General features: G+C 44.9%; 5 protein-coding genes and 1 pseudogene across 13 annotated transcripts; 4 read left to right on the top strand and 2 right to left on the bottom strand.

Moving 5' to 3' along the window:
• The first annotated feature begins 8,497 nt into the window (after positions 1–8,497).
• On the top strand, positions 8,498–11,055 carry LOC129815907 (pseudouridylate synthase RPUSD4, mitochondrial-like). The gene is made up of 6 exons (XM_055870112.1): positions 8,498–9,069; positions 9,227–9,431; positions 9,719–9,812; positions 10,025–10,175; positions 10,499–10,596; positions 10,709–11,055. Exons 1-6 carry the CDS (start codon positions 8,610–8,612, stop codon positions 10,901–10,903), a joined length of 1,203 nt encoding a protein of 400 aa, XP_055726087.1. The 5' UTR covers positions 8,498–8,609; the 3' UTR covers positions 10,904–11,055.
• Positions 11,056–11,424: 369 nt separating this feature from the next.
• Positions 11,425–25,538, bottom strand: LOC129815893 (transcriptional regulator QRICH1-like). 2 transcript variants are annotated; one of them, XM_055870073.1, is made up of 12 exons: positions 25,457–25,538; positions 23,651–23,929; positions 23,335–23,415; positions 23,005–23,109; positions 21,858–22,886; positions 21,328–21,487; positions 20,946–21,100; positions 18,910–19,024; positions 18,528–18,636; positions 13,061–13,221; positions 12,730–12,820; positions 11,425–12,458 (listed from the first exon to the last, which is right to left on the bottom strand). In XM_055870073.1, exons 2-12 carry the CDS (start codon positions 23,900–23,902, stop codon positions 12,269–12,271), a joined length of 2,448 nt encoding a protein of 815 aa, XP_055726048.1. In that variant the 5' UTR covers positions 23,903–23,929; positions 25,457–25,538; the 3' UTR covers positions 11,425–12,268. The 2 variants fall into 2 exon arrangements, with proteins under 2 accessions (XP_055726048.1, XP_055726047.1); XM_055870072.1 differs by having other exon boundaries at positions 25,205–25,511.
• A 19,691-nt stretch (positions 25,539–45,229) lies between these two features.
• Positions 45,230–48,103, top strand: LOC129816006 (uncharacterized; annotated as a pseudogene).
• A 2,182-nt stretch (positions 48,104–50,285) lies between these two features.
• LOC129815894 (uncharacterized) lies at positions 50,286–54,073 on the top strand. Its single transcript, XM_055870074.1, has 7 exons — positions 50,286–50,654; positions 51,327–51,443; positions 51,557–51,678; positions 51,841–51,988; positions 52,163–52,281; positions 52,374–53,921; positions 54,018–54,073. Exons 1-6 carry the CDS (start codon positions 50,339–50,341, stop codon positions 53,913–53,915), a joined length of 2,364 nt encoding a protein of 787 aa, XP_055726049.1. The 5' UTR covers positions 50,286–50,338; the 3' UTR covers positions 53,916–53,921; positions 54,018–54,073.
• An 8,276-nt stretch (positions 54,074–62,349) lies between these two features.
• Positions 62,350–82,693, top strand: LOC129815899 (transmembrane and coiled-coil domains protein 1-like). 8 transcript variants are annotated; one of them, XM_055870087.1, is made up of 9 exons: positions 62,355–62,455; positions 65,151–65,255; positions 69,903–69,961; positions 72,840–72,916; positions 74,114–74,879; positions 78,712–79,137; positions 80,383–80,831; positions 81,097–81,232; positions 81,581–82,693. In XM_055870087.1, exons 5-9 carry the CDS (start codon positions 74,298–74,300, stop codon positions 81,893–81,895), a joined length of 1,908 nt encoding a protein of 635 aa, XP_055726062.1. In that variant the 5' UTR covers positions 62,355–62,455; positions 65,151–65,255; positions 69,903–69,961; positions 72,840–72,916; positions 74,114–74,297; the 3' UTR covers positions 81,896–82,693. The 8 variants fall into 8 exon arrangements, with proteins under 8 accessions (XP_055726063.1, XP_055726069.1, XP_055726062.1 ...); XM_055870091.1 differs by lacking the exon at positions 69,903–69,961; XM_055870095.1 differs by lacking the exon at positions 74,114–74,879.
• A 2,052-nt stretch (positions 82,694–84,745) lies between these two features.
• On the bottom strand, positions 84,746–87,544 carry LOC129815916 (protein B4-like). Its single transcript, XM_055870128.1, has 5 exons — positions 87,264–87,544; positions 86,909–87,174; positions 86,036–86,150; positions 85,337–85,383; positions 84,746–85,162 (listed from the first exon to the last, which is right to left on the bottom strand). Exons 1-5 carry the CDS (start codon positions 87,355–87,357, stop codon positions 84,818–84,820), a joined length of 867 nt encoding a protein of 288 aa, XP_055726103.1. The 5' UTR covers positions 87,358–87,544; the 3' UTR covers positions 84,746–84,817.
• Positions 87,545–112,493: the final 24,949 nt, after the last annotated feature.

Raw genomic sequence — 112,493 nt, 5'->3', positions numbered from 1 at the left:
CGACCTCAAACTTCTTTAATGAGTCCGACGCAAAGGATATACTGCTTCTCATAGACCAGGCCTAAATCCCTGTCATTCACGTGAAGAAAAGACGAAAATACAGGGGGTGGTGATCGGGTGCCTTGTGAGAATTCATCGGCGAGTGGGTAACCCGCCTCTACCATTGTAACGGTTGTTGTCGGAATGAGAAGGATCGGACCAAGGTGCAGCATCGTACGTGTTCATAATATTTATTTTAACTCAGAACACTAAGACAAAATAACAAAAATAGACCAACACGAAACAGTTCTGTGTGGTGCAGACACAAAGACAAAAAACAACTACCCACAAAACCCATGTGGGCAAGAGCTACCTAAGTATGGTTCTCAATCAGAAACAAAGATAGACAGCTGCCTCTGATTGAGAACCACATCCGGCCAACCAACAAAGAAATACAAAACATAGAACACAGAACATAGAATGCCCACCCCAACTCACGCCCTGACCAAACCAAAATAGAGACATAAAAAGGATCTCTAAGGTCAGGGCGTGACAACCATCCGTTCTATTGGCCAATGTGCAATCACTGGAGAATAAACTGGATGATCTCCGTTCGAGACTATCCTACCAATAGGACATTAAAAACTGTAATATCTTATGTTTCACAGAGTCGTGCCTGAATGACGACATGGATAATATACAGTTGGCTGGGTTTTCTGTGCATCGGCAGGACAGAACAGCTACGTCTGGTAAGACGAGGTGCGGGTGTGTGTGTCTATTTGTCAATAACAGCTGGTGCACAATATCAAATATTAAGGAAGTCTCGAGGTATTGCTCGCCTGATGTAGAGTACCTCATGATAAGCTGTAGACCACACTATCCACCAAGAAAGCTTTCATCTATATTTTTCATAGCAGTCTATTTACCACCACAAACTGATGCTGGCACTAAGAGTGCACTCAATGAGCTGTATAAGGTCATAAGCAAACAAGAAAATCCTCATCCAGTAGTGGTGCTCCTAGTGGCCGGGCACTTTAATGCAGGCAAACATAAATCAGTTTTAACAAATTTTTACCAGCATGTCACATGTGCAACCAGAGGAAAAAAACTCTAGACCACTTTTACCCTACACACAGAGACGCATAAAATGCGCCCTCCATTTGGCAAATCTGACCATAATTCTATCCTCCTGATCCCTGCTTACAAGCAAAAACTAAAGCAGGAAGTACCAGTGACTCGCTCAATACAGAAGTGGTCAGATGATGCGGATGCTATACTACAGGACTGTTTTGCTAGCACAGATTGGATTATGTTCCGAGATTCATCCAAAGGCATTGAGAAGTTCAGATAGTAATAATATCAGCTAATTGGGTCGAATGGCAAATTGATTTGGGTGACCCTAGAATTGTCTTGAAATTGAAATTGTGTAATTGTGTTGAGTTGTTCTGATATTAGATTTCCGTGGATCAGGGAGGGCTTGGTAAGACAGCCTAGTTTGCCAAGTTCTAATGTTGGGACTTGGAGGTGCTGGGCTCACCAATCATGACAAACTTTGAGTCTGGGGTGAAGCAGCAGGCCTCGAGTGAAATGTTGTTGTAGCCCTACATAACACACAGGAGAGACACATGTCAAGATGCAGCCAGTCAGAAAATAACTATGTATTTACTAGAGATAATACATGATGTGAGCTATTTGCATACTAGTAGATCTGTGTGTGAATGTGTACATTAGGTCCATCAGTGAAGTGTGATAACAGTTCTCTCACTGAGAAAGTGTGCAGCACAGCTCCATTGAATGCATCTTGGATGTGAATAGCGCCCCCATTGGTAGAGCATACCACCATAGTCCCTGTGCCCAAGAAAGCAAAGGTATCCTGCCTAAATGACTACCGTTGGTAGCCATGAAGTGCTTTGAAAGGCTGGTCATGGCTCACATCAACACCATCATCCCGAAAACCCTAGACCCAATCCAATTTGCATACCGCACCAACAGATCCACAGATGACGCAATACAATCGCACTCCACACTGCCCTTTCCCACCTGGACAAAAGGAACACCTATGTGAGAATGCTATTCATTGACTACAGCTCAGCGCATCAACACCATAGTGCCCTCAAAGCTCATCACTAAGCTAAGGACCCTGGGACTAAACACCTCCCTCTGCAACTGGATCCTGGACTTCCTGATGCGCCCCCAGGTGGTAAGGGTAGGCAACAACACATCTGCCACACTGATCCTCAACACAGGGGCCCCTCAGTGGTGCGTGCTCAGTCCCCTCCTGTACTCCCTGTTCACTCATGACTGCACGGCCAGGCACGACTCCATCACCATCATTATGTTTGTTGATGACACAACAGTGGTAGGCCTGTTAACTGACAACATTGAGACAGCCTATAGGGAGGAGGGCAGAGACCTGGCAGTGTGGTGCCAGGACAAACACCTCTCCCTCAACGTGAGCAAGACAAAGGAGCTGATCGTGGACTACAGGAAAAGGAGGGTCGAACAGGCCCCCCATTCACATTGACGGGGCAGTAGTGGAGCGGGTCGAGAGTTTCAAGTTACTTGGTGTCCACATCACCAACAAACTATCATGGTCCAAACACACTAAGACAGTCGTGAAGAGGGCACGACAACATGTTTCCCAGATCCTCAAAAAGTTATACAGCTGCACCATCGATAGCATCCTGACCGGTTGCATCACCACCTGGTATGGCATCTGCTCGGCATTTGACCGTAAGGCGCTACAGAGGGTAGTGCGTACGGCCCAGTACATCACTGTGGCCAAGCTTCCTGTCATCCAGGACCTATATACTAGGCGGTGTCAGAGGAAGACCCAAAAATTGTCAAAGACTCCAGTCACCGAAGTCATAGACGGTTCTCTCTGGTACCACACGGCAAGCGGTACCAGAGCGCCAAGTCTAGGTCCAAAGGGCTCCTTAACAGGTTAATTAATTTACCACCACCACCACCACCAATTAAACATTACATTTTTTTTTTACAGAAAACCATGGAACCACCACTTCAATATATGCCTACACTCTTACAAAAAAAGGTGCTATCTAGAACCTAAAAGGATTATTCCGCTATCCCCATATGATAACCCTTTGAAGAACACTTTTTTTGGTTCCAGGTAGAACCCTTTTGGGTTCCATTCCACAGAGGGTTCTACATGGAACCAAAGACCTCTACCTGGAACCAAAAAGGGTTCTCCTTTGGTGACAGCCAAAGACCCCTGTTGCTACCCCTTATTCGAAGAGTGTACTCAAAAAGTTCAACCTGTTCAGTTTACACCATTTAATTCTGTACTCAAACTTCTGCCTGGTATTCAAGATAACCCACAACATAGCACCACCACCTTTGAAGGTTTTCGCAAACCTTTGCTCACACACACTGTAACAACTTTCCTCTTCTTCTGACGAGGAGTAAGAGATATCGGACCAATTTGCAGCATGGTAAGTGTCCATTTTAATATGTAAAACTGAACACTAAAAAAATACAAAATAACAAAGTGAAAGAACAAACAAAAATCGAAACAGTCCCGTATGGTACAGACACAGGAAACAACCACCCACAAAACACAATAGACAACAGGATACCTAAATATGGCTCCCAATCAGAGACAACGACTAACACCTGCCTCTGATTGAGAACCATACTAGGCCAAACACATAGAAATACAACAACAGAACAAAACATAGAAAAAACAACATAGAATGCCCACCTCAACTCACGCCCTGACCAAACTAAAATAAAGACATAAAAAAGGAACTAAGGTCAGAATGTGACACACACACACACACACACACACACACACACACACACAAACACACACACACACACACAGTACTGTAGCATCTTGATTACATTTTTCACATTTTAGGCATCCAGCTGGGGCCTTGGATGGATGCTGCACTGAGATGGGAACAAGGGTATGTAAATACATTCCTTTTCAGTGTGGTGGCAAATTAGTTGAACAGGAGAAGAGGATGTGGTTACTTGTGGAGGGAGAGCAGTGAGGGTGGTGGGTTGAACAGCTGCATTGAAGCTGATTGGTTGATCTGGCTCATCACATCTTCTTGACTAAAAGAAATAGATTTAGAAATGAGTTCGACATTGCCATAGTTCAACAGCTGAAAAGCTGTCATTAACATACTCCCAGAGATAGCAAGACATTCAGTATTCACTGAATGAAGTAGCCAACCCATCTCCACTTACAATTTCATTCATCAATGAAATAAATTATATTATAAACTGGGTGGTTCGAGCCCTGAATGCTGACTGGCTGACAGCCGTGGTATATCAGACCGTATACCACAGGCATAAAAAAACATGTATTTTTAATGCCCTAATGATGTTGGTAACCAGTTTATAATAGCAATAAGGCACCTCGGGGGTTTGTGGTATATGGCCAATATACCATGGCTAAGGGCTGTGTCAAGGCACTCTGCGATGCGTCGTACATAAGAACAGCCCTTAGCCGTGGTATATTGGCCATATACCACACCCCCTCGTGCCTTGTTGTTTAACTATAGCACATTCAATTATGTTATTATTGTTGACTATTGGCTACTCCTGTATCTACCTTGTACAATACCATAATCATTGAATGAAGTAGCATACCCATTCACATTTACAATTTAATTGATCAATTAAATAAATAATACTAGCACATAGTTACATTATTGTATAATAGGCTACCCCTGTAGCCACACTATAATAGGATACCTTTATGATTTAATTGGTTGTCAGGCATTATTTTAGGTCTTCAATCAAAGTTGTATGTTGTACCTTGTTTCCCTCCCTCAGGGAATAGTAGTTAATATTGTACACTAGCCTACTACACTATCAACACAGTACATAATATTGCCTACTTGCCTTCGACAATACGTTATCAACTCAGCCAAAAGTTAATGTTTTCAAATAATCCACATGTTGCTTAACATAATAGGCCTAAATATTTCATCCCAAGAATTCCGAATAGCACGCACCCTCTGGGAAATCTTATGAACTCGTCTATACGACTGAAAGTCACAGACACAACTCGTATTGATTGTCTGGTGAACTGGGAACTGGAAACAACACAGTCTGTGATTGGCTAACGTTTATTCAAGATAACATACCATCTCATGAGGTGTTGAGGATGGGTTTTAAAAGTGATACAAATGTGACATGTTGCAATTGTGGTGGGAATGCCCAACAAGGGTGTTTGAGAATGAGGTGGCCAAAGTCAGAGCTGTCCAGAGAATTTCATATGCAGCGACTGTTAACAGGGTTGAGGGTTCGAATGGTGCTTCTGAAGAGTCCATGGTGGTGGATAGGCCTTCACTGAAGGCTGCAGGGGTTGCCATTCAACAGCAGGACACATATACGTGGGGGCGGCAGGTCGCCTAGTGGTTAGAGCATTGGACTAGTAACCGTAAGGTTACAAGATTGAATCCCCGAGCTGACAAGGTGAAAATCTGTCGTTCTGCCCCTGAACAAGGCTGTTAACCCACTGTTCCTAGGCAGTTAACCCGCTGTCATTGAAAATAAAAATTTGTTCTTAACTGACTTGCCTAGTTAAATAAAGGTTAAGAAGGTAGCCTTTAGCCTCCCGGGTGGCGAAGTGGTCTAGGGCACTGCATCGCAGTGCTAACTGCGCCACCAGAGTCTCTGGGTTCGCCCCCAGGCTCTGTCGCAGCCGGCCGCGACCGGGAGGTCCGTGGGGCGACGCACAATTGGGCCAGCGTTGTCCGGGTTAGGGAGGGTTTGGACGGTAGGGATTTCCTTGTCTCATCGCGCTCCAGCGACTCCTGTGGCGGGCTGGGCGCAGTGCGCGCTAACCAAGGGGGGCCAGGTGCACGGTGTTTCCTCCGACACATTGGTGCGGCTGGCTTCCGGGTTGGAGGCGCGCTGTGTTAAAGAAGCAGTGCGGCTTGGTTGGGTTGTGCTTCGGAGGACGCATAGCTTTCGACCTTCGTCTCTCCCGAGCCCGTACGGGAGTTGTAGCGATGAGACAAGATAGTAATTACTAGCGATTGGATACCACGAAAATTGGGGAGAAAAGGGGTTAAAAAATAATAATAATAAAAAAAAAAGAAGGTAGCCTTTATAGCTATGGTGATTAATGGCACTGCCAAGGTGGAGAGGAAGTCCAGGAAAATAGATATCATTGTGGATGCGGCGGAATGGTTCCTGGGACTGAAAGACTTCTCAGCGGAGAAGTTGCATGGAGTATTGTCACAAGCTGTACCATCTTCTCAGGTCATAGAACCTGAGAAGGGAGATAGGGAGATTTGAAGGAAGAAGTGGGAGTTTGGGGGTTTTGTCAATGTGTTTTTTTATTGTTTTATTTTGGGTGGATTAAGTTAGTTTCCCCTATCACGTATGGGTTTTACTTTTACCTTGTTTTTTTTCCAACCCCATCCAGTTGGTAGCAGTAATACATATTTTTGGGTGTAGTTTGCCATAAAACCCACGAAGAAGAAGAAAATGAAGCATCGAGTGAAACCACATTACCTATTGGATATTATCTTTTCTAGACTGTGATAACAGGAAATACACAAGCCATAGGCTACACACTATAGCTCAATGTGGTCTACATCGGAATATCGGCTTGCACGTGAAAAACTGTAAATTATAACATTTATGGTTGAGATTTAATTAATATAAATATAAACTATGCACCTTTAATGAATATAAATATATTCCATCTAGACACCGTTGCCCTAGAGCACACAAAAAAGGATACATACCTTGGCCTAAACATCAGTGCCACAGGTAACTTCCACAAAGCTGTGAACGATCTGAGAGACAAGGCAAGAAGGGCATTCTATGCCATCAAAAGGAACATAAAATTCAACATACCAATTAGGATCTGGCTAAAAATACTTAAATAGTTATAGAACCCATTGCCCTTTATGGTTGTGAGGTCTGGGGTCCACTCACCAACCATGAATTCACAAAATGGGACAAACACCAAATTGAGACTCTGCATGCAGAATTCTGCAAAAATATCCTCCATGTACAACGTAAAACACCAAATAATGCATGCAGAGCAGAATTAGGCTGATACCTGCTAATTATCAAATCCAGAAAAGAGACGTTAAATTCTACAACCACCTAAAAGGAAGCAATTCCCAAACCTTCCATAACAAAGCCATCACCTACAGAGAGATGAACCTGGAGAAGTGTCCCCTAAGCAAGCTGGTCCTGGGGCTCTGTTCACAAACACACCCCACAGAGCCCCAGGACAGCAACACAACTAGACCCAACCAAATCATGAGAAAACAAAAAGATACTTGACACATTGGAAAGAATTAACCAAAAAACAGAGCAAACTAGAATGCTATTTGGCCCTAAACAGAGAGTACACAGTGGCAGAATACCTGACCACTGTGACTAACCCAAACTTAAGGAAAGCTTTGACTATGTACAGACTCAGTGAGCATAGCCTTACTATTGAGAAAGGTCGCCGTAGGCAGACCTGGCTCTCAAGAGAAGACAGGCTATGTGCACACTGCCCACACAATTAGGTGGAGACTGAGCTGCACTTCCTAACCTCCTGCCCAATGTATGACCATATTAGAGACACATAATTCCATCAGATTACACAGATCCACAAAGAATTCGAAAACAAACCCAATTTAGATATATCACATATCTACTGAGTGAAATAACACAGTGTGCCATCACAGCAGCAAGATTTGTGACCTGTTGCCACAAGAAAAGGTCAACCAGTGAAGAACAAACACCATTGTAAATATAACCCATATTTGTGCTTATTTATTTTCCCTTTTGTACTTTAACCATTTGTACATCGTTACAACACTGTATATATACATAATATGACATTTGTAATGTCTTTATTCTTTTGGAACTTCTGTGAGTGTAATGTTTACTGTTCATTTTTATTGTTTATTTCACTTTTGTATATTATCTACCTTACATGCTTTGGCAATGTTAACATATGTTTCCTATGCCAATAAAGCCCCTTGAATTGAATATAAACTATGACTTTCATTACAGTAACACGCAGACGTTAGTACGGCGTTGGTAACACGTTCAATGGTAGGTGACAGCCACACGGTGGTACTGTTGCCTAAACTGAATTCAACCCTGAATCACTCCCCATCCCATAGTATGTACACCGTGTCGCTAACTAGCTAGTTCGCCAGCAAACTGTCATCCTAACCTCCAGTCTGCTGTTCCAGTGGGAGGCAGGGACAACCGGTAGACAGTGTCCTTTGCACCCACCTGTCGGGCAAGGTTTTTTCCGTATACGGGAGGCGTGGGCAATACTGTGTGTTTGCTTTCTATTGGAGAAAGCTAGAAAATTGGAGTAATAACATGTTTAAATACTTAAGACATTGTCTCGAATCTAGGTTATACCTTTAGATTTCGAGAAAATTAACAACTAAAGAATAATTGTTCACTTCTTGTTGACTTCTCAAACCACGGACTGGTCTGCTTCACAAGCATTCCCGGAAGTCTTGAGATGTTGCGTCTCTGGTTTAGAAACTGTGGTAGCGAATCTGAAAAAAGGGAAGTAAATTTACATCATTTCCGGTGACGATAACCCTGATTGTGCACTCGTGTTTTCAGCTTCAGAACGACATGAGATTTAACGATCTTCAAAGTAGCTAGTTATCATGAACAGCTATAGGACGGTTACATTGGCTTGTAATAATGATGTTATAAGGACATGTAAAGTGGTAATTCGCTCAGGGAAAACGGGCAGTATTTGTCACATATCGAAGGGAGTAGCATCCTTGCTTACCCGAGCACATGCTTCTGCCCCGAGACGAGAGGAACCACCACCAGTGTCTGACTCTGACAAGAGACCGAATCTGAGAGCCATCGACCTTGCACGCAAAATTCGCCAGGAGAAACAGAAAGGAAATGCAACTAGTGGTGGGTCAGACGCGGCTGTCCTTAATCCGTCGGTGCCAGTGTCCCAACTGCAAAAGAGGGTCATCGAGCTGCGACAGTTCACTCAGCAGCTACAGAATGTTCACCCCAACGTTCTTGCAAAGCACCTTCACAGAGGTCTGATCCTCCCACATCCAGAGCTCGCTGTCGTTAATAAACCCTATGGAGTTTCTGTTCAAGGTAAGGTGTATGAAGTGCTATATTGAGTCAAACACACAATCAAAGATAACGTGATGAATTAGAGTCTGTTCATTTTAATGTCCCTTTAAGAACACACATCTGTGCTAGAGCAGTGGTCAAATCCACAGTGATTTAAATCCCATATTCTTCCTCTTAGATGGATCAAGCAACAAAAACAACATCTCAGAAGTGCTTCCAATCCTTGCCAAGATGATGGATGGAATAAGGGCTGGGTCTCAGCTGCACGTCTGCCTTGGATTAGACAAGGAGGCGACAGGGACCCTCCTGCTGGCAAGGACTGAGGAAGCACTGGACTATGTACAAAATCTTCACAAAAACCATCAAGTGGAGAGGAAATATTGGTGTGGATTTAGTTTCAAATAAGGATCCAGGCAGCACATCATTCACATTTCAAAACCATCAATTGAGGGCAGCAAATTAACATATAATATGCCATAAAGCTATTGCAATGACCCTGCCATTAATAAGACATTACTGCTCCCACAATGGAACTTCCCCTTGGAGCAGCGGTAATGTCTTAATCTGGACGCAAGGGTTATTGAGCTTGATTCACGCCTCGCAACATCATGCTACGTCCTTGTTTCGTTACACTTTCAATCATCTTCCATTCTCCCTATTCCCCATGCAGGGTTGTTGCTGTGGGTGTGCCTGTTCCCTCTGAGGGAGTGATTGACATTCCCGTCATAGAGAGAGAGGTCACAGGGGCACAGCCTCACTTCAAGGTAACGTCATATTTTGTAATAATATCTCTGAAACTTCTTAACCAGTGCTGCTAATAGTTCTGTTAAAATCTAGTCATTATGACCAGTATTGTCATCCAGTCAGGCTTTCCTCTCATTTGTATTTGTGGCTTTTAGTATACTGCGCTGTCCTTGAGGTTTTGAGCTTGGCAGTCTTATATACACTGAACCTAACTACCCATAACCCTTCTCAGATGGGCCTGAGTCCTGTGTATAGGGTGAGTGACGGGGGCGAGGGAGTGACCAAAGTGCGGGCCAATCGGCAGGCCCAGGGTGCCGTGACTCAGTACCGTGTCCTGGACAGCAGCAACGGCTGCAGCCTGGTAGAGCTCCAGCCTATCACAGGTAGAGACACTACTGAAGCTGACTCTGGGGTCGTTCTAAGTTGTTCGTTTTTGCAGTCACCCTGCACATCCCAAAAGATTGCTATATAACATGACTGCAAAATGTTATGCTGTTTTCAAATTAAACACAATACCTTGCTCTTGTTAAAGCTTTTAGAAGTGATTTCAGTCATGTTGTTAAGGGGTCTACCACATGCTAATAACACAGATTAACCTAGGTCCTAGAGGATACTATGCACAATGTTATAGTAGCACCAATAACTTTTAAATTTCATAGAAAGGTGTTCCCTCTCTCTTACCCTGTCTACCCTCTTGTGCTTCTAGGGGTGAAGCACCAGTTGAGGGTCCATATGGCATATGCTCTAAGATCTCCTATCCTCGGAGACCACAAATACTCCCACTGGACCAAACTGGCACCTCAGGTAAGGCAAACTAACATCACAATGTAGAAGCTTTACAACAAGGTAGCCTAGCATTTAGACCTCTTTGGTGCCAGTGATTGATGGGCATTTTTTTTTTTTTTTTTTACTTTAGAAACTGCCAGATGGTGTGTTGCGGAGGCTGGGACTGGAACAGAGCAAGGTGCGTTATCTGCCTCTCCACCTGCATGCCCGTCAGCTGACACTGCCAGAGTTCAAAGGTCAGAGTGACATTACGGTGTCTTGCCCCCTGCCAAAGTATTTCACCAGCACTTTGCGACGACTGCAGATCCCGATTCCAGATGAATGATGCTTCAGCAGTTCCTGTGCTGTGCAGACATGATACAGAAGACTTGCTTCAGAAATATGGAGCAGCATCACTTCAAGTGACCCTTGGCCTAATGCTTTAAGTTTGTACCTGGACTGGGAATTAACTATGGCAAATAAAATACATGAAACCAGTATTTTCCTAATTTCATATGCTAGGACCCCATCACAACAGGTCATCAGGTCTATTTTAAGAACAGGATTATTTCTTCATAACGCAGAGAGCGTTTACTGTTTGAACAGTAAATTAATTTGTAACTTTCATACAGACCTGTAAAATGGTGAACTGATGAATAGTGGTATTCATTGAAATATCAGTGCAAACTCTACCCACCTGTGACAAATTGCACAGTGCCAGTTCTGGCAAGTGACATCACTTCACGGTGTACATTGACAAAACCAGATCCTACATTTGTCCCTTGTATGTTATTTTGTGGACTTTTTTCTACCAGAGGATCTCGTATGAGAGAAAATAAGGGGTACAGATCTCACTACTACTTCAAATCACTAATTAGTAGCCTGGTTTATTACCATTACATCCCAGTCATGTGTGAATACTGCAACATATAACCTACTGTATTGTGAACTGTTCAACATCGGAGCCAAGGCTTGACATACTTAATGCATCTCAAATCACTCACGGTACAAAAGGCATATTTGAAAACACAGGCTTTCTTTAGCCTCCAACACCACCGTAATATCAATACATACAGGAGATCATAAATGCCTATATATATTTTTTTTTTTAAAGTGAGCAGAGGTCCTATTAAATGTCTAGGTTATCCTGCCATGTCTGGGACCTGAGAGCTTGGAGGAAAGAGGTCCGTGTGGTAAAAGAGGTACATGTCCATATATGTGTATAATATATTTAAGACTGGATTAGTCCCAATATTTCACCATCCATTTCTGCCTACTTTAGTTTTATTGGGGGGCTGCAGTGGCCTACAAGAGTAGACGAGGAGCTCTGATTTGCTGCATTGGTCAAAATCCATCGGTCTCGCCAGTCCAGGAAAAATAATTATGGTGAAGTGAGGGGTTTAGGTGAAGTGGTGGGTGACATGTGTGGGGAAAAATATATTTAAAAAAAAAAAAATCGGTCATTGAGGGTGACATAATTGCCAATGGATGAATAAACACATGGTTCTGTACTTAAAAAAGTCCCATAAATCCACTCTGTAAACACTGTCAGTCCCCCACTCCTGTGGTTGAAAGGTATGATGGGTAGAGACTGAGGCCACTGGAGGTCCTTAGAGTTAGACACTGAGTGAACGAGGTACCACAAAGAGGAACGCTAGAGAAGGGCTGATTTCGGAGTGAAGAGTGCTTCGGTTGCTCCTCCCCTCCCGGCTCAGTGCATGTTGACCGACGACATGGCGATGGTCTCCTGGATCTCTCGCACCATGATGATGCGTGTGAGCATGTGCTCCACCTGCTCACTTGTGATTGGCTGAGTGGAGTACCATATGGGACTGTTTGGCGCCACGACAGGCTCTGGCGTCAGGTAGTACGCGTCGTTACGCCCCTTAGCACTCTGGGGACTGAGAGAGACAGGTGATTAGTTGTTGCAGGGCTCTATGCTGACATTTTTTTCAAGTAGTAGATGTGCACCTAAGTTGAAAAATGTAGGAGCACAAAAATAAACAGTTGACTTGATAATTAGAAATGCATATAAAAGGGCTTCCAGTAGAAGATAAATGTGCTGTTGTGTATTTTTTTATTTAACCTTTTAACACCAAGGAAAACATCACCCTGTGCAATTACGTCCTCTTAGCTACTAGAAATGTACTGAGAATGAGGGGCATTACTCACCATTTGAAGAGGTAAAAGTCATACAGTTTAATGGGGCATCGCAGCGGGTTTTCAGGATCCTCAGCCTGCTCTTCATACATGTCATCAGTCACTGCAAATCAAGTAACAAAGAGGTCAGAACCAGCCAGTAGTGATGGGGCATATGGAATTCATGTTACCAAACTCGGCGAATCAGAGGCCCAATGAATTATCCCCAAAGGGAAAGTTTAAAATGTATGAAACACAGAGCTGACTAATACAAATCACTCAGTGACTGGGTATATGGAAATCAGGTCTGACTACAATATAAGAAGATTAATTTTCCTTGACATTAAGTCAGAGAAGATCTCACCTTTCTGCCCAGCATGGTGTGTCCCCAAAGGGCCATGGCCTTTCAGATAGCGGATACTGGTGCTCTTGTCCTTGGGGTTGGACGGGTTCTTCTTGGTGTGTCTCAGCACCTTGGAGAAGGCCACCTTCAAGTGCTGCTCTACCGTCGTCAGATGGAAATACCTAACGCAGATAGGTTTGTTTAATACCAAAACACACACACTGGGCTTGAGCAATATATCGTATATACCAAGGTTTTTTCAAATACCGAATAGTATCACTTTCAAACCCTCCCCCGCCAAAAAAGGTTGGGGACCCCCCCTGAAGCTATGTCAGCGACACAGCCTTATGTGGATGTGTGCTACGCCACTGCTATTAACTACAAATAAATGGCCTCCCGGGTGGCGCAGTGGTCTAGGGCACTGCATCGCAGTGCTAACTGCGCCATCAGAGTCTCTGGGTTCGCGCCCAGGCTCTGTCGCAGCCGGCCGCGACCGGGAGGTCCGTGGGGCGACGCACAATTGGCATAGCGTCGTCCGGGGTAGGGAGGGTTTGGCCGGTAGGGATATCCTTGTCTCATCGCGCTCCAGCGACTCCTGTGGCGGGCCGGGCGCAGTGCGCGCCAGCCAAGGGGGCCAGGTACACGGTGTTTCCTCCGACACATTGGTGCGGCTGGCTTCCGGGTTGGAGGCGCGCTGTGTTAAGAAGCAGTACGGCTGGTTGGGTTGTGCTTCGGAGGACGCATTTCTTTCGACCTTCGTCTCTCCCGAGCCCGTACGGGAGTTGTAGCGATGAGACAAGGTAGTAATTACTAGCGATTGGATACCACGAAAATTGGGGAGAAAATGGGATAAAAAAATATATATAATAAAAAAACTACAAATAAATAAATTCTCTCCAGCTCAGACAGCTATGCATTTTGTTAACTTGCTAGCTGTGGCTAGATGGCAAGATCAAGCTTCTTGGTTACAGCAGAGAATCAATCCATCACGGATCAAGATCCCTGCTGTCTGATGTTTGTGTTGTGTGTGCAGCAAACTGTTAGTAGCCTTTTGAGATCATTGTATAATTAAATGTATATAAGCTAGGTTGTCTGTCCTTACAATTAGTTTATGTTCACTTGCACTTGTTAGCATTTAGCTAGAGTCCACTATGGGATTTCGCTAGTAATTATTAGCATTTTTTGGGCCCCCAACATTTGGAAAGAAATAGCACCCCTTGTGTACACCGATGGTAATACCATATACCCCGTATGGTACAGGAACGGTATGAACATCTGGATACCTCCCAACCCCCCCCCCCCCCCCCCCCCCACCCCTTATCACACACAACCACCTCAACTAACCTGCAGAAATAAAAACAGCCACTAACCTATATCATTTAAATTACCTTGTGGCTAAGAAAGTACAATTGAATGACAGCACTAGAGAGAAAAAGTATGTGAGCATATGTTGGTGTAGTGAGCAACCAGGAATATTGGTTTCAGAATCATGTGTCCAGATGATTGTGTGCGTGTGCTTCATTCTATAGCTAGAGGACTCCTGATATCTCCAGGATACATCTCCAGGAGTGATAAGTATCATTCATCTTAATTGGTTGTTGTTTACTATTGTCTTTTTGCTAGCTAGGGCCACCTACCTTAAGTGCTGCCTGTCTTCCCAGTAGCCTACTTGGTGTGTGAACTGCTGACTGATCATAATTTGCAGATGATTGTTGACACATCAACCAGGATTAAGGGGCAGGGCAATTTGTGACTGCTGTCCTTTTTGTAATCAGTGGCTGTATTGGAGGGGGGAGTGCTTTCTCCTCTCCTAGGCAATCAGAAATCAGTACCGGGAGTTGTGCTCTTCACCTTTGCAAGGCAATTAGCAATTAGTACTTCAGTCTCCCTTGTTTTCTCAGCAGTGGTCTCGTCACAAAACTAAGATCGTTGCCAAAACGGCATCCCTAGCCGTGTCCTCAGAGCATGCGCAGACCAGCTGGCTGGAATTCAATCTCTCCCTATCCCAGTCTGCTGTCCCCACTCGCTTCAAGATGGCAACCATTGTTCCCGTATCCAAGAAGGCTTAGGTAACTTAACTAAATGACTATCGCCCCGTAGCAATGACTTCTGTCATCATGAAGTGCTTTGAGAGACTAGTCAAGGATCATATCACCTCCACCTTACCTGACACCCTAGACCTACTCCAATTTGCGTACTGCCCCAATAAGTCCACAGACGATGCAATCGCCATCACAATGCACACTGCCCTAGCCCATCTGGACAAGAATACTGTTCATTGACTACAGCTCAGCATTCAACACCATAGTCCCCTCCAAGCTCACCAGTAAGCTTGAGGCCCTGGGTCTCAACTCCACCCTGTGCAATTGGGTCCTGGACTTCCTGACGGGCCGCCCCCAGGTGGTGAAGGTAGGAAACAACATCTCCAATTGTATGATCCTCAACACTGGGGCCCCACAAGGGTGCGTGCTCAGCCCCCTTCTGTACTCCCTGTTCACCCATGACCGCCTGGCCATGCATGCCTCCAACTCAATCATCAAGTTTGCAGACGACACAACAGTAGTAGGCTTGATCACCAACAACGACGAGACTACAGGGAGGAGGTGAGGGCACTCTGAGTGTGGTGTCAGGAAAACAACAGACTCCAGGATGCTGGCCTTCTAGGCAGAGTTGCAAAGAAAAAGACATATCTCAGACTGGCCAATAAAAATACAAGTTTAAGACGGCCAAAAGAACAGAGGAACTGCCTAGAAGGCCAGCATCCCGGAGTCTGGCCGAGTCTGTTGAGACTGGTGTTTTGCATGTACTATTTAATGAAGCTGCCAGTTGAGGACTGGTTAGGCATCTGCAATCCAATGTTATTTGTTGCCTAGACTTTACTGCAAATGACACTCAAGTCCAGAGAAAAAACAATACACTAATATTGCAGTTAGCCATGACAGCCTTTATAATAGAATGCTTGTGACCACACACATCTAAATATTGCACTTGGGAAAAAAACATCTTAAAGTAGAAACAGAATTAAACAAACAGGCATTCTATTTTTTCTCTATTATAGTGGCCACTATAGTAGACATCGATCAAGTGCACAAGGCTACATGTGTGCAAAAATAACGTTCACCGAGTAAAACATTTAATTATCCCCCCTCACTCACACACACAAATTGTACTGTCAAGTTCCACACAAAAGCAATATCTTTGGGCTACAGTGCAGGTTATTACATTGTACACTTCCTGCCTGTGGACATCTGTTCTACAATGTGCCAGCAGCAGAGCATGAGACCCTTTGCTGGCATAATTGATCTCTTTCAGGCAGAGTACACCTGGCATACCCCTTTAATCCACTGTATTGGAAAAGTGAGAAAGAGGGGAAGTGTGTGGTGTTCCTTTCACCTCTATACTGTCATCCAGCTTAAGCCTGGCCGAGCTACACTTTACATTTTTTTAAACCTTTATTTAACTAGGCAAGTCAGTTAAGAACAAATTCTTATTTACAATGACGCTTACACCGGTCAAACCCGGACGACATTGGGCCAATTGTGCACCGTCCTATGGGACTCCAAATCACGTCCGGATGTGATACAGCCTGGATTCAAACCAGGGACTGTAGTGACGCCTCTTGCACTGAGATGTCGTGCCTTAGACCGCTGCGTCTATGTGTTACCTATTTAAATGTACTAGAATGCTAAAAGGCCGCTAAAATTTTAAATATCGGTATCGGTTTTTTTCCAAGGGAAATATTGGTATCGGCCAAAAATGTCATATCGGTGCAACACCAGCTGTAACGTTAGTTAGCTAGCTAACGTTAGCTGTCTGACTTTATTAGCCAGCAAATTGTCACACCATAAACTCAATTACTTGATCAGTAGGCTAATGTTGCTCAACATTTCTCTGGCTAGCTAATGGAGAATTCGATCCAGCTAGCAAGATAACGTTACTTAACAATGCTAACAATACTAGTACTTGTTCCATCACTCTTTCTCCCTTAACTCAAACTTTCCAAATGCCAGTTGTTTATCGGTTACAGCTCATGAAGTACGCTTCATCACCTTCTCACCCGTCTGTGGTCATGCTTTTCATTTTGGTTTCAAAATGGCAAATTTCGCCTTAAGGTGACTAGTTTGCATCCCTGCGACATCCCTTCTTTCTTTCCAAAACACTTGAGCGTGTTGCCTCTGACCAACTCTCTCGCTACCTCTCTCAGAATGATCTTATTGACCCTAACCAGTCAGGCTTCAAGACGGGTCTATCAACCGAGATTGCTCTTCTGTGTCACAATGGCTTTCTGCCCTGCCAAAGCTGACTCTCTCTCCTCTGTCAGCATTCTCCTAGATCTTTTCCGCTGCCTTTGACACAGTGAACCATCAGATGCTCCTCTCCACCCTCTCAGGGCTGGGTGTCTCAGGCTCTGCACACTCTTGGATTGCATCCTACCTGGCACGCCGCTCCTACCAGGTGACGTGGAGAGGATCTGTGTCTGCACCACATACTCTCACTACTGGTGTCCCCCAGGACTCGGTTCTACACCCTCTCCTCTCTATACACCAAGTCACTCGGCTCTGTCATATCCTCAAATGGTCTCTCCTATCATTGCTATGCGGATGACACTACTTTTCTCCTTCCCCCCCTTCTGACACCCAGGTGGCGACGCATTTCTGCGTGCCTGACAGATATCTCAGCTTGGATGTCGGCCCACCACCTCAAGGTCAACCTCGGCAAGACAGAGATGCTCTTTCCCACAGGGAAGGCCAAGACCTCTCCATCACAGTTGACAATGCCACGGTGTCCCCCTTCCAGAGTGCAAAGAACCTTGGCGTGACCCTAAACACTGCCATTCTCTGCAAACAAAGCATTGACCCAATCCTGCATATTCTACAACATCTATAGAGTAAAACCCTACCTCACACAGGAAGTGGCGCAGGTCCTAATCAAGGCACTTGTCATCTCCCGTCTGGACTACTGCAACTTGTTGATGGCTGGCCTCCCCGCTTGTGCCATCAAACCCCTGCAACTTCTCCAGAATGCTGCAGCCCGCCTGGTGTTCAACCTTCCCAAGTTCTCCCATGTTACCCCGCTCCTCCACACACTCCACTGGCTTCCAGTCGAAGCTCACATCCACTACAAGACCCTGGGGCTTACCTATAAAGCAGCAAGAGGAACTGCCCCTCCCTACCTCAAGGCTATGCTAAAACCCTACATCCCCAACCACCTATGGTCTCTTGGTCCTCCAAGCTCGTCTCTGTCCTGACACTCCAATGGTGGAACCAACCCTCGCACCCCCTCCTGACTTTTCTTGAACTAACACTTGCACTTTACTTTCTTTCTACTAGTTCTGACTTTGCTGATAGCTTCTGAGGACAAATATACTTATTATGACTGTGATATGTAGTTGTCCGACCTAGCGATCTTAAGAAGAATGCACTAACTGTAAATCGCTCTGGATAAGAGCTTCTGGTTGATGACTAAAATGTAAGTGTGTGAGACTCACTTAGTGTTGAAGAACATGAGTGTGGTAAGCAGCGTGGCTGGCGAATGGGCTCCTAGTTGTTTACACTCCCACAGCATCTCCTCTGTCACGTGACTGGGAATGACGTACCCTGGGAGGAGAGAGCAGCCAATCACGATACACTCTCCTCTAATGAGACCACTGCATTCTGCACAGAAATGTACTCATGTATGGAAGTCACGAACATACACAACAGAATTGTGAGTGTCTCTTGCACTTAACAAAAAGCTATCAGACTATGCACAGAACAATCAATGTTCCAAAGTGCTTTGACAGTTCCACCCTAAGACCTTCAGCAGGCTTTTACCTGTACTCTCTCTTGCACTTACACAGAAACACAAAAGACAATCGGTGTGGCTCTTACCTAGTGGATGGATGCTGGGCCTCCACTCATCCAGGGCTTTGTGTAACCACTGGGAGAAGCGTGTGTAGTACTGGTCAGAGAAGATATCATCCACCCGTCCGTTTTCAAAGAGGTACTGCCAGCAGAAATACAACCTCTATCAACTGTAATACATTTCAGTCAGTATCTTGTACCATGTGTGTTTGTGGTACATGTCAGTGACAGGGCAGGAGCCCCACTGTTATTTTGGCATTAATACGTGTCACATATCAGTTTGCAAACAATGTAAAAAATTATAATAATCATTGAGTTAATAAAGCAGCATACAAACATTGTCTCTTTTTTTGCTGAAGGAAGCTCCAAAATGCAGGCGTTTCAGCCTAGCTCAGTGCTTTCTCTGGTGGTGGGTCAGCCAGTGGAAAATATGGATTGTTGAGCCATGATTGGCTAAGTGTTCTGTCACTCATGGGGACACTACGTCACTGCAAAATCTACGGGAGAGCTCAAAAATTCAAACCCCTTGGGTGCTGCCATAGAGTTACATTAGAAGTGCCCATCCAAGAAGGCTCAAGGTCATTGGCTACAGATAAAATGACGTCAAATCACGTTATATGTACCATAGCTTTAATTGGACTGATCATGTCAACATCATACTTTCAAAATCTTAGCTAGAAAACATTATCATTAATCAAGTCGACAATCTACTGGCAAATCCTGTTCAAGCCTTGTCATATGAAGAGAAATTATAAACAAAACATATTGGTGCTCATCAGCCATAAACATTACACGTCACAAATTCAACAATGAGTGGTTTGGAAGGAATCAATGGCCTTCTGTAAGCATTGCAAAGCAATCGCTAGCCTGTTATTCAGTGGAGTGGGTGTGTGGTCCAAGTCTGGGTTTAAGGGTCTGTTTTCCAAGCTTAAAAAGGATAAACATTAAACATTGGCCATGCTGTCAATCCAGCATGACTTCTAGCGCGTTCGAAACAACTGGAAACTCGGAAATCTCAGACTTCAGGGAGTTCAAGACAACTGGGGACTCATCGAAACAAGCTCTGACTATGAAAATAAATTTTGAACGTTTGTCAAACTTGGGAACTCAAGCCTCTTTCTAGAACAGACCTGAAGATCACGGACGGCATGATACGACCTTGTTTTTCCCCCGCTCAGAGTTCCCAGTTGTCTTGAAAGCACCACAAATCCAGAGATTGCCAGACTTTGATGACAAAATTTGCCACCAAGAACCACTGCACCACCTTCCTGTTCCAGTGAGCACAGCACAACAAGGTGAGTCCAAAAATGTATTGTATGCTGTGCATAAATTATGTAATATGCCAGGGAGATATGTATACTGTAGCTAAGAAAGAAATACACAAAGTGTATGTTGTGCAGTAAGCTGTTAGTAGCCTATGTGCCTAATAATTTGGTCCCTTTCCCCCTCATTGCTTAGCCTACTATTCTGACTTGGTGGTGCACATTTAGCCTATAATCTGTTTTAGAGAAATGTATATATATATTCTACGGTTCTGACTTGGTGTACAGAGAGAATACTGTAAGAACGGCCCATGTTCTGAATTCTGTCGCAATATTTTAAAAGTGCTGAACAAATAGTTATATTGACTACGTCCATCCTAGCTCGCTCATGAATGTCTTAATCGAAATTACGGATTGCTTCTTATCAGCTCGTCATCCCCTTATGCCATAGTTTGTACATTTCAATTGTCAGTAGAAACCACATTTGTTTAAGCAAGTCAGCCATATCAGCTATGTTTTTTTAAGAGGCAGTAAATGAGGCTGAATGAACTGTTTTGTTGCCAGACATGGCTTCGCTGATAGCCAGGTGTAGCAGTGGTAAGGTGTTGGGACTGCTGTTAGGACTCTGCTGTTGGGACAGCTTTATGTAGGCCCTAACAGTTTGTGCGCACCGTTTGTCACTGTTATAGTGCAATTAATGTGTTGTGTAATGGCTTTGTTGGCATTCATCAAAAAAAAGAAAAAAAAGAAGATGTTTTCCCCACCAAGATTTACACGCCACTGGTCATGTGGTATGCATACCTTCTGTATACACAGGAAGATGTAGTAGAGGGCATCAGGCTCAAAACGTTCTCCCTCCAGCCCCTGGGCCTCCTGGGTCATGAGAGCCAGGGCCACGTTGAGCTCAGCCACCGCACTCGACACCAGGTCCTCCTGGAAGCGCAGGGCCTGCCGACCTGTACAAAGAGAGAGAAAATAAATATGGTAATTTGGAAGACACTTTTATCCAAACTCTGACTAATAGAACATTCAGTGACATATTCAGAATTAAGAACCTACAAACCTACAAGAGAAAGACAGAGAGATGCAGGAGAAAAAGAGAGACAGGAAGGGAGGAGAGTGGAAGAGAAGTTCACATACTTGGCGAAGGCAATTTAATGAGTGGGAGTGTGTTGAAACTCACGTCCAATGGGCGCCAGCTTGTTCTGCTCATCCTTGTCTAGCTCTGCGTTCTTGCGCTGGACCCAGAGGCGCCACACATCCAGGCCCTCCTCAGGCTTCAGAGAGATGGGCATCAGTAGCTCCTGGGGGGCCTCCACCTGGGACTCTGACTCCCCGTGACCCTGCAGGGGGAGGACACATTAGAAGTGAAACGTTAGAAGAGAAACATGCACACTACATGCTTTGCTCATTTGTGGTGCAGGGAATTACATTTCCTAAAATGCCTTCAAGGGGAGAAAGACAGCACAGGGGACATAAAACTGGAGACAGAGAATAGGTGTTCATTAATTGAAACAATCATATCCTGCTTAACTGGTGGAGAGTACTGACTTAACCTACAACATAATCTAACAGTCCAACATGTTGTTAATTATGGATTAATCCAACATATGTCATAAAGCAAAAATCTACATTAACGTTGTGGAAAACCTTGAAATCGGAGGCAAGGACAAAGTAAGGGTCTAACCCAAGGAGTGAAGGTCCTGTTCTGACCTGTAGGTGGAGCTGGTGCTCCTGCTGCTGCTGGGGGTCCCAGATGTGAAGCTGCTGCGTGCTATTGTAAGCCCCGCCCACCGTCTGCACCACCACAGGGCAGTGAATGTTCCCGTTCATGAACTGCGTTGGGAACAGCGTCTGCACCACTTCCTCATTCGTCGTCCCGGACACCGACTCGGTGCCACCCGACTGGACGGACAAGGCACCCGACGACGAGGAGTGGGCCACTCCATTGTCCTTGTTGTCGTGGTGACTGGAGGACACCTGCATCGTGCTGTAGGCCTCCTGGGGAATGGCAATATGATGCACGCCCCCTTGCTGCCCCCCAGAGTATACAGGGATGGTCCAGGTCTCCCCGGCAGGGCCTGTGATGGTACCCGTGGTGCTGTACAGGTGGGTGCTGTCCACAGTGAGCAGGTCTGGCCGGATGGACAAGTACTGCTGCTGCTGCCCCTGCCCTTGGGGGAGGGCCAGAACCACCTGCTGGCCCTGCTGGCTTTGAGGGAGGGCATAGGACACCTGGATGGGGACATCCATCTTGCGCTTCTTGGCAGGTTGGAGGACGCCAGCTCTCCTCTCTGCCTCTCGGGGAGAGCCCTGCTGCTGCTGAGGAGACATGGCCTCCACCGTCTGGATCTGGATCTGCTGGCCTCCCTGTAGTTGAATTTGTTGACCGCCGGGTAGCTGAATGTGCTGGATTTGTTGCCCACCTTGTAGTTGGATTTGTTGACCGCCCGGCAGCTGGATTTGTTGACCCCCTTGAAGTTGGATGTGTTGACCCCCTTGAAGTTGGATGTGTTGACCCCCTTGAAGTTGGATGTGTTGACCCCCTTGAAGTTGGATGTGTTGACCCCCTTGAAGTTGGATGTGTTGACCCCCTTGAAGTTGGATGTGTTGACCACCCTGTAAGTCCCCTTGAAGCTGGATGTGTTGACCTCCTTGGAGCTGAATTTGCTGACCCCCTTGTAGTTGAATATGCTGGATTTGTTGACCGCCTGACACTGCTGCCACCAACTGGGCCTGGATCTGAACGAGACAGAACAAACACCTGAGCATGGTGTATACACTTACTGGGTGAGGAGAGTACATGGATGGGGTGGGTGTGTATTTAATAATGCAGCGTGGTGTGTGTGTGTGTGTGCACCTGTTGGTGCTGCTCCTCTGTGAGCTCTCCTTGCTGGACCAGCTGCGCTGCTGTGGGGATGCCCTGGAGGTCCACCGTCTGGTCCTGCTGCCCCTGGATCTGCACCTGATCACAGAGAATGAGAATGCACAGTGCACCACCATCCATCACATGCCACATGTCTGAGGGTGGTGGGGTTCTGTGTTTCCCTGATCACTGCATTTTCATTTGAACATTTTGGTTACAGGCCCTGGATGTCAATAAAGAGGCCTATCGGTCCAGTCTGGAGAATAATTGAGTGGAAACACTGCTTATGGTGTAATAGGTAGGGTGAGTGAGGGAAGGTCTCACCTGTACTTGTATCAGCTGTTCAGACCCCTGGTGCACACCAGCAGCCATCTGGGGTGAGATCTGTGCAGAGGTCACCTGCACCTGTTAATCCACAGGAGAATGAATCAATTGCAGAGCAAAGGTAGCAATGATAGTGACAATAAGATAGGTGCTGCCAGTGTTGAAGGATTAGTTGGGCTTTACTCTCAATTTGGTCAATTGATCTGTTCTTTAATGTATATAGACTAGATAAGGGCAAAGGGAACTCGTCAGCCTGAGGTGTATTCAAAAGAACTGAACTACTGAAGGAACCACGTAAGGAGGTCTCTCCTCTTACCGGACAGGCTAGCTCCAGCAGTGAGCCAGCTACCTCTGTGCTGTCTGTGTAGACACAGTTGCCCCCCTGCTGGTAAACCATGGTGGTGGTAGTGGCGGCGTCGCCCTGCTGTCTGAAGTCCTGCAGCGTCTCAGGGCCCTTGTTGGCCAGGGACTCCAGGAACTCCTTCATACGGTGCTGGGGCACGCTGCGGGCCTTCTGACGCACGTATTCGTCAAATGAGACCACACCGCTCTCTACGGGCTCGTTCATGACAATTTACTCTGCCCTCCACGGCACCTGGTGGGGAAAGAAAGGACATAGTTAACACACCTGTCCAGCATCACAGGTCAAGAACTGGGCAGCAATATCACATCCTTTAACTCTGGTGTTAATAGACTGCAGCCACAGTCACCAATACAACCTCACACACTTCAGTGCCATGTTCAGTAGCCTCGAACATTGCAGACAAATGTCTGAACAGGTTCCAAAACGTTCTGTCAGGCTGAACGAGCCCCAGTGTCTATTAGACATTTAAAGGCCCAGGTACACAACTGTTTGCATAGAGATAAATAGGGTCTGGTAAATAGAGGCGTTTTATTCTATGAGATCATCTTAAATCAGCTAACGCCACTTTGTGGATTCTGATGCATTTATGTAAAAAAAAAAAAAAAAAAGTGAGCTCATAAATGCCATGTTAACTGACTGATTATCTCATAGAACAAAACGTATAAGATCCCCTAAGCCTGCGTTAACCTCGGACCTTATTTTGGGGGTTTGTTCCAAAACCCTATTAATTCCCAATTCATTTTCCCCATAGGGATTGCTAAACGAACCAGAGGTGACTAATTTCCGGGTTTTAGGACTACAAGCCGGCGAGCTCTATTAGAGGGGGAAGTGAAGCCAATTGGGGCAAAGTGCACTAGCAAAACCCTTTCTATGATGAACTTTTAACCAATTATTCCTCCATCTACACAACTGGCACTATGTTCTGTATACTGCATTAGGCCGTTGAGGTATACATTATCTGTCTTTGAAAAAATATGATAGTATTTTTATTATTATGATGCTAAGATTTGCTTGCTAGCTACATTTACTACAGGGGCAGAGCCACCAGCCTCTGTGCATCCTTAGCCATCTATCACATGATTGCTTTTTCTTATGTTAATTATATTCATACTGCTTAGTTTAACTACTAAAATCCCACAATCTGAATGAAGTTAACATTTGAAAAAGAATAGTGTACTTGAGTGATGAATATACGTGCAACTTCTGCAAAGCATTCTACAACAATACCTAGCTAACTAGTTGCTAACGTTTTCTGGCTAGCTAACTAGCAGTACATCTTCCCATGCTACCTTAAATAAAAACCAAAACCCCTCGGTTCGGCCAAGGCACGGCGTTCAAAAGTAATTCGATAAACCCCAAGTAATTTGCTTTCCACATGCCATTTCATTGTATAGCATGCAATGAATTGCAAGAATTAAAATTTAACAGCTAGCTAGCCAACTAAACAATTAGCTAACTAGCTTGCTAGCCAGCTACGTGACGTGTGCTTATTTCTGAAATATTTACCCTCGTTTCGAATAGAACAATGTGGGAAAATCCACACAAAGAATTTGGCTCGCGTACAAGTTTATCCAATACAATTCCGAGCGTTTGTGGAAAATATGTGTCTAACTGTAAAATGTTACTATTAATTAAGAGAACATTATTTAATCGATACATAGAAAATTACGAAAGTAAGCCCGGTGGAACAACGTGAATCCCGGACTGCTGACAAGCAACGGCCACATCAGACATGGCGAGGAGTCGGAGGTCCTTTACCGCAAATTCCACTTGTAAAGGCGAGGCAACAACCATATACAGTCATTCGCAACAACACATTTCATTTTTACGGGAACGAGCATGGCGTGCACCCGAGAGACCAGGGGACCCTAGATTGGTGGCAGGCCAGCGAACTATTTTCTTATTGCAAGAAATACATATGACTGTAAAGGTCCGTATTTCAATTAAATAAATATGTCAACAGACACTGATAAGATTAAACTGTTTGTGTCTATACAGTCAATTGTGATAATTGTGATAATGCATTGTAAATATAGTTGGACATGCCTTGTAATTATTCCAACTATTAATTCTCTGCATTTTCTGTAGATTTGGACGGCGATACCCCCGCAGCACCTGATTTTGAGTCCAGCTCGCCCCCGCGTCCACATATATCGTGCGCATGTACGTGAACAGGACTCTAATGTGCATTGCACGGGCGCTAGTGTTGTGGTACAGATGCTGGGATATAGTAAGAACTCCCACCCATATCCTCTGTATTCTGATCTAACGGTCTTATCTGTTACAATTTAAATTGTGATGTGTCTTGAAGATCCTCTTAGGCTCAGCTTTTGTATATTCTACTAATAACTAGCACTTTTCTTTCAATACTTTACAATTTCTTACACAGTTGTGGAAGGCGCCATTTTACATTCAGTTCGAATGGGCACGTATTCTCGCGAGTACTTGCTTGGAAAGGGTCACGATTAAGGCATGCAGTAGCAGAAAGGATGCTTGTCTTTGAGTTTCAATACAATTATTAAATTATAGGACTATTATATTTTATTATATTCAAAGAATCCGGAAGTTGTGGAATGTCAATGAAATATTTGATATGAATCACATCTATCTTTGTTTTTTCACTGTACATTCTGAAACTTACCAAATACCTTTCAAGGATCGATTACAACCCTGGTTCCTAAAGCACTGTTTGAAATGGCAAAACAAAAAAAAGTTATCATTACAAAACAAACACAGGCTACAATAACATTTTTTAAGTTGGCCTATTGTTAGGCAAAAAAACATCCATATCCTAATGTTTTAATGTAAAAGGGAGTGTTAAACTGACTTAAGTTTAAGAAAATCTCATTTTGACCCTTGCACCCTGTTTTCTAAGTAAAGGTTAATTTTGTTCAGAAGTTAATATTCAAGGTCTGTCTGAATGTATAAACTTTTGTGTGTGTATGTGCCTTTAAACTGGAATACAACTGCCCCAGTCTGCCTTAAAGAGCCAGACATGTGCTGGTGAGGCTCTCCCCACAACAGGCTGCCTCTCTGCTCTCTTAAGGTGGACCAGAATAGATGTGTTGCATGTGTATAGGACCTTGCAGTAACAATGCACGGGAAAGAGTTAATTCCCACGGTCTCTCCTCTAGCCTCTTTGTGATCTCCTGGAAGGCTGTCCAGTGGATATGAAGATCACTCTCTTCCCCAGAACACTTCTTATACACCGCATCTCATCTAATAATACGGTACACACACACACACACAACACCCCTCATACAAAGGTCAATTCATATGATGTGTGTATGATGAGAGGTGGGACTGATCCCAAGCTGTACAATACATGACAACCTGTTATGACTTGTTGACAGCATACACAACACATGGCACTATGTTACAATTGTGGAATGAATGAGAGGCCCTCACATAGACTATTACTGCTCCAAGTGCTTTGTTCTTGCATCCAAATACACTACGTTTCGACTTCACAGAAGTCTTTGTCCGGTGTATATTACGATTGACCTAAACCTATTTACATATTATAGTATTCCTCATCACTTACTGTATCATGTTAGTTACATAAGTGTGTTTTGTGTATGTCACTGTATAAAAATGTATCTTAAGTTCTTTGTAGGCTAGTCTGTGTTTGTCGGTTGACAGTACCACCTGTCCTCCTTAGCTCAGTGTCTGCCTGAGGTAAGTCCCAGCATACTGGCAATAATCCATGAACTTGGCGTCAAAACAATAGGTATGTTAGTACACACCTACACAATACACACGTACACAATACACACATCTACTAGAATACACACATCTACCTATTCCTATTCTAACTAATTTCCTCTATGCATTTGTAAATCTTTGTGTCTGTGAGGTGTGTATGTGTGTGGTTTTTTCTCTACTGTCCTCGTGAACTGCTGGTATCTTTGCGCCACTCTAATGATCTTAAAGTAATCCTTGACTGATGAGATTACAGAACACAGTGTGATAAGGTATGTAGAGGAGAGAATGAGCATCACTATAACAGATCCACTCAGTGCAAACAGGACAACTACAAAATGGCTACACTTGACCCATGAGACCAACGGGAGAAAAGGGAAAGCCAGTGTGTTACCCAACACGACGACAAATGTGAAGCAGAAGTCTAAAGGATCAGAGGTATATATTGAAAGAGCAGCCTTTTTTATTGCTTTTGATGGAAATTAAATTGGTTTATTGAAGCGTCTGTTACTTTGCCTCAAAGTTACTGAAAGAGGAATTATGTCTAAATGTTCTCAGAGAACAGAACAGGCATACCATGCATTGAGGTAGAGATGCTGCAAGTGCAGAGAGGAAAAGAGTGTGTGAAGTATCTTAATAAAACTGTGAAAGTTTTGCTAATTTTTGTCAATTTAAAGGGTAATGTTTTTAACTTTTAATTTGATAACAGATAGACCATAGTAAATTATGTGAAGATACATAAGACAGGAGGATATTAGCTTGGAAATATTATAATGTGCTGTAGTGTGTATACACACACTCTGCATATGCCTGATACCAATCACAATGAAACGAGGTATCATATTGTATGATGGTGTCTGATTCTACCAATTCTACCAAGGAAACACTAATCTTGTGCACCAGACACTTCCTATGCAAGCTGAGTGCAATAGCTTGGGGACAAAGTTAAGGAAACAGACAGGCATGTGACAAAAATGGCACACCTCCAAACTCTCAGAGATCAGACTGCTTGCAGCTGTAGGCTGTTGTATTTTTGCCTAGTTCACCCACAGGTGTAAGCATGGTTGCATGTCACATGTCTCTCACTCACAGACACAGACACACTTGAAAATGCAGATTAATGATCAGGAGGGAAGCTATTTGACACATAACCCCCAGCTCACATCTTTACAAGCTGATACTTAATCAACAGCAGCTGTTCACCCTGACAAAGTAGTGTTATTGAACTCTGGAAACCACATTACCTACAGTGCCTTCAGAAAGTATTCACACTCTTACTTTTTCCACATTTGGTTCTGTTACACCCTGCATTTATTGTCACTGGCCTACACACTTCAATGTCAAAGTAGAATTAAGTTTTTCAAAATGTTTACAAATTACTGTTTTCAGCCAATAAGTATTCAAACCCTTTATGGCAAGCCTAAATAAGTTCAGGAGTAAAGATATGCTTAACAAGTCAAAGTAAGTTGCATGTACTCACTCTGTGTGAAATAAGTGTTTAATGTGATTTTTGAATGACTACCTTATCTCTGTACCCCAAACATATAATTAATTGTAAGGTTCCTCAGTTGAGCAGTGAATTTCAGACAGATTCAACCAAAGATCAGGGAGGTTTTCCAATGCCTCGCAAAGAAAGGCACCTATTGGTGTCACGATTTGGCCAGGATTGTTCCGGTTTTGGCCACTAGATGCCCCAATTGTGCTTTTTTGACCCTTTTGATTTCCCTTGTTTCCAGTTATTATTTGCACCTGTGCCTCGTTTCCCTTGAACGTATTTAAACCCTTAGTTTTCCTCAGTTCTTTGCTCTGTGTTTGAATGTTAGCTCCCAGCCCTAGCGATGCTGTGAACAGTTGTTGCTCCAGTTGGACTCTCTTGTGGTACTCTGTTTTTGTTCTAGTTTATTTATTTTTGATTATCTTTTGAGGCTTTTTTTCTGCTGTATCTACCACCTTGTGGATTTACCTTTTGACTTGGAGGATTACCTTTTTCTCTTGGAATTACTTTTGACGTTGTGGATTTATATTTTTGCCTGAAGAACTTTTTTACTTTATTAAAACACCGTCTCAAGTACTGCTGTGTCTGCCTCATCTTCTGGGTTCTGCCGACTATTAGTGGCTCAGTTTGCTAAGTGACTGTTTCTCACACCGGAGACCCGAGTTCGTAACCGGGTCCTGACAATCGGTAGATTGGTTAAAAAAAGGCAGACATTGAATATACCTTTGCATGGTGAAGTTACTAATTTCACTTTGGATGGTGTATCAATACACCCAGACACTACAAAGATACAGGCGTCATTACTAACCCAGTTGCCGGAGAGGAAGGATACCGCTCAGGGATTTCACCATGAGGCCAATAGTACTTTAAAACAGTTAGTTTAATGGTTGTGATAGGAGACACCTGAGGGTGGATCAACAACATTGTAGTTACTCCATAATACTGACCTAATTGACAGTGAAAAGGAGGAAGCCTGTGCAGAATAATATGATTACAAAACATGCATTCTGTTTGCAAGGCACTAAAGTAATGGTATTCAAAAGTGTGTCAAAGCAATTCCCTTTTTGTCCTGAATACAAAGTGTTATGTTTGTGGCAAATCGAATACAACAAAGAGTACCACTCTCCATATTTTCAAGCATAACGGTGGATACGTTATGGGTATGCTTGCAATTGTTAAGGACTGGAGTTTTTACAGGATAAAAAGAAACAGAATAGAGCTAAGCACAGTCAAAATCTTAGAGAATCTGGTTCAGTCTGCTTTCCACCAGACACTGGGAGAGGAATTCACCTTTCAGCAGGACAATAACCTAAAACACAAGGCCAAATCTACACGAGTTGCTTACCAAGAATACAGTGAATGTTCCGGAGTGGCTGAGTTACAGTTTTGACTTAAATCTGCTTGAAAATATATGGCAAGACCTGAAAATGGTTGTCTAGCAATGGTCAACATGTCAGGTTTCAGGTATGACCCAGATGCAGACAGTGCCAAAGAAACAAATGTTTATTTCTAGTACAGGGCAGGCAAACTACAGAGCAAAGGCAGGCAGAGGTCAGTAATTCAGAGAGGGTGCAAAAGGTCCAGAACGGCAGGCAGGGTCAGGGCAGGCAGGGGTCTAGAACAGCAGGCAGACTGGTAAAAAAGAGAAGGACTAGAAAACAGTCGCAAGACCAGCCAGCCGCAGGGGAACAAACGCTGCTAGGTTTCACAAGACAAACAGAGAACACAGGTATAAATACACTGGGCATAATGGGGAAGATCGGCAACACCTGGAGGGGGGTGGAGACAATCACAAAGACAGGTGAAACAGATCAGTGTGTGACACAACAACCAATTTGATAGAGCTTGAAGAATTTTTAAAGAATAATGGGAAAATGTTGCACAATCTAGGCGTGGAATGCTCGTCGAGATTTATCCAGAAAGACTCACAGCTGTAATTGCTGCCAACGGTGTGATAAAATAATGTATATGTGAAAGATAATGATAAAATAATTCCACTCTGAAACCTTATAACTGTATGAAATTGATTAGAATCATAAAATTATAATCTGATGATGTGTGTAGTTTTAGTCGGAATTAGGTTAAACAATGTATCTGTATAGTGGAAAAACACAGACTGTCTGAGCAAGGCATAGCTTAGGATTTGAACTTGTGTCTAGTAAAATACAGAAGAACAATTAAAACTGTGTTTGGACCTACCTGGCTAGGCCTCTGAGGAACCTATGATAGCATAGGGAGTACTTCTCAAGGCTTCCCTAATCTCGGGGGAATGGAACTGTCGGCTGGGTAGTAATACAGTGGTGAGAACCATGGAGAAGGATAAAACTCACCTACTGTTTGTGTGGAAGTATGTGCGTAGGATACCTACTGTTTGTGTGGAAGTATGTGCGCAGCTATAAAATGGATGTCTTTGTATAATGGACTTTAGAACGTTCTTTGAATAAACTGTACTATCTTTTAGTCTTTGACTAATTATTATTAAACTCATGGTCTTATAGATCTCGGGGATTGGTCAGAGCTACTGATTGTCAGTTATTATCATTGGGATTGAAAATTCTCGTGAAACGGTGCTTCTACAAAGTATTGATTCATGGGTGTGAATACTTATGCAAATGAGATATTTCTGTATTTATTTTTCAATAAATTAGTAAAAATGTCTAAGAAATTGTCTTCACTTTATCATTATGGGGTACTGTGTGTAGATGGGTAATTTAAAAAAATCAACAAGGACTGATCTTTAAAATATATAAACAACTTTTGGAAAGCTTATATTCTGAGCTAGCCATTAAAAAAGTATAGTCCACAGATGTAAGTATATATGAACAACCTTTTAACTGGAACAGAATATGGAAAAATATGACCTTGGTATCCCGTAATCTGAACCATGAGCTTATATATTTAAATTTGTTCACAGACTGCATTTTACACCAAGGAAACATTTTACGATGAAATTGGCCCCAACTGCCAACTGTTCACTGTGTCCCCTAAATCCGGTACGGATCTGGTGCATCCGTGTCACAGGAAGTTTCTGCGTTTCGCCTTCCAAGGGGTGGCGTACGAGTATGTGAGAATGCTATTCGGGTTCGCCCTGGCACCTCACACCTTTTCCAAATGTGTAGAGGCGGCAATTGAACCGTTGAGTCGTCAGTGGATAATGGTCTTGGCCTACCTAGATGACCTACTGGTTCTCACCCCATCAACAGAGCTGACGATAACACACGACACAGACGGTGATTCATCTCACGATTCTGGGGTTTGCTGTGAATTTGGAAAAGAGCACACCTTGGCCTAGTCATCGGATTGTCTACCTGGGATTGCAGCTAGATACTGTGACTATGAAGGCTCGAATTTCGGATCCTCGGGAGGCTGCCCTGTTGCTGACCCTACGAAGGTTTCTTCCGAATAACATAATGACGGGCGCATTGACACTCTTGGGTCTCATGTCGTCTGCCCACTCCGTGGTTCCGATGGGACTTCTGCACATGCACAAAACACAGCGATGGTTCGCCCAACTACGACTAAACCCAGTGCGGCATTGTTGTCAGTTGTTGGTGATTCTCCTCTCGCTCAGAGCAGACCTGAACTATTGGAGAGACCCGTGCATTCTGACGCAAGGGGCCCAATAGGCAGAGTGTCCTCCTACACTCCAGTATTTACAGACGCTTGTCTGACTGGATGGGGAAGGACATGTCAGACTTGGGCGATCGGAGTTGTGTGGCCTCCCTCGGGACGTCACATCAACCTACTAGAGTTGGAGACAGTTCTACTCGTTCTGACACACTTCGCGCCTACCCTGCGGCGTCACGACGTTCTGGTCTGGTCGGACAACCGAACCACAGTAGCCTACATAAATTGCCAAGGAGGAGTCAGGTCTCCTGCACTCCACCGGCTGGCAGAGGAATTGTGGCTGTGGGCTCCCAAGCACCTTAGTTCATTGAAAGCAGCACATATTCCAGGCTATCAGAACGTCGGACCAGACCTCATGTCTTGAGGGGGTCCCCGAGATGCCGAATGGCATCTGCACCCCGACATTGTTCTTCAAATATGAGAACGGTTCGGGAGAGCCGAGGTGGACCTACTCACATCAGGCGTGGACTCGCATTGCCCCCTCTGGTTCTCTCTTCGAGCCCAGGATGAACCGCCACTAGGGACGGATGCTTTTGCGCACCAGCCATGGCCGAAGGTTCTCCTGTACGCATTTCCAGCGCTGTCCTGCATTCTCCCACTGCTAGCCCATGTGAGAATATGCGGGCTGTCAATCATCCTTGGTTTGCAGAGATGTTTCAGATGCTCGTTTCACCACCATAGCCCATTCTACATCGATGGGACGCAGTGTCTCAGGCGGGAGGCATGATATGGCAATTGCCCATAATCGGCCAAACACTGATGGTCTGGCTCCTGAGAGGGACAGGTTAGAGTGTTGTGGGTTATCTGATTCAGTAATCAGAACCATACAGGGCTCACGTGCCAGTTCCACATTCAGAACGTATGCCAGCAAATGTAACGCATTTTCACAATGGTGCGCCACAGAAAATATGGACCCCGTGTGCTGTCAGATCGAGAGTGTGCTCTCTTTCCAACAGTTCATGTTTGACAAGCAGCGTTCACCCGCCACCATTAAGGTGTTTGCAGATGCGATTTCAGCTTGTCGTGAGGGGTTTGGCAGAGACAGTGAAACTGTTCCTATTGGGAATGCGGCGGCTTAGGCCGATGCCTAGAGTCACGCCTCCTCAGTGGGATTTGGCCATGGTACTCAAGGCGCTCTGTGAGACGCCTTTCGAACCATTGAATCAAATCTCCCTCAAGATGTTATCTCTGAAGACGGCACTGTTGCTCGCTTTGAGTACAGCTAAGCGGGTCAGTGATTTGTGCTCTCTTTCTACGAGAACCGACTGCCAGGCCATTAATGGTGATCTGAGCAGGGCGGTGTTACGTCCTATCCCGGCATTTATGCCGAAGGTTATTAAGCGCTCATATAGGTCACAGACCGTTGAGCTGTGGGCTTTCTCCCCCCTCCCCATGTGGAGCGGAAAGAGGAGAGGCTCATCGCTTGTGCCCAGTGCGCCCCTTGGAGCGCTACGTGGAGTGTCCAGCGGCGATTAGGTCATCGCCTCAGCTGTTTGTGTGCCACGGTGCGAGTACACTTGGTAGACCACTTTTTAAACAGCGGCTGTCTCACCGGCTTTGTGAAGACATTGAGATGGCTTATGAGGCGGCAGGGCAGCCATTGCCTCAGGGTGTAAGAGCCCACTCCACTCATGGAATAGCGGGATCTACTGCCCTTTTCAGAGGAACAGGAGTAGAGGATATCTGTGCAGTGGTGTCATGGTCGTCACCGTCTCCTTTTATCAATTTCTACCTTTCGGATATGTTTTCTAACTCTCTGGCTCAGTCTGTACTCAGCGTGGCTGATGGAAGGACTTGAACCAGGAGGAAAAGATAAAGGGCCATTGGGCATGGTTCCGATTAGGCCCGCTCTTTTCTATTGAGAGAGAGACATATGTCACATGTCTCCTGACTGTTATTCAGTACAGTAGAGAACATGTGTTTTTTGACCCGCCCACCAGTGTATCACTGTGTTGGGGCGGAAGAATGAGGAAAATAGTTCTGTAACTTGTATTACACTACTATTAGACGGGTCATTGAATATTGATGGGATATTGAGGTATTTATTTATTATTTATTTTACCGTTATTTTACCAGGTAAGTTGACTGAGAACACGTTCTCATTTGCAGCAACGACCTGGGGAATAGTTACAGGGGAGAGGAGGGGGATGAATGAGCCAATTGTAAACTGGGGGTTATTAGGTGACCATGATGGTAAGAGGGCCAGATTGGGAATTTAGCCAGGACACCGGGGTTAACACCCCTACTCTTACGATAAGTGCCGTGGGATCTTTAATGACCTCAGAGAGTCAGGACACCCGTTTAACGTCCCATCCGAAAGACGGCACCCTACACAGGGCAGTGTCCCCAATCACTGCCCTGGGGCATTGGGATATTTTTAGACCAGAGGAAAGAGTGCCTCCTACTGGCCCTCCAACACCACTTCCAGCAGCATCTGGTCTCCCATCCAGGGACTGACCAGGACCAACCCTGCTTAGCTTCAGAAGCAAGCCAGTAGTGGTATGCAGGGTGGTATGCTGCTGGCTATCATCTGTATCATCTGCTAGGCCCATGTTCTGTCTATCTGTCCACAAATCATTGGCTTGGCCTCTAGATTGAGTGTGGCGGATTTACTGAGAAATCAGCATGACCATGGTTCAGTCTGTACTCAGCATAGCTGATTGGAGGACTTGAACTAAGTGAAAAAAATGCAGGACCTATGGACTAGTTTCCTTCAGGTCCGCTTTTTACTGTTATTCACTGACCGTAGAGATCTTTTTATGTCTCTATTTTGGTTTGGTCAGGGTGTGATTTGGGTGGGCATTCTATGTTCATTTTCTATGTTTTGCATTTCTTTGTTGTTTGGCTGGGTATGGTTCTCAATCAGAGGCAGCTGTCTATCGTTGTCTCTGATTGAGAACCATACTTAGGTAGCTTTTTCCCACATGGTTTTAGTGGGTAGTTGTTTTCTGTTTTGTGTCTTCACCAGACAGAACTGTTTCGTGTTGTTACATTTTGTTATTTTGTCTCAGTGTTTAATTTTTTAAATAAATAATCATGAACACTTCCCACGCTGCGCTTTGGTCCACACCTTCTTCATACGACGACCGTTACAGAACTACCCACCAAAAGAGTACCAAGCAGTGTGGTTACCTGGAGAGTTGGACATGGGAGGAAATCCTGGAAGGCAAGGGACCCTGGGGACAGACGAGAGAACATCGCCGTTCTGAGGAGGTGGCACAGCGGAGCAGGCACGAGAGGCAGCCCCCCATTTTTTTGGGGGGGGGCACACGAGGAGTTTGTCTCAGTCAGATTGTAGACCTGAGCCAACTCCCCGTGCTTACCGGGTGGAGCGTCGTACTGGTCAGGCACTGTGTTATGCGGTGGAGCGCACGGTGTCTCCAGTGCATGTTCACAGCCGGTACGCTACATCGCAGCCCCTCGCATCGGCCGGGCTAGAGTGGGCATCGAGCCAGGAGGGATGGTGCCGGCTCAGCTCATCTGGTCTCCAGTGCGTCTCCTCGGCTCGGGTTATCCTGCGCCAGCCCTACGCACAGTGTCCCCGGTTCGCCAGCCCAGGGCGGCCTGTTCCAGCTCCCCACACTTGCCGGGCTACAGGGGGTATCCAGCCAGGACGAGTTGTGCTAGCTCTGCGCTCAAGACCGCCAGTGCGCCTCCACGGCCCAGTGTATCCGGTGCCTCGGCCAAGGAAGAGGCCTCCTGCATGTCTCCCCAGCCTGGTGAGTCCTGTGCCTGTGCTAAGAACTAATCCTTCTGCATGTCTCCCCAACCGGGTGAGTCCTATGCCTGCTCCCAGAGCAAGGCCTCCTGTGTGTCTCTCCACTCCAGTGATGATCCATGGCAAGAAGCCTACAGTGGTGATCCATGGCACGAAGCCTCCAGTGAAGATCCATGGCAAAAAGCCTCCAGTGATGATCCATGGCAAGAAGCCTCCAGTGATGATCCATGGCAAGAAGCCTCCAGTGATGATCCATGGCAAGAAGCCTCCAGTGGTGATCCATGGCACAAAGCCTCCAGTGATGATCCATGGCAAGAAGTCTCCAGGGGTGAGACATGGCACGAAGCCTCCAACGGGGTCTCCAGTCCGGAGCCTCCAGAGACGGCCTCCAGCCCGGAGCCTCCAGAGAAGGCCTCCAGCCCTGAGCCTCCAGAGGCGCCCTTCAGTCCGGAGCTTCAAGAGGCGCCCTTCAGTCCAGAGCTTCCAGAGGCGCCCTTCAGTCCGGAGCTTCCAGAGGCGCCCTTCAGTCCGGAGCTTCCAGAGGCGCCCTTCAGTCTGGAGCTTCCAGAGGCGCCCTTCAGTCTGGAGTTTCCAGAGGCGCCCTTCAGTCCGGAGTTTCCAGAGGCGCCCTTCAGTCCGGAGATTCCAGAGGCGCCCTTCAGTCCGGAGCTTCCAACAAGGGTCCCCAGTCCGGGGCCCGCTACAAGGGTGCCCAGTCCGGCCCCCACAACGAGGGTTCCCAGTCCGGGGCCCGCTACGAGGGTCCCTAGTCCGGGGTCGGCGGCGAGGGGTCGGCGGTCTACGTCCCTCACCAGAGCCGCCACCGCGGAGAAATGCCCACCCAGACCCTCCCCTATGGGTTCAGGTTCTGCGGCCGGAGTCCGCACCTTTGCGGACTCCGGCCGCAAAGGTGCGGACTCCGGCAGAACTGTTTTGTGTTGTTACATTTTGTTATTTTGTCTCAGTGTTCAGTTTTTTAAATAAATAATCATGAACATGTAACGATTCTCGTCCTGGGAAGATGAGGAGGAAGGATCGGACCAATACGCTGCGTGGTAAGTGTCCATAATATGTATTTTCATAAATCAACTGAACACTGAACAAAATAACAAAGAGCACGAACGAACAAACAAAACAGTTCTGTATGGTGAAAACACACAACACAGAAAACAACTACCCACAAACACAGGTGGAAACAGGCTACCTAAGTATGGTTCTCAATCAGAGACAACGATAGACAGCTGCCTCTGATTGAGAACCACACACGGCCAAACACAAAGAAATAGACAACATAGAACACCAGACATAGAATGCCCACCCCAACTCACGCCCTGACCAAACCAAAATAGAGACATAAAATAGGAACTAAGGTCATGGCGTGACAGAACACTTCCCACGCTGCGCTTTGGTACACACCTTCTTCATACGACGACCGTTACAGTGACATGACTCCTGACTGAGGGATCAGTACAGTAAAGGTCATGTATTCTAACCTGCCCATATGACTATATTTGGGCGGAAGGATGAGGGAAATAGTTTCTGTAACTAGTATTACAGTGCTATGAGACCAATCATTGAATATTTATTTTTTTAAATAAAAAAAACAAAAAATGTTATCCCCTTTTCTCCCCAATTTTCGTGGTATCCAATCGCTAGTAATTACTATCTTGTCTCATCGCTACAACTCCCGTACGGGCTCGGGAGAGACGAAGGTCGAAAGCCATGCGTCCTCCGAGGCACAACCCAACCAAGCCGCACTGCTTCTTTAACACAGCGCGCCTCCAACCCGGAAGCCAGCCGCACCAATGTGTCGGAGGAAACACCGTGCACCTGGCCCCCTTGGTTAGCGCGCACTGCGCCCAGCCCGCCACAGGAGTCGCTGGAGCGCGATGAGACAAGGAAATCCCTACCGGCCAAACCCTCCCTAACCCGGACGACGCTAGCCCAATTGTGCGTCGCCCCACGGACCTCCCGGTCGCGGCCGGCTGCGACAGAGCCTGGGGGCGAACCCAGAGACTCTGGTGGCGCAGTTAGCACTGCGATGCAGTGCCCTAGACCACTGCTCCACCCGGGAGGCCCAATCATTGAATATTGACAGGATATTGAAGCATCATCTATCTGCTGGTTCAGATTAGTATGGCTCATATTCTCTTTATCTGCCCACTAGCCATTGACTATGTCTCTGAACTAAGTGGTGCGGATTGTACTGTGGACACAGTATATTGTGACACAGTCTGTCAAATTACTGTGGGACTTGGTAGCAGCCATGGCTGGGCCGACCTTTTCACTTGGTGGGAAGTAATAGGTTCGGCAGGGAGTACATTTTGGAGAGTTGCGCTCCGCCTTAAACCACTAGGAGCAGAGCTCCCCTATGGGGTGGAGCTCCACGATATAGAACGATAATTACCGGAGTTGTAGCTCCAGTTCTATGAAGCCCCATAGGACTTAAGGCCCTGCCAACCCCCAGTCTGGCTGAAGATATTTTTTTGGGAGACTAATTGAGGGGAAGCGTCCCCTTATATAGGGACACCTGTGCTCCCATTGGCTACAGGTGTGTGCATAATTTTCTCTCAGGTTAGTTGCTGCTTAGGCAGCATGGTGAACCCCTAGGAACAGAGCTCCCCTATGGGGCTCCACTCCACTCCACTCATGAAACTGGAGTTCCAACTCCGGTAACTATCGTTACGTAATCGGATGGAAGCCGGCTAGTGATGGCTATTTAACAGTCTGATGGCCTTGAGAGAAGCTGTTTTTCAGTCTATCGCTCCCAGCTTTGATGCACCTGTACTGACCTTGCCTACTCGATGATAGTGGGGGTAAATAGGCTATGGCTTGGGTGGTTAATGTCCTTGATGATGTTTTTTGGCCTTCCTGTGACATCGGGTGCTGTAGGTGTCCTGGAGGGCAGGTAGTTTGCCCCCGGTGATGCGTTGGGCAGACCACACCACCCTCTGGAGAGCCCTGCGGTTGTGGGCGGTACAGTTTCCGTACCAGGTGGTGATACAGCCCAACAGGATGCTCTCTATTATGCACCTCTAAAAGTTTGTGAGGGTTTTGTGAGGGTTTAAGGGGCCAAGACACATTTCTTCAACCTCCTCTGCTGTTTCCTGAAGTCCACTATCAGCTTATTTGTTTGTTGACGTTGAGTGAGAGGTTATTCTTCCTGGCACCACTCTCCCAGGGTCCTCCCCTCCTTCCTGTAGGCTGTCTCGTTATTGTTGGTAATCAGACTGTTGTGTCGTCTGCAAACTTGAAGATTGAGTTGGAGGCGTGCGTGGCCATGTAATCATGGGTGAACAGGAAGTACAGGAAGGGGCTGAGCACGCACCCTTGTGGGGCCTCTGTGTTGAAGATCAGCAAAGTGGAGGTAATGTTTCCTACCTTCACCACCTGGGGGGCGGCCCGTCAGGAAGTCCAGGACCCAGTTGCACAGGGGTGGTTCAGACCAGGGCGCCGTGCTTAATGATGAGCTTGGAGGGTACTATGGTGTTGAATGCTGAGCTATAGCCAATGGACAGCATTCTTACATAGGTATTCCTCTTGTCCAGATGGGATAGGGCGGTGTGCAGTGCGATGGCGATTGCATCAACTGTAGATCTATTGGGGCGGTAAGCAAATTGAAGTGGGTCTAGGGTGTTAGGTAAGGTAGAGGTGATATGATCCTTAACTAGCCTCTCAAAGCACTTCATGATGACAGAAGTGAGTGCTACGTGGCGATAGTCATTTAGTTCAGTTACCTTTGCTTGTCTTGAGTACAGGAACAATGGTGAATATCTTGAAGCAAGTGGGGACAGCAGACTGGGATAGGGAGAGATTGAATTTGTCTGTAAACACTCCAGGCAACTGGTCTGCGCATGCTCTGAGGACGCGGCTAGGGATGCCGTCTGGGCCGGCAGCCCTGCGAGGGTTAACACGCTTAAATGTTTTACTCATGTCGGCCACGGAGAAGGAGAGCCCACAGTCCTTGGTAGCGGGCCACGTCTGTGGCACTGTGTTATCCTCAAAGCGGGCGAAGAAGGTGTTTAGCTTGTCCGGAAGCTAGACGTTGGTGTCCACAATGTGTCTAGTTTTCCATTTGTAGTCTGTGATTGCCTTACGGGGGTAATAACTACACTGTTTGTATTCGGACATATTCCCAGTCACATTGCCATGGTTAAATGTGATGGTTCGCACTTTCACTTTCACACAAATGCTGACATCTATCCATGGTTTCTGGTTTGGATAGGTTTTAATAGTCACAGTGGGTACAACATCTCCTATACACTTCCTGATGGACTCTGTCACCGTATCCGTGTATTCATCGATGTTATTCTCAGAGGCTACCTGGAACATATCCCAGTCTGCGTGATCAAAACAATCTTGAAGCATGGATTCTGATTGGTCAGACCAGCGTTGAATAGACCTTAGCACGGGTACTTCCTGTTTGAGTTTCTGCCTATAGGAAGGGAGGAACAAAATGGAGTCGCAATCAGATTTGCTTAAGGGAGGGCGGGGGAGGGCCTTGTAGGAATTTCGAAAAGTTGAGTAGCAGTGGTCCAATGTTTTCCCAGAGTCCAGAGTGAGTACTACAGTCAATGTGTATGTAACGACCACCACGCAGAAGCGGCTCCTGACTGGCTGAGTAGTTGGGCGGGGGTGGATTTTTCCAAATTCAACAGATACGCATCGTATTAACCATCCTGATAATACTCTGAATAAAATAGGAATTGAGTTATAGGCCTCCTCAGGCTGGTTATAGGTAGACTATCATATTCAACCTATACCATAACCAATGTAGCTCATCTATCCTATTTAAAAGGACTGAAAACAGAAACAGATAATTTGGTTCCATTTCAACATCATTTTTTAAAAGTGAATCCAAAGTGCTGTAACATACAGTACCAGTCAAAAGTTTGGACATCTACTCGTTCAAGGGTTTTTCTTTATTTTTGCTATTTTGTGTTAAACAAATCCAAATGTATTTTATGTTTGAGATTCTTCAAAGTAGCCACCCTTTGCCTTGACGACAGCAAATTTGGACTCATCAGACCAAAGGACAGATTTCCACCGGTCTCGTGTTTCTTGACCCAAGCAAGTCTCTTCTTCTTATTGGTGTCCTTTAGTAGTGGTTTCTTTGCAGCAATTCGACCACGAAGGCCTGATTCTCCTCTGAATAGAGGAGTGTCTGATATGTGTCTGTTTATTGAATTCTGTGAAGCATTTATTTGGGCTGCAATCTGAGGTACAGTTAACTCTAATGAACTTATCCTCTGCAGCAGAGGTAACTCTGGGTTTTCCTTTCCTGTGGCGGTCCTCATGAGAGCCAGTTTCATCATAGCGATTGATGGTTTTTGTGACTGCACTTGAAACTTTCAAAGTAATTGAACTTTTCCGCATTGACTGACCTTCATGTCTTAAAGTAATGAAGGACTGTCGTTCCTTTTTGCTTATTTGAGCTGTTCTTGCCATAATATGAATTTGTTTTTTTACCAAATAGGGCTATAGTCTGTATACCACCCCTACCTTGTCACAGCACAACTGATTGGCTCAAACGCATTAAGAAGTAAAGAAATTCCACAAATGAACTTTTAACAAGGCACACATGTTAATTGAAATGCATTCCAGGTGACTCGCTCATGAAGCTGGTTGAGAGAATGCCAAAAGTGTGCAAAGCTGTCATCAAGGCAAAGTGTGGCTACTTTGAAGAATCTCAAATTAAACATATATTTTGATTTATTTAACCATTTTTGGTTACTACATGATTCCATATGTGTTATTTCATAGTTCTGATGTCTTCACTATTATTCTACAATGTAGAAAATAGTAAGAAATAACGCAAAACCCTGGAATGAGTAGGTGTGTCCAAGCTTTTGACTGGTACTGTATATAAATTAAATCAAATTGCCTAGTTCTCACCAAAACCTTTCAAATATTCACGTCAAAAGGGTATTGCACAGAAAAATGTTGACCATCGGGTGCATGGCAAATTCAGAACCGCTGGACATCAACATAATAAACTAAAGCACCAATCATTGGGAATGAGATCCGAATGACTGCTAAGGCTTGATCCATAAATTCAATAATGAAATAGGTAGTCTAGCCTACAAAACCAAAAGTACTGTATGTTCAAATCAAAAGGCCCGGTAAACATGATGAAATCAATAACACAGCAACATGCCCAGTCAAAGGTGCCAACACATTTAAAAATAAAAAGATGGTTTAGTATTTAATATAAAAGCTCTGTCGAATGCCAAGAGAACAAGAACCACTTTTCAATGAGAAAACAGAAATCCAATTTGGGTAAAATGAAAAGATATACTTCTGTTTTCAAAGATGTAGCCTACAATCCAATACTTGTAATCATTTTAAAGAGAACAAAAACGACTTATCCTACATTTGAATCTTAATGCACCTTCCCAATGGCGAAGGTGCATAAAGATGGAGGCCCCCATCTACTTACCCACAAATGCCTTGTTTGCTAAATTCGTCATATTGTACAGTGCTCGCAGTTACTCTTTTTTTGTATCAACATTAGCATCATTATACATGATCATAATATTAGCTCCAAGATTTTTATGTTATTTTACCTTTATTTAACTAGCAAGTCAGTTAAGAACAAATTCTTATTTTCAATGACGGCCTAGGAACAGTGGGTTAACTGCCTTGTTCAGGGGCAGAACGACAGATTTTTACCTTGTCAGCTCGGGGATTCGATCTTGCAACCTTTCGGTTACTAGTCCAACGCTCTAACCATGGCAGCAAATGGAAAAAAAGAACAAGTTCGATTGTGCTGATTTCCTGGCACATTGAACCATGTCTCACTCCGTAGTTTAATCTGTGGATAGTGCTAAAACAAATGACGTCATATCTGAATTCCTTCATATTTTTGCACCTTTGCCATTAGGTATTGAGGGCCCGTTTTCCCAAAAGCTAAATTCATGCTTTTTTGCCCTCTGGAGTCACTTTACACACAGAATATCTCGACTAACATAGAATCGCATGGTTTAGCCGTCTCTCTGTGACTGTGATAACTTCAGAACAAAGCTGACTACAAATATAAAGTTGCCAATGTCTTTGCAATTTATACAAAAAAGCGATGTATAAAAAGATGCTCAAATGAAAACCGAGATGACCACATTAAAATATAAACAGTCGGCTATAGCCTTATTTCAATCATATGAAATACATTTCCTGTTCAATCAATTGTTCTATTTTGCTACTTATAGGCAACTGTTTGTGATTTGTCTCAACATATTTCATGTTGTGAAGCCTAATATGTGCGCAATGATGTGCCACATCAGTGATTTAGAGAATTTTTTATTGGGTAAGCATTAGAATAAACTGCCTAAATATTTACAGCCGTAGCTGTTAATATCTCTCAGTATTGTGAAATAATTATAATGTTAAGGAAAGATCTTCGGCCATTGTAGGAAAGATGCATCATTAAAGATGCAATATGCAGAAATCGCTCCCCCATTTCCTGGTTGCTGAAATTCGAATAGTTTGCCTAATTTCAGTTTATGTCAGAAAACAAGCAGTCAATGTGTAGAGAATCATTGTACCATCTAAACCGCTGTGAAATATATTTTCCATAACCAAAAATATTTATTTTCAGCTGTTTGAAGCTGGTGTACAAAACTGAATGTAAAAGACTCAAAAACGGAAAGCATAGAAATAGCTTACATAGAACAGATCTCTCACTTCTTAGACTTGCTTTCAATGAGAATGACAGATCTATAACAGAAATTTCTGTGTGAATTTGGTCGGGTCACCCAAAAACGTACATATTGTAGCTTTAAAACACTTATAAGCCTACATTTCACTGCTATCAGGAAACCAAGTCCTGTTTTGTTGTTTGGCTACTTGAAGAGATCTAGGGCCTATCACTCGCACCTCACCTCTTCCAATGCATTGTGGAAAAGTTGTCACACCCTGATCTGTTTCACCTGTCCTTGTGATTGTCTCCACCCCCCTCCAGGTGTCGCCCATCTTCCCTATTATCCCCTGTGTATTTATACCTGTGTTCTCTGTTTGTCCGTTGCCAGTTCGTCTTGTTTGTCTAGTCAACCAGCTTTTTTGTTCTCAGCGCCTGCTTTTCCCAGTTGCTCTTTTACTTACTCTCCAGGTTTTGACACTTGCCTGTCCTGACACTGAGCCACCCTGCCCGAGCACTCTGCCTGACCCTGCCTGCCGACCTTTGCCCCATCTTTGGATTGTTGACCTCTGCCTGCCTGCCGACCTGTATGTTTGCCCCACCTCTGGATTGTTGACCTTCGGCCTACCCTAAGCCTGCCTGCCGTCCGGTACCGTTGCCCCACCTCTGCTTTACTGACCCATGACTGCCTTCACCTGTCTTTCCTGCCCCTGTTGGAATATTAAACCATTGTCAATTCGACGCGTCTGGGTCTTCCCTTGATTCCTGTAAAGTGTGCATCGAATTCTACTAATTGAAGAGCCGAAATGAGTATAACATCCTGGCAGTTTAAACCATACTCGATTTTTGAAAATTCACATATCACAAAACATTTCCGCATACTGAGAATGTGTCATGCGCGATTACGTTGTTTCCTGCTATTCGTTGATTTCGGTAGCGCATCCCCATATCTGGGGCGGCAGGAAGCCTAGTAGTTAGTGTTGGGCCAGTAATTGAAAGGTTGCTAGATCGAATCCCTGAGCTGACAAGGTAAAAATCTGTCGTTCTGCCCCTGAACAAGGCAGTTAACCCTCTGTTCCTAGGCCGTTATTGTAAATAAGTACTTTTTCATAACTGACTTGCCTAGTAAAATAAAATCTAATTGTTCAGCTGTTTTCCATAATGTTGAATACTATTAAAACTACATATGTTTGCATGCTCAAACAGCGTACTATTTAGGATGCACATATGGGTATTTGGACACATCCACTTTGTCCAAAATGGAGTGCTCTGCCTTCCTGCTGATACACCCTCTGGCAGCTTGCCACCCCAATCATTTTTCCCATGTTTGGCAGGGTGTGATTGATACTAAGAGCAATGGCATGGCTCTTTTATTTCTCCCTGGTGCTGGCTGTACTGCTTCACTGCTCACCTGGTAACATTATCAGGACTTACCTCTACCGCACCCTCATCCAGCAACTCTGACCATGTCCCATTCCTGGCATTCTCCAACCCCCTCAGAACCAGCTCCAACATGGGCACAACAGCCCCTAAGCTCACCACAATACAACAGCCAGGGACAGACATCCTTCTGCCCACCGGCAGGATGCAGGTTGCAGGAAACAAGATGACCAGTATGGAGGACTTAGCTAGGGCATTGATTGGCACATATGGCAGTGATGAGTCTGTGGATGGCAGTGGACCTGGAGACGTGGTTATAATAGGTAAACAAGAGACCAAGCCACCTGCCAGCACACTTATAATTTCTGCGCCTGGAAAAGAGGAGAATAAAGCAGGGGAACTTGATGTGCACTCCTCCGACCCCAACTTCGCCCCCACTCCCTCCTTTGCCCCAAAAACAGACCCAAGAAAGTGTCAGCACAGCAGAACCAGTTGGCTCACAAACGTCAGAGGATGTACGTTCACAAGCCAAGATCCCACTTATAGCAAGATCTATAATAGATTTGTATCCCGTAGTTAACAGATCTAGAATAGATTTGTATCCCGTAGGTAACAGATCTAGAACAGATTTGTCTCCCGTAGGTAACAGATCTAGAATAGATTTGTCTCCCATAGGTAACGAAGACAGTGGACTCAAACTTGAACCTGAGTATTCTACTGTAGAGCTCTCTGAACAAAGGGAGCTAACTGTGAACTCGACACCAGATATTTTTATTTATCCAAACTCATTCACTTATCACAGCTCCCACCAATCTCCTAAACCCACAATTACAGAGGCCACGACCGAAGAAGGGCTCAGAGCACTGGAGGAGAATGAGGAAGACATTTTTGTGATTGACTCAATGGTTCCTTTAAGAAGCAACATACGGGCAAAACAGTCCCACTCCTCCTCCTTGTCATCTGCCATTGTGACAGAACAGTTTCAAACAGGTAAGAATAAAGCAGTTAACAACACAATCTTATTTTGTTTTATTATAATTGTTCACAAAACATCTAAGCATTTCCTCTTCCATGTGCGTGCTCTTTTTTCTTCAGATAGGGAACAAACTCAATCCATTCCTGACATACAAACAACTACGTCATCGGCAGCGTCATCCCCTGACGTGAACAAAACAATCGATCAACACGTAAAAAATGGTAAATAACAATTTTTGTAGTGCTTAGTGTCTATTAATGTATCTTAGTGTAATGATGCTTAGGCCTACTGTATCATTAGCTGAGATAATAATTTCACTCTCTCTTGCTCTCGCTGACTCTGTTAGACAAGGGTAAGCTCTGGCCTGCGCTCCCTGTCTGCTATGGTGTGTTTGGCACCATAACACATCAGAACCTGAATGGAGGCCCCTGTGTGCTGGGCCTGGGCCCCTGCGTGGTCCTTACCGATACCAATGGAACCCTTCTTCTGTGGGAGGACCTGAGCCGCACGCTGGCCTTCGCCTGGGAGCGCCATGTCTACGGCTCTGCTGGATTTTTCCTGCTGCTGTCCTGTGTGGCTGTGTTGGAAATGGTGGGTGGTTTGTCTATGCTCCACCCCCTCTGTGATGCCCTGGCCAATGGGCTGCTGCTGCTGACTGGAGCTCTGCTTGCTGTTCTCCTCCTCATTGACCCGTACGGCACAAGTCGGATCCTGTCACAGCCCGTTCTCACTGCCCTCTACAACCTACCTCTGCCGCCGCTGCTGTGGGCACAGGTTGCCCTGGCCTTGATCGCTCTGCGAGGGGCCAACCTAAATCTGCTCTCCCCAACACTGCAGTGCCCCTATGTGTTGGGAAGAACTCTTCTGCTGACAGCCGACCTGCTCTCCCCAATGCTGTCCCCTGCCCTCCCTCTGGCGCTACAGAGCCTCTCTCTCTTCTGGGTCCTGACCCTCTGCCTGGGCATTCTCACCCAGTCACTTTCACACCTATACCCTTTTTTCCAAGAATCCCATAACCCAGTGGGGGTGCCTGCTTGCAAGGCGTGTGACAGCGGTGTGTGCCCTCCTGTGGGTGCTGTGCTCCTGCCTGAAGATCAACAGCCTGCTCTGGCTCTATGGGCTGCTGGGGTCCAGAGGTGCTTCGGCTGGGGCTGGTGGCTGGGCCAGTTCTGGGCTCAGGTGCTAGACTTGTTCTTGGGATTCTCTATGCTGGTGCTAAGCTCCTGGGTGTCCTGGACCCCCTGGAGGAGCCATGCTGCGAGTGACCACAGCCAAGGGAGGGCAGAGGGAGCGTTGTTTTGGGACAGGGTGCAGAAAACCCTGCGGCTGGGGCATTTCACGAAGTCAGAGAAAAACTGGGTGGAGCTCATGCCAAACAACTGCATTGGGCAGCATCACTCGAAAGCCACTCCATTTGCCGTGTCTATGATGACCCCCCCCCCCCCAACCATCACAGACAGTCTGAGACACCATGTCATCATAAGGGTGGAGGAGGACCCACAGCCAGCAGCATCTCTCCCCTACTGTGGCAGTGAGCACGAGTGCATCCTCTCCTTCATAGAGTTCGACATGTGTCCTCTGTCACAATCAACCTCCGCATCGACAACGTGCTCCACCGTGACCATGGACACCTGCTAGAGGTGGGCAGCCACTTCACAGCCCCACCCCCTTCTTCCTGGACACACCAAGCTGGAGCTGACCTCTCACTGGAGGACAGTGAGATCACAACCATCTCTCACACCTCTGGTGGCTATGGCTGGATGCTGCAATTCCTGACCTCATTCAGTCATTGTCATTCAGTCATTCATTCATTGCAGGCTTCTGATCAGAGCCATCTCCAACCCCTGAGCACCAAGAGGAGGAAGTTCCAATGATGTATACATGTCTATGGTTCCAGACAAGGTGAATGAGCCAGGGGTCACTCAGGAGGGTCCAGTATGGACAGCAGTGACTTTTTTTATTTTTTTTTATTTAACTAGGCAAGTCTTTAAAGAACAAATTCTTATTTACAATGATGGCCTACCAGGGAAAAGTGGGTTAACTGCATTGTTCAGGGGCAGCCTTTCAGTTACTGGCCCAACACTCTAACTACTAGGCTACCTGCCGCCCCATAAACGTTACAGACCTATGAGCTGATATCTTCACCTCATCACCTCAGCCAATGCACATGTCACTTCACATCAGTACTTCCAATCCACACTGTTGACAAGGGAACTGCTCCACATAAGTTCTCCACTTGTTTGCTTTGAATAAAGTCATAATATGCTATGTTAGAATCCCCATGGGACAACTAGAGTAGTAGTTGATTGGCTAGGTTATTTGAAAGATACTAAAGTATTCTGTATTCTTTTTGTTATATACACTGACTTTACTTGAACAATTCTCTCTTCATTATTTCTATGAAATAGAAATACATGATCAAGTGCAAATGTTTTTTTGTTTTTTTCCCGGTATGAAGTTATGTTCATTGTGATGATTTTACAATTGTATTATTAATTTCAGTGGACAATATGACACAATGATGAATAAAACTAAGTTGACCATATATATCATGTTATGTTTCTGACTAAATAAATAAAATGTTAAATCCTGACTCCTGAGTGTTATTGCAATTATTGTGGTTTATTATATAGGCTAGTTTATATCCCTGCTCTAATAAGAGCAGAGATGAACAGTTCGTACAGTCTATAACTGGAAAGATAGCCCACATAAGGAGGACACAATAACAATCATAGTTAAAAATCAAAAGTTGATGTGCCATACTAATTGATTAACTAGCCTGTGATTGATTTAGACCAGCTAACAGTGCTTCAGGAGGTTCTGTGAGTCGAGAACGATAGAGAAAGGCACTGTGAACAGACATACTTTATAGTCAATAACTATTTGTTTAGCACTTTCGAAATGTACAGCGACAGAATTCAGAACATGGGCCATTCTTACAGTTATTATTATTATTCTCCCTGTACATCAAGTTAGCAACACAGGATAAATAAAGGGTGCATTAAAGCAGACAATGAAAGCTCTTAATATTAGCGGGCCTCCAAGTTAACAGTTGTTTTGAGCGAGGCACAAATCATGCTTTATTGACAGCATGGCCAATGTTGAATGTTTATCATTTTAAGCTTGGAAAAGAGCCCCTTAATCCCAGGTTTGGGACCACACAGCCACTGTCACTGATTCCTTCCAAACCACTCGTTGAATTTGCAATTTCCAACTTGTTGTGTAATGTCCAATGGCCGATGAGCACCAATACGTTTTATCTATAATTTCTCTTCATTATTTCTCTTCATATGACAAGGATATGACAAGGATTAAAAAGGATTTGCCAGTAGATTGTTGACTAGATTCATGATGATGACTGCTAGCTAAGATTTTGAAAGTATGATGTTGACATGATCAGTCCAATCAAAGCTAATGTACATATAACATGATTTGACTTTTGATTTGATCTGTGGTCAAAGACCTTGAGCCGTCTTGGATGGGCACTTCTATGGCTGCAGCCGAAGGGCTAGAATTTTCAATGTCTCCTCTTACACTTCGCAGTGACTTGAACTCCCCATGAGTGACAGAACACTGAGGCAATCATGGCACAATGCTCGGTATTTTCTGCTGGCTTGCCCCACCACCACAGAAAGCACTGAGCTAGGATGAAAACCTGCATTTTGGAGCTGCCTTTCTCAAGAAAACAAAAAAAGAGACCATGTTTGTATGCAGCTTCAATAACTCAATTATATATATATATATTTTACATTGTTTGCAAACTGTTATGTGACACGTATTATTGCCAAAATAACATGCAAAACAGGCAAGCCCTCCCCCAAAATAATATGTGGGGCTCAAAACAGCCCCACCTGCCCTGAATGACGGGTCGCCACTGCTTCTGTCATGTACAGTAGTGATGTTTGGCACGGGCACCTCAATTGGCCTACATTTCTATCTGTAACTTAACCGGGCACGCTACTAATTAGTGTAAAAAAATGTCACCAGCCAAGCTAAATTCTGATTGGTCTTTCAATTAGGCAAGCCGTTTAAATTTGGGGCAACTTCTACCAGAGACCTCAGTGAACTCGCGTATAAGCGAAATTGCACCAACTTTTGTGTGTACCACCATGCGAAAAACGATTAGAGATGTGCTGTCGTGTAAACATCCTATATTGTATTTTACGGTGATGGCAACGATTAGCTCTGTGTTAACCCCTTGCTATGGCCAGATTCCAGACGCAAGCACTTCAATGCCAAAAAATGCCAAAATTGATTCGACGATTGTCCGATCCGGGAGGCTTGTTGTTGGGAATAAAGTCCAACTGAGAAGGGTGGGTTTCGAAGTAACCAATGATGAATCCGCCACTTCTGATCGTATCAAGACTCTAAACGGATCTCTTGCATTTGAGGCTGGTAATCGGGCTGGACAGCCTGCATCACAAGGTAAGCCACCAGGCCTCCCTTTTCCAATTGTTTGTAAATCGTGTAGCGGTAACCTAATAGTAAAATACTATTGCGTAACACATTGTTGGTCAGTCTTTGCATCCACAGCTGAACTCTGACTTATTGGATACATTGATTTAGCCCCATTCTAGCTACATATTGTAACACCAGCTAATGTGATTTAACCAACACATTTGACCATGTTATACTGGTGTGTGGCTATACATTATACATGTGTGGCTATACAACACGGTCCTCTGTGTTAATTTTCTCAAATGTCTCCAGTTGCAGGGTGTCTGTTTGAATTTGATGTCTGCAGAAAAGTTTTAATATTAATTAATCCAATGTGTACACCTCATCTTGTCTTCTCATTGATTGAAATGGGTGTATGTCATAGCAGGTGGGTCCACCCCAAAGTGTCTCAATGGGAGATTTGAAAGGGGGTGAATGGCTGTGTTCACTGTTGGACTACTTCATGGGCAAACATTTAGTTTAAAAAAGGCTGTTTTCTAAATTCAGATGGACCCCCTGCAACTGGACAGACACTTCAGACTGCTGTTTTGCTGAATGAAGGACAAATGTTAGAGCCCATTGTTTGAATCCCAGATTGCCCCTTTAAAGGTGGCACATGTTTGAGCCTTACAAATCCTGTTTATTCATTCCCTCTCCCAGAATGGCACAAGTTGGATGCTAAACTCCAGCACATGGGGCCATCAGTACAGTGTAGCAATGAAGCAATGACTCTTCGGGTCAAAGGGGGAAGAGCTCCACATTTTCTGGTTGATGGCGGTAAGTAGAATGTGCCCACTAGATAAGAAAAATATTAAACACTGATGCTGCTTATGCAAGTTGCTAAGTCCCAAATGAGTTGGTTTAGCCTGAGGTATTTCTGTCTTGTGCAGGTGATGGGTCTCCTGTGTTTCCCCTGTCCCGAATGCCAACTCACTGTGGCTTCTCTGTGAAGCGGTCACGCAGAGATGTAGTGTTTGTCGCACCATACCAAGGCTGCCATGTCACTCAAGAGGTGATATTTCCTCCATGGAGGCTTTACCTTACTAAAAATGTAAATTTAACTCTTGAAAAATCTTGTATTGCTAAATGTTGATTTGAGCCTCGATTCACATGTTGGCTATTAAAGCACATTAACAGGGGTTGCATCATGATACAAATGTTTTCCTTCATACAGGGGGGTAACTATGTTCTGCCACTCCGTCTGTGGGGGGCACCCATGACAATGTCTTGTCCTGTTGCACCACCCCCTCCCTCTGTCTCCTGCTATTTATCTGGCATGGTGGTGAAGCTTCCCATGGCAGCAAATGCTCTTCAAGTCAAAGGTGGGTAATTCTGAATTTTTTTCTGTGAAAATTGTATATTTGGGTATATGAAATGTGTTCCTTTGAACCTATGAATGAATGCTGATCCAAAAGGACTTAATTTCTATAAATGGTTGACCGTAGACTTGTGTATGCCTACAGTCTATTCTGTTGATCACACAAATTGTTTTTCAGTGTCTGGTGTGTGGGAGCCACTTCTCTCAATCTCCCAGCAATGTGGCTTAACCATTGAGCCATTCTTTGGAGGAGTGGTGTTCACTGCACCATACACAGGACCCTGTGTGGAGTTGGAGGTAATCCTCACTGTCATCTTGTGGTCATGAAAGTGATCAAATCGTCACTTTTAGGTTATTTCTTGACTTTAATATATATTTATTTTATTCAGGATGATGAGCGTTTGCTTTTTATGCTCTCGGTTGCTGGGGAGATCACCCTCTCCTGCCCTGCAGGCCTCCCTCAAACTGAACCTGTTACGTCTGGATACCCTCTGTTCTACCAGTGGTCCCAGTACCATTTCCCTCCGTATCCCCCCCAACCACCCTCTTCCCCAACAGCAGCCTCTACCATGTCTAAACACACACATTCCCCTAAACCTTCTAGGCAGGTCACGCCTATGCCACGTAAAGGAGACCCCCAGGTCCCACAAACACCTGAATTGTACCTGTACCGTTTTCCTCCGTATGCCCCTAAACACTATTTCCCGACATCAGCCCCCACTACCTCGCATAAACACACAAATTCCCCTCAACCTGTCCCCCAGGCCACGCCTATGCCACATAAAGGAGACCCCCAGGTCCCACAAACACCTGAATTGTACCTGTACCGTTTTCCTCCGTATCCCCCTCAACAACGCTATTTCCCGACATCAGCCCCCACTACCTCGCCTAAACACACCAATTCCCCTCAACCTGTCCCCCAGGCCACGCATATGTCACCTAAAGGAGACCACCAGGTCCCACAAACACCTGAATTCCACCCGTTTTACCCGTACCACTTTCCTCCGTATCCCCCTCAACACTATTTCCCGACATCAGCCCCCACTACCTCTCCTAAACACACCAATTCCCCTCAACCTGTCACCCAGGTCCTGCATATGCCACCTAAAGGAGACCCCCAGGTCCCACAAACACCTGAATTCCACCCGTTTTACCCGTACCACTTTCCTCCGTATCCCCCTCAACACTATTTCCCGACGTCAGCCCCCACTACCTCGCCTAAACACACCAATTCCCCTCAACCTGTCACCCAGGTCCTGCATATGCCACCTAAAGGAGACCCCCAGGTCCCACAAACACCTGAATTCCACCCGTTTTACCCGTACCACTTTCCTCCGTATCCCCCTCAACACTATTTCCCGACGTCAGCCCCCACTACCTCGCCTAAACACACCAATTCCCCTAAACCTGTCACCCAGGTCCTGCATATGCCACCTAAAGGATACCCCCAGGTCCCGCAAATGCCTGACTTCAAAATGTTTTACCCGTACCATTTTACTACATATCCCCCTCAACCTTATTTCCCATCAGCCTCCACTACCACCCCTAAACAAACAAATCAGGCCCTTCATATGCCTCCTAAAGGATACCCCCAGGTCCCACTGAGCTACCAGTTCCCCCAGTACAATTTCCCTGGGTTTTTCCCTCAGCGCTCTGTCCCAAGAGCACCCCCCATCATAGCCAGCCAACTGGATAACCAGAATAACCCCCAGAAATATCAGTACTCGGATTTCTCCTACCGTCAAAAGTCAGCCACTCCTCCAGTAACTGCTAGCACTATCCCTGGCACCACACCCCAGGCCCAACCCAAGCAGTCCTTCATGCAATATGACCAGTACCCGATGGTTCGCAGCGGGAATCCGTATGGCTCTGCTCTGTTCCCACCCCATTATGGAACGGTGCCGTATCATTATCAGGGGCCTAAGGAGTAACTTATGGTAAGGCATAATTATCACAAATGTAACTAAGTTTAAATATCTAATGTGTTATTTACGTCAATTACAATTGAAGTTTAATCGCACTACTTTCAACAGGTGAAATCTACAGTTTCCAGCCATTACTTGTGAAGTGTAAAATAAATTAACTAAATGTACTGCTTGAGTTTATGGATTTACTTGACAGTTGAAACGGTGGTACTGTTGGCCAGGGAACTAGCACCAGGCCAACCACAGGCTCTACGGGGGTGGCTAGCTAGCATTCTCTCCCTTCCTGCCTGTGCTTTAGTTGCATTCATGCTTGTACATGACCTCGCTAACATGATATTTAGGCTTCAGCTGTGAGGTGCCTGTATCACCTTGAAATAAAGTCCAGCTAATGTGCCACTTTTCAAAAGTATTTATTTAGGGTTAACTCTTGATGGATCTTATTTTCAAGTGTTTGAATTTCAACATGCTTAGTAACCATAACCTTTTATATTATCAGGAAGTCTTACAAGACCAAGGTCTTAGATTACCCTAAATTACAAATGCAGGCAGAAGTAACATTTATATTAAACACATTCCTCAGTTAAGGTCCTCAGATTTCTAAATTGCCTAAATTGAGGTACCAAAAATCAAATTTGTAACATTTTATTCTGTGAACCCTGGGAAATTCCTCTGATCGGCGTTAACGTCCCTGAGACCGGGTGGTAACTCGTACACTGTTAGTCTGCTAAATTAGAAACACTTTTTTAAAGTAATGTTTGGTACAGTGGGAGTTAGAGGCTTTTATATATTCTAGAAATGTATCAACCTATGTGACTGAGGGACAACTTTCTGGTAGACAATAAGGCTGTGTAACTAAACCTGGTGTTTGTTATAAAGCGCAGTGAGCTACTTGAAACTGCATCAACTATCAGCTGCATTCATATAGATGTTGCCATAGTCTAGGACCAGTAGGGAATGCTGACAATCTGCTTTCTACTATTTGAGGCATTACCAATATAAAATTCTCATGTGCTTTGAGAGCTTTCATCTATCCAGCTGTGTAAGCAGAGACCCTATCAATGTACGTGTTTAAATCAGTTGTGTACTCCAGAGAACGTGCTTCATGTAAAATGTTGGTCCCAGGTTTCATGAGCTGGGAAAAAAAGATCCCAGAAGTGTGTGTGCACAAATTGCTCTAAAATTGGGCACCTATGTTTAAGTCTATATTTCTTTTTTTTTCTTTGCCAAGATGATCCATCCACCTAACGTGGCATATCAAGAAGCTGATTACACCGGTTTACCTTGTGCTGGGTACACAGGCCACAAATGTGCAGATGCCACAGATGTTGAGGGGGCATGCTGACTAAAGGAATACTCACCAGAGCTGTTGCCAGAGAATTTAAATGTTAATTTCTCTACCAAAAAGCGACCAATGTAGTTATAGAATTTGGAAGTATGTCCAAGCATCCTAAACCAGACCAAGTGTAACCACGCCAGTCCAGGACCTTCACATCCAGCTTCACCTGAGACCGGCCACCTGATAATGGTTTGCACAACTGAATTTCTGCAGGAACTGTCTCAGGGAAGCTCTAAGATTAACAATAATTCATATTTAAGTGAATGTTGCTAGAGGTAATATTGTCTGTTATGGACTCCTGACCAATTGCCCCCCCTCCCCCCCAGTGGCTTCTCGGAGTCATGGCTTATATAAATCGAGCTGGTTTTTCTATGCATCGGCAGGATAGACTGGTAGAGTCCAGTAAGATCAGGGGTGGTGTCTGAACAGCTGGTACTCAAATATTAAGGAAGTCTAGGTTCTGCTCGCCTGAGTTAGAATACCTCATGATGGGCTGTAGACCACAATATTTAACAAGATTTTTTATTTATTTGTCTATTTACCACCACATTGTCTGAGTTTGTCAGAAAGGGACAACGCAGTCCAGTCTAGTTCTCTTATCCTGGAGGTGCTTTCCTGGAGCATGATATGTTGGCATGGAATACCAAGACCATGCAGAATCTTTAAGACGAGGCTTGCATCTGCTTAAAATGGTCCAGACTGAATAAATTGTTTGTGAATGGTGTGACAATGGTGATAACTGTTTGGTTTGTCATCAAAAATCTTAATTTTAATTGCTCTAAAAACAGTTTTGTAATAGGCTGGTCACAAGCAGGATCCCCCGAGGCACTAAATCAGATGTGAGAACATTATAGCATATATGCAGGAGGAAGGTAAGGCCTTGTAAACCTAAAGTTGGATTGTCCAAACTTGACCTTGTATCTTGAATGTCAAGGTGAGTCAAAAAATACTGAAATACTCAGTTTCTCCCCCTTGACAAAGCTTGTTGGGGAGAGTGAATGATTTTCATAAGAAGTACAAAGTCTTGTCAGTATTTAAATGCAGGCAACAATCAGCCAACCATTTAGAGACGTGGATCATAACTTCAGTTAATGTGCCTGTTTTTAGTGTACATACAGGACTGTATCATCTTTATACATCTGCATATCAACTTGTGGGCACGCAACTGGGAGAATTTCTATATACTGAACAAAAATAGCAACACAACATGAAACAATTTCAAAAGATTTTGCTGAGTTACAGTTAATGTATGGATCCTGTATTTCTCAACACATTCACGAAAATAGTCATGTTCTCTAAACCTGCCTACTGGACCCTATTCCAACTAAACTACTTAAAGAGCAACATCCTGGGCTTGGCCCTCCTATGTTGAACTTAATAAACGTCTCCCTATCCTCCGGACGTGTACCAAACTCACTAAAAGTGGCAGTAATATAGCTTCTCCTGAAAAAGCCAAACCTTGACTCAGTTAAAAAAAAATTCAATCAGCCTTTATCGATTCTCCCATTCCTCTCAAAAAAATAAAAGCTAATGTGCAGCAACTCACTGCCTTCCCGAAGACAATGTATTTGAAACACTGGTTTTAGAACCCATAGTACTTAGACTACACTCGGTGGTAAATGACCTTTTAATAGCATCAGACCAAGGCTCTGCATCGGTCCTTGTGCTCCTAGATGTTAGTCTTGCTTTTGACACCATTAATCACCACATTCTTTTGGAGAGATTTGAAACACAAATTGGTCTACAGAGACAAGTTCTTGCCTGGTTTATCTGTCGGAAAGATATGTTTGTCTCTGGATGGTTTGTCCTCTGACAAATCAATTGTACATTTAAGTGTTTCTCAAGGTTCCGTTTTAGGACTCCTATTGTTTTCACTATATATCCTACCACTTGGTGATGTCATTCGGAAATACAATGTCAACTTTCACTGCTATGCGGACAACACACAGCTGTACATTGAGGAAACATTGTGAAGCCCCAAAACTGCCTACCCTGGAAGCCTGTGTTTCAGACATAAGGAAGTGGATGGCGGCAAATTATTTACTTTTAAACTACGACAAAACAGAGATGCTAGTTCTAGGTCCCAAGAAACAAAGAGATCTGCTGTTTGATCTGACAATTGATCTTGATGGTTGTACAGTCGTCTCAAATAAAACTGTGAAGGATCTTGGCGTTACTCTGGACCCTAATCTCTCTTTTGACAAACATATCAAGAACATTTCAAGGGCTGTTTTTTTCCATCTTGGTAACATTGCAAAAAATCTGAAACATTTTGCCCAAAAATGCATAAAAGCTAATCCATGTTTTTGTCACTTCTAGATTAGATTACTGCAATGCCCTACTCTTCAGCTACCTGGATAAAGCACTAAATAAAACTTCAGTTGGTGCTAAATACGGCTTCTAGAATCTTGACTAGAACTAAAACCAACATTTTTATCATATGACTCCTGTACTAGCCTCTGCACTGGCTTCCTTTTAAGACTAGGGCTGACTTCATTGTTTTACTGCTAACCTACAAAGCATTACATGGACTTGCTCCTACCTATTTCATCTGATTTGGTTCTGCCATACATAAACCTACGCTTCGATCACAAGACGCAGACCTCCTTATTGTCCCTAGAACTTCTAAGTAAACAGCTGGAGGTAGGGCTTTCTCCTATAGAGCTCACTGGCTTACTAGTGCTCTTCCATGCCGTCGCTAAGAGGGGTGCTTCACGTTGTGCCAGGCTTTTTTGCGCTATACTCTTATCCGGTGTCCTGTGTGAACTTAAGCCCCCCCCCCCCCCCCCGGAGGACCTGACCCTGGCACCATGCCTCAGCACTACCTGGCCTGATGTCTCCTGGCTGTTCCCAGTCCACTTGGTCCAGGCAATGGAGTCCTGACCTGTTCATCGGATGTGCTAACTGGTCCTGGACCTGCTGTTTTCGACTCCTCAATGCTTGGCTATGAAAAGCCAACTGACATTTACTCCTGAGGTGCTGACCTGTTGCACCCTCTAAAATCACTGTGATTATTAATGTTCATTGGATCAGTCTAAAACTTTGCACATACACTGCTGCCATCTAGTGGCCGAAATCTAAATTGCGCCGTGGCTGGAATAATACATTATGGATTTTCTCTTGTATTTCAAAGATGGTACAAAAAAATACCAAAAAAACGCATGTTTTTTCTTTGTATTATCTTTTACCAGATCTAATCTGTTATTCTCCGACATACATTTCACATTTCCACAAACTTCAAAGTGTTTAATTTCAAATGGTATCAAGAATATGCATATCCTTGCTTCAGGTCCTGAGCTACAGGCAGTTCGATTTGGGTATGTCATTTTAGGTGAAAATTGGGGAAAAAGCGTCCAATCCTTAAGAGGTTTTAACCACTTCTGGTCTTCAATGCAGGGCCGACAGATAAGTTCCCTACTTTTCCCCTCTCCTCCATTTTTTTGCGGTAATGCTGCAATTAGTTGGTTGTAATTTTGAGTAGAGCAGACATTTTCATATAGCGTTTTTTTTTTAAGTATTTTTATTTTAATATATTAGTATAACCACAATATTTGTTGTATTAATATGTTCTGTTTTTTTCTGGTGGATCAAATTTAAATTGCAACCAACTTTCTATGGCTTGTTTTAAAAATAGTGATATTTGGGAGATAATTTCAGTTTCAAATAACTGAGTGCAAGGTTGTAATCTGAATAAAGGTTAAAAGGCCATTCTTAAACATGGGGTGAGAAATTCTTACTAATTTGCTAGAGAACCAGTTCGGATTTAAGTATAACTTACTTTTGTATGACTGATGCATTTAGTGAGAGGTCTAATGCTTTAATATTTAATCATTTCTGCCCTCAATTCATATTCATTATATAAATAGGCCCGTTGAATTTTGTCTGGCTTGCCGTTCCAAATAAAATATGTTTTTTCCCCCTCATATAATTTAAATAACTGTTCACTAGGTGTAGGCAAGACCATAAGCAAATAGGTAAACTGGGATATGACTAAGTTAATCAGGATGATTCTTCCACAAATAGACAGGTATTTTCCTTTCCATGGTAGCAAGATCTTAACTATTTTTGATAACTTTCTACTAAAATGTATTGGAGTGAGATCATTTATTTATTTCAGGATATGTATACCAAGTATGTCCACATCACCATCAGACCCTTTTATTGGTATACTACACAGTAATGTAAAGGGTGTATTTTTGTGTGATCCAATACGTTATATAGTACACTTATCATCATTTGGTTGTAATCCAGAGAGGATAGAAAAAGTATCTAGATCCTCTGAGGCTGTGGAGGGATCCAAATTGTGGATTTAAAGGAAAACATGAATCATCAGCGTACAATGACATCTTTGTTTTTAAGCCCTGGATTTCTAAGCCCTTGATATTATTGTTGGATCTGATTTTAATTGCTAACATTTCAAATGGCCATAATAAATAGATATGCCGATAGTGGACAACCTTGTTTTACTCCTCTTGACAGTTTAAAACTTTGAGAAGTAGCCATTATTTACTATTTTACACCTAGGTTTACTATACATGACTTCAACCCATTTTATAAGAGATTCTACAAAATTGTTCCAGGCATTTATATATAAACTCCAATCATACTTAATCAAAAGCCTTTTCAAAATCAGCTATGAATCGCAAGCCTGGTTTACCAGATTTTTCATAGTGTTGTATTGTTTCCAGTACTTTTCTTATATTATCTCCAATGTATTGTCCATGTAAAAAAACCTGTCTGATTAGAATTAATAATATCCGACAATACCTTTTTAATTCTATACACTATATATTTTGCATCACACCACTAAAGTGTAAGGCCTTGTTGAGTGTAAGGCCTTGTCTACCATTTACATAGGAGTGGATAAAGCTGTCCTCTGAGTATGTGTTAAAAAAAATATATACAGTATATATATATATTGTCTACCTCAACTGGTATGCCATCCGGCCCTGGAGTTTTCCTGGACTTAATGGCTTTAATTGCATCAATGTTATTTTTTATTTAACTAGGCAAGTCAGTTAAGAACAAATTCTTATTTACAAAGACGGCCTGCACTGGCCAAACTCGGACGATGCTGGGCCAATTGTGCACCGCCCTATGGGACTCCCAATCATGGCTGGATGTGATGCAGCCTGGATTTGAACCAGGTACTGCAGTGACGCCTTTTGCACTGTGATGCAGTATCTTAGACCGATGTGACACTCCTAATTTGGCCTTCTAGGGGTGTCAGGTAGCCTAGTGGTTAGAGCGTTGGACTAGTAACCGAAAGGTTGCAAGATCGAATCCTCAAGCTGACAAGATAAAAATCTGGTGTTCTGCCCCTGAACAAGGCAGTTAACCCGCTGTTTCTAGGCCGTCATTGAAAATAAGAATTTGTTCTTAACTGACTTGCCTAGTAAAAAAAAAGAGTCTTTCTGTATAGCTGTTAAATTTTACATTATTAATAGAAAAAAATACATACAATTAGCTTTGATTAAATTAACAAAACCCTCGCCCACATGGAAATTCAGTAAGTGTAAGGCCTTGTATATGCCAATTATCTCATGGTCCGACCGCATTCTGTCCCCTATCAACACTTTTTTTTAGCTTTTGGTGCCACAGAGAATGACATAAAAAAGTAGTCAAGACGACTAGCTTGATTGAGCCTCCGCCATGTATATCTCACTTGGTCAGGATATTTAAGCCTCCATATATCCACTAGTTCCAATATATATAATAAATTAATAACTTTCTTCAGAAACTCGTCAGTCTATTCTTGTTCTGAGTACTTTCAGGATATTCCATGCGAAGGCTATTCCATGCGAGAAATTGTCATCTGGTACAACGCCGTGTACTACTCCCTTCACATTACAGAGCAAACTGTCTCTAACCAGTAAAGAAAGAGTGGGAGGCCCCGGTGCACAACTGAGCAAGAGAACAAGTACATTAGAGTGTGTCTGTTTCTCAAACTAGACCTCACAAGTCCTCAACTGGCAGCTTCATTAAATAGTATCCGCAAAACACCAGTCTCAACGTCAACAGTGAAGAGGCAACTCTGGGATGCTGGCCTAGAATAGTTCCCTCTATTATAATAATAATAAGTTATTTATAGGCTTATTTCTTGGGACTGATGAAATGGGTGGAGCAGAAAGTGCTGCTGGGTATTTAGACCACAGTCCCCCGAGAAGATAGGCACCTGAATTTGACTGAGACATTGCAGGCTCTTCATCCTCGCTCATTTGTTCCACTTGTTTGCATTTATCCGGTAGTGATTACATTGTCCACATACCTTGTCCTCTTTAGGTTCATTTCTCTGACACCATGTAATTATGTATATGTGAATAACTCACGTCGGAGAGTTTGGTAAAAATGCAAGCATAATAATTTACTCAGGTGTTACAGGTCACAGCATCCTAATTAGACACTTATAATGCACCTGTTTATATATCCTACTGTAGATAAGTGCCCCACTATCGCCTTCTCTGGGTTGGCATTATGACCATTATTTTAACTGGAGAAAAGTAGTGTTCAGTGCTGACAATGTCCCTTTTTACCTTGTGGGAGTACGGTTTGTTAATGCGAAGCAGTTGATTGCATTACCAATTTTGAAGAATCCATTTGAAATATCCAAACTAATGGAGAGAGTGCTGTATCAAGTGAAGGCTGTGAAGATCACGAGAGACAGACTTGTTGTCAGGCTCTCGAGTGGCGCAGCGGTCTAACATTGCATCTCAGTGCTCTAGGCGTCAGTATAGACACCCTGGTTCGATTCCAGGCTGTATCACGACCGGCCGTGATTGGTAGTACCATAGGGCGGTGCACAATTGGCCCAGCACCGGTCGAGTTTGGCAGTCAGTGTAAATAATAATTTGTTCTTAATGGATTTGCCTAAAAAAAAAAAAAAATCATTGTTTAGATGTTTGTACTTCTTGGCGGAGGAGTTGCATGGAGTAGTGTCACAAGCCAAACCATTTTAAGGAAGAAGTGGGCTTTTAGTTTTTGTCAAGGTACAATTTTTGGGGGGTGGATTAAATTAGTTAGGATTTTATATTTACCTTGAGTTTTCAACCCCATCCGGTTTGTGGCGGCAATCCACTTTTTGGGGGTGTAGTCCGAAGAAGATTTCTGCCCCCCCAGCCCTGTTGAACACGCTCTTTGACGTCATCGTGGGAATGCTGTTCCATCCGGAGAAATGAACTGGCATCATCAGCACAATCCTCTCAGCGCCTATGTAAGTTGTAGCCTGTAGATGCACAATATATCATATAGTTTGATTGACGAACTATAGTGTCATTGTGGTGTGAAGAACGTCTATTTTTGTAGTATATTTCCCAAAGAGGTGTATTGTTTATGAACTTGTGTTCAACCTGATGCTAGCTCGATGTGGTAGCTAGCTAATGTTAGCTGGCTAACGTTACTCCCAACCAACCTGTTCTATCTCGCTAGCATTAGCTAAGCCAGATAGCTTGTAGCTTGTTAGTGTTACTGTCTGGGTGCAAGCAATTTACGATTACTTTACTGTCTGGGCATGGGATAGCTAGCTAGCTACGGCTTGCTTGGGTGTGTCATACAGCATTCAAATATGATCAACCCCTCCATTATCACATTTCCAGTGAGCAGGTGTTAGCTATTATGTCATTAAACTAACGAGTTATCTATTAATATTGGCTAAGTAATTAGCTAGCTAACTAATGTAGAAGTTATTCAGTGTGGTGTGAGGGTCTGCCAGGTAGGGAGTAACACGAAAGCCACCCAGCCGGTGGCGCATCATCGTGATGTGCTGCAGTGTAAATCCACTGTCAAAAACTACAGCCTACACACACCAGGTGGGTCAATGTTTTCAGCATGTCTGTGAGATCATTAGCCATACACAACGTGCAACAGACAAAAAGTAGTTGTGCCTTTTTTCATGGTATTTGTCTGTTGCCGGGTTTAGATTTTAATTTGGCCTGTATGCAGTAGTGCTAGTGGATGTAACATTAGCGATTCAAATCCACACATATGCTAACTAACCAGCCAGCTAGCGGGCTCATTCTGATATTGATGGTGGTTCTGTTTGGCCACTGACTACTGATAACTGCACAATTTATTTTCAATGCTTGCCAGAAGATACCGAGCCTACTTTTACACTGGGTTCAGAACGCAATCGTGGTTACTCTAAGACACCATGGAGCCGGCGCGAGATATGGGTCTGAAAATATACCTCAATGCATGGATGGGATATGCCACTACTCCAAATATTACCTTTATCCACCCTGCTCCACCAAAATGATTGAAGTACTACTTGTTGTCCCAGAAAACTGGTATTTTTGTCATCATGCTATCTATCAGTAGCCACAGCAGCCATTATGGAATGGCATGTCTGCATTGAACAATAAAGGAGATCAAATGAAAGATGTATTGGTCACATACACAGATTTGTTGATGTTTTTGCAGGTGCAGCAAAATGCTTGTTTCTAGTTCCAACAGTGCAGTAATACCTAGCAATAATAAAATAAACTATACACACATAATCCAGAAATATCAGAAGGAGCAATGTCAGATCCCGGAAAATATACTGAACAAAAATATAATTGCAACACGTGAAGTGTTGGTCACATGTTTCATGATATGCACAAAAAGCTTATTTCTCTAAAATGTTGTGCACATGTGTTTTTATCCCTGTTTGTGAGCATTTCTACTTTGCCAAGATAATCCATCCACCTGACAGGTGTGGTCATTTCACAGGTGCACCTTGTGCTGGGGACAATATATGGCCACTCTAAAATGTGCAGTTTTGTCACCTAGCACAACGCCACAGATGTCTCAAGTTTTGAGGGAGAGTGCAATTGGCATACAGACTGAAGGAATGTCCACCAGAGCTGTTGCCAGAGAATGTAATGTTAATTTCTCTACCATAAGCCGCCTCCAACATTTTTTGAAAATTTGGCCGTATATCCAAGCGGCCTCACAACCGCAGACCACATGTAACCACGCCAGCCCAGGACCTCCACATCTGGCTTATTCACCTGCGGGATTGTCTCAGACCAGCCACCCGGACAGCTGATGAAACTGAGGAGTATCGTTAATAAAGCCCTTTTGTGGGTTAAAAACTCATTCTGATTGGCTGGGCCTGGCTCCCCAGGTGCAACCATGGCAGTGCCCCTCCCCAGTCATGTGAAATCCATAGATTAGGGTCTTATGATTTTTTTTTCCATTTCTGGTTTCCTTATGAACTGTAACTCAGTAAAACTGTTAATTGTTGCATGTTGCGGTTATATTTTATAATACAGTGCATTCGGAAAGTATTCAGACCGCTTGACTTTTTCCACATTTTGTTACGTTACAGCCTTATTCTAAAATGCCTTAGTTTTCCCCCCTCATCAATCTTCACACAATAGCCCATAATGACTAAGCAAAAAACAGTAAAGACATTTTTGCAAATGTATTAAATTTTTTTTTTTAAATTACATAAGTATTCAGACACTTTACTACTTCGTTGAAGCACCTTTGGCAGTGATTACAGCCTCGAGTCTTATTGGGTATGACGCTACAAGTGTAGCGTTCTCCCATCTCCACAGAGGAATTCTGGAGCTCTGTCAGAGTGACCATCGGGTTCTTGGTCACCTCCCTGACCAAGGCCCTTCTCCAACCGATTGCTCAGTTTGTCCAGGCGGCCAGCTCTAGGTAGAGTCTTGGTGGTTCCAAACTTCTTCCATTTAAGAATGATGGAGGCCACTGTGTTCTTGGATCTTCAGTGCTGCAGAAATGTTTTGTTACCCTTCCCCAGATCTGTGCCCAACACAATTCTGTCTCGGAGCTCTACAGACAATTCCTTCAACCTCATGGCTTGGTTTTTGCTCTGATATGCACTGTCAACTATGGGGCCTTATATAGATAGGTGTGTGCCTTTCCAAATCATGTCCAATGAATTGAATTTACCACAGGTGGACTACAATCAAGTTGTAGAAACATCAAGAATGATCAATGGAAACAGGATGCACCTGAGCTGAATTTCGGGTCTCATAACAAAGGGTCTGAATGTAAATAAGGTATTTCTGTTTTATATTTTGTATAAATTTGCAAAAATGTCTAATTCTGTTTTCGCTTTGCCATTATGGGGTATTGTGTGTAGATTGAGAATATTCTATTTATTTAATCCATTATAGAATAAAACAGTATCCTAACAAAATGTGGGAAAAGTCAAGGGGCTTGATACTTTCCGAAGGTACTGTACATTTAAAGTGGGTAAAACAGTATCTAAACATTTATTGTCCGGTGTTCAATGACTATATACACTGCTCAAAAAAATAAAGGGAACACTTAAACAACACAATGTAACTCCAAGTCAATCACACTTCTGTGAAATTAAACTGTCCACTTAGGAAGCAACACTGATTGACAATAAATTTCACATGCTGTTGTGCAAATGGAATAGACAAAAGGTGGAAATTATAGGCAATTATTAAGACACCCCCAATAAAGGAGAGATTCTGCAGGTGGTGACCACAGACCACTTCTCAGCTCCTATGCATCCTGGCTGATGTTTTGGTCACTTTTGAATGCTGGCGGTGCTTTCACTCTAGTGGTAGCATGAGACGGAGTCTACAACCCACACAAGTGGCTCAGGTAGTGCAGCTCATCCAGGATGGCACATCAATGCGAGCTGTGGCAAGAAGGTTTGCTGCGTCTGTCAGCGTAGTGTCCAGAGCATGGAGGCGCTACCAGGAGACACGCCAGTACATCAGGAGACGTGGAGGAAACCGTAGGAGGGCAACAACCCAGCAGCAGGACTGCTACCTCCGCCTTTGAGCAGTCACGGATCCCGGGAATGATTTGACAAGATCAAGTGAAAGTGCAGCGCTCCAAATTCAAAAACAGAAATACTCATAATAAGAATTCATTAAACATACAATTGTTATACATCAAAATACAGCTTAACTTCTTGTTAATCCAGCCACAGTGTCAGATTTCAAAAAGGCTTTACGGCGAAAGCAGACCATGCGATTATCTGAGGACAGCACCCCGCATACAAACACAATAAAATCCTATTTCAACCAGCGAGGTGCGACACAATCAGAAATAACGATATAATTCATGCCTTACCTTTGAAGATCTTCTTATATATGCACGCCAAAATGTCCCAGAAACATCACAAATGGTCCTTTTTGTTCGATAAATTTCTTCTTTCCATCCCCAAAATGTCCATTTATTTGGCACGTTTGATTCAGAAATACACCGGTTTCAACTCGGCCAACATGCCTACAAAGTATCTAATAAGTTACCTTTAAACTTGGTCCAAACATTTCAAACAACTTTCCTAATCCAACCATAGGTATCCTAAAATGTAAATAATCAATAAAATTTTAGACGGGATAAACTGTGTTCAATACCGGACGAAAACAAAGTGAAGCACGTTCCAGGTCGTGCGCACCAAAAGACTTGAGTCCCTCTGAGTGACACATGGAAATAACAGCGCTACTTCTTAATTTCTCAAAAGAAAAACATCAACCAATTTCTAAAGACTGTTGACATCTAGTGGAAGCCTTAGGAACTGCAAGCAAATTCCTATTAAAGAGCTTCCCAGAGAAAACTAGTAGAAAACACATTGAACTCAAAAAACAAAAAACTCCCTGGATGGATTGTGCTCGGGGTTTCGCCTGCCAAATCAGTTCTGTTATACTCAGACATTATTCAAACAGTTTTAGAAACTTCAGAGTGTTTTCTTTTTAAATCTACTAATAATATGCAAATCCTAGCTTCTGGGCCTGAGTAGCAGGCAGTTTACTTTGGGCACGCTTTTCATCCGGACGTCAAAATACTGACCCCTAGCCTTAAGAAGTTTTTTAACTACACATGGTTGATGATATTACTAGTTTATCTAGCTTGTCCTGCGTTGCATACAATCGATGTGGTGCCTGTTAATTTATCATTGAATCATAGCCTACTTCGCCAAATGGGTGATTTAACAAGCGCAATCGCGAAAAAAGCACTGTCTTTGCACCAATGTGTACCTAACCATATACACAAGTATATATTTTTAAACCTGAATATTTAGTTAATATTGCCTGCTAACATGAATTTCTTTTAACTAGGGAAATTGTGTAAATTCTCTTGCGTGCTGTGCAACAGAGTCAGGGTATATGCAGCAGTTTGGGCCGCCTGGCTCGTTGCGAATTGTGTGAAGACCATTTCTTCCTAACAAAGACAGCCAACTTCGCCAAACTGGGGATGATTTAACAAAAGCGCATTTGTGAAAAAAGCACAATTGTTGCACGAATATGCATAACCCCAAACATCAATGCCTTTATTAAAATCAATACACAGAAGTATATTTTATTAAGCCTGCATATTTAGTTAAAAGAAATCCAGGTTAGCAGGCAATATAAAACTAGGGAAATTGTGTCACTTCTCTTGCGTTCATTGCACGCAGAGTCAGGGTATATTTACATTTAAGTCATTTAGCAGACGCTCTTATCCATATATATGCAACAGTTTAGGCCGCCTGGATCGTTGCAAACTAATTTGCCAGAATTTTATATAATTATAACATAACATTGAAGGTTGTGCAATGTAACAGGAATATTTAGACTTATAGATACCACCTGTTAGATAAAATACGGAACGGTTCCGTATTTCACTGAAAGAATAAACGTTTTGTTTTCGAAATGATCGTTTCCGGATTTGACCATATTAATGACCTAAGGCTCGTATTTCTGTGTGTTTATTATAATTAAGTCTATGATTTGATATTTGATAGAGCAGTCTGACTGAGCGGTGGTAGGTAGCAGCAGGCTCATAAGCATTCATTCAAACAGCACTTTCGTGAGTTTGCCAGCAGCTCTTCGCAATGCTTGAAGCGCTGCGCTGTTTATGACTTCAAGCCTATCAACTCTCGAGCTAGTTAGCGGGGTGCGCGCTAATAGCATTTCAACCGGTGACGTCACTCGCTCTGAGACCTTTGAAGTAGTTGTTCCACTTGCTCTGCAAGGGCCGCGGCTTTTGTGGAACGATGGGTAACGATGCTTCGAGGGTAGCTGTTGTCGATGTGTTCCTGGTTCGAGCCCAGGTAGGGGCAAGGATAGGGACGGAAGCTATACTGTTACACTGGCAATACTAAAGTGCCTATAAGAACATCCAATAGTCAAAGGTTAATGAAATACAAATGGTATAGAGAGAGTCCTATAATTCCTATAACTACAACCTAAAACGTCTTACCTGGGAATATTGAAGACTCATTTTAAAAGGAACCACCAGCTTTCATATGTTCTCATGTTCTGAGCAAGGAACTTAAACGTTAGCTTTTTTACATGCACATATTGCACTTTTACTTTCTTCTCCAACACTTTGTTTTTCCATTAAATAAACCAAATTGAACATGTTTCATCATTTATTTGAGACTAAATAGATTTTATTGATGTATTAAGTTAAAATAAGTGTCTATTCAGTATTGTTGTAATTGTCATTATTATATATATATATATATATATATATATATATATATATATATATATATATATATATAAATAAATAAAAATCGGCCGATTTTAATCGGTATCGACTTTTTTTGGTCCTCCAATAATCTGTATCGGCGTTGAAAAATCATAATGGGTTGACTTCTAATGTTGTCCAAGGGACAGCATAAGAACGTAGGGGCTAGGTGTTGTATAGCTAGCTAATTACTCACTGGCTGGCTTTGGGCTTAAACAACTTCACATTTCTTGCAGCAAGGAAATTTGATCAATGTCTGATTGATTAACGTTTATCAGATTAATTGAGCTAACAGCTCTGTTTAGCTCGGAAGTCAACTGTCTCCTATTGTAAAAACAAACACACCCTTACACATTCCATTTTGGAAAATCTATCAGTCACATCACTCTAACTAACGTTAGCTAGTTACAAAACAACTCCTTCCCGGGCGCCCGGTGTGGCAGCTCCCTGCACCTCTCCGAAACCAGTGTATGTGTGTCTTTCACAGGGGTTGGGTTAAAAGCGGAAGTCACATTTCGTTTGTACCTTATGTGCAATTGACCAATAAAATGATCTTGATCTTAATTAGCTAAAAAATATCAAGCTCCCAGACATACAGTGCCTTTAGAAAGTATTCACACGCCTTGACTTTTTCCACATTTTTGTTGTTACTGCCTGATTTTTTTAAAATTGATAAAATTTTGATTTTGTGTCACTGGCCTACACACAATACCCCATAATGTCAAAGTGGAATTGTTTTTCAAAATGTTTACACTTTAATTACAAATCAAAAGCTGAAATGTCTTGAATCAATAAGTATTGAGTATGAATACTTTCTGAAGGCTCTGTAAGCTACTCAGAGGAGACAGTTGCAGTGGTTTGCCTATCCCATGGCAAGTCTGTGCACCTGTTTGGTCCTAGTTTTCATGACAGCTCACTGGATTAGCCAGAATGATATGCAGTGCAATAGCTTATTGAATCTGGAGCGCATACTGTATTGAGTCTTTTGATTAACCACACTTAAATGAGCGAGTCACATGTATTTGAGTTGAGTCTGAAAGTACAGTGTTGAACTGCGGTGAGTTTGTCAAAAGCATAAAGATCACATTTACCAGTCAGATCATCTAAAGTCAATGGACAAACCCTGGTCTTAATGGTAAATGTTTATCTTTATACCCCTGGTGATTTTGAGAACCTGCCCTGACATTTCTCCACTCTTTCCATTGCAGCATGTGATATTCCTAAACATCACTGGATACCGTTGACTGAAGAGGAAAGGACATCCCAGGTCTTTTATTTTGGAAGAGCGGTTTTGAAAACTTCCTTGGAATATTTAGCCTTTTCTTATGCAGAGAAATCCTAATAGGCCTGCTGATGACTGGAATTTAAGACATGTGTCCCAGTAGCTAGCCAAACAATTTGCTTCAGGAAAGAGTCAACTGGCTATTGCACTGTATATCATTTTGCCTAACTTTTGTCAAAAGGAGGGAATTTCTTTGCCTTATGGTAGATGAGGAAAGGTGGCAGCTCCTGAGTAATTTTTTGTTTGTCGATCCTAACATTATTGTGAAAGTGGCATTAATGTTTCAGCCATGTTGACTTTCATCAGAATGAAGAATAGCTTTTGGTAGATGAACAGTGGAAAAAAATAGATCAGAAGATCAACGATCAGCAGGCTGGCACAGCACATTAAAGGGGAATGGAAACACTTTAGGACATATAGCAATGCAACAAGTTGTATTCAATCCACTAACACTGAACAGGTGTAAAGCCTAGTGTTTCCCCTCCCCTTTAAAGCTGGAATCATTAATGGTGAACCTGCTATGTCCTTTTGGGATATTACAACAACAAAGAAGTTACTCCAAACAACAAACTCTGTTGTTTACCCTCTGACATCATTGCACATGCGATAGAACAGCAGAATATGTACTGTGTTGCTCGAAGCATCTCTCCTCCATTAGGTAAACAAAACAATAAGAGGTGCTGGGGCGGACAGGGGCGCTTTTCCCCCTATTGCTGATTCAATCTTTAAGACGTTCTCATCTTGCTGGGCCTTGCTGTAGATGCTGTGTGAAAGTAGACTGTTACAGTGAATGGACACAAAAGTACAGATGTGGTAGATACATTTGCATGCAGCATCTTATCTATGTAGGCACAGGCAGTATAGACTGTAGACATACGCACACTGGTGTGACCTTGGAAGGCTGAATGGTCGAGGCGGCGGGGCAGAGTGATAAGCGAGTGTTGGCCAACCCTCTTAAGTCAGAGAATGTAGCGCACTAGAGAAGGAAGAGAGACTGGGTGTGTAATAGTGTAATAGTGTCATGGTGTGTAATAGTGTCATGGTGTGTAATAGTGTCATGGTGTGTAATAGTGTCTTGGTGTGTCATGGTGTGTAATAGTGTCATGGTGTGTAATAGTGTCATGGTGTGTCATGGTGTGTAATAGTGTCATGGTGTGTAATAGTGTCATGGTGTGTCATGGTGTGTCATGGTGTGTAATAGTGTCATGGTGTGTAATAGTGTCATGGTGTGTAATAGTGTCATGATGTGTAATAGTGTCATGGTGTGTGTGTATGTCACTGTGTGAATGTTTGCTACTATGCTCATCTATGTACTCAGCTGTGGATGTGCATGTTAGACTGCATCTGTGGTGGTAGGTAGTCTGATATTATAGCATGGCTCTGTGTTCCATTAGCCTTTCTGCTTGTGGCACAGGTGTTTTATCTATAGTGTTTTTGGATAGGTTGGATGTGCCTGCTTGTTGACAGTGACATACAATATCTGTGCTGAGTCACTCCTATGTTTGTCTGCTTAATAATGTATGAACAACACTGTTAGACTCACTTATCACTCTGTGTATTACCTTCAGGACACAATGGAACATACACGTCACTGTGTGTGTAAGTGTGTCTGTGTGTGTGCCACATGGATGTCACTGTGTGTGGAACGTGCATGTTGCTGTGTGTGTATCTGCTCAACTGTTGGCCACAGCGTCCCCTCGTTGAAATCGGGCCTGCACATGGCCTATAGATGGCCATACCTTTCAGTCTGGATTGCAATAAATTGAACATGGGGTGAAATGAGGAGGGGAATGGGCAAACACATTAGGGTACTTTCAGTGATAGACGAGGAGGATGCTGATATGACCGTTGTTGACACTTTTTTTTTTAGGTCAGTCGTTAGTTAGAGCAAGGGTTTGAATAGTTTCTCTCTCTGGGTGAGATTAGCCATTGTGGTACACCCGTGTTGGGTTAATGTTACAGGGTTAGTGTTATAGTTATGAGGAAGGGACTTTCTCAAATTAAGCAATCTCTCCTATCCATTTGGGATACTTTCCCTCCATGCTAGTAGTGTTTTCTCTATACTGTTTTGGGTGTTGCAGGATGCAGAGAAAAACTTCCTGCATAGCACAGCCTCCTAATGTGAGGGAAATACAGGTGATGTATCATCATTTCAGAGTGGGTAGGGTGTTGTCAGTGGTGCCAGTAAACTGGTGGTGACTGAATTGTTCACCTTTCCTCTTCCTTAGTTTTGTGCTGATTAGGCAAATGCTGCCGCATAGGCCTATAATTGGTGGGGTTGAGGGTCACTGACGGGCACTGTGTGCGCGTACCAAACGGCAGCCTAATTTCCTATATAGTACACTACTTTTGACCAGAGCCCAAATGCTGGAAAAGGTAGTGCACTATAGGGAATAGGGTGCCATTTGGGATGCTACCAGTGACTCTAAGCAACAGGCTCTTAGCTCACTACATGAAAGACACTCCATTAGGTTATTGACATCGTCTGCTAGTCAGTGGCTCTCAAGCTTTGTGTCCCTCATTTACGTACGTTATTTACTGTACCACTCATGATGCATCAATGTATCAGAGACCTCTACTGCTCTGCCCCCTGAGCAATCTGGATTAGTCATCACTGTTAGGTGTTCCACACATTTTCATGTCATAGTTTCACATTTTGAGTGTGCACTGGGCAGTGAAGATAAGGACTGCTCTTCCTTCTAGAATACATTTTAGAAGTCACTGAAGAGCCTCAGTGTGTGTTTGTGCACATACATGTCTCTTTGATTCTGTGCAGTTTATACATGGCTGATTGAGCGTGAGTCAGTGTGCCGCCATGCCAGCATAATTTATTTGTATCTCTTCATTTGTTCCAATTTGATAGTGATTTTCCTCATGTTGACCACCTCCTCCGCAGCAGCCAACCCTGAGCTGTGAGTCAGAAGAGAAGCTGGACGGATGGTAAGCTCTTTTTCTCTCGCTCCATTTCTCCTCTCTTTCTTGCCAACTGTTTCTCCTTTTCTCTCTCGCTTTCATCCTCCATCTCTCTCCCTCCCTTTATGTCCCTCTGTTTCTCCTTTTCCCTCTCGCTTTCATCCTCCATATCTCTCTCCCTCCCTTTATGTCCCTCTGTTTCTCCTTTTCCCTCTCGCTTTCATCCTCCATATCTCTCTCCCTCCCTTTATGTCCCTCTGTTTCTCCTTTTCCCTCTCGCTTTCATCCTCCATATCTCTCTCCCTCCCTTTATGTCCCTCTCTGTTTCGATCTTTCTATGCTGTTGATAAGTGAAAGATAGTCTTTATATAATGTGCTCTCCATGAACTCAGCTCTCAGACGCTGTAGATTAGCCATAGACAGCCCCGCTAACAGCTCCATGTTTGATTCTGAGGCCAAAGCTCTCTACAGGGAGAACATGGTGCAAATCTGGGTGCCTCTGGCAGATAAGACCACCTGATAAAACTATATTAATGAATATTTTAGTGCTCACTCACCATCCTTTTCATATTATTTAGCTACAATAATTTTAAACTCTTTCGAAATCCTAAAAGGATATATGGTTTCTTTCACCCATTTGGTAAAGAAATTGTTTCTGAAATGCTGTGTGTCTTATATTAGACGACAATGTAAAAGGACGGTCTGAGTGAATAATTAAGGCAATGTTTGTTTGCCTGACCAGGGAACCACAAAGATTAGGCTAGTTAACCCAGGTCCTGTGACACGATTCCGTCCTCTAAAAGTGAATTTGCAATTTGATACGGTCACTGTGGCACTTTAGTGTATCTATGGAAACTGTACAATGAACCCCAGCATTTCAAAAATAGTTTAAAAATAATAATTTGTTTAGCATGACACCCATCATTGCTGTAGATAAGGCTTGTGCAGTAGATTTATTTTGTAAGTGGGTTTAGACATATCAGACGTTGTGGTTTTTGGCTTATATGGATTTCTCTGAGAACATGAACTAATATTGCCATATAAGAATATTTGGACATAAAAAACAAAACAATTTGAGTCAACTAATAACTAAAGTCTCAAAGCCGACCCTAGTTCAACGACTGTCTGCTCCTTTGTGTAATCAGTTTTAATTCTGCTACTTTTTTTGTTCCGTCCACTCACTGCTGCATGTCATAATCCATTTTATTTTCCTTCTTGTGTTAGACGAGCATGACTTTGAGCCAATCCGCAGATGCATGCATGCGCACAGGGCCCAGTGCCATCCCCTCTGCTTCCCGGCTTTGAAGCTGCCTCTGAGAGGGGGTGTGGCGTCGGTACGTAGCTAGACCCTCGCACCCCCAGTGTTGGCTTTTGACCCTGTGGCTGAGCGTCAGCCTGGCGCCCCCTGATGGATCAGGCTAGCAGTGAGCAGAGTCCTGAGGAGCCGGAGGTGGGCCGGAGGGCGTCTGAGTCCGAGCACGGCCTGTCCAAAATCACCCACAATGCACTGGAAAACATGGGCGCGCTGGGCCACGGCCTGAAGCAGCTCTTCCAGCCGCAGCGCCGCCGCTCGTCCGTCTCCCCGCACGACGCCGCCACCTCCTTCTCTATGGGTGGGCCTGCCCCTGAGCCCCCGGACGGTGGGGGGCCAGAGGTTGGGGACTCGCCCGTCCCCGGTCCGGACTCTGACCCCCACGCTACTTCCTCCGCTCCCCCTGCAGCTCTGAGCCGCGTTCTGCAGCAGATCAGAAGCGCGCCCCCAATGATGAAGCGAGGGACCAGCCTGCAGAGCCGCCGCAGCAAGACTGGGGGGACTGGGGACCCCCCCCAGAAAGGCAGCCCCCAGATCCACCGGAGGAGTACCCAGGAGGTGATGCTGCTGCAGGCTGGCCGCCCGCGCTCCTCCTCCACCACGGACACGCTCACCAGCCCCGCCCTGGCCGACATGCTGCTCACATCCGGGTACCACTCCACTGAGGAGCCTGACCGGGTGAGTTTAACTCCAACCCTGGCAGACATGCTGCTCACATCCGGGTACCACTCCACTGAGTGGACCGACCGTGTAAGATTAAACTAGGGGACCTACTCACTGGGACAGACAAGCCACTGCAAAGTTTTTTGTCCTACACTAGTTCAAAAGTTTGGGGTCACTAGAAGGCCAGCATCCCGGAGTCGCCTCTTCACTGTTGACGTTGAGACTGTTTTGTGGGTACTATTTAATAAAGCTGCCAGTTGAGGACTTGTGAGGAGTCTGTTTCTCAAACTAGACACTCTAAAGTACTTGTCGTCTTGCTCTGTTGTACACCAGGGTTTCCCACTCCTCTTTCTATTCTGATTAGAGACAGTTTGCGCTGTTCTGTGAAAGGAGTAGTACACAGCGTTGTACGAGATCTTCAGTTTCTTGGCAATTTCTCGCATGGAATAGCCTTAATTTCTCAGAACAAGAATAGACTGAGTTTCAGAAGAAAGTTATTTGTTTCTGGTCATTTTGAGCCTGTAATCGAACCCACAAATGCTTATGCTCCAGATACTCAACTAGTCTAAAGAAGGCCAGTTTTATTGCCTCTTTAATCATAACAACAGTTTATCTGTGCTAACATCATTGCAAAAGGGTTTTCTAATGATCAATTAGCCTTTTAAAATGCTAAACTTGGATTAGCTAATACAACGTGCTATTGGAACACAGGAGTGATGGTTGCTGATAATGGGCTTCTGTATGCCTATGTAGATAGCCCATAAAGCTGCCGTTTCCCGCTACAATAGTCATTTACAACATTCACAATGTCTACACAGTATTTCTGATCAATTTGTTATTTTAAATGGACAAAAAAAATTGCTTTTCTTTCAAAAACAAGGACATTTCTAAGTGACCCCAAACTTTTGAATGGTAGTGTAAATAAAATAAAAAGCTGCTACTACTAGAGAAACAGAAGAAATGGAAGCACAGTATTGGAAGGTCAGAATTCATGACTTCTTGTGCTGTTAGATTAAATTGGTCAGATTTCAGCTAACTGGTTTGCAGTCCTCTGGATGTTCTTCAATGGAGTGAAAGGAGCTGTCAGTGCTGGCGGGTCAGAGAGAGCAATAGTGTGTGTGTGTGTGCGTAGGTGACTATGTGCTCTAAGCTTTTCTATATTTAGCTGTGGCTGCCTTCAAGTGTACTTCAGGTCAGCCAGCGAAGGCTTGCCTTGCAGGCCAAAACAAGCTCAAAGTTTGAAGAACATATCGTTGCCTTACATCATTGACACTGTTCTATAGCCCCCAAGATCTGGAATTTCTCACATCCATTGAAATGTGTAGTTCACTGATTGAATACTGACTTGTAGCAGGTAAATGATCAAATCCTTTACATTGTTAAAATTGAGTGTTGAACTCCTAGACAACTAGTAAAGCTAGCGCCTCATTGTGTCTGAGGTATACCCATCAAGCACAGTGCATATCCCTGGCAGTCATCTCACAATGCTTGATGACACCACCAAGCCTTTTGAGAAGTACTGGTATGAATATGACTGTTGGATGGATAAGGCTAAGTTGTCTGTTGCACCAACAGACAGTGATCACCCTGTGTGTACTGCAATGAACTGTCCTTACAAGAGCAGCTATCGGACTAGGGTCTAACTAGCATCGAGACATGGCTGTGGTTGAGGGACTCAGTCGACAGTCTGTCATTCTTAGAAAGAGCAACAACAGTCCTGTCCACTGCCTGGCTTTTACACAAGCTGTCTGAGCTGACAGTGATGGAAAGGGGGATGTACTCTTTCCCAACTCCCAAGAACAGCACAGAACCCCTCTAACACTGCCGTTCCAGAATCTGTTTATAGCAAATTGATTTGAGAACATAGTGCCTTCAGAAAGTATTCACACCCCTTTACCTTTTCCACATTTTGTTACAGCCTGAATTTAAAAAGGATTACATTTAAATGTGTCACTGATCTACACACAATACCCAATAATGTCAAAGTGGAATTTTGTTTGTATAACATTTTAGAAATGAATAAAAAATGTAAAGTTGAAATGTCTTGTCAACAAGTATTCAACCACTTTATGCCAAGCCTAAATAAGTTTAGGAATAAAAATTTGCTTAACAAGTCACATAAGTTGCATGGACTCATTCCGTGTTCAATAAGAGTGGTTAACATGCTTTTTTAAATAACAAGCGCATCGGTGTACCCTATACATACAATGATCTGTAAGGTCCCTTAATCGATTAGTGAATCTCAAGCACAGATTCGACCACAAACACCAGGTTTTTCAATGCCTCACTAAAAATGGCAATGAAGATGTGTTTAAAAAAACAAAACAGATTCTGAATATCCCTTTGAGCATAGTGAAGTTATTAATTAGGCTTTGGGTGGTGTTACTACAAAAAAAATGGTGTTACTACAAAAATACAGGTGTCCTTCCTAACTCAGGGATTTCACCATGAGCCAATTTGTGATTTTAAAGCAGAGTTTTTAATGGTTGTGATGTGAGAACTGAGGATGGATCAACAACATTGTAGTTACTCCACAATACTAACCTAAATGACAGTGTGAAAAGAAGGAAGCCAAAACAAGCATCCTGTTTGCAACAAGGCACTTAAGTAATACTGCAAAAGATGTGGCAAAGAAATTAACTTTTTGTCATGAGTACAAAGCATTATGTTTGGGGCAAACACATCACTGAGTACCAATCTACATATTTTCAAGCATTGTGGTGGCTGCATCATGTTATTGGTATGCTTGTCATCGGTAAGAACTAGGGAGTTATTTAGGATACAAATAAATGGAATACAGCTATAAGCACAGGCAAAATCATAGAGTAAAACCTTGTTCAGTCTGCTTTCCAACAGACACAATTCACCTTTCAGCAGGACAATAACCAAATCTACACTGGAGTTGCTTACCAAGAAGACATTAAATGTTCCTGAGTGGCCTCGTTACAATTTTGACATAAATTATCTTGAAAATCTATAACAAGACTTTAAAATGGCTGTCTAGCAACAATCAATTTGAGAGCTTAAAGAATTAAAAAAGCATAATTGCCAAATATTGTACAATCCAGGTGTTTAAAGCTCTTAGACTTACCCAGCTCTTAAAGACTCTCAGCTGTAATGTCCGCCAAAGGTGCTTCTACAAAACATTGATTAATTATGTTTTCACATTGTAATAATGGGGTATTGTGTGTAGACAGGTGAGACATTTTTTGAAATGTAACCCATTTTGAATGTAGGCGGTAACACAACAAAATGTGGAATAAGTCGTTGGGGTGTGAATACTTTAAGGCACTAACATTTAATTTTTCTGGTTGAGCCTTAAGCTTCTTCAGAGATGTATGAGGTGGCACACAGTCTTAATGGCATCCCTGTCTGATGGATTACTGCTCAGATTATACACATGGATTCCTCTGCGTTAATATATGAAAGGTATGGCCCAGCTGTTTTACACATTATGGGAAACCAGTCTGAGTATAATGGTAGGTAACAGGTAACCTTATGATTATAGGGTGTTGGTATTGGCTGGGTTATTATGTTAGTGCTCTAGTTTCATATACATAAAGGTCTGATGTAGGATGAAGACAAGTTTCTTCAACCACATCAAATAGTGACCATAGCAACTGGAGGAAGCTTGTGGTTGACTGTTTTGCAGCCGAATCGAATGATCATGATCATAGTTTATGAAATGATGAAACTCAATATTGCCTCTGTTATAATAGGCCTTCCTCTTCCAGTTCAATTTAGTTATTTTTACACTCCCTCAATCTCACAGGTTAGTCTCTGATCTCTTATTTCCATCTTCCCTTTATCTTATCTTCCTCATTACACTCTCCCTTTTCTTGGTCAGCTGGATCGTCTGGACGGCTCCGGCCCAGCCATATCGCCCAACGCTATTTCCTATGGAGCAGACAGCTACGGGCTGGACTCAGTGGACAGCACCCCCGACCCCCAGCGCACAAAACAGGCCATCGCCCAGCTGCAGCAGAAGATACTCAAGCTCACCGAGCAGATCAAAATCGAGCAGAGGGCCAGAGACGACAATGTGGCAGAGTACCTGAAGCTAGCTAACAACGCAGACAAACAGCAGAGTGCCCGCATTAAACAGGTGTTTGAGAAGAAGAACCAGAAATCAGCCCAGACCATCCAGCAGCTGCAGAGGAAGTTGGAGCGCTATCAGCGCAAGCTGAAAGAGGTGGAGCACAACGGGATCCCCCGTCAGCCCAAAGACGTGCTCCGAGACATGCACCAAGGCCTCAAGGACGTGGGCGCCAAGGTCAGGGCTGTTATGAACATTTTTAATCACATTTACTTTCCCTGTGAGCTGTTTTGTTAGTCATCCCACTTATATTTCACCACTGTCATACTAATTCATACCACTGTAGTGTGCCACTGCATCTGCTAATGTGAGTAGTACCACCACAAATGTACAATTTGTCTGGTCTTAGCCACCTGTCCTTGACTTCTTTGCAGTGTGGTTAGCAGTACACAGCTTCTAACAGAGTCCTATAGAACACAAGTAGAATATTTATCTCTCAGACCTGGGATCAAAATGACTATTTTAAATCATTTATAATACGTTAGCTGGGCTTGATATGCACAATAGAACCAATAGAATAGTTGCAAAACATCATACCTGGCCTATCTGGCACTCCAGGCAGACTAAAGAAAACACTACAAATATTTGAAAGATTTCAAATAGTGTTTGAACCCAGATCTAGTATATCTATGTCCCTGTCCATTAAGTAAGGGATACATAGACGTTCTGTAGATTATCTTGGAAATAATGGATCCCTTTGCAGAGTACATTATTCCAAAGTAATGTACATAACAGAGGCGTTTATCCTGCATATACCACAGTTTCCAAAGAAAACAATACTAAAGTACACATTTACCGGTAGAAATATTTTGTTTTGTTTATTTACTTATCTTTTAAATGCTAGGGACGCACCCCAGTTGTTCGTTCTATATGTTTTGTTGCCATGCTCGCTGGCTAACACAGGCATGACCTCTGCAGCCAGAATAACAAGAAAGTAGCTGCATTTGTGTTTATTTAAGATGTTTTCTATTGACATTCATTAAGATATATAACAATGAGCTGATGGTGCAAGATTTTGCCTGGCATAGCTAGAAATGTTAATTACGAGGAGATTGCATTGCATATCAAACACTAGGCTAGAAGATATCTAAAAAGTTTGTTGTTAGCAAACCTTCCAATATGACAACCAAATTCAAAAATACCTGATGCTGAAAACAGATGGTAAAACTAGAAACATGGGAGGATTTGACAGCATAGCGCCAACTGCGTAATGACTGCAACACTAAGGACCATAGAAATTCATGATTGCAAGGTGTCCCGATTTTTATATTTTCAAACTGTCCTGTTATCTGGTTTTAATGTCCATTCTAGAGCCCTTCTAACCAATCACAAACGAGTATTCAAAAATGCTGTGGTCAAAATTTCCTTTAATTCACACTTTAGTCCCACCCCAGTTAGTAACTGACCTGTCCTTCCCTACAGGTGACCGGTGGCCTCTCCAGCTTCTCCCACGCCACTCACTCTGCAGCTGGGGCCGTGGTGTCCAAGCCCCGAGAGATCGCCTCCCTCATCCGCAACAAGTTTGGCAGCGCCGACAACATTTCGTCCCTGAAGGACTCCCTCGACGAACCCCAGGAGGATGGTCACGGTCTGGGGGGGGCTTCCAGCCCAAAGTACGGCAGTGAGGACGACTGCTCTAGTGCCAGCTCCGGCTCGGCAGGGGTCAACAGTGTCCCCGGGGGCCCGCCCAGCTCTAAGGGTCTTAACACCCTGGACCCCGGCCAGTCATTGGGCTTGGACACGCTGCTCCACGAAGTGCAGGAGCTTCGTGACAACCAGGGTCGGCTGGATGAGTCGTTCAACAGCCTGAAGAGTCACTACCAGAGAGACTACACCATGATCATACAGGCCCTGCAGGAGGAGAGATACAGGTAACCAGTTACTGCCACACACAACCTCGCAGGTACTACATACACTTTACTGAGTCCTCATTTACAAAGGACACGGACTGTCACTAATACTTATGTGATAACCTGAAATCTGCATGTATTTACCACCCCTCCCTGAACTCAGCACTTGCTCAAAATGATAACCTGTCTTGTTATTAAACACTTTACGTTCAAAAGAATGTATTATTCCTACTCAGCAACAGAAAAGGAAGTGTGTGTGATCGGTACCTGACCTCTGTGTCTCTAGATGTGAGCGTCTGGAGGAGCAGCTCAACGACTTAACAGAGCTCCACCAAAATGAGATCCTCAACCTGAAGCAGGAGCTGGCCAGCATGGAGGAGAAGATCGCCTATCAGTCCTACGAGAGAGCTAGAGACATTCAGGTAGGTTGTTTCTCCAGTACTTGAAAGAAGGATTATGGAATGATTATACTTGACTTTTAGCTCCAAAGGGCCTCAACAGTGCATCTCCAGTGAACCCAAGGCGTATTCTTAGTCTGGGACATTTTTTGTACTATTATCATGCTACATGGTACAGTAGTTGTTTGTGCTGAATTGTGAAAGTGTTTCACACGGTGATCCATGGTCTTCTCAATGACCCCCCACTGTCCCCCCCGGTATGTGGTACGGTAGTTATGTCTAGCCATGTTTGTGCTGAAGTGTGTTGTTGACATTCCACACGGTGTGAACCATGGCCGTCTTGATAACCCTGTCTCGCCCCTCCCCCTGTAGGAGGCGTTGGAGGCATGCCAGACGCGGATCTCCAAGATGGAGCTGCAGCAGCAGCAGCAGCAGGTGGTCCAGCTAGAAGGCCTGGAGAACGCCACAGCCCGGACCCTGCTGGGCAAGCTCATCAACGTGCTGCTAGCCGTCATGGCCGTGCTCCTAGTGTTTGTCTCCACTGTGGCCAACTGCGTGGTGCCCTTGATGAAGACGCGTAGCCGCACCTTCTCAACGCTGCTCCTTGTTGTCCTCCTCGCCTTCCTCTGGAGGAACTGGGAGGTCATCTCCCAGTACTTGGACCGCTTCCTGTTGTCCCCGAGTTGACCTGCAGGGGGGCCTCAATGAACGACAACAGAGGTGCGGGGCTCTCATAACAATCAGGGATGGCGACGCAGGGCCTGGCGGGACGAGAGGGGACTAACTAACCCATGCACTGCCTCTGATGCAACTGTAGTGGCGCCGCGCCAGCCCAGTGGGTGGGGCTTAGTGGACAGGAGGAGGAGCCAGGATACCTTTCTCTCTCCAAGGAGTGAATTTGTTTACAGGTGGAAGATGTTTATTGCATTAGAATTGATTCAAGTGGTATTGAATTTGTTTCTTGATATTGCTATCATTAATGCAGGTGATTGAGGGCTCTCTCGTGGCTGGATTTGGATAATGAACAGCTGGCATTTTGCTGATCCACATGGCTAGTGTTCTCCCCTTTCGCTATTCCTTTTCTCTTTCTAACCCTAAAATCTCCCTTTTTCTTACTCCGATGTTTCTATTCCTCTGTCTCTCTTCTCAATCACCCCAGTCTGCTTGTCTTTCTGGGAGGATTAATAGACTAACTACAGTACACTGCTGTGGACAAAATCTAACTGGATCAAGCAATTGATGGGTTCTCGAGCAGTGTGTTTTATATGGACAAGCTGAACGCAATGATGGGCCTGATTGGATAAGGACGCTGAGTCGGAATATGCTCAGCTTGAGAAGCCCTGCCCTATTGGTCCTGCCCCCTGCAGAGACAATGAACATACTTGAAGAGCTGTAAAAATGCTCAGACTGTGCTTCCGTACTGTTTCTATTAGTGACAATAAAATAGTACTTTTTTTTTGAATAAACATGCTGTTTTAAATGAAAGATGGACTGGTCCTTGAGTCAAACAACCATGACTGGGTGATGTTTGTTTCCTTTCTCAAATCCAGGTCCACAGCACTGTTTTATAGATCTCCTGGCTGACTTGAGAATTTGATCAAAAGTCCAGGGAAAAAAGAACCAGCAGCACCCCAACGCCTTGATCACACCTAGTGTCACTGCCCAAAATGGTACACAGCATCTGGATGTGCAACATTCACCTAGTGTCACTGCCCAAAATGGTACACAGCATCTGGATGTGCAACATTCACCTAGTGTCACTGCCCAAAATGGTACACAGCATCTGGATGTGCAACATTCACTTACCATTTAATGCATACTTTTGATAATTGCAAACGCAGCATTTTATTGGAAATGATTGAGCTGTCGGTGTGCTCAATGGGTAAGGCTCTGGTTGGAGTACCCCACAGAACATTTGGTATGATCAATTTAAGCTCAATGTGTCCTTTCACACCCTTGTGGACAAGCTGAAGTGTACAAGAGGTGCATTTTGTTCACTTATGACCCATACATTTCTAATAACCCATGGCAAATGTATCAAATCGATGGTTAGTCCTGACTAGAGCGAACACCAACCTTGTATAACCACTCAGATTATGCATAGTGCAGTGGTAAGCCAAGACTGGGAGAACCCACTTTGCCATCAAACGTCAGAAACGGGGTGTACTAGTAATGCAATTCACCTGGCAGAAGAGGCAACCTCTGCTGAACAGGTCTAAATGGCTATACCAATTTTGGACTCATGAAGAATAACTTAAATGCCTCGATCTTATTTCAACTACTGTACACCAATTTATCTAACTCAGTTAAGACTATTTACAATGGCCTACCCGAAAGCTTGTTTTACTCCCAATGTTTGTAAGTGTAAAACTACAGCCTCAACATAGTTAATTAATTTGAAATCAGGCTGTCAATTTGAGAGTGGTTCATTTCTCCAGCCCCCAAAGAGTTGTTTCAACTGCCACAAGCATTTAAAGATTGACTCAAACTTGTATCGGTGCATTTTTAACAAAAAAATGGGCCTCAAAGCTAGTTCCATTGTGCCCCCATGCCCTCTAAGGACAGATTTAGACCTTGGACACCAGGTGGGTGCAATGAATTATCACAGGGGTGCAACTTGTTTTAGAAGGGGGAATACATTATTACAAACACACCAGCCTGCCCTGCCACTCTGAGGTTTTATTTTACCTTTATTTAACTAGGCAAGTCAGTTAAGAACAAATTCATATTTTCAATGACGGGCTAGGAACAGTGGGTTAACTGCCTTGTTCAGAGGCAGAATGACAGATTTGTACCTTGTCAGCTTGGGGATTTGATCTTGCAACCTTTCGGTTACTAGTCCAACGCTCTAACCACTAGGCTACGCTGCCGCCCCAAGCTGCGTTCATATGGTCCTAAAGCACACCATTGCCTTGTATCACATTCCAAAGCCGGGGGGGGGGGTGCAATTTCAGAATGTGGGGGGCCCCCCAGAATTATCAGGTACAACAATCATTGGTTGTTAAAGGGAAGACATCCTCCCTCATGGTGGTACCCTACCTGCAGGCTCATCCTGACATGACAATGCCACCAGTCATACTGCTCATTCTGTGCGTGATTTCCTGCAAGACAGGAATGTCAGTGTGCTGCCATGGCCAGTGAATAGCCCGGCTCTCAATCTAATTGAGCACATCTGGGACCTGTTGGATCGAGGGTGAGGGCCATTCCCCCAAGAAATGGCCAGGAACTTGCAGGTGCCTTGGTGGAAGAGCGGGGTAACATCTCACAGAAAGAACCGGCAAATATGGTGCAGTCCATGAGGAGAGGCACTGCAGTACTTAATGCAGCTGGTGGCCACACCAGATACTGTTACTTTTAACCCCCCCCTCCTTTGTTCAGGAACACATTCAATTTCTGTGTAACTTGTTCAGTTTATGTCTCAGTTGTTCAATCTTATAAATATTTACACATGTTAAGTTTGCTGAAAATAAACACTTGACAGAGAGGGGACATTTCTAGTTTAGTATGCAGGTCTACATTAAAGGATACCGCAACAACTTCAAAAAATAAGCTTTATTCATAAACATAAAGTAAATCTTTAAAACCCACATTTGCATGAAAGGAGAACAGTCACTCAGCTGCTCCCTTCTTGCCTCGTTTCCCTGTGGTTCTAGCGGCAGGAGCCCCCTCGCCCTTCTTGGCCGCCCCCTCGCCCTTCTTGGCCGCCCCCTCGCCCTTCTTGGCCGCCCCCTCGCCCTTCTTGGCCGCCCCCTCGCCCTTCTTGGCCGCCCCCTCGCCCTTCTTGGCCGCCCCCTCGCCCTTCTTGGCCGCCCCCTCGCCCTTCTTGGCTGCTTTGGTGGTCTTCAGTGCTTTGGGCTGGTCCTCAGCCCCTCCTTCCACTGCAGGCCTCGTTGCCTTGGGCTTCTTCGTAGGGGCCACCTTGGAGCCACCAGGAGCCTTCTTGGGTTGTGCATCCTTGAACATGAAATTGACTGTCAGATTAACCATACAATCACCCATTGATTAGAGCTAACATTTTGCCATGATAAAGCCCAAACAGAACAGTACCCATTATAACCAAGGTACATAAACTGCTTACCCACCAAAGCCATTTGAACTACGCCAATAGTCAGAAAAAAAACAACTTGCCTCTGAAGTCTTCTCCTGCTTTTTGGCTGTAGTTCTTTTCTCAGAAACTAGTGATGTAAATGGAGCGACATGCAATCATGGACACCACAAAAAGGAGAAATGAGATACATATACAAGTCATGAATGAGCATTGTTCTGACAGAGTTACTGCGATATTATACCAATACCTCGACTCGAAGTAGCAATTTGTAAAAACTGATTTTTTCTAGGTAGCGCATTGTTCATCCTATAGCTTGTGCTCCATCTGTTTAATTAGTGAACAAATATGTTTTCAGCACATTTATTTCCATGACTGATTAAAACTAATTTCTCATGCTCTGCAGCAGACAGTGAGCAATATGCTCCCAGATAGCACAAATACATCTGCCCAATGTCCTGCAGATTAATTTAGAATGCCTAAATTCTTCACTCTACATTGTTTATACATCAGTTAGACAAACATTCTATTCTGATGTCTCATCGACATCTTCCCAATGTGCAAACGTGCGCCAAACGACACATTCCCCATGCAATTTCATAGGTCGGCCAAAGGTGTGCTTGTTATCTGGGTTTGGAACATCAGCACCTAAATATCGTGATAACGCCTCACAAGGTCCCTGGCAATTCTCAGCCCTACATTGTTCAATGCCCTCAATACAACAATTATCCCAACCAATTGGGCAGATGGGTTTAGATGTAACCCAAGGAGTGATTGTTTACCTGCTTCCTTCTCCTTGGTCTTCCTGGCTCCAGCCTTGGAAGCCTTCACCACATTGGGATCAGTGTTCTCAGTGGCCTTAGGCTTGGGCTCCTTCACCTTACCCCTGACTGCAAGCTGGAAAGGGAGGGTGAAGACGAACTACACTTTATAAACAGCAAAGCCATGTTCAACACAATGTTTTGATGTAACGTTAACTTGTATAATAAACACCGATGCTCAAATGTGCATTAAAAAGGTGCCACCAAATCCAATAGGCACATTTGGCAGGTACACTGTAAGAAATTGTAATAGAGACTGGAAATTAGCAATAACTGCACTTCAACATAAGCCATATTTTATACAAAAATACACATACTCCTCATTTCTCTTGGACATATGATGGGCTTATTAGGGACACCAACTACAGACACACATGGTTCCCCTCCCCCATAGTAACCACAGAACGCACCCAACCCATGGTTGGAGCTCAGGACAAAGAACTATCTCAGGAACCAATGGAACGTGGACACCAGGCCTGTTCAGGACTACCCAAGACCCAGATCGACCAATCGGAAGGCCAGACTCGCAGATCTACCTACTTGGCTTGTTGTCTATATAGTACTGTACAAGTCTTGAAACTACCTCTTTCCCGGACGATTCAATAGGAGTCAGACAGAAAGAGCCTTGCTGCAAGATTTTACTAAGATATCTTTACATGTGATTAAACGGCCTTATTATAAAATTATCCACCTCGTCCTATTGTCTCCTCTTGTTCTCCTGTCAACAGTAAACGTTTTACTAACAACGCTACCACAGGAAAGTATTTAATTGGTTGACATCTGTAGTCCTAGTTAATTATCCTAACCAAAAAAAGATAGGTAAGGGTCACTTACCCGAAACCTCCCCTGTGCGCCGCTTGCAGTGTAGTTAGGTGGCCTCACTAATACCCCGCTCTCGATTCCTTTGTTCAGGGTCTTGCGCATCATGTACTTCAACCTCACCTGGTCCAAAGATGGATATTTATCTGTTATGTAGTTACGAATGGCCTGCGAAGAAACCCCCTTTCGAGAGTCCAATTCCTGCAGCGCTTCTTTGACCATTATCATCGTTGGTGGATGAAGGGGGGTTTTCCGTGCCACATCAGGTGCTTTGCTGGACTCTAACAAAATGAAAATGAACAATTTATAACCGTAACTAACAAAATATCAGGATACCCTTATTGGCCTCAACAACACATGCGTTACAAACCAGATTTAGCTTTTCCCGACACTTTCTCATATTTATTGGGAGATTCAGAAGATGCGATTCCTTCTTCGGAAGCTACCGTTTTTTTAGGTGCCATTTTCTAACGATAAATCTTAAATTAACTTAAAAACAGAACGCCTATTTTTTCGCCTTTAAAACCGGATTGGATTCCATATTTATGCACTCCAAACAACTCCGCAGCAAACCACGTGGTTCTTCAAACAGGTGCTCACGGTTATTAGGTAGACTACCACTCAGGACATATCCCTAGTGTGAAGTTGATTCCTTTCCTCGCCTCTTTTTCTTCTTTGCATCCTTTCCTTTATTGCTCTGATGAGCTGCTTACATTTACTGCTCTGGCCTATTAAACACATTCACCAAACATACATGAAATGTGAAAACCCTTAAGCTTCGATCACACCGACAGTGTTATTGCATTTGGGTACACCAGAAGTACATTAATTTCCAATGGAACACTGCGTTTGCAGCATTGTGTTGCAGAGGCAGTTGCAGTGTGTTCTGTGTGGTGCATATGTTGGATTTATCGAACTATGCATCAAACTGTATGCTTAGACGGCTTGAAGGAAATGGTAGCAGAAGGTGAATGTTGAACTTTTGTTGCATGCTTATCCAGAGGATGTTGCCTACCATTTTGCATAATAACACGGTAGGTGTGATGAAGGCGTTACACCTAGATCACACGGACTGAGTCATTGCGTTTTGGTTACATCAGAAGTACATTAATTTCCAATGGAACGCTGCGTTTGCATTGCAGCGGCAGTTGCAATGCATTCTGTGTGGTCCATATGTTGGATTTATCGAACTAGACTTGACAGAAAGTAGCAAACTGGGAATGTTGAACTTCACACATGTCTAGTAAAAAATATTGTGGGATTACATAATTTAAAAAAAGTGTGACTCCAGAATTTCATAGAATTTTTTATAAAAATGATTTACAAAGTAAAAAACATTATTCATTCAATGATATCTACACATTTGTGACAACCTATAATATAATTTATCTTCAAAATGCATAGTTGAAGGAAATTACAATAATAAATAGTCAAGATAGTAGAGAGTAGGCTCTTTCAACAATGAGACCAATGTTGCAAAAGGTGGTCTTGATCGTGCTGTTGGACTGGGACCAGCCCCGCTGAAAGCTCTGGTCTGTGTGGGTCCAGGGATGGTTGAAGTCCTAAAAGCAGGCAGGGGAGTTCCACCGTCTCATTCAAGAGCTTTGACTGTTTGGAGAGGAATTCCAAAGCTACTTTTGTCTGGACCGAAGCCAGTTCGATCACCTGCTCCAGATGGTTGGAGACAGGATCGCCCGGATGGATACCAACTACCGGGAGTCCATCAGCCCAATTGAACGCCTTGGTCTCCGGTAAGGAAAATGAGAATTACTTTTAAAGCCTTTGATACCGTAATTGATTGATATTAGATATACAGTGCATTCGGAATGTTTTTGGAACTACTGAACATAACGCGCCAATGTATACTGAGATTTTTTTATATAAATATGAACTTTACCGAACAAAACATACATGTATTGTGTAACATGAAGTCCTATGAGTGTCATCTGATGAAGATCATCAAAGGTTAGTGATTAATTTGATCTCTATTTCTGCTTTTTGTGACTCCTGTCTTTGGCTGGAAAAATGGCTGTGTTTTTCTGTGATTTTGCGTTGACCTAACATAATCGTTTGTGGTGCTTTCGCTGTAAAGCCTATTTGAAATCGGACACTTTGGTGGGATTAACAACAAGATTGCCTTTAAAATGGTATAAGATACATGTATGCTTGAGGAATTTTAATTATGAGATTTCTGTTGTTTGAATTTGGCGCCCTGCCCTTTCACTGGCTGTTGTCATATCGATCCCGTTAACGGGATTGCAGCCACAAGAAGTTTTAAAGACAAAAACAGGTTTAGAATTTTTGGCAAATTTATACAAAATAAAAAAAGACAATATCACATTTACATAAGTATTCAGACCCTTTACTCAGTACTTTGTTGAAGCACCTTTGGCAGCGATTACAGCCTCGAGTTTTCTTGGGTATGACGCTACAAGCTTGGCACACCTGTATATTGGGAGTTTCTCCCATTTTTCTGTGCAGATCCTCTGAAGCTCTGTCAGGTTGGATTGGGAGCGTCGCTGCTCAGCTATTTTCAGATCTCTCCAGAGATGTTTGATCGGGTTCAAGTCTGGGCTCTGGCTGGGCCACTCAAAGACATTCAGAGATTTGTCCCGAAACCACTCCTGCTTTGTCTTGGCTGTGTGTTTAGGGTAGTTGTACTGTTGAAAGGTGAACCGTCGCCCCAGTCTGAGGTCCTGAGCGCTCTGGAGCAGGTTTTCATCAAAGATCTCTCTGTACTTTGCCCCATACATCTTTTCCTCAATCCTGACTAGTCTCCCAGACCCTGCCGCTGAAACACATCCCCACAGCATGATGCTGTCACCACCATGCTTCACCGTAGGGATGATGCCAGGTTTCCTCCAGACGTGACGCTTGGCATTCAGGCCAACAAGTTCAATCTTGGTTCAGAAAATCTTGTTTGTCATGGTCTGAGAGTCCTTTAGATGCCCTTTGGCAAACTCCAAGCGGGCTGTCATGTGCCTTTACCTGAGTGGCTTCTGTCTGGCCACTCTACCATAAAGGCCTGATTGGTGGAGTGCTGCGGAGATGGTTGTCCTTCTGGATGGTTCTCCCATTTCCACAGATCGCTCGGTCAGAGCGACCATCGGGTTCTTGGTCACCTCCCAGCCCAAGTCCATTCTCACCTGATTGCTCAGTTTGGCCAAGTGGCCAGCTCTAGGAAGAGTCTTGGTGGTTCCAAACTTCTTCCATTTAAGAATGATGGAGGCCACTGTGTTCTTGGACCCTTCCCCAGATCTGTGCCTGTACGCAATCCTGTCCCGGAGCTCTACGGACAATTCCTTCGACCTTATGGCTTGGTTTTTGCTCTGACATGTACTGTCAACTGTGGGGCCTTATATAGACATGTGTGTGCCTTTCCAAATTCCAAATGCCTTTCCATGTCCAATCAATTGAATTTACCACAGGTGGACTCCAATCAAGTTGTAGAAACATCTCAAGGATGATCAATGGAAACAGGATGCTCCTGAGCTCAATTTCGAGTCTCATAGCGAGACTCAACATACTTATGTAAATAAGATTTATTTTAACCATGTGCAAACATTTCAAAAAATCAGTTTTTGCTTTGTCATTATGGGGTATTGTGTGTAGATTGATGAGGGGAAAAAAATATTTACTCAATTTTCGAATACGGCTGTAACGTAACAAAATGTGGAAAAAGTCAAGGGGTCTGAATACTTTCCGAATGCACTGTATTTTATGTGCAACCTAGCTAGCTAAAGGGCTTTCTAGTTTTTATCCCCTATGTGATATCAGATGTACTTTCACAGAATGTTCATTAGGCCTATTACTTTTCCCAAAGTTTGTTTAAAATCCTTTTTTAATGATTAAATGTTACCAAATGAAAAGAATGTGGGGTGCCTTCTGCCCTGAATTCTGAGTTTCAATTCAATCACTTTTCATGCAATCTAAACTCAGCAAAAAAAGAAACGTCCTCTCACTGTCAACGGCGTTTATTTACAGCAAACTTAACATGTGTACATATTTGTATGAACATAACAAGAACAACTGAGACATAAACTGAACAATTTCCACAGACATGTGACTAACTGAAATTGAATAATGTGTCCCTGAACAAAGGGGGGGTCAAAATCAAAAGTAACAGTCAGTATCTGTTGTGTCCACCAGCTGCATTAAGTACTGCAGTGCATCTCCTCCTCATGGACTGCACCAGATTTGCCAGTTCTTGCTGTGAGATGTTACCCCACTCTTCCACCAAGGCACCTGCAAGTTCCTGGACATTTCTGGGGGGATGGCCCTAGCCCTCACCCTCCGATCCAACAGGTCCCAGACGTCCTCAATGGGATTGAGATCCGGGCTCTTCGCTGGCCATGGCAGAACACTGACATTCCTGCCTTGCAAGAAATCACGCACAGAACGAGCAATATGGCTGGTGGCATTGTCATGCTGGAGGGTCATGTCAGGATGAGCCTGCAGGAAGGGTACCACATGAGGGAGGAGGATGTCTTCCCTGTAACGCACGGCGTTGAGATTGCCTGCAATGACAACAAGCTCAGTCCGATGATGCTGTGACACACCGCCCCAGACCATGATGGACCCTCCACCTCCAAATCGATCCCGCTCCAGAGTACAGGCCTCGGTGTAACGCTCATTCCTTCAACGATAAACGTGAATCCGACCATCACCCCTGGTGAGACAAAATTGCGACTCCTCAGAGAAGAGCACTTTTTGCCAATCCTGTCTGGTTCAGCGACGGTGGGTTCGTGCCCATAGGCGACGTTGTTGCCGGTGATGTCTGCTAAGGACCTGCCCTACAACAGGCCTACACGCCCTCAGTCCAGCCTCTCTCAGCCTATTGCGGACAGTCTGAGCACTGATGGAGGGATTGTGCGTTCCTGGTGTAACTCGGGCAGTTGTTGTTGCCATCCTGTACCTGTCCCGCAGGTGTGATGTTCGGATGTTCCGATCCTGTGCAGGTGTTGTAACACGTGGTCTGCCACTGCGAGGACGACCAGCTGTCCGTCCTGTCTTCCTGTAGTTCTGTCTTATGCGCCTCACAGTACGGACATTGCAATTTATTGCCCTGGCCACATCTGCAGTCCTCATGCCTCCTTGCAGCATGCCTAAGGCACGTTCCTGCAGATGAGCAGGGACCATGGGCATCTTTCTTTTGGTGTTTTTCAGAGTCAGTAGAAAGGCCTCTTTAGTGTCCTAAGTTTTCATAGCTGTGACCTTAATTGCCTACTGTCTGTAAGCTGTTAGTGTCTTAATGACCGTTCCACAAGTGCATGTTCATTAATTGTTTATGGTTCATTGAACAAGCATGGGAAACCGTGTTTAAACCCTTTACAATGAAAATCTGTGAAGGTATTTGGATTTTTACTAATTATCTTTGAAAGACAGGGTCCTGAAAAAGGGCCGTTTCTTTTTTTGCTGAGTTTATGTACAACTAATAACGAATGCATGAATTTTATACTCAAAAAGCCTACTAACATGGACATAGTAAGCGGAATAAGGACAGTTGGAAAATCTCAGTTGCATTTCCTTGATTCCTCGAGTCCTCTCTCCTTACCTCCCGATAAAACCTGACATTCCCTCTCTCTGACCTTCTCCTCCAATGGGTTTTGAGAAGGAGGCGAGGAGAGAGGACGTGAGGAGTCAAGGAAAACAGTTTAGATCCTCCCATGGAGAGAGAGAGAGTAATACAGACAGTCAAACCTCCAGCACCGCATGGAGGCGCGTCAGGTGCTCTTCCCAACCTTGGCTGTGGATATATCATCCAGATATGCTGCTGCGTACTGCTGGTGGGGTCGAAGTACTCTGTTCATCAGCCATTGGAATGTGGGCGGGGCTCCGTGGAGACCGAACGGGAGCACGTGGTACTGATACAACCCGTCTGGTGTCGAAAACGCCGTCTTCTCCTGGGAGGAAGGCTGCTAACGGTACATGCCAATAACCTTTGGTCAGGTCAAGGGTGTTGATGTACCGGGCCTTTCCCTTACCCTCGGCATGGGATATGCGTCGAACAAGCTCACCCCCCGGAAATCGTTACAGGAGCAGAGGCTACCGTCCGGTTTGGGCATCAACACGATGGGGCTGCACCATGCATTGTGGGACTCTTCCACGACCCCCATCCTCAGCATAGCCTCCACTTCCTGTTTCACTGCCTCCCTTCGGGCCTCCGAAATCTGATTTGGCCTCTTTCGTACCGTTTCCCCAGGCCAGGTACGGATGTGGTGTTCAATGAGGGTCGTGTGGCCCGGCTTCTCAGAGAAGGCCGCCGTGTTCCGATCGACGAGCTCCCTGAGCTCTTGCTTCTGGGCCAGGTCGAGGTCCTCATTGCTCGGGACCTCCACTGGTACCGTTGGCGTCCTGGGTCTCGACCCTAACACAGCCAAGGCTGTTCTCTCGTGCCACTTCTTCAACAGGTTCACGTGGTAAATCTGTTGGGGTTTCCGTCTCCCCGGTTGCCGTACGTGGCAATTGACAGGTCCCAGCTTCTCGATCACCTCGTATGGTCTGTGCCATGTTGCCAGGAACTTACTTTCGGCCGTGAGGATCAAGACCAACACCCTGTCTCCCACCTGGAATTCTCAGGGCTGGGCTCCCCGATTGTAGACCTGAGCTTGGGCGCGTTGGGCTTTCTCCATATGTTCCCTCACGACTGGCTATATGGCTGTCATCGCCAGCAGCATACCACCCTGTATACCACTGCTGGCTTGCTTCTGAAGCTAAGCAGGGTTGGTCCTGGTCAGTCCCTGGATGGGAGACCAGATGCTGCTGGAAGTGGTGTTGGAGGGCCAGTAGGAGGCACTCTTTCCTCTGGTCTAAAAAATATCCCAATGCCCCAGGGCAGTGATTGGGGACACTGCTCTGTGTAGGGTGCCGTCTTTCGGATGGGACGTTAAACGGGTGTCCTGACTCTCTGAGGTCATTAAAGATCCCATGGCACTTATCGTAAGAGTAGGGGTGTTAACCCCGGTGTCCTGGCTAAATTCCCAATCTGGCCCTCAAACCATCATGGTCACCTAATAATCCCCAGTTTACAATTGGCTCATTCATCCCCCTCCTCTCCCCTGTAACTATTCCCCAGGTCGTTGCTGCAAATGAGAACGTGTTCTCAGTCAACTTACCTGGTAAAATAACGGTAAAATAAAAAAATAAAAAAATAAATCTGCTCCCGCATTGTCTCCACGTCGCTCTACCACGCTGCGTAAGGTGGTCGGTTGGGCTTCCCACACCTCCTTGGCGAGGTCCAGTAGGCCGCGTGGCCTCCTCCCATAGAGGGGTTCGAACGGGGAAAACCCAGTGGAGGATTGGGGTACTTCTCGGATTGAGAACATTAGGTGGGGTAGTAGCTGGTCCCAGTTCTTCCCTTCCTGCTCGATGACCTTCCGCAGCATCTGTTTGAGCGTTTTATTAAAGCGCTCGACGAGCCCATCCGTCTGCGGGTGAAAAACGAGGTCCGGATCTGCTTGATCTGCAGGAGGGCACACAACTCTTTCATGAGGCGGGACATAAACCACGTACCTTGGTCTGTCAGGATCTCGTTCGGGATGCCCACCCGACTAAAGAGGTGGAACAGCTCCCGGGCGATTCCATTGGACACTGCCGCCGTAGGGGAATGGCCTCGGGATACCGGGTGGCATAGTCCACTATTACCAAGATGTACCTGTATCCTCGTGCAGTCTTTACCAGTGGTCCCTCTATGTCCATGGCGATGCGTTCAAAGGGCACCCCGATTATTGGCAGGGGGACCAGAGGGTTTCGGAAGTGTGCTTTCGGGTCAGTGAGTTGACACTCCTGTCAGCTGCGACAGTAGTCTTCCACTGCCCTCCTCATCCCGGGCCAGTGGAACCGGGCGGCAATTCGTTCCCGGGTCTTCTCCATTCCCAGGTGCGCCCCCAACAGGTGAGTGTGGGCCAGCTGTAGAACGGTTCCTACGTACCGTCGGGGCAGCAACAGTACCTCTCAAAGTTCCCCCTGTTGGCACGACACCTGATACAAAAAGGTTATTCATAATTTGGAAATAGGAGTATCACCAGTCACTCACCCCCGGAAGTAGCTGTCCATCCACCGCTATCACTTGGGCGGCGGCAGCTTTCAAATTCGGATCCTCCCACTGGGCCGTCCCGAATTGTCCCCTCAGTTGACCCCTCACGGGAGTCTCGACTGGCACCTCAAAATCGAGGAGGGGGAGGCTGGGCTCCCTTTCCAGTGGTTCCCCAGGGGGTTCGGGTTCCAGCTCCCCCTCCAACTCCGACTCCGGACCCGTAGAGTCAGGTTGGTTAACCGGTGGCTTCCGGGCCGCACAGGCGATGGGTCGTCCCCGCTCTCTTCTTCCGCCAACTCTTACTTTCTTCCTCAACTCGTGCCCCCACAGGGCCGCGAAAAGTGGACAATCCCGTCCCACTAGGAGAGGTACCGGCAACTCTGGCACTGCACCCACCATCATCTGACAGCTCCCTTGTGGCGTCACGATGTTGGTCCATACGGTGGGATACCGTTTTGTGTCACCGTGAACACAGGAAATGGACATCTCCCTACCCCGTCTGGTCTCCTGGTTCAGCAGGCTCGTGGTTACGAGCGTAACCATGCTTCTGGAGACTAATAGCGCTTCCGTGTCGTATCCGTCAACCTTCACCGGGACCATGGGTGCAGTTGACTCGTGGTGCCCCCAACAGGAGGTGACGTAGTTCACGGCGTGACCCACCTTGCTGATGGCATCAACTCCTCTCGAGCCCGGCAATTCCAGGCAATGTGCCCCCGGGCGCCACACTGAAAACACCTCCTTTGGTCTCCATCTACCTGGGGGTCGTCGGTGTCGGGTCGGCTCTACCCCCACCGTCTCTCCATGGGTTTGTGGTCCTTTGGCCCTGCCAACGGTCGGTTCGGGGTACACTGCAGTGGGGCTGTCCTTCTGTCCTTTCGGACGGGTCGCCGACTCGTCTCCACTGCTTCCAGGAGGCCCTCCAAGGTCTGGGGTGCGCATAAACTCGCTACCCTCTTCATGTCATGGGGTAGCGCACATAAGAAGCGATCCAGAACCACTTTGTCGAGGATGGATAGGGTGGATACGTCGATGAGTAGCCATGCCCTGGTGATGCGCAGTGGGTCGCTCATCTGTGCTCGAGGGGAGGTGTTGGGTACGAACCTCCAGTCGTGGAACCGGTGAGCCCGATGGGCCAGGCTGTACCCGTTGCGGCTGAGTATCTCCCGTTTGAGTCCGTCGTAGTTATCCGCCTGTTCGTCGTTCAGGTCCCAATACGCCTTTTGGGCATTCCCAGAGAGGAACGGTGCCAGCAGACTTGCCCACTGCGGCCTTGGCCATCCTTCCCGTAATGCTGTCCGTTCAAATGTACAGAGGTATGTTTCAATATCATCGTCTTCCATTAGCTTGATTAAAAACTGGTTGGGATGTGATCCAGGAGACGCTCCTCCTTGCAGCTTCCTGACTTCCTCAACGACGCGGACGTTTTGTAGACGCTGTTCCTCCAGCGTTCGTTCCTGAACCGCCTGTTGTGCTTGTTGGGCCCAGACGAACTGTGCTATCAACTCGTCCATGCTGATACTGTGTAAATGTCAACCCTGATCTGACCACATTATCAGAGTGCCCGTATTCTCCACCACTTGTGGCAGACCAGGGGGTTTGTCCAAGATGTTTACATAGATCAGACACAGACCGAGTATGATTAGCTCGGTTTCAAGGGTGTTTATTAAATAATGAATCAAAAAGATAAGAACAGGTCTCCCCCATGAGACCCTCTCCAGGATACCTTTTCCTGGGCTCCGGGTCTTCCTGTATCCTGTTGGGCACACAAACTCAACTTCCTCGGCTTAACTCGGGTAACCGTATCCAACCACATGGAAGTCACCTCACTTCCCCTAGTCCTCTTCCTGTGTGCTGTCCTTCTGGCAGCTTTATGGGCCTCGCACAGCTGGTGAGCAATCCGCCCTTGACTACTCACAAGCTACCAATCAGCCCCAATTAGTCCTGTCCGGAGAGCCCGTCGAGACCTGGCACGTCCATCAGATGGAGCCACGTGATGTATACTCCATCTGTTACCAGGCCTCGACGAGTCTCCCCCTGGTGGCTGACCTGCTCTCTCTAATACCTGTCCCTGAGTCCTCTCCACTTCCTCCTACAGTCTTCTTCTACGTAGACATGAACATGATAAGCCAAACCATCCCCTAGCATAACTATAGTTATTAGATAGCTAACATGGACTTGTCACCTACTGTAAGACACACACACATGGTTATCTGACCAAATGATTACGGGTAGTACTGTATCTACCATCATTTATATTTATATTTATCTCACACACACACATACACACACACGTCATTGGCTAGGTTGGCTAGCTAGCTAGCCACGTTACAGTGCCTTCGGAAAGTATTCAGACCCCTTGACTTTTTCCAGATTTTGCTAACTTCCTCAGGGATCTACACACAATACCCCATTGATTTTTTTGCAAATTTATAAAAAAATAAAAATATAGTATTTACGTAAGTATTCAGACCCTTTGCTATGAGACTCGAAATTGAGCTCAGGTGCATCCTGTTTCCATTGATCATCCTTGAGATGTTTCTACAACTTGATTGGAGTCCACATGTGGTAAATTCAATTGATTGGAAATGATTTGTCTATATAAGATCCCACAGTTTTTTAAATGTTTTTAATCTCAATTTCCATCTACGGACTGAACATACTCTCCTGCAACCCCCTTCACCCAATATGGTACGGATCTGCTATTTTTTACACTTTAGAACCGGAACCCCCATCAGAAGCATGCCAGCTAACAAGCTACTAGCTAGTAGTCAGTTAGCCACTGCTAGCGGTCAGCACCGTTAACTCGGACATCAGCCAGCCTCAGCCCGGTCAATTCCTGCCAGTCTGCACAGCGCGATATCAACCCATATTGGACTGCTTTTTCTCTGCCACATCTCCGGATTCCTACCGCAAGCTCTGAACCTTTACACCAGATCATCGCAGCTAGCTAGCTGCTATCCGAGTGCCATCTCCTGTCTAACGTCTCTGTCCTGAAGCAAGCGCCAGTTAACCTCCACTGTATTTATATCCTACCGCATCTATACTTCCACTCCCAGAAATCAACATCAACATTAACATTAGAACTCTCCCCCCTAAGTTTGTTTTATTCACTGCTTTAGCACACTCTGTCAACTGCTAGCCGTGTCTGAATCCTGGCTTAGGAAGCCACCAAAAATCCAGAAATTTCCATCCCTAACTATAACATTTTCCGACAAGATAGAACTGCCAAAAGTGGCGGAGTTGCAATCTACTGGAGAGATAGCCTGCAGAGTTCTGTCATACTATCCAGGTCTGTGCCCAAACAATTCGAGCTTCTACTTTTAAAAATCAACCTTTCCAGAAACAAGTCTCTCACTGTTGCCCCTTGTTATAGACCCCCTTCAGCCCCCAGCTGTGCCCTGTACACCATATGTGAATTGATTGCCCCCCATCTATCTTCAGAGTTCGTGCTGTTAGGTGACCTAAACTGGGACATGCTTAACACCCTGGCCGTCCTACAATCTAAGCTAGATGCCCTCAATCTCACACAAATGATCAAGGAACCTACCAGGTACAACCCTAAATCCGTAACCATGGGCACCCTCTTAGATATCATCCTGACCAACTTGCCCTCTAAATACACCTCTGCTGTCTTCAACCAGGATCTCAGCGATCACTGCCTCATTGCGTGCGTAATGGGCCCGCGGTCAAACGACCACCCCTCATCACTGTCAAACGCTCCCTAAAGCACTTCAGCAAGCAGGCCTTTCGAATCGACCTGGCCTGGGTATCCTGGAAGGATATTGACCTCATCTCGTCAGTAGAGGATGCCTGGTTGCTCTTTAAAAGTGCTTTCCTCACCATCTTAAGTAAGCATGCCCCATTCAAAAAATGTACCCAACCACAACAACAACTGGAGGCACGCACACACATTCTCACTCAGGCTCTCTCTGTGTTGTACAGGCCCTATTGAAGAGAACGGACAGTCATTTGAAAACTACACAGTAAGTTTAGAATCACCAACTGTGTTATGTGTGTGACTTTCGGTTTCAGATATGTGTTACATCCATAAAATATGCCTATTCCCAGAGGATTAGTTTTACAGCACTGTAGATTTAAAGGTCTAAAGTGAAACTGTTTCTTTTTTCCAGACCGATACGTACCACATATACTGCTCAATCCCTGACAAACTAGCAAACTCAGCCCAGCCGGATGGGTTGTACAGTCTTCTACAGGCACACTGAAACTACACCACTGGCTGTCTGTAGCTATGTCTCACACAAATACCCTCTTTGTCCCATAATGTGCTTTGTTTATTACATATCAAGTTACTGAGCATGCGTATCCATAACATCTGTTACTGTGTTAGTAGTTTTATTTTGGAGGGGTCTGGTGGCATACTCCTGAGTATTTTTCTGATTTTGTTCTCGTAGTAAACACAAAATCTACTGTGTATCTATTCTTTCAGCTGTGTCATTCCATAACGGTCAGATCAAAATCAACAAATACGGACATTTCAAAATGATATCAATAAATGTATAGCATATTAACACAATGCTACCATGCAACAACGCAAATAGTAAATTAAGCAACATTCATTGAAATTAAGATCAAGAGTAGTATCTTAAAGAAAAATAGCACAAATTCACCAATATACAACAACATTAAATTTTCCTTTGTGAAATGAATCTTGCCTCTAACATTAAAATATGCTTATTAGCTAGATGCTAGATGCGTCAAAAAAGCTTGAGAAAAGTCTGAAAATGTAATAGACTTTTCCTCTTTTTGCAAAGACAAACCCCAAACCTTTCTTATAGCAGGAGTATTCATATTTATATTGCCCATACATGTTGCTTCAGGCTACAAAATATATTTAAACTTTAAAATATTTACGTTGTTGGCAACAGATCGTAAAAATGGAAAATATAGATTTCCTAAATGCTACTCAAATATCCCCATCTGCCCACATTTACCTGTTATTTAATTTCCCAGTTTAAATTAAACTTACTCAGCCTCCCCTTCAATGTGCAGTGTTGTAGACACATTCTAGCTTTTTAGTTCAATGACCTCTGAGCAGTTAAGATGTAAATGGTGTGGATGCCATAACTTTGATGACAATTTATTTTCAAACTAAAATGGGGAGGGGGATTAGAGCCATTCGATCATTCTGATCTTGCCAGTTTACATTCTGTTTCGCTGCACACGAGAGCTCAGCGGTCAGGATGGTGGATCAGATATGGAAGAGGGGGGTGGCTTTTAGGAAAAAGGGGTGGCTCCCCCTCTTTTATAAGCCCCTGCTCTATAAAAGCCTTGAGGTACAGTAAATACAACGTCCTATGCTTTTTTTGCTCTATATGAAATGCTCTCTTCTGTAAAAAGAAAAACCAAGCAGAATAAATGGACTTCAACCTTTGGCAACACTGGGTGTTATTGACTACAGGTAGTCACAGACATTGATATTTTTGCTCTTGTATCCAGGTTCTGTGTTGTAGTCAGTGCTACTGTGAGGGGGGCAGAGAGGCCTGCATTCTCCTGCAGCAGTCAGACAATCTACAGGTCACATACCGGTACATGGACTGTATGCTGCCACTTATCCATAAACAGGTGCAGCAGTGTAGATGTGCACACACAGCAGGATGGAGAGGATGACATGAGTCAGGTCGCTTCCTGTCCATATGATACTTCAGTCTATCACATTTCAGACACTCGTTGTGTTCAGAGGGGTTAAGGATGGAAATGCAGATTAACCAAAATTCAGATACATTCAATCACATACAATATTTACCAGATTTGAGCAAAACCCAAACTAAATTCACCCTCCAAAAATACCAATATGAGCACTGTATTAAGGCGTCTGACAATTACTGTAAGTGTCACAGATTAGGGTGAGCCCCTTGTTACTCCACCAACACATGTCTGTTTCCAGCACACCCCCAACACAGACCAGTACAGGTAAGTATGCTCAGGGTAAGTTTTTTATTTTAAATTCATGGTTTACAATGTATCGGACCCCGTTTCCCTACCTCCAACGGCAGACTGCACGATTTTCCCGGACTGTGTCGACACAATATAGCCTCCCCTCAGATAGGTTACCTTCCCCCTGACTCCCTCAGGTAGGTTATCCTCCCCCTGACTCCCTCAGGTAGGTTACCCTCCCCCTGACTCCCTCAGGTAGGTTACCCTCCCCCTGACTCCCTCAGGTAGGTTACCCTCCCCCTGACTCCCTCGGGTAGGTTACCCTCTCCCTGACTCCCTCAGGTAGGTTACCCTCTCCCTGACTCCCTCAGGTAGGTTACCCTCCCCCTGACTCCCTCAGGTAGGTTACCCTCCCCCTGACTCCCTCGGGTAGGTTACCCTCTCCCTGACTCCCTCAGGTAGCTTACCCTCCCCCTGACTCCCTCAGGTAGGTTACACTCTCCCTGACTCCCTCAGGTAGGTTACCCTCCCCCTGACTCCCTCAGGTAGGTTACCCTCCCCCTGACTCCCTCAGGTAGGTTACCCTCCCCCTGACTCCCTCAGGTAGGTTACACTCTCCCTGACTCCGTCAGGTAGGTTACACTCTCCCTGACTCCCTCAGGTAGGTTACACTCTCCCTGATTCCCTCAGGTAGGTTACCCTCCCCCTGACTCCCTCAGGTAGGTTACCCTCCCCCTGACTCCCTCAGGTAGGTTACCCTCTCCCTGACTCCCTCAGGTAGGTTACCCTCCCCCTGACTCCCTCAGGTAGGTTACCCTCCCCCTGACTCCCTCAGGTAGGTTACCCTCCCCCTGACTCCCTCAGGTAGGTTACCCTCTCCTTGACTCCCTCAGGTAGGTTACCCTCTCCTTGACTCCCTCAGGTAGGTTACCCTCTCCCTGACTCCCTCAGGTAGGTTACCCTCCCCCTGACTCCCTCAGGTAGGTTACCCTCCCCCTGACTCCCTCAGGTAGGTTACCCTCCCCCTGACTCCCTCAGGTAGGTTACACTCTCCCTGACTCCCTCAGGCAGGTTACCCTCTCCCTGACTCCCTCAGGTAGGTTACCCTCCCCCTGACTCCCTCAGGTAGGTTACACTCTCCCTGACTCCGTCAGGTAGGTTACACTCTCCCTGACTCCCTCAGGTAGGTTACACTCTCCCTGATTCCCTCAGGTAGGTTACCCTCCCCCTGACTCCCTCAGGTAGGTTACCCTCCCCCTGACTCCCTCAGGTAGGTTACCCTCTCCCTGACTCCCTCAGGTAGGTTACCCTCCCCCTGACTCCCTCAGGTAGGTTACCCTCCCCCTGACTCCCTCAGGTAGGTTACCCTCCCCCTGACTCCCTCAGGTAGGTTACCCTCTCCTTGACTCCCTCAGGTAGGTTACCCTCTCCTTGACTCCCTCAGGTAGGTTACCCTCTCCCTGACTCCCTCAGGTAGGTTACCCTCCCCCTGACTCCCTCAGGTAGGTTACCCTCCCCCTGACTCCCTCAGGTAGGTTACCCTCCCCCTGACTCCCTCAGGTAGGTTACACTCTCCCTGACTCCCTCAGGTAGGTTACCCTCTCCCTGACTCCCCCAGGTAGGTTACCCTCCCCCTGACTCCCTCAGGTAGATTACCCTCCCCCAGACTCCCTCAGGTAGGTTACCCTTCCCCTGACTCCCTCAGGTAGGTTACCCTCCCCCTGACTCCCTCAGGTAGGTTACCCTCCCCCTGACTCCCTCAGGTAGGTTACCCTCTCCCTGACTCCCTCAGGTAGGTTACCCTCCCCCTGACTCCCTCAGGTAGGTTACCCTCCCCCTGACTCCCTCAGGTAGGTTACCCTCTCCCTGACACCCTCAGGTAGGTTACCCTCCCCCTGACTCCCTCAGGTAGGTTACCTTCCCCCTGACTCCCTCAGGTAGGTTACCCTCCCCCTGACTCCCTCAGGTAGGTTACCCTCCCCCTGACTCCCTCAGGTAGGTTACCCTCCCCCTGACTCCCTCAGGTAGGTTACCCTCCCCCTGACTCCCTCAGGTAGGTTACCCTCCCCCTGACTCCCTCAGGTAGGTTACCCTCCCCCTGACTCCCTCAGGGAGGTTACCCTCTCCCTGACTCCCTCAAGTAGGTTACCCTCTCCCTGACTCCCTCAGGTAGGTTACCCTCTCCCTGACTCCCTCAGGTAGGTTACCCTCTCCCTGACACCCTCAGGTAGGTTACCCTCCCCCTGACTCCCTCAGGTAGGTTACCTCCCCCCTGACTCCCTCAGGTAGGTTACCCTCCCCCTGACTCCCTCAGGTAGGTTACCCTCCCCCTGACTCCCTCAGGTAGGTTACCCTCCCCCTGACTCCCTCAGGTAGGTTACCCTCCCCCTGACTCCCTCAGGTAGGTTACCCTCTCCCTGACTCCCTCTGGTAGGTTACCCTCCCCCTGACTCCCTCAGGTAGATTACCCTCCCCCTGACTCCCTCAGGTAGGTTACCCTCTCCCTGACTCCCTCAGGTAGGTTACCCTCCCCCTGACTCCGTCAGGTAGTTTACCCTCTCCCTGACTCCCTCAGGTAGGTTACCCTCCCCCTGACTCCCTCAGGTAGGTTACCCTCCCCCTGACTCCCTCAGGTAGGTTACCCTCTCCCTGACTCCCTCAGGTAGGTTACCCTCCCCCTGACTCCCTCAGGTAGGTTACCCTCCCCCTGACTCCCTCAGGTAGGTTACCCTCCCCCTGACTCCCTCAGGTAGGTTACCCTCTCCCTAACTCCCTCAGGTAGGTTACCCTCTCCCTGACTCCCTCGGGTAAATAGCGGGCATGCAAAAGTAACTGCAGCACACTGCACACTGAATTGTTCTGATATGGCACTGAAACAAGATAGTTATTCTCAGTGGCAACCTGTCATTGCCTGTTTTGCATGTTATTTTGGCATTAATACGTGTCACATATCAGTTTGCAAACAATGTAAAATTCTATAAATAATTATTTACTTAATAAAGCTGCATACAAACTAGGTCTCTTTTTTTGTTTTCTTGAGAAAGGCAGCTCCAAAATGTAGGTGTTTCAGCCTAGCTCAGTGCTTTCTGTGGTGCTGGGGCAGCCAGTGGAAAATACAGACCGTAGGGGTTGGTAATGTTCTCTAGTTGTGCCGTGATTGGCTCTGTGTTCTGTCACTCATGGGGACACTAGTCATCCTAAATTGAAGGCCCTTGGGTGCTGCCATAGAGTTACATTAGAAGTGCCTGTATAAAGAAGGCTCAAGGTCATTGGCCACAGATAAAATGATGTCAATTCATGTTATATCTACAGTAGCTTTGATTGGACCGAGCATCTCAACATCGTACTTGCAAACTCTTAGCTAGCAAGCTAGCAGTCATCATCATGAATCAAGTCGACAATCTACTGGCAAATCCTTTTTTATCCTTGTCATATGAAGATAAATAATAAAGAGAAATTACAGATAAAACGAATCCGTGCTCATCGACTATTGGACATAAACATTACACAACAAGTTGGAAATCGCAAATTCAACAATGAGTGGTTTGGAAGGAATCAGAGGCTAACTGCAAGCATTGCAAAGCCATCACTAGCCTGCTATTCAGTTGAGTGGGTGTGTGGTCCCTAGTCTGGGTTTAATGGTCTCTTTTCCAAGATTAAAAGGATAATCATTCAACATTGGCCATGATGTCAATCCAGCATGACTTCTGCCGTGCTCAAAACAACTGGAAACTCGGAACTGGGAAATATGACAGTTCAAGCCAACTGGGAACTCTGAAAAAAACTAGCTCCAACTGAGAAAATACCTTTTGAATGGTCATCCAACTCGGAATTGCAAGTCGGGAACTCGGGCCTCTTTCTAGAGCTCCGACCTGAAGATCACTGACGTCATCAAGATTCGACCTTGTTCTTTTCTGAGTTTTCAGTTGTCTTGGAAGCACCATAAATCCAGACAAAGCCAGACTTTAATGACAACATTTTCTCACGATGGACCGCCGCACCACCTTCCTGTTCAAGTGAGCACAGCACAACAAGGTCCAAAAGTCCAAAAATGTTTTGTATGCTGCTGCATAAATTATGTAATATGCCAGGAGATATGTATACTGCAGCCAAGAAAGTAATACTAAGTGTATTAAGCTGTAGTAAGCTGTTAGTAGCCCATGTGCCTCACCCTAATAATTTAGTCCCTTTTCCACACTTAATTTCACCCACTTTTCTGACTTGGTGGTGTACATGTAGCCTATAGCCTGTTTTAGAGAAATGTAATCATTGACTATTGTAAGCGCTTTCATTGTCTGCTTATATGCCCAATTTATTTATTTGTTTTTGGGGTGGAAGGTAGCCTAGTGGTTAGAACGTTGAGCCAGTAACCGAAAGGTTGCTGGATTGAATCCCCAAGCTGACAAGGTAAAAATGTGTCGTTCTGCCCCTGAACAAGGCAGTCAACTCACTGTTCCCCGATAGGCCATCATTGTAAATAAGAATTTGTTCTTAACTGACTTGCCAAGTTAAATAAAAAAATTCATGATAATTCATCCTACGGTTCTGACTTGGTGTACAGGGAGAATATTGTAAGAACAGCCCATGTTCTGAATTCTGTCGCTGTACATTTCAAAAGTGATGAAAAAAATAGTGATATTGACTACGTCTGTCCTAGCTCACTCATTAATGTCTTAATCGAAATTACGGATTGCCTCTTATCCGCTCGTCGTCCTCTTATGCCATAGTTTGTACATCTCAATTGTCTGTAGTAACCACATTTGTTTAAGCAAGTCAGTTTTTTTTAAAGGCAGTAAATGAGGCTGAATAAACTGTATTGCTGCCACACAAGGCTCCGCTGATAGCCAGGTGTAGCAGTGGTAAGGTGTTGGGACTGCTGTTAGGACTCTGCTTTTGGGACAGCTTTATTTAGGCCCTAACAGTTTGTGGGCACTGTTTTTCACTTTTATAGTGAAATGAATGTATTGTTTAGTGTTGTGTTGTGTAGTGGCTTTGCTGGCATGCATCTAAAAAACATGTTTTGGGGTTTGCCCACTAAGATTTACATGCTAAAATTGCCACTGGTTATTCTAAGGGAAGGCACTGCAAACAATATGGTGAAAGGCACTACAATCTCGCTCTGGTGCTGCACACAATATGAGACCCATCCTTGGCCCTGCTCTACTCTGCCAACCCCTCTAAAGGACTACTGCTATGGGACAAATAGGGAGGGGGAAAGACACACAAGACAACATATAGAAAGGGTGGGGATAGGTTCTAGATTTCTAGGGTCCGATGAGAACCATTTCCCCACAAAATCAAAGTCTCCCTGTTCTGGAACGCGCCCGGTCTGAGACTGCTTGGCGACGTCACCAATAGCCCCGCCTCCGGTGCTAAACGAGAGGAAGACAGATGACAGGGAAACCTGCAGACAATAGTGTCTTTTAGTGGAGTGGCAAAACAGCCCAGAGAGAGTAGTGTAAGGGGAACACAGGAAGAATCACGTCCCTTACTTGGTGGAGCTAAAGCTCCTAGATGTCCTTTATATCAATGCCAATCTTGGTCCATTGCTCTCCAATCACCACGCAGTTCCACAGCCCCAATTCGTCGTCAACTTAGACGCCCACTTCCTCACTCAAATTCGCCAGTAAGACTTCTCGTCCCTCTAGTAAGACACGAAGGACTGGCAGTCCAGGCCGAAGGTGTCCTAGAATGACAAAAGGCTGCGGTTGCCATTGGGGGGCTAGTTTACCCTGATCACGTTGTGTATGTGAATTTAAGGTTTCCGGGATGATGGAAACCCTAGACCCTGGGGCAGGCTTGGCAGGCAGCAGTGGGTGTGGCTTCTGGAGTGGGCGTGTTCCTGGTAATTTGCAAACATTTACTTCTCTCATATTAATGTAAGTGTCTTTGACATGGGATAATCTATCAACTCCTTTTGGTCATATTATATACACCAGGCTATATTCAATATAATTAATTTAGCAATTCTCAGAGGTACGAATTCCCCATGTGGATATTTTATGATGCATTTTCTATCTCAACCTTTAGTTCTGTGTTGTCATGACGAGGTCTTACCAGAACCTTTTTGTCGTTCTCTTTTCATAGACCTACAGCCAGTAAGACCTTGTCAACACCACCACACTACTAACACAACTACACGCATGTACAAACAAATATTGTCATTATCTTTTCATTGTGTTTCTGTTGTAGATAACTTGGTGATTGGAGCTGTGAACAGTGGAGGCATGGTGGATTCTGGGGATGCTGGGATGTATTCTCTGAGCACCTCTGTACCGTCCACATTTTTGGCCTCAGGTGAGTCCATTCTGTTTCTAACTAAATGTCTTCTGTCCCTGTCTTCCTGACCTGGAACGTGAATTTGAGATCCTCAGCACAACAACACTTTGTCACTCAATTTCAACAGTACTAACTTTTAACAGAAAATGATGTGTTAGTCAGAGCATCTGAGTAGCGTGAGAACAGAACTGTAAGTCTACAGGGTGGTTTGAGTCAGGAGGAGAAGTGTGACGTAACATTAAAACATCATGCTTTCACTTCTTCTGTTCTGCTGTTACTAATGCACTGGGGCAAAACTTGGTAAAGTAGCACACATGCAATGTAGGCCTACACATGACCCAACCAGCAGTCATAACCTCTTTATCATGGCATTGTCTCTCTATGATGTACAGGACCTGTTGGTGTGGATACACAGGGATCTGCAAATTAAGATGTAAGTATAACAAATATAATTATATTACTTTGTCTAAATAATTGTTTGCGAACAGACAGCCGAGGAGGATAAAAGGTCTCTCTCTCTTTCTCTCTCTCTCTCTCTGTACCAATCACATTCATGCTCCCAGGTGAGTTAATTCAGACTGCTTATACATTAATAATAATAATATCTTGGATTCATATAGCTCAAGTTGTACTTAAATCAGGAAGGAATATGTCAGAACATCTTGGGAGTGTGAGCACTGAGCTGTACACTTCGGTGGTTTGATGTCATGAGGAGAAGAGTGAAGTGACATGACATCAGACCTTACTTCCACTTCTGTTCTCATATAATGCACTGACTCACTCACTCACTCACTCACTCACTCACTCACTCACTCACTCACTCACTCACTCACTCACTCACTCACTCACTCACTCACTCACTCACTCACTCACTCTGTGTTGTACAGGCCTTGTTAAAGCCAATCGACAGTCACCTGAAAACAATGTCAATTAGTCAATCACTCACTCACTCACTCACTCATTCACTCACTCACTCACTCACTCACTCACTCACTCACTCACTCACTCACTCACTCACTCACTCACTCACTCACTCTGTGTTGTACAGGCCTTGTTAAAGCTAATCGACAGTCACCTGAAAACAACGTCAATTCAGAATCTGTAGCTTTGTCTCACACGTCTCACAAATACCCTCACACATGATGTCCTTTGTTTAACCATAACATCACCGGGGGCAAACTGCCAGCCCTCCAGGACACCTACAGCACCCAATGTCACAGGAAGGCCAAAAAGATCATCAACCACATGAGCCAAGTCCTATACACCTCGCTATCATCCAGAAGGCGAGGTCAGTACAGGTGCATCAAAGCTGGGACCGAGGGGCTGAAAAACAGCTTCTATCTCAAGGCCATCAATCACTTTGGCACCAATTTCAGAACCGTGATGTCATTTTTCAAAACTCTAGACACAAAACTCACAACCGATGATCAAAATGCACATTTTTCAAAACTCTAACACTTTTTTCCAATTGCTTGGAAACAATACACATAAAGCTAAGATAATTTGTTCATTGAACTAAAATCACCTGTTCAAAATGACACAACTTAGCATCAAAGTATTGCCATTTCAAAATGCAATTCACACATTACATCTGAGATGACTGTCTATTAATTTAATTACAATGATCTAACTATCAATTGATACAACTGCTCAAAATGATAAGTAACTGTTGCATTACTCTTAATGCATAGTTTTATGGAAACTGACAAACAATATTCCATGTTTAGATCATGAACATTTCCGGATAACGAGATCCATTGACACCAATTACCGTGGAACATGAACCAATTGGACTACATTATCTATGGATGTAATATTTCATCATCATTCTTTATCGGACACTGTTCTATGATCCATTTACCACTTTTCCAGACCATGTTTTCAGGTTTGACATTACTGTACACTCACCGGCCACTTTATTAGGTACACATATCTAGTACTGGGTAGGACCTCCTTTTGCCTCCACAACAGCCTGAATTATTCACGGTGTTGTACGTTAAGAGATGCCCTTCTCCACACCACTGTTTTAAACAGCTGTTATTTGAGCATTTGTGGCCTTTCTGTTAGCTTGAATGAGTCTGGACACTCTCCTCTGACCTCTCTCATTAACAAGGTGTTTGTGCCCACAGAACTGCCGCTCACTGAATGTGTTTTGTTTATCGCACCATTCTCTGTAAACTCTAGAGACTGTAGTGCGTAAAAATCCCAGGAAGGCAGCTGTTTCTGAGATGTAACCACCATGTGTGGCACCAACAATCATACCACGGTCAAAGTTGTTTAGATTACGCATCTTGCCCGTTCTAATGTTTGGTCGAACAACAACTAAAGCTCTCTACTCTATATACTCTATATGTTGAGTTGCAGGCAGCCACATGATTCGCTGTTTGAAGGAGCAGGCTATTTGCATTAACATGCAAGTGGCCAGTGAGTGAATGTATGCAGTGTATGTATTGCTTTTTCAATATTGTCAACTCGTTACTGATGTTTGATTTCACATTGTGGTATGAGTATATTTTGAAATGAGTGGTATCCACCTACAACAACATAGCGATAACATGGAGCCAACAGGTAATCCAGGTCACAATAGAGGTCAAGCAGTGGGAAGAGGAAGACGAGGAAGACGTATTGGTCAAAGGAATGGCAGGGGACAAGCACCCCTTCTGAGAGGTGGTCGTGGGCCTCGTCTGAGAGGTGTGGGGGAACGTGGTAGAGGACAAGGCCACGGACCAAGACAGCGGCAGCAACAGCAAAGAGTGTCCAATGAAATCCGAGCACAGAGTAGGTGATGTGACTAAATGTGTTCTTACTGTCATTTTCCCTGCAGAATTGAGACTAAGCCAAATAGGGGAGGCAGAGGCAAAATTCTGACTGACCAACAAGAGCGGGATGTGGTCAATTTGGTTCGGGCCAGAAATGATATTCGCCTTACAGAAATTCGGCAGCACATCTTGGACAATGATGACATGTTCAACAATGTGGAAGCCATAAGTTTGCCGACTATTCCCCGCATGCTGAAAAGGCACCAGGTGTCTCTAAAACAGCTATACCGTGTGCCTTTTGAAAGAAATGCAGACAGAGTGAAGCAACTGAGGACTGAGTATGTTCAGTTTCAAGATGCCTGTTGTGAAAAATTCCCCAAAATTCTACATCATTGTAATCAGTAATTATCTTTCCAAAATATATTTTTAGATGGTGATGGAGCTGGATGCTGATGAAAACCTTCACAAATTCCTCTTTTTGATGAGGCAGGCTTCAACCTGGCCAAGACAAGGAAGAATTTCATTGGCCAGAGGGCAACCATCCAAGTACCTGGACAACGTGGGGCCAACATCACCATGTGTGCGGCTATATCAGAAGATGGTGTGGTGGGACACAGACCTCGTATAGGATCATATAATGCAGCTCTCCTTGTGTAACCTTCCTTGATGAGATAAATCAGGTCTGTAGAGCTGATGTTGTGACCTATGTCATTGCGTGGGATAATGTCAGGTTCCACCATGCTCAAACGGTGCAAGCATGGTTTCGGGCCCATCCACAATTTATCCCCCTGTACTTACCCCCATACTCTCCTTTCCTTAACCCGATTGAGACATTTTTCTCCAAGTGGAGGTGGAAGGTATATGATAGGCGCCCTCAGGAACAAGCCACCCTTCTCCAGGCCATGGATGATGTATGCAATGACATCACGGCAGACCAGTGTCAGGCCTGGATTTGCCCGAAGATTCTTCCCAAGTTGTTTGGCTAATGAAAACATCCATTGTGATGTGGATGAGAACCTGTGGCCGAATCCACAAGACAGGGTTGATGGAAATATAGAAGTACAGTAATCAATCCTTTGTTTTGCTTTTTACAGTATGTAAAGGCAGTCATTGTTGTTCTCCCCCTTAGACGAGGAGGAGCATGGATAGGACCAAGATGCGGATTGAGGGAAATAAGCCATCTTTTAATGAAAAACAGCAAACAAGACACTACAAACTACAAAACAACAAACGTGACTAACCTTCAACTGTCCTGTGAGGACACAGGAACAAACACCCACAAAACACCAGTGAAACCCTGGCTGCCTTTGTATGACTCTCAATTAGAGACAAACAATACACACCTGTCTCTAATTGAGAATCATACCAGGCCGAACACAAAACCCCACATAGAAATACAAACATAGACAAACCCACCCAACTCACGCCCTGACCAACTAAAATGAATACAAAACAAAGGAAAACAGGTCAGGAACGTGACAGAACCCCCCCCTTAAGGTGCGAACTCCGGGCGCACCAGCACAAAGTCTAGGGGAGGGTCTGGGTGGGCGTCTGTCCACGGTGGCGGCTCTGGCGGTGGACGAGGTCCCCACCCCACCATAATCAATCCCCGCTTCTTTATCCCCCTCCCAATGACCACCCTCCCACTAACCCCACCTAAATGAAGGGGCAGCACCGGGATAAGGGGCAGCACCGGGATAAGGGGCAGCACCGGGACAAGGGGCAGCACCGGGACAAGGGGCAGCACCGGGACAAGGGGCAGCACCGGGACAAGGGGCAGCACCGGGACAAGGGGCAGCACCGGGACAAGGGGCAGCACCGGGACAAGGGGCAGCACCGGGACAAGGGGCGGCAGGTCCTGGCTGAGGGACTCCGGCAGGTCCTGGCTGAGGGACTCCGGCAGGTCCGGGCTGAGTGGCAGCTCCGGACTGTAGGGCAGCTCCGGACTGTAGGGCAGCTCCGGACTGTAGGGCAGCTCCGGACTGTAGGGCAGCTCCGGACTGTAGGGCAGCTCCTGACTGGCGGGCAGCTCCTGACTGGCGGGCGTCTCTGGCAGCTCCTGACTGGCGGGCGTCTCTGGCAGCTCCTGACTGGCGGGCGTCTCTGGCAGCTCCTGACTGGCGGGCGTCTCTGGCAGCTCCTGACTGGCGGGCGTCTCTGGCAGCTCCTGACTGGCGGGCGTCTCTGGCAGCTCCTGACTGGCGGGCGTCTCTGGCAGCTCCTGACTGGCGGGCGTCTCTGGCAGCTCCTGACTGGCGGGCGTCTCTGGCGGCTCCTGACTGACGGACGGCTCTAGCGGCTCCTGACTGACGGACGGCTCTACTGGCTCGGGACAGACGGGCGGCTCTAATGGCTCGTGGCAGACAGATGGCTCAGACGGCGCTGGGCAGACAGATGGCTCAGACGGCGCTGGGCAGACAGATGGCTCAGACGGCGCTGGGCAGACAGATGGCTCAGACGGCGCTGGGCAGACAGATGGCTCAGACGGCGCTGGGCAGACAGATGGCTCAGACGGCGCTGGGCAGACAGATGGCTCAGACGGCGCTGGGCAGACAGATGGCTCAGACGGCGCTGGGCAGACAGATGGCTCAGACGGAGCTGGGCAGACAGATGGCTCAGACGGAGCTGGGCA

Source organism: Salvelinus fontinalis, chromosome 18 (assembly GCF_029448725.1).
Source record: "Salvelinus fontinalis isolate EN_2023a chromosome 18, ASM2944872v1, whole genome shotgun sequence".
NCBI lineage: Eukaryota > Metazoa > Chordata > Actinopteri > Salmoniformes > Salmonidae > Salvelinus > Salvelinus fontinalis.
The sequence above is the reverse complement of the archived record's forward strand: the minus strand, read 5'-3'. Positions and strand labels throughout refer to the sequence as shown.

Bases quoted from the DNA above. Each gene is read 5' to 3' on its own strand.
- LOC129815893 (XM_055870073.1), bottom strand. From the start codon at position 23,902: ATGAACGAGCCCGTAGAGAGCGGTGTGGTCTCATTTGACGAATACGTG. The intron at 18,637-18,909 runs GTAAGAGCCACA...CTCTCCTCCCAG, and splicing joins GCCCAGCATCCATCCACTAG to GGTACGTCATTCCCAGTCAC. The intron at 13,222-18,527 runs GTGAGTCTCACA...TATCTGCGTTAG, and splicing joins CTCATGTTCTTCAACACTAA to GTATTTCCATCTGACGACGG.
- LOC129815899 (XM_055870088.1), top strand. From the start codon at position 74,298: ATGGATCAGGCTAGCAGTGAGCAGAGTCCTGAGGAGCCGGAGGTGGGC. The intron at 74,880-78,711 runs GTGAGTTTAACT...TTTCTTGGTCAG, and splicing joins CCACTGAGGAGCCTGACCGG to CTGGATCGTCTGGACGGCTC. The intron at 79,138-80,382 runs GTCAGGGCTGTT...CCTTCCCTACAG, and splicing joins TCAAGGACGTGGGCGCCAAG to GTGACCGGTGGCCTCTCCAG.
- LOC129815907 (XM_055870112.1), top strand. From the start codon at position 8,610: ATGAACAGCTATAGGACGGTTACATTGGCTTGTAATAATGATGTTATA. The intron at 9,070-9,226 runs GTAAGGTGTATG...TCTTCCTCTTAG, and splicing joins CTATGGAGTTTCTGTTCAAG to ATGGATCAAGCAACAAAAAC. The intron at 9,813-10,024 runs GTAACGTCATAT...AACCCTTCTCAG, and splicing joins GGGCACAGCCTCACTTCAAG to ATGGGCCTGAGTCCTGTGTA.
- LOC129815894 (XM_055870074.1), top strand. From the start codon at position 50,339: ATGCGAAAAACGATTAGAGATGTGCTGTCGTGTAAACATCCTATATTG. The intron at 50,655-51,326 runs GTAAGCCACCAG...TCCCTCTCCCAG, and splicing joins TGGACAGCCTGCATCACAAG to AATGGCACAAGTTGGATGCT. The intron at 51,444-51,556 runs GTAAGTAGAATG...TGTCTTGTGCAG, and splicing joins ACATTTTCTGGTTGATGGCG to GTGATGGGTCTCCTGTGTTT.
- LOC129815916 (XM_055870128.1), bottom strand. From the start codon at position 87,357: ATGGCACCTAAAAAAACGGTAGCTTCCGAAGAAGGAATCGCATCTTCT. The intron at 87,175-87,263 runs GTTTGTAACGCA...TCATTTTGTTAG, and splicing joins GTCGGGAAAAGCTAAATCTG to AGTCCAGCAAAGCACCTGAT. The intron at 85,384-86,035 runs GTAAACAATCAC...TTACATCACTAG, and splicing joins GACCAAGGAGAAGGAAGCAG to TTTCTGAGAAAAGAACTACA.